At 39.1% G+C, this 120,663-nt stretch overlaps 4 protein-coding genes across 8 annotated transcripts; 2 read left to right on the top strand and 2 right to left on the bottom strand.

Moving 5' to 3' along the window:
• Positions 1–1,626: 1,626 nt before the first annotated feature.
• On the bottom strand, positions 1,627–3,494 carry LOC131677375 (golgin subfamily A member 7). Its single transcript, XM_058957158.1, has 4 exons — positions 3,339–3,494; positions 3,077–3,232; positions 2,826–2,978; positions 1,627–2,625 (listed from the first exon to the last, which is right to left on the bottom strand). The coding sequence occupies exons 2-4, from the start codon at positions 3,221–3,223 to the stop codon at positions 2,485–2,487; spliced, it is 441 nt and encodes a 146-aa protein (XP_058813141.1). The 5' UTR covers positions 3,224–3,232; positions 3,339–3,494; the 3' UTR covers positions 1,627–2,484.
• A 21,880-nt stretch (positions 3,495–25,374) lies between these two features.
• LOC131676281 (uncharacterized) lies at positions 25,375–29,658 on the top strand. Its single transcript, XM_058955401.1, has 3 exons — positions 25,375–26,481; positions 28,955–29,326; positions 29,394–29,658. The coding sequence occupies exons 1-3, from the start codon at positions 26,133–26,135 to the stop codon at positions 29,528–29,530; spliced, it is 858 nt and encodes a 285-aa protein (XP_058811384.1). The 5' UTR covers positions 25,375–26,132; the 3' UTR covers positions 29,531–29,658.
• An 8,286-nt stretch (positions 29,659–37,944) lies between these two features.
• Positions 37,945–94,049, top strand: LOC131677378 (neuropeptide F receptor). Of its 5 annotated transcripts, none has more exons than XR_009303336.1 (5): positions 37,945–38,843; positions 67,139–67,601; positions 80,108–80,277; positions 80,677–81,624; positions 91,528–94,049. XR_009303336.1 is itself a non-coding variant. In XM_058957164.1 (5 exons), exons 2-5 carry the CDS (start codon positions 67,343–67,345, stop codon positions 91,550–91,552), a joined length of 1,224 nt encoding a protein of 407 aa, XP_058813147.1. In that variant the 5' UTR covers positions 37,945–38,843; positions 67,139–67,342; the 3' UTR covers positions 91,553–94,049. The 5 variants fall into 5 exon arrangements, 3 of the variants coding, with proteins under 3 accessions (XP_058813147.1, XP_058813145.1, XP_058813148.1); XR_009303337.1 differs by having other exon boundaries at positions 80,677–81,527; XM_058957164.1 differs by having other exon boundaries at positions 80,677–81,446.
• Positions 41,982–48,502, bottom strand: LOC131677376 (uncharacterized). Its single transcript, XM_058957159.1, has 2 exons — positions 47,732–48,502; positions 41,982–47,659 (listed from the first exon to the last, which is right to left on the bottom strand). Exon 2 carries the CDS (start codon positions 47,638–47,640, stop codon positions 42,430–42,432), a length of 5,211 nt encoding a protein of 1,736 aa, XP_058813142.1. The 5' UTR covers positions 47,641–47,659; positions 47,732–48,502; the 3' UTR covers positions 41,982–42,429.
• Positions 94,050–120,663: the final 26,614 nt, after the last annotated feature.

The raw sequence follows: 120,663 nt of genomic DNA on the forward strand, positions 1-120,663 counted from the left end.
GTGTAAACCCAACCGCGGGAAACATCACGGGATTTTAAAACTCTCCACACAGAAATCCGGCCGGGAACAATTCAACATAAATTGTTTCCGACGGGGAAAATAGTATTTTTAGAAGGTTTGCAATTTGCTGCAAGTTGGATACTGTTTGTATTTTTAAGAAGCAGCAGAGTTTTTGGTTTGACAGTTTGGAGAGATCTCGGCGGGAAATTTACCCTGATCAAATCCCGACGCAAATCCCGTTCGAAATCCCGTGATCCATTTCCCGAACTGTGAACTAGCCTTTACAGGCTGTGCTGGGCGATTACCGGTTCGGCCGGATTTTCCTCCTAAAGAGAATTTTGACAGTTGGCTTTTGAGCCCCAATCATATATGTTTGTCGAGAATTACAAGACTAACTTGAACAGAAATTGACCAGACAGAAACCGAACAGAAATTATTCATATATGCTGACAAGTTGTCGTAATTAGGGTTGCCACCCCACCGGGATTGACACGTAGACTCCGGTTTCTGGGAGCGATCACCGGACCTCCAGGTTTTACATCAATTTCTCCGGGTCTAGTGAGACGACGAATAATTTTTAACTATTAGCACTGATTTTGTTTTTGTTTCAAACGAGTTTTTTCGAGTTAGCGTTTGCTGCTTCTGAAGCGATCCTTAACTTTGAGCCAGGCAGGAGAACTTTGCTCCTTTTTGGATTCTCCTTAGCGACTATGGTGTCGTCTAACTGGCTTCGAGTTCAACAAATAATTCTGGAAGACATCGCAGTGTGCTGCTTGGGCGATGCCACTTTCTTGCCTGCTTTACTTTCCTTTTCCTGTTAGCATCGGCGAAGAGCAATGCTCGATTGACTTATCCTCCACAGCGAGAGTGACTGGTGCTTTGTGGTTAACCGGGGAATTACTCAGAAAAGCAATATGGTTTGCAAAAACAAAGTACCCTGCGGTGAATGTGAGTCAATTTTTAAAATTTTCCAACCAGTGCTAAATTGCTACACTGACGAGTTAAAAAGGAATTAAATAGTTTACAGTTTTTCTTTTTTCAACTCATTAGGTAGGTACTTAAAAAACATCTCTAGTATGCTTTAAAGTGTCGAGCAATCCATTTGAATCAAATTTCTGTCCGATTTCAGCGTATATTCATGCTTCTCTCGAATCTCCGGCCGAAAGCCTCACCAGAGGTGGCAACCCTAGTAGTAATATTATTAATAAAGAAATACAAAAACACACATAATTAAATAAATACCTTGTTTCATTATTGAACTGCTGTACTGCCTATAATCGCAGGTCAGTCCCATGTGGATAGAGAATCCTATAGAACATGTGACTGACTACGGGCAGTGTATATGTTTGTTAACCCTCCAGCACTCGCGCAGTTGTATTTTGTGCAACACCTTCCGAAACTCTAGCGAAATCTTCTTCCATCACCAGCGGCTGCTCATTCGGGGAGCCATCCACGCGTGCGCTGGAGTAATCAATTCCTTATCATTTACCCTTGTGAGATTTCCAATTTGTATGACATATGATCCTTACTCGATGCTTCACTCCAGACAATACGTCTCTGTACCTGAGTCCATTTGCCAAACTGTCCGAAAGCAGGATTCGGATTGCCAGAAAAAAGAAGCCGATATGTACAAACATATATTTTATTCAAATAATAAATATATTTTCACACCGTTTAGTTCTAAACCTTTCCTACAATGTCAAGAATAACCGGAAGGTACTCGGATTCTGGTAACACTCAACAATGCGCGTTATTTTCAATTTCTTACTTTTGCGGAAGTTGTGTGTGGCTAAGAACTTTTCTTAAATAACGCAATACTCAAATGGCCCGACTTGTTTAGAGAAATCAAATGTTACCCAAACAATGTTTAAATATTTACCACGGAAAGCTGCAGCATATGCATTGCGAATCATTGGACTGTAAGGAGTTTCGTTGGAAGGTAACACTCAAAGGTAAAAATAGGACTCGTTAGTTTAAAAGGTTCTTGATAAATGAGATGTACTTATTATATTTTTCATACACATCAAGAACATATGAGTTCTTGTTTCCCGTACCTATTGGTTACTATATTTGTCATCTTCATTTGCTATGTACTACTACTTCCATACAAAAGAACTGCTTATTCAGTTGATAATTTTAATTTTTCTACTATCGTCGCATGCTCTCGAGCCCTAACCAAATGCCTTTTAATGAAGGCCAAAAAGCAATGCTTTACCAAATGTTGTAAACAAAATCAGTACTAAACACATCTGGAATCGGTCTTTCCTGGAGACCATTGGGAACACTATATACGCTCATCATCAATATGCTTCACGTTATATTCTACGCTATAGTTCTACAACATTCCTACCCAACTTTTGTCCACGTTATTTTGTTTTTTTTTAAATAATGCTGCTAGTTTTGTCGTTTTTTGTTTGTATCAATGCATTTCAGTTTTCTCCATGATTACATAAAGAATTCCTCAGTGGAATGCGACAGCGGCAGTCACGTGCGCCCGGGACGATCCAATATCGAGATCTCTATGACTCGCAGACCACGACAGACCGGATCGGTGATCTGCAGTCCTTTTGGATTGTAGACACGCTCGTTCTGCATCGCGATGTACTTGGACACCTTGCGTAAACACTGGGGAAGGTGCAGAGTAGTATCAATTAATTTTACTAGTCGTAATGAAAATATAGTTATTCAGCATGTTGTTAATTAATGAATAACGCTATACCGTTTTCTGTATACAGTTTGACACAGTATTTCATAATCCCCTACATTAAGATGATTCAATCGGCTTGTTCTAGGCTCTAATTACATACTACATAATGGCAACTTACCTTTTCGTAGTGCGTTTCGGTGCATATGTAGATCAGGTAGGCGGTGATACATGCCAGACATCCCTCGCAGTACGTACTGCAGGAACCTTTCTCAGCCTCGACGAAATATTCGTTCAGTTTGTTCATCGTGCTCTCAAACGTATGCCGATCGATCTGGAATCGGTGACAAACGGTTTAATCAAATTAACAACTCGCGAGCAGCAGCTGCTGCTTGCGAAAGCAGATAATTTATTTTGAAGGCAACAACTCACCCGACTTTCCAGCTCCGGTGGGAATCTGGTTTGAAACTTGACGGAGGTGCCTTCGCTGTAATCTCGTTGAATGAACACTTTCATGTAGCTAGGTTGAGTTGTGGCTGGTGTTCCGGGCTGGGACATTCTCACTACATTTCCAGCCATTGTCTCGAACTAGAAGAAAAAAAACAACTGAGGTCAAGTGCACACTTAGCATTTTCAAAATTCGTTTTCCTAATTAATGATCCTCATTAAATTGAAGACGAGTGCAAAAACTTACCTTCTACTGCTAAAGCAGCTACTGGAGCGCGAAGCGATTGACTAAACACTATTTTTGTTGCAAATAATAGTGAGCAATACTGCAAATTACTAAAACTGTTGACAAATTTTTGCCTTCTCTCGTCGTCGATTTTTCTCTTGTTGACATTTGCAATTGACGCATATTTGGCTGTCAAAGTTATGCTGTCAGTTCGGGGGAATGCACACAGCACAGACATGGCAAGGGGTGTCCATGTGTTGCTTATTCATTGGTTAAACACTGATAAATTATATCCGTGCTTTTCCAAACGAGGAGTGGCAGTTATTTTTCGTCGCAGCGTACGATTCGACGCGATGGCTTTCGTATGGATTCAATGACACTTTAATAATAGGTGGTGCAATTTTGTGTAAAAACCTTATTGTAAATAAAACATACGAAAAGTTGAAACTTTCGAATCACAGTTTTCAGTAAATTTTATTGATAAATTCAGTTAGAACAAATAATTACAACACATTAAACTTGGGTAATATATATTTGTCGGCGTTTTTCGGCATTTATTTAAAAGACGCCAAATCAATTCGTCGCCTCAAAATGATTGAATGGCTCGTTTTCAATGAAGCGTACAATATTTTCTTTTTTTTATAACTCACAATAACGAAAATAATTTTTTCTTTAATTTTTAATACCTAAATTAACAAACATAATTGTTTTGACTGCAGCGCCGCTCAGCGTGTTGTTTTTTCGTTGCCCAGTACACGAAATAGTGACTTCCCGTATAAAAATGTACAGTAAGAAAACCATAAATTTCATTGTGGCAGTACAGTAATTTTACAATACTTTACAGTCAGGTGCAATCTAATGCAACAATACAGAAACAATACGTTTTAACGTTTCCACATTAAATCTCAATGCATAATTGATTTTTGCAGTCGAATCGGGGGTGGTTATATAACTTAACATTAAAAAATCTAAGTTTTTCCATACATTTTTTCATCAGAAACAGTAAAATTCAATGTGATTTTTTGTATTATTTTTTGCTGGACAGTAACATTTATTGATGCTTGAAGTTTTAATGTACATCTACTGCGAGAACTCTGGGTCGATAATAAGTTGAATAGTAGAAACTATTATCTATTGTTTTATGATTGTTCGTATGTAGATAGGTTAAAATATATACCACACGCGGAAAAAATATTGGTAAAAGTAGAAGAATTCCGCTCTTAGCAAATACAAACGTTGAACGGAGAACGTGGTAAACCTTAAACTAATCAAGAAGAATAATCAAAATAAAAGTTTTATTTTTAAACCAAGAGTATGTGTTGGCTTTTGCTAAAAGCGAAAGACTCTTATTTCAACCAACATTGTTTTACTATGTGTAGCGAGAGCAGAGATGCCAGATTTGAAGATTTGTCTTCATTTTGAAGACATTTGAAATGTTGTGAAGACGAGTTTTTCATTCTGAAGACAAATTTATTCGGATGTTTGACTGACTTCTGGAAGAATTCTGACTCAAAATCAATAACCAATTCAGAATCCTGGTCGTTGAATACAATTGAAAACATTTTTTATAAAATGTGAAGACATTTGAAAAAGATACCTGGTATCCCTGAGCGACAGGTAGTTTATTGAAATTTTTTCTAGGTTACTTACTGTAATTTGTTATTTACTGCGAGCTTCAAACTTATTTAGTCAAATTATGGATCACTGACAAAATCGGTATACTCAAATTCCCAACAATTTCTTCAACGGTGTGAGATAAAGCTGCTTTTGTTCGTTTTCCAAGATGGCCACTTTTCAAAGTTTTCATAGTTGAACCACAGATAACAGACGTTTGGGCTAGAACAAAATTTCTTCAAAAACCTGTGTAAACTTTCAAATTGATAAACGTTGGAAATCCATCCAGTTGCCATCTGCGCAACTGTTTGCTACACGTGTTTGACAGCTGCACTCTAACTGCATTCTATCGATCACTGCGCCATCTACAAACGTTTGCCAAACGTGTTTCAGACGTCTGATTTATTCGGAATTTCAGTAGCGGGTATTTACACACGATTCAAATCGAGCCTTAACGTCTGTTATCTGTGGTTGAACCTTGACGTTGGATGATAAAACTCAATCATTAAATAACTCATGCATTTTCTAGGTACTCAATTCAAGGAACGCGGGATCTAGTACATTTCTATAGAAGCTTTCGAAGAATAACTGATGGCGGCATTTTGTCCAAAACTTCTCGGATACCGCACCTTCAGGTAAGTCTATTTCAATTACAAAATAAGATCCGCCTTGTATTATCTCCACAAATCACACCATTTCCCAATGAGTGTTTTACCCAACGCCCAACTCAGGCACAGAAACTCAAAAATAAGTAATGTGATTTTATTTATTATTGATTTCCTGCACGGAAGGCCTCAGTTGGGTGAAGATAATTACATAATCGGTACTTTTCTGATAGCGTGAACCAGATAAACGAGGGCAAATGGCTCCATAATTCATTTTAGTGCCTCTATTCATCTCTATGATCTTAGTGGTTATAGCACTCACAGTTTCGCAAAAGGGTGTCCCACATCAAATTGCGTCACGGAAAAACGCTGTAGAAAATTATCTAGTGGACCGATCCTTTTCAAACTTTTAGACAATAAAATTTAACCCATTAGCTTTTGGTTTATTTTTTTCATTCAACTTTAATACCATAACCGTACGCTCGCATCTTACGCTTAAGTCCACTTAGGATATGTATAACATCTGGCTACAGCTTCCTCTGTACGGATATCCACTTTTTCTTCATGTCTTCCTCAGATTCGACCTTCTTGGGATGCTTCCGAAGTGCCAGCATCATACTCGCCCAATATGTTTCGATGGGCATTAGTTCCGGTGCGTTAGGAGGGGGGGGGGGGTCATATCCCTGGATACGAAAGTGACCCCATTGACTTCGTACCACTCCAGGACAGTTGAATAGTCGCACGAAACTAGATCCGGCCAGAAGATCGTAGAGCCCTCTGTTGCTTTAACAGAGGAAGCAGACGCTTGTAGGTACTCCTTGAGGTAGATCTCTTCGTTTAGAGTCCCGGTAGTCACGAACGGCACACTTCGTTTGCCACATGAGCAGATCGCTTGCCAAATCATATATTTAGTGGCAAACTTTGAAAGTTTCTGTTTCCTTACATCCTCCGGAACATCAAACTTGTGCTGACCAGGGAAGAACAGTAGCCCCTGAAGCGGTTTATCACGATTTGGAGCCTTCTGCACTTTGTACGTATGCAGCCCCTCCCGGTCCTTGGCTCTCCGAACGAAAGGCTTCGACAGATTCAACTTTTTGGCCAGATCCCCGACAGAAGCATTGGGAGCCCGTTTAAAGGCTTTCACTTCAGGCTTGTGATGCTGATCACTAATAGAACATCCATTCTTACCGAATGTCTCTTTCCGTTCGATGCTCAGAGTAGTAACGTTTAATCACACGACTCATCGTTGAATGCACTATTCCGAGTTGTTTTCTGATGTCCCGATGAGAGAGTTGCGGATTTTCGAGGTGCTTACGGAAGATCAATTCGCTACGTTGCTTTTCGGGTGATGCCATTTTTTCCAATTTTCGAAAAACTGACAGCGATGAAAATACATAGAGTTCTATGCAAATCATTTCACACACACTAATTGGGGGTTTGTTTTCCTCCAGCTGTCGTATATAAAACTATCAGCCAATTTGAACATTTGAATTAGCTCACCTAAAGTATTTATAGCTGTGTGGAAATGCTCTATGTCGCTGTAAAATATCGTACAATATCGGTTGGTCAGGTTTCATCATGAAAATAATCCGACAGAAAAGCTATTTTCGATTTGTTTTCCTCCAGCTATGACAGGTGGAGGAAAACAAATCGTTGAACACACTAATACAGTTACAGATTGTCAAGTACTCCATAATGTAAACAATACACTCTTAACTACTTCTACCCAAATTTTCAACAGAAAATGCGCAATGGGTTATTTTCTACAGCGTTTTATCCTTGACGCACCCTTTATGTAGAATGGGTTTCGGCACAAGACTGCCCTCTAAGAACGGTTGGTTTCAAAATCGTCCAATGCAGGACGTTCGTTGGACCAATTTGGACAACGTCCAAATAACCGTTCAACGAACGTCCATCGTTGGACCCGTGTTGAACGATTTTGAAACAATTTTTTGGACGTCTCAGTGGGTGGTTTTTACTTATTTGGAGCGCTACACGCTCATTGATAACAACTCAAATTTGAGTTGCCAGCCACTCAATTTCATAAAAAGTGCACGTAGTCAAAAATTGAGTTTTCCTAGTTTATTCAGTTTTGAGTTTGGGACATAAATGTCAAATTTGAGTACATTTTACTCAAAAGGGAAATTCGGAAATAATCATTCCGCATTTTTAAGAAAGCTGCAAAAATCTGAATTGGTATTCCAAATGTAATTTACCTGATCCTCCAGTCCGTTGTCCAGGCGTTTACGATGTCCGGAAATTTAATCTGAGGGTCTTTTTCTGCATCTATTTTATGCCGATCGGCATCTTGTGGAAACTGCAGAAACTAAAGAAACATAACTGAGAGTTAGAATTGAAAACAAGCGAAACTCAATCAAACTTACCTTTTAGTTTTATGAACAATCAGTGTCTTAAATTGCAAACTCTTTTTTAGTTTAAGTCGACGCCTGATTCCACACACTTTTTTGAGAGTAAGTAGTTTTTTCACTCAGAAGTTTGAACATTTAATGATTACTCCAGGGATGAGTTAGTTCTACTCAAATTAAAACTCATTTTTTGACATATTGCTATTACTTTTGAAATTGAGTGCTCTGAACTCAAATTTTGAGTAGTTTTGAATGAGCGTGTATGAAAGTATCAATTTCTGCAAAATCTGCGATCTAATTCTTACAATATGATCAGGAACGTTTGTTATTCCGTTCGCTAAGCAATTAATTTTAAATAATTTATATTATATAGGATTAAGTTGTAACTCGTAAAACGGGAATCTTGTAAAAAATATCATATTGGGTACACAATTAAAAAAAAATTCTTCGAATAATCTTTTCGATTTTCTTATTGTTAATAAGGTTAATGACAATTTGTTACTGTAGCTAATTCGAAACATAGAAAAACAATCATTTTTCACATCGTGTGTCGCACTAGAAACGTGAAATTCCGACAAAAGATTTCATTAACTTAATTACGAATCATTGCTCAACTTGTCAGTACCTCCGGTTGACTCGTCATATTTTGCTTTGCCTATTCACCACCCGGATCAAGGCAAGTTCCGTAGCAGACGACCACGTGCTGAGGTGAAGGTACTTTCCCTTCGTCAGCATTGAACTCGATTGAGCTTTCTCTATGGGCACTACAGTCGTGATTCGCTGGTTGGTCACTTTTTAACTGGGCCGCTTTTTAGTTGGTCCAACTAAAAAACAATTGAATGCCAAACTTACTTTGACAATCAATCTGAAACTATTTAGAGTTGTGAGCAGATGCATTTAGACTACTAACGTTCTTTTTTCAACTAGAGGATCAATTTCGTTATTTAGACAGAGCGTGTGGCCCAATCAGAGAATAACGACTGAATACTACAAATAGGTAACGCTCAATATTTAACTATGACTGTTGTATAACTTGTACCTAAAATTGTTTGTTCTAAATATTTTCTCATGTTACGGCTGAATTATTTTTTTCGTATAATCACACTTTAAAAAATCGACCAACAGTCAGTCAGATTCCTTTGGGTGAAATCGTTCACCAAAGGGCAAGTATGGGAGTCGTCAGTATTGGCCAATTTCGAAAGGTTTTGAGACGAAAGAAAAATTTTCGGAGCCAGGCCAACGAAGCACCGAAATTACGGAAATCGAGTGTTTTCTATGAACTCATCCATCTAATTAGTAGAGGCAGATGGTCGACGCTAGTCATTAATTATGAGTAACCTTGTCGGATTATCCGAATATTTCTCATACGAAATATGCCATATGGAGGCGGATTTGATTCGTAAGCATAACAGACTATCTTTTGATGTGTACGAATGTCTGGACAAGAAAGGCTTTTGACGAGCTAGAGTAGGAAAAGAAAAAATGCATCTTTTCGCTACTTAAGCACCAGACATAAGTATCAACTTACCGGGAAATATCTAATTATTTACTCAACTGGTTTTATGACTTTTGCCTTCACTGTTTGGTGATGTTCGTACACTCGAAGCGTTAATCATTACCAGATGCTATTAATAACTGTTAATTTGGTGGTCATCTGCGAAAAATCTGGAAACAACCTGGAATTACTGTTTATCACTAAGGTAAGAAGAAATCATTTTGTACGCATTTCCGAGCCTATATCCAGCAACCTGGTCGTTATGAGGCGGTTATTGCCGCCAATGATGCTAATGAAAACGATGAATAATACTATAGCCGCTGGAACAAATAATTATTATTCCAAAGGAAATAAAAATCGGTAATGAAATTTCCACCATTCCGGTCGACTTTTTCCTATTATTCCATGACTAAGTGAATTATAATTAAGGTTAATATATTGCCTTTATTTGTGGTTCCAACGACAATCCTTTAGCTGAAGATTGCTAATTAGGGAAATTTTAGACCCATAGAGTTAGAAGTTAAAGTAAGGTTTTGTTGAACAATATGTTTGCATATCGGTAAGTCGATTACATTATGATTAATTTTACTTCTATAGAAAAGAACAGACTGATCCATTTTTCCATCCGAAACGGAAAAAGCAGCCTAAAATTCTATTCGAGATCAACATTCAAAATTTATTCTCTTAGTGTAGAAACTAACTCGAAATGATTTGTTAACCCTTTCTTGACCAACTTTTTTCAACCGTATATAGCGGAATCTAAAGCGGAATAACGCTATTATGGTTGCAGTTGAAAATCGAAATAGTGAACTTGCATCTTTCGGTTTTTCTCCTATTTTCAGCGTGTGCAACTAAAGCGCAACTGGTGTAAAAGATGCGCAAGTTGATTCTCTAACATGTAGGGGAAAAAGGGTAACAGTGGAACTATGAAAACGTATTGTTTTCATAGTTCCACTGTTACCCTCTTTCCCCTACACAAGATGCGCATTAGTTTCCCACTCGATTCAATATTTCGATTTTCAACTGCAACCAGAAAATTTTTCAAGTAAAACACGTTTCACAACCATTTCTAAATCCTACTTATTTGGTTTTGAAATCGGTTTTTGCATAAGAGCTAGAATAACTTTTATCATACTTAACAGAATGATTTGATTTTTAGGCCAATTTGTTGAAAATATGTTCCTCTATGCTGTATTAAAATTTGAAGTATGTATAACATGCACTAATAACAAAAAATTGTGTTTTGAAAAATCTTTCGAAAACGACTCGGAAAAGTGAAAATTTTCAGCCCATCCCGCACAGAGCCGTCACTTTGGTAGACCAACCGAACAATAAAATAATGAAAAGTTTATATATAGGTCCACTACATGTTTGTTCCTATGATTATTCGCATTGGGTTGCTTGACGAGAGCAGTTGGTGGGGGAAAGACGGCATATTCCTTTGGTTAGGCCATTAGAAGCCGGACGGAAAGGAAAGGCTCATGCACGGCACGAGAACGAGCGAGAAAGCGATAGTAGTGCATATTAGCGCGATTATAAAAATATCTGTCGGTCGGTTTTTCTCATCATTCGTATTCGTTCAAGTTCAAGCACTAGCAAGCAGCCAGTCCACCGAAGGAAAGCAGTTGGCGATGACGACGGTCGGAAAAAGTGCCCCAGCTACTGGTGACTCATCGCAACCCGATCAGGAACTGTCGCCCTGCAAGAATTTCGCCCCAACTAAAGGGCAACAGAGAAACTAATCTGTGTTCTAATAAGAGTTAAACTGGCTCACCGTGTCCGCGGGGAGTGCGTGTGAATTATGCTCCCGCAATAAAACAATAAACGGTTCTTTACAGGACCAATTAATTGTGTTCTAATAAGTGTTAAACTGAAATTTACATTTTATGGTGAATAACAAATAATTTTCAGAAAGCTATATAAGAAATACGATGTGTGGAAAGAAAGAAAGAGAATTTAAATTATCCTCTCTCGCTCGTTTTCGTGCACTGCATTTCCATTCCTTTCTGCTGCTAATACCATCATAACGAAAACGAATGTGCGTATTCTCCCGCCATCCCATGGCCAGTGTTGCCACAATTGCATGTCGCTATTACAATTTGAATTATTTTATTGAACTATTTGGCAGCTTCCGTTGATTAACTGCATAAATCGATTTGTTTGTGCAGCTCCTTGCTAGTAGCAAACTGAATATCCTTTATCGCGCTAACAAATAACATAAAAGAATTTAAATTTGTGAAAATCTTTTCCTTCCTTCTTTTCAAATCTGCAACATTCTTTGAAAATATTGTTGGAATGTTGTTATTGAAAAACTGAACATACAAGTTTGCTAGCACTGGCCACTAGATTGAAGGCGATGGAAAGACAGAATATTCGTTTTGGTTATGCTAGTATTGGTAGCCGAACGGAAAGGAAAGACACAGGAATGGCACGAAAACGAGCGAGAGAGTGATAGTAGTGCTTTCTCGTGTTTTCATATATGAATATTGGTCGGTCGGTTTTTCTCATCATTCGTATTCGTTCAAGCACTAGCAAGCAGCCAGTCCACCGGAGGAAAGCAGTTGGCAATGATGACGGTCCGCAAAAGTGCCCCAGCTACTGGTGGCCCATCGCAACCAACTACCGATCAGGAACTGTCGCCATGCCAGTATTTCGCCCCAAATAAAGGGCAACGGAGAAACTAATCCGCTGGCTAACGTTCCAGCGTCTGGTTCGTAAGGTTGTGTATTACTTCAAAGTCGAGCTACGCTTACAAAACTCAGCCGTAATGAAGCCAGTGATGCCTACTTGGTCGGTTTGTTTGAGGATACAAAATAGTGCGCCAAGTACGTAACTTTCTCGCAAAAGAAATCAAACTGGTTCACAGTGTCCGCTGGGAGTGGGCGTAAATTACAATATAAGCAACGGTTCTTTTCAGGACCAATCAATTGTGTTCTAGTGAGAGTTAAACTGAAACTTTCATTTTAAGGTGTGTAACAAATTTTCAACAATCAACATAATACGTTGTGTGGAAAGAAGTAGCTTGCACACGGAACAAAAAATTAAACTATCCTCTCGCTCGTTTCGTGCACTGCTTTTCCATTCCTTTCTACTGTTATTATCAGTATTACCAAAACGAATGTGTTGTTGCATGTGTTTAAGAGAAATGTTGAAGTCGCATGCTTCTATTCGAGCTTTTTGGCAGCCTCTGTGAACTAACTGCATTAAATGATTTTTTTTGTGCAGCTCCGTGCTAGTAGCAAACAAAATGGCCCTACCAGTGTCTGATTCGTGAGATTGTGCAGGATTTCAAAGTCGAGCTAAGCTTATAAAGTTCAGCCGTAATGGTACCCGAAGAAGCCAGTCTTGTCGTTTTGTTCGAGGCTACAAAACAGTTCGCCAGGCACGTAACTATCATGCCAAAAATATCCAACGATCCAGCGCATCACCATCAACACCAACGCCGATACAAAAGGTTCTTTTCAGAACCACCATTATTACCATAGAGAATTATTTGAAAATTTCCCATTCAAACGTGATTCTGTTGAATATTATTAGATTTAAATTAACGTCTCGAATTGAAATCACGACGCTCCGGTTATGTGACAGACATTACCCACCCATCTTTTTTATTGTGACCACGACTAACGATTTAATATAGACACCCCATTTCAATATTTCTGATGGAATAGAAGGTCGAGTTTGGAAAGTTTGTAACTTTCATTGTACTTAACCAAATTACACAATGTTCACACTAATGATTCAGAAATATGACCAGGAATCTTCTATTAGATTTGTAAGTATGTATAATTTACATGAATAAAGAAAAATTGATTTTCAGGACTCAATTATTATCTGCTCTTCCATTGGCCAGTACTACGCGACTTCCTCATGCTAACAATTAATTTCATCGTTAGCCATCTCCCTCACCAAGGCCAACAACGCCAACAAAACCGGTCCTTTTTAGGACCACCATCATTTTTGTAAAGAATAATTTGAAATATTCCTCGCCCAAATCACCTTTTGTCCGAAAATTCCAATGAGTATCAACATATTTGAAGAACGTGTTCCTTATGTATTCTACATCTCTCCGGTTATGTCGCAGACATTACCCACCCATCTTTTTTGGGATAAAGTCTCACCGACTCCATCGATTGTTTACAGCCCCCCTGCTGGGCAGCCATTTTGTCCTAGCCAACCTTTGTTAAAATCAAAACAACCCAATGCTATTGCACAGGCGGCATGGGCCTAGAAGCGGCTAGGCCCACATATGTTGACTACTGTCAAAGTCTGTATATCTCCATAGCGGATGACAGGAGTGACACCCCCTGATTGTTTACCATTTATCTGTCAGTTTAATTCTAATTGAGCATTAGACCTGTCAATGGCCCTCGTTCGAAAAGGACTCGAAGAGATTTTCTTCAGATTGAGTGCTTTTCACAGGTCTCGTGATCGATTGGAATGGCCCTGACATACAATTGGTAAACAAAGATAGAGATGACGAGTCTATCCAGAGAGCTTCAGCCTAGGGGCAGATCACTTGTGATGCATTTTTAAAAATCAGCGAAATTAAATGCATTTCTTTCCATCAAAACAGAAATTCGCAATGCATTTTGTGTTGCGTGCAATGTATTTTGCGTTGCGTGTAAGACGTCAAAATCCAACAAAAAAAACAGCCCTACATTTTTTGGGGTGGGCGTAGCGTAGTTGGTAAATCGATTGCCTTGTGCGCAGAGCACCTAGGTTCGAGTCCCGACTCCGCACATAGGGTAAGAAATTTTTCACAAGAGATTTTTCTAACCCGAAGAGGCGAATGACCTAATGGTTAAAACCTCTATAACCGAAATAAAAAAGCCCTACATTCAACAAAACATCGAACAAAGTGGATCAGCGTAGGACGATTGTTAAGTAATCTTTTCTGCGAAGGAGTGCAAAGTTGATGCAAAAATGGAAATTAGGGTACACGAGCATTTATTCATCTCATTAGTCAGGATGTCATACTATTTTGTTGATAACTCGACATAGAGTGACTGGATTGCGCTTAAATGGGTATCATCATCTTTGCTTCATTCCTAACAAGCAGTTCAGTTAAAAGTTTTTGCCTGGAAAATGTAAAATGCCCGCGTTTGAACGAAGCGAAAAGTCGAGTACAACGTACCCTTATTCATCCTACCATTTGAGCTAATGTATTGAATAGAGATAGCAAATACTGCTCTAACTAATGTGTTCAAATGGGTGAGATGAATACAGGAGGTAAGATGAATTAGGGAGCAGTAGCCCTAAATGCATTTTTTCCAAGTTGATGCAAATTTGTTATACATTCCTAGAGTGATCTGCCCCTAGGCTTCAGCGGTGTTAGTTTGACCGGATGATTCAGACATTTAATGTGGTTTTTGTTTGAAGCGAAACTGAGTCAGTTTCTAACCCCAACTGCTGTCTGAATGTATGAACTGACAGCGGTTGGGGTTAGAACCTGACTCAGTTTCGGGTTCAAGCGAAATCGCCATAAGTGCCTTGTGGGGCCCCCACAGAAGTTTAGAGGAAAATCAAATAAACGTTAACAAACATCATACACGTCGAAGTCATTTTCTCAATGAAATGCTTATATTTTTCTAGGTAAGACCACAGACTAACAGACATAACACTATGAGGAAATTCCCTCAAAAAACATCGATCCGACTATTTTCCCAGAACACTAGCTCCACCTTTTATTCACGGTCCCAAACACTCATTTGCTGGTGGGTTACCTATCAGCTTTGGGTACAATTTTTCGCTAGTGGTCTATCCCCCATATGCTTGTTCATCTGACAGTGGTTCCATAATTGCAAATGTGGCCACAGTCCCAACTACAAATATATTTTAAATGGCCGTTAAAGTAGGCGAAGCATTGTTTTCGAGTGTTATGTCTGTTAGTCTGTGGGAAGACCGTCAACCGATTGATATTCAAACATACTTTATTTAGCTTTTCACGTACCATAATGGCGCCCAGTTTGTAATATCTCCATAAAATATTTGATAGTTTCAAAATTTTCAAGTCGATCGACGAAATCGGGTGCTTAGAGGTCGACCGATTAATTACCCGACTAAATTGTGTTTCGTCATAACATTGCTGTCAACCATTTTCAAAATAAGGGATATGAATCGTATTACACACTCACCTTCTGCATACACGTATTGCAACCACCCTTGTCATACACGGGCGCACTAACACAAAGATGATAGTTATGAATTTTTACAGATATTGAAGCGAATTATATAATGAATTTGGTATTACGTTTTCGATTGAAAATGTGGACAAAATACCATCCACGTCTAGGGGCAGATCACTCTAAAATCACAGAGGACAGACATCTTCAGCATTCATGTGGAAAATCTCTAAGACTATCAGCACCGGTGCGTAAGCAAATGCGTGTGTATTTTGATTACGCTAAACGATAATAATATATTTAGACACCCGTTTTCGCACCGGTCGTTGGTAAACAGGTTGCCAAAATAATAATCTGTTTTCACACCAGTAGTTACGTTACATTTTTTTGCAATCATGCGATAAAGTATTTTTTTTTAATTATATGGATTTATTTCAATGAAAAAAATATAGCTAGAAAGAAAATACATTTTTTATTGAATTCAATAAAATCATTACAGTAACAAATATCGTTCTCTTTTCCAAAAAAATATTTTATTGAAATGATTGCAAAATTATTCAAACTGGAAACGTTTATTGAGATTAAAAGTTAATTATTGTTTGAATGCAAAAAATGTTCGTACCATTAATTTTGTCGATTGAAGCAATAAACATTGTATAATTGAATTCAATAAGACATTTTTTGTTCAAATATGTTAAAATTTTCTATGTATTAATAATTATGAGAATTCATAGAATTCTATGAACTAATGTTTGCCCGGCAGTTATTGTCTGAAGCACATACTACGACGGTTCCGAATCAGGAGTGCAATGAAGAAGATCTCATCCTAGATATTATGAACAGACTTGCGGTAGAAAAACTTTTCGGCCATTCAACGAATGTTTTGCGGAACCAGTTTTTACGAACGACCGGTTTCGAAGACTTTCGTTTTTTGTATTTCGAAGCCTTTGAAGAGGAGATAATACTATATTGAAAAGCCAGAGAAAGCTAGGTTTTACTGAATTATGCGAAAGCCATTATATATTCGGATGGGAGAAAATTTGCGCCTTAATCTATGTGAGAATCCTGCTATACCCCAGAAAATAGATGTTTAGACAGATTTTTACATAAATATTTAGCCCAAATGTCCGTCATCTGTGGTAACATTGCAGAGAGTATAGTTGGGTAAATATATCTACGTTTTAAGAATGTTCAAAGGCGATTTTGAATCGCAGAATAGTGGGCTTATTCAGGAAAACTTGGTACGCTGGACTGTATCCACTCGAAATGGTAACATTACTAGAATGTGTCACTGTGTCACTGAAGCAGGAATGCGAATTAGAATCAGCCAACATTCCGGCTGAGTTTAACTTGTAGTATTCCGGCGCCAATAACACAACCATTTCCAATTAGAATCGGTTGTATCACTGGAGATCGAATACTAACTACAAATACATCTACTTCAAGAAATAAACATCAAGTGCGTACCATGGGGCAAATTGGTACACACGAATTTGTGGCAAATTGATACAGTGTATCAATTTAATCCAACATTTTGTCATCGATACGGTAATTCCAAAGATGGAATCAAATTATCACTTACTGTTTAAAATTATAAATTTGGTTCCAATTTATCAGTATGGCAAATGACAACACGGAATCTTGCTTTCAAACAATGGTCCTGCGGGGTAGTGCAAAATTCCTAACCAGAGTTTAATATGGTGAACACTCTTAATTCAAACAATTTGAAATTCTATTAGAGCTTCGTCTGTTAAATGCATCGCTTTTTACGATGCGATGAGCTGAAGCGACAGTAGGTAGCGTAATGTAATGTAATGTTCAGATGTGCTCTTTTGAATATGGTCGATGTACTTCTCAAATCAGTCTGTTTGTTTGTGCTTGGACCGAGCCAAAGGATCCTTCGGCGTTTACCATGGCCTGACACAGGTCATATTCATAGGTAGATTAAACAGTCGAACGTTCGAACATTTTTGAACGTGACGTTTGTTGCTTACCAAATTGGTCGTCAAATCCACATCCATGTATCAATAGTTTGGATAAAATTCTCGAAGTAAGTCAAAAACTATTGAAACGAATTAACAAAAGTAATTATGCTTGAATCATAGAATATTTCTACATTGCTCGACGTGGAATTCTTCTAGCAAATTTGTAATAAATTTTTTTGCAACGATCAATTTTATTGTCCAACAATAAATTATATAGTTAATTAACATTTCGTGTTACTGTTTCTATGAGCAATATAAGAAATGTTTGAATGCATTAAAAATATCAATTTTTATAATGTTAAGTACGACCGTCCAACCCCGTCTAACCCCGCCATCTCCTTTTTCACAAAATAGGTAAATTTTTGAAATTTTATGGAGAAAGGTTTAAATTTATTGATTTTGTATTGTAATGTCATATTAGACTGTAGTATAAATTAATGTTAAACTACTGTTTTGGTACAGTGAAAACAATGGCTTTTAGTCAACTCATTATTAGGGTAGTGCATTCACGTTCATACATTTCACTATACACCACAATACCATATTATCCCCCGAAAATATGATGAACCACCGCCTGAAACTAGATGGTGATGATGTAACAGGTGTAATCTGTGTTTGTTTAAGTTCTTTTTAAGAATTCTTTTCTGAGCCAAGCGCTGCAGAGTGTGTGGCAAACCATTATCGTCGTTATCTTCCACTTACTACTGGACATGAATTAAAGATTTTTGCACAAGAAAAATTCACGCATTGTCTTTCTTTTTGAATCTAACTTTCCACAGTTCCATTTGTTCGCAGCGTTTTCTCATACATTCCATGCAGATTTTTGGTTTTTTGATTTGACCCATCAATCTGATCCTGGGACACATCATGACAGCTTGACATAATGCTACATCTTCCAGTTCAATCCAAGTTGCTTCTATGCACTCATTTTTACTTTCACGCAGTAAACATACAGCATTATCATAATGTTATTGAATTCAAACAAATACTGTTCATTGCATCAAATGACAAAATAATTGGTGTGAATCAAGGTTTGAAAATATATTTTCATTAAAAAACAATAAACTTTTAATTTCAATAGTTCTGTTGTAATTTCAGTAAACTTTAAATAAGTGTTATTTAATTCAATCATCGCGAGAACCTATTTTTTACATTTTCCGTTGCTTTGCTTCCTTTCTACGAATAGCAACGTTGGCGTCATTTGGAAGAAGTTATCAAATATACGCACTCGCTATAAACCGAAACGATAAGTTTCCATTTCCCAACCTGTTTAGGAGCCGCCGGTGCGGTGTCGTGTTATGATGGCGGTTTGCAAATCGCTATTACCCACGCTCCGGTGCTGTTAGTCTAATGGTTTCGAAGGAAGTTGGGATATCCAAACCAGGTGCGCTACTGTCGTCATATTTTTTTTTGTGGCTGAGTTCGACAGAATTGACAGCAGTTATTCCTCTACCCAGTCAAACTAGTCTGGAACCGGTTCGGACTTCCATCATGAATTCCAGCTCAAATGCATCAACCGATAGAGTCGGAATCGGTTGTTTTCTTTGAGCAAGATTCCATAATGAATCCATTCAGGATTTCGAACCGGTTCCGGAATGGATTTGACGGATAGTTGGGATAGGTTGGTGTGGCGGCGCTTGTATTTATCGTATTAATTCAAATGTTTACACACGTTTTTTTTTAAATATTTTTGTTTGATCATGGATGTCTGTTCTCTGTGCTAAAATGTACATCAAATTTGCATCGAATAAAAAATGGATTTAATGTCCATTTTTGCGTCCCTCGCAGATAAGTCTGTTCAACAAACGCCACATGCCGACGTCTTACACGCAACGCAAAATACATTCTATTTAAATAGCAAAGAAATGCATTTATCTCTTTCAAGACGGGTTCTACGATAAACCACAGACTAACAGACATAACTCTATAAAGAACCCTTAAAAACATCGTTTCGGCAAGTTTCCTAAAACACTAGCTTCACCTTTTATTCACGGTCCCGAGCACTTATTTGCTGATGGGCTACCGCTCAGGTTTGGGAACAATTTTTCACTAGTAGTCTATAATTTCAAATGTGGCCACAGTCCCAACTACAACTATATTTAAAATGACCGTTAAAGTGGGCGAAGCATTGTTTTCGAGTGTTATGTCCGTTAGTCTGTGGATGAACATCCATTGAACGGTTATTTCGATGCAGTTCAACGTTAGCCCAACGAACGTCCTTCATTGGGCGATTTTGAAACCAACCTTTCTAAGGGATACCTAATGAGGTATTACTGTCAAGAGGACGAAAAACAACTAATGTCAAAACAAGGGTCATAAACGTATTACGAACCTGACGATTTAGGCCGCCATTATGGCACGTATCATGCTCATTGGGCTGCACTTTTTGACAGTCGCTTTGGCTGCAATTTTTGACACTTTGCTAGTCTAGTCTATGTCGAGCCTGTACTGTAAACCAGTAATGGCACTGGCTGATTTCTGGTTGATGTTATTTCAAAACAATTTTATTTTATACACATATTGACGTATTACTTGAACGTCAATTCTCAGTGGTTTAGCGCCATTAGTAAATAACCGACAATTGTAAAAGGAAGGGAAACTAATATCACGTCGATTTGAATTAAAATTTTAATCTCAGCTCATAAAGAGGGATGGCATTGATTGTATATTAATTATAAGTACGCAGCTTGACATCGTAGCCCCATTTACACGATGGCGCCATCAACGCTGTAATTAGTATCGGTAGAAAAAGAAAAATCGCAATAATTGCAAGTTTTCTGACACAAGTGCACAATCAGAATGACACTCCAGAGGATGAATCTATAATTGTTTAATACGAGTCACATTGGCCACACAACTATACGAAACATATCTTCTGAGGGCATAATGGGCAAACATTCATTAAAAGGGAAATGAAAACCTATAAAATACACTCATGCTTCTTAATATGACACTAATTATCCCTGATAAGGTGTTTATGATGCACACGAAATTGCAATTGGGTAATTAAGCTTTTGATTTTTTCCGATGCAACTGATCACAGAGAACAGACATCCATGATCGAACAAAAATATTTAAAAAACGTGTGTAAACATTTGAATTAATATACTAAAAACACTAGCGCCGCCACACCAACCTATCCCAACTATCCTTCAAATCGATTCCGGAACCGGTTCGAAATCCTGGTTGGATTCTGCATGGAATCTAGCTCAAAGAAAACAACCGATTCCGACTCTATCGGTTGACGCATTTGAGCTGGAATTCATGCTGGAAGTCCGAATCGGTTCCGGACTAGTTTGACTGGGTAGAGGAATAACCGCTGTCAATTCTGTCGCACTCAGCCACAAAAAACATGACGACAGTAGCGCACCTGGTTTAGATATCCAAACTACCTTCGAAACCGTTAGAGATTTTACACAAGTTGAATGCTGAAGATGGACGTCTGTTCTCTGTGCAACTGATGTTGAAGATACGTAATCTAACATTTTTTTCACTTTTTTGTACACAAAATAACAAATAAAAATAATTTATAAAATTGAATTATTACGACCACACCTTCCATTGAACTACCTCGATCCCTGTCCTTTTGCTGGGATAACTGTCTAAAATGCTAACCCATGTGGCTAAATTCACTGTCAAGGAAGACCGACAGTGTCAAACGAGGATGTGATTACATTTTTTTGAAAATTAATTAAAAATTATTCTGAAGTTGTTATGGTTGAACATATATATTAGTTTATGTTATGAAAGAGGATTCAAATTTCAAATTTTTTTTCTATCGACGGAAAATGACGTTGATAATAAAATCATAGAGAACAGACATCCATGATCGAACAAATAAGTTAATAAAATTTGTGTAAACTTTTGAATGAATATACGTTAAAACACTAACGCTGCCACACCAACTTATCCCAACTATTCGTCAAATCCATTCCGAAACCAGTTCGAAATCCTGAATGGATTCAGTATAGAATCTGGCTCAAATGAAATAACCGATTCCGACTCAATCGGTTGATGCATTTGTGCTATAGAATCCATACTGAATCCACTCAGAAGTCCGAACCGGTTCCGGAATGGTTTGACTAGGTAAAGGTATAACCGCTGTCAATTCAGCCAAACTCAGCCACTAAAAAAACATGACACAGTAGCGTACCAGGTGAAGATATGCCAACTACCTTCGAAAACGTTAGATATTTTTAAAGTGAATGCTGAAGATGGACATCTGTTCTCTGTGGTAAAGGAATTTTAAACTTCTAGGTCTTAAATCAAGTTATAGACTTATCCAGCTGCGTTGGTATTGTGCCGCTTTGACGTTTGAATTGGGAGGAAAACAAATCATCTAGGCGGCTAATTGGGAGGAAAACATAGTAGTATAAAAATGCGAGATCTCAGTGTGAGTATTTTAAATGTGATATCCAATAGCCATGGCCATTTTGAGTCATATTGTCTTCAGTCGAGTTATTGAGAAATTAATGATAAATAACTCGGTTGAAATCATCAACGCTCTTTATATTGAAGATACCGAGATAAAACCACTTATGAATTTACACATTTTTGAGATGATAACGCTATGATAATCGACTTTTATATTTTAGCATCTGTCACCAAATGAAAAATGATGCTGCCTCTTACCGTCGTAAATATTCCACTAGAAACCGCATCCACTTCTAAGCAAACAGCTTCAAGTGTTGCATCGTCACAGTTTCACCGGTGAGCGAAGATTATCCGCGCGTGTGCATCGTCTGATAACACTCGCGCGTTGCAGAGTTGCAAACCATGACCCGTGCAGCAGGAGCACTGCAGATTGAGCATCGTCGCCAGCACCACAGCCTCGGGCTATTCGATTGTCGTCGCTATACACTGTCGGGGCCGCTGTTTGTGGATGGCCTGGCCTGGGCTGTCGTGCAAGAACTGGATCAGTTGGTGATTGGGCTATTGAACTGGGCGCGGTGTCATTGCGTACCAGGCGTTTGTTTATCTCGCACTTGCACTACTGCTCCAAGGCTCATTATCATTGGGTGCAGTTTTGCATTTTGCTGCACTACCTACGCAGAGGTATGCCTTCGTATTCGATCATAGACTAGTTAGTATAAATACCCGATGGGATCAACCGGGTAGGGGAAAGTTTGTTATTGAAAAGTCTACTTTCACTGGGTACAGCGTCGCCGGTTTTTTTTTGCTATAATTATCACCCTGATTGTTTCTAATAGTGATAAGATCATTGATCTGCGGTATGTAAATGAAAACTCATGAGTTCCAGCCCATAGGCTGTCTATCAAATTAGCCGGAATGCACCCGTGTCGGATGAATGGTGTTTGAAACGGCCAACTAGCTTCGTTTCGATCTGTGACTTTTTTTTAATACTAGATGTTGAAGAAGGATAGAATATTGAATGATGAATGAATAAGCGTTTGTTTTTATAACTTCAATGCACGATTTCTGCGAGTTATTTTCCATGATATTAAAGCACCGAGTTTCTTTATTAGGATTCGAATATCAATGGGTTGTTTATAATGTATTTGTCAGTGTCATTCCAACCGAAAACGAGAACTGTAGTTGCTTTCGTTCGGGAAGGATTCGAAGAGCTTTTGCTAGATTTTAACGCTATGCCAGTAGCGTGCGGTTGACAAGGTTGAATTCATCACAATGAGTGTGCCATTGCAAGGTATACATCTAAATTAAAGTTCGAACGTCGAGCTGAAAAATGGATTAAGGAGCTGCGAAACTGGGACTGTGCCAAGGACGCCAAAAGACGTTGCTACGGCCCTGAACGTTATAAACAGAGTGACGTATTTGATTGGAATGACACTGAACAGATAGATGTAAACAAAAAAATTAAAATAAATTCTGCATACTATAACGTATGCAGAACTAAATTTGGACAACCCTTCCAGTATAAAAAACAAAAATGCAACCCTGCGCAAGGCACCATACTAAACGTCACACTCTAGGCAAACATAATATTTTAGAAATCCAGTGTTGATTTCGACACGCTAGGAGATACCATGTAGGGGAAGATGGGGTAAAACGCACCCCTTAAGGAAATATGATCATAACTCAGCTATAGAACATCTATCGGGAGAATTTAGTTAATATAATCGTTTAGCCAACATTTCCCTCTGTAATCACACTCATAACGCGTTGCAAAATAGTCAAAAACATTAGAAATATTCGATTCTTCAAAATCAATTAAAATTGCCTTTTGAAAAATCAGCGGGGCAAAACGCACATGTGCGGGAGTAAAATGCACCACAACAACGGGGCATAATGCACTACGACAATGGGGCAGAAAGCACCGCAACAACGGGGCAGAATGCTCGGTGAACAAGCAAGTAGTTTTGTTTTCTGACGAGATTTCACAAAAGTGTGCCATTAAATAGCCTTAGGTTATGCAATTAGTAGGTTTTTAGAACGATTTTTCTGCTTTCGATTGAAGAATCAGTAAAATCAAAGAAGAGGGCATTTTGCCCCCGATGGAGAAGAGATATAAATATAGCAAAAAGCGAATTATTTAGTAGATTTTTATAGTATATATAGTGCGACCGAATAATGAACAACTGTATAAATAGAACTGGAATGCACTGATATAGTAGTAAAAATTACATTTATAAGAGCTGGAAATCCTTGTTGCACGAGCCACGATAATAACATGAGAAGAGCACGTTATTGTCTTTTGTTTATTTGTCGAGCTGCTATTGACGTACGGTTATCAAACTTTGACAAAGTATATTTAATATGGCGGACTTCCGACTGGTGTTACCCTTTTTTAGAAATTCTCAACCGTTTTCGATATAAGCAAGGGGTGCATTTTGCCCCGGGGTGCGTTTTACCCCATCTTCCCCTAAACAAAATGACAAACTAAAACTATCAAGCATCTGATAATCAAAATTCAATTACAATTCTACAAAAGGGCTAATGAGATTTCTGTAAACAAACTTATTTCGCTCATTATTCCGCTGTCGAGTTGAATTTCATGAAAGACACAAACGAATCAACATCTTTACCATTGGTAGAATTAATTTCAAATGTTTTCTGTGTTGAAATTATAACAAATCAAGAGAAATCAGCAAAACAAAAGTTTGTTTACAATCTTGCTAGCCCTATTCAAACGTTGATATGAAATTAAGAAAGAAAACAAGAAAATGCCAACATAAACGTTTTCGTTTGGGTCGTTTTGACGTTTCAATTTGGAGGAAAACCGATAATTCAATATTAATTCGTCAAAAGGGCGAAAGTGTTTTTTGTAAACAAACTTGTTTTGCTCATTAGTCTCCTGCAGAGTGGAATTTCATGAAAAATATGCGTTAATGTAAATTTTTACCCTTCGTAGAAGTAATTTCAATTGTTTTCTGTCTCGAAATTATAGTAAATTAAGAGAAACTATCAAAATAAAAGTTTGTTTACAAAACTTATTCGTCCTTTGGAAATTTAATATGGAATTCATAAGAAGTTGTAGGCAATGATAATAATAACAATGTTGGTAGTTGTGTAAAAATCTCGAGACCTGAGAATTTGCATGTTGAACGTTAGATAAATTTCAATAATACAATCATTCGAATGTTAGGTTAAGATCGTTGATTGTCGTTATCACAGCCTCTGGACAGTTATGTTTTAAAGAATCGTAATATCAGCATTAAGTGAAATCCATTTTTTTTAAATATTTACAATTGAAATGGTTCCTAAAAAGTTATTTTTGGCGTGGATTCACTAGAGCTTCGAGGCGATTTCCATGTATATATCACAGGGTTAACATGTTTACCTTTTGCCCGCACCGACATGTACTTGATTATCCTGAGTATCACCGCTTCGGTACTCGAGTTGCACCAATAATAGCGCTATCAATGGCCCATAAACGGGGCAACAGGATTGCGGTCGGGAACCAGCTGCCCTGGCAGCATTTCATCGATAGTGAAACTGAATGATGATGTGATAAACATCGTTTTAATTAGCCCACGCAGGAATTTCCTTCGTCGCCCCGTAGGATATATGTACGTATCGTTTTGCCAGCCGCCAAGCCAAGCTGTTATCATCCCATTTCGCGACGATCCGCAATTGATAGGGCTGCCATTGGAGTTTGATATCTCCGCGTGCGTTCCGGTAGGCTAATTAGTTGGAAGAGGTACTAATCATCTACGCGGACCAGGTGGCGCAAATGAATGTAGATTAGATGCAGCGGAACGACCTCGAAAGAAAAGTGAGTAGCACTGGACTTGTTGGTTGCCGATCGGCTGGCCCTGGACGGACTCTGCATCCGCTACGGGACGGCGCGGTATTAGATATATAAAAGCCACGGACACTGGTCCTATGAGTCACACAAAGTATGTGAACACTGATAAGCTGGGTGTGTGCCATCGAGCTGCAGAGTGTCGCAGTTTGAGATTAGAACTAACCAAAGTGACGGATTAAAGTGTTGCCATGTGTTGGAGCTGGAGTAGGTGCTGATGAAGATGCTAATGGAAGCGCAAACATTTTAAATTTTATTGGCTGTGTGATTCCGAGTATGGTTTGAATGCGTGATAAAACCACACAGTGTGAAGCGAATCCTTGTGCTCGAGCAACCGTAGTTGGCGGGGAAATTACTTCAAGGACAGTAGATAACAAACCAAAACCCCAAGCAGAAATAGAATGATACCCAGCAGTGACAACAGTATGTGTGTCAGGATCGTTCTGCTGTTGTTGATGGCTACCACCGCAACAGTAACCCGAGCTGACGATAGTGGGGGGTCCAGTTCCAGTCCACCGAGCAAATTGGATGACTATGTGCTAACTACTCAGTCGGAGTGCTATAAATCGAAGCGGCTGGTTTCGTGCTTCAAGTACCGAATTTCGCGCTACATTTGGTCGTTCGCCTCCGGTCGGATGAACTGGCTCCTGACGGAGAAGAACGCCTACGAAGCTGGCAACGGGATGAAATTGGTTCGACTCAGCGAGCCACAGGAGGACGATGTGTTTCCAGAGGCGCGGCTGATTTCACGTAAGTTTCGTTTGGTGGATGGCTGATTTATGTGTAAGTGGCAGTCAGCTCGGACGCATGTAATTGTAATTATGGATGCTATGCTTCCTACCGGGAGTTGATGAATTATTTTGTTGTTTTTGCTAATTCCGTCTGTGGGACAGAAATACTGTTTTGATTAGCGGGGCAGACATACTGTTTTGATGTCGTTATGAATGAGTTTTGTAATCTTTAATGTTCTCGATTTTCTAAATTGAAATCAATTTTGTATAATGGAGGTGCGTTGAAATAATGGAGAGTTGAAACAGTGCCCATTGCAAGCGAAACCAGAGTGTTGGGGATCAGGCAATAATGCCTAAGGGTGCTTACAGAGTGGCCGCGAGAAGCTGAGCAGGCGCTTGTACTGACGGTATGATGCGAGAAACCTGCTCGCATCATATCAAATGGAGCATGTCAGAGTAAAAGCAGGCAGTCGGCGCCGATCCGCTCCGCTTTCACTCTGACATCCTTCCTTTGGTTTGCAGTAAGCAGGTTTCTCGCATCTCGCACTCTAATGTCAGTTCCAGCCCCAGCTCAGCTTCTCGCCGCCACTCTGTAAGCACCCTAACAGAGTGACGGCGAGAAACGGGCTTGTACTGACATTAAAATGCGAGATGCAAGAAACCTGCTTGCAGCATATCAAATGGAGCCTGTCAGAGTAAAAGCAGGCAGTCGGCGCAGATCTGCTCAGCTTTTACTCTGACATCATCCCTTTGGTTTGCAGCAAACGGGTTTCTCGCATCTCGTATTCTAATGTCAGTTCCAGTACAAGCTCAGCTTCTCGCCGCCACTCTGGTTTGTCTCGAACTCGGGTCTGGGCCTGGATCCGACCCGGTACAATCGTATCGACTTAAAAAATTTATATCACTATCCAATCTACCCAATACAATATTCGTATTTTCGGCTAGTTTCTGCCAATATTGGGGCAGATTCCAGCCTGAATTTCGTCAGAAATCCGCCAGCATTCCGGTAGATTTGAATCGGTATTAATACCATAGACTAACAGACATAACACTCAAAAACAAAACTTTGTCCGCTTTAACGGTCATTTCAAATATATTTGTAGTCGGGACTGTGGCCACATTTGAAATTATGGCGCCACTGACATATGAACAAGCATATGGGGGATAGACCGCTAGTGAAAAATTGTTCCCAAACCTGAAGGGTAACCCACCAGTAAATGAGTGTATGGGACCATGAATAAAAGGTGGAGCTAGTGTTCTGGGAAAATTGTCGGATCGGTTTTTTGAGGGAATTTCCTCATAGTGTTATGTCTGTTAGTATGTGTTAATACTATCATAGAAATCGACCGAATTATCCTACATACGAACAGAGCCGAGGTTTGCACATACTGAAAAACTGTTCGGTTGTATGATGCACATACTTCTACAGCTACCGAAATTCGTCATTCCACCGTTTATTACCTTTGCGGTAAGATGGGTTTAATACCCCTATGAGCAATTACGTGGTCTGTTACCAAAAAGACAATATAATCGTACCCAAAAGTAATAGAAACATACCCGTCGGATTTTGGGTGTGGTTACGGGTGAGTGATCGGTTTGCCGGATTGGCTTGTGGGCAGGAGCGGATCCAGAAAAAATTTCGGATGGGGTCCGAAATTTCGATGTTGAAATGTTCATTGTACAATACGTAATATGTAATACCCTCATTTAATTAAAATCAGTGTTGGTGAACGAATCTGATTTGGAATGTTTTAGAATTTAGAATGAATTTAAAATAGAAACTACTTTAAAATTTCTCATGAAATTAAAAATTTTCGGAGGGGGTCCGGACCCCCAAGACCCCCCCTCTGGATCCGCCACTGCTTGTGGGTTACATATGTGTACTTGTCTTCTTGAATGTTATTAATTAGTGATGCGGACGGTTAGTTAGCTGTTTTTTTTGGCTAAAGATAATTGATCGTTGCTCTTTATTGGTAGAATAAGAGGTGTTGGTTGGGCATTATTGGAGAGTTTAAGTTGAATTTGTTGAATGTTATGTGTTGGTTTTGATAGAGGTAGTAGCAGTAAATATTAGGATTTTCCATGTATGTTCAACCCTATTTTCTAGTTCGTCTCCAACAAAAAAAAAGTTCAACCCTAGAACGTTACACTCACATTTTTACATTAGAACGTTGCACTGGGCTGCAAATATAGAAATGTATATCATTTTCTTCGCTTTGTAATTGCGAAAACAGCTGTGTAGGTGAAAGTACGGAATTTATTGAATCAATGATACATAAATTGGCTTGAGCCAAAGTCCTTATATAGGAAGGTCCTAGCATGCGTCAAAACGAAAACTGCCTCTGTGCTCGTATGTGCATCTTATTTGCAATCGTCGGTTATTGATATATTTTGTATATTAAAAATGATTTAAATTAAAAAATACCAATTTAGTTATCACGATGACAGGCGAATTTCCAGCTCATTTGTTTTTTTTCACACTACTCTCACAGCCTACGACAACGAGATGCTGAAGGCCACGAAATTCCTGCAACGCTCGCTGAACACCTTTATCGCTTCGCACGGTGTCCGTGTCGGAGTAGGTGCGGACAGTGGTGCCCGGTTTCTGGACGATGGTGACGATTTCGATGGGCGTGGTAAAAAGAAGAGAAGATGGAACATGATCCTGCCGCTGGCACTGATGCTTAAACTGGTGCACATGAAGTTACTGCTAAAACCGATCCTGCTCGGTGTTGGTCTTATCCAGATTCTACTAATCGCCGGCGGTCTTTTCATATTCAATTACTTCCGCAACAGCAATATTTGTCGCATCCAGCCACACGTGGTACATTCCCATTCGCACATAGCCAGTGAATCGGCACCGGGTGAGATGATTTTGTTCCACGTAATTCTGCGGGCTGGTTATTAACGTATTTTGTGTTATTTTCGCAGAACTATCCTACGCTTCATATGGGTCGTACCCTTCCTACTCCGCATCCCCGTACAACGCGTACAGCAAGGATTGGGCCACAAATCGAGCCTACAGTGGTTACAGCTTCCTGGATGCCATCGATAGCCATAAAATTTAGGAGTTTTCCAGGGGCTAGCCGAACTGAATGGAAGTGTTTTAGCATTAGTTTGAATCGCTGCAGAAAGATGACTGTAAATGGGTGAATATCCTGTTTCCTTCTAGGATCCGATCTTACTATTCTATTCATTCTAATCACTAAAATTTCTATCCGGCTGGTATTCTCTTTCAAAGTGTCGAGCTTAGCTACTTTAGAAGACTGTGTTTACGCTTATTAAACCTTTGATAAAAGCCTATAACACTGTATTTTCACGCTTTCTTCTTTTCAATTCTTTTTGCTAGTCTTTAATCCGCGCAGAAAATAAACCCAGAATAGTATACTTTTAAATTGAAAAAGCAGTTAAACGTTAGCGACAACAATTCATATTTATCGAATATTTATTTGAACTATTTATTTGTTTATGTTTAGTATTAGCACTTAAGTTCGACAGTGGAGCGTACCGCGTACCGCGGAAAATAGCCTAGATGTACTCACAAAACCTGTTGAATAAATTACAATAGATAATACAAACATATGAGTATTTAAGTGTCTGTTTCAGTCAAAATCATGGTGAGACCATCGTAGTTGTACTTTTTTTCCCCTTCCGATCCAATGCATTGATAACTGATATACAAGTTAAGTTTTCAATGTGTGTAAGAAAAAAAAAACGTTTTTAAATGACAGTGGCAAGTATCTCTTGGCCGCTTGCAGGCGCTACGATCGGACAACAAACATTCAGCAATCGGTATATGGACCTTGTGTGCAAACTTGGATAATTCGACCGAATCGACCATCGAATATTATTAACCAAAATGTTACGGCTGGGTGCATCACGGAATTTTGTTAAATGGCTGAGTTCTTACTTGAGTGACAGAATCCTACGTGTGCAGCTTGGCTCTTGTGTTTCCTCTCAATTTATGAACAAATCTGGAGTCCCTCAAGGCAGCAATATGGGACCCCTACTGTTTGTATTATTTTTCAACGATGCTGCTTTGCTGCTTGGTTTGGGGTGCAAACTGGTTTACACCGATGATTTGAAATTGTACCTCGTAGTCCGATCTATCGACGACTGCATCCGTCTTCAAGAGCTTCTGGATGCATTTGCTAATTGGTGTCGTAGAAACTGGCTAATTATTGGCGTTGCAAAATGCCAAGTCATAACTTTTCACCGCATGTTCAGTACGATACATTACGACTACCAAATCGATGGGCAAAGGCATACTAGAGTTGATTGCGTCAGTGACCTCGGCGTTTTGTTGGATACGAAGCTAACATTCAATCAGCATCGCTCAGCTTTAATCTCTAAAGCAACCCGACAACTCGGCTTCGTTTCTAAAATCTAAAAATTGTATGAAGGCGTTATATTGTTCGCTGGTTCGCCCACTTCTGGAAAATGCTTCTTTATTTTGGAGCTCCCATCGGCTTACATGGAGCTTACGGATTGAACGGGTGCAGAAGAGATTTGTCCGACTCGCACTACGAGACCTTCCATGGCGGAATCCTCTAGACCTTCCTCCGTATCTTGCTCGATGTCGTTTGATCGGTCTTGACACGCTGGAACAACGCAAAACGCTTCAACAAGTAGTATTCGTAGCAAAGCTTCTTAACGCTGAAATTGACTCCCCGAAGATCCTGTCCCTTCTTGATTTTCGTGCCTCGCAACGTTCTCTACGCTCATCTGGTTTACTACAACCTAGATTCCACCGTACGACGTTTGGATTCAACGAACCGATAACCGCATGTATTCGAACTTTCTCTACGGTCGAGGATTTGTTCCAGTTTAGTGAACCATCGCACAAGTTCGCACAGAAAATTTTGCGGTCTGCTATTTTTAATAAATAAATAATTTTAATGAATAAATAAATAAATAAATAAATAAGTATATAAGCGAAATTGAATGTGATGGTGATTTGTAACGTATTTTTGTCGATTATAGAGGTTTTAACCTTAAGATCATTCGTCTCATCGGGTTAGAAAAATCTCTTACGAAAAGTTTATAACCCTATGTGCGGGGTCGGGAATCGAACCAAGGTGCGCTGCGTACAAGGCAATCGATTTACCAACTACGCTGCGCCCACCCTCTTTGTAACGTATTTTTATTCGAAGGTTTACACAGAATTTCCGAAAAAAAAGTTCTAGCTTACATGCCGGTTCTCTTTTTGTCTGTGGCAAAGGAACAGTTTCCTGCGCGATTGAGCGAAAGAAACAACCGATTCAAAAAATCTATCATATCTATCTGTTCTCTGTGATATAATAAAAAAATGAACAACTTATATCGACCTCTTTCGCCCCGAGTGGAGACGAAACTAGAGTTAAGATATTTTTATCGCTTTGCTTTATCGCGGACCCAATACTTTTTATTACATGTGTTGTTGAGGATACGACTGAAGATTATGCTCTCGCAACATTTTCTTAGGCCGTGAAAAATTCGGGGCTTTTGGATAAATTGCTGTTTTGGGGGTAGTAATTGTGGCTGAAGTCTCTTGCAAATAACACATCATTTATGGACGTACCCCAAAGGATTCTGTAATGGTCACAATTCACCGTCACACCATACTTTTTCGATTACCTTTCATTTCTGATATCGTCTTCGGAAGTTTATAATGGTTACGACGTTAATAAAATTTATCCGTAATAGCATTGCACTTCTATGAAATATCCATTCCATCATAGGACATAGGATGTTTGAGTGCGAATCGAAACATAACTTTTATTTCCCACCTCTCATCACACTTCCCGGTGAGCAATATTGTGGAACGAATTGTGAAATAGGTTGATTGGCGACAAGAGGACTAGTGGCAATAAAGCTTTCAAACACTATTAAACACAAACCTATTAGACCAACCTTAATTGGCTCATTTAGCTCTTCTTTTCTGATGTAGCTGACGTAACAGTTACATAATCGAACTTTCGTTTAACTTTTTTTCACTTTACAGAAATTATAAACAAAACAAAAATTAAAATAATTAAAATCGTTCTGAAATTTTAAGATTTGCGCATATGTATTTTTACATTTAGCGAGTCGACCTCAATCGATTTGTGTAATAAATAAAAGAAGAATTTTATTCTTCATTTAATGGCCCAATTGGGTTATCATTGAAGAATAAAACTTTTCATTTATTACATAAATCGATAGAGCTTTAACTCCTAAAACTTCAGAATGCCTAAATTGATATTCTATGAAAATGTAAACACGCCCTTATTTGACACTACCGGCCTTGACAATGGTTGTGACCACATGGGTTACAACCTTGGCCTGGGTTAACTGTCAAAGATGCGAATCCAGACCAGGGTTGTAATCCTTCAGGGTAACAATTTAGCACTTGGTGGAAATATACCCTATTTCGTGTATACACTCCGTAGAGTGTATTTGTTTACGCAACAATATGCTCACCGCTGTTCTGTACCGTTCACATTTAGCTGTAATTTTTTGCTCATTTTCGCGTTTGTGAACAGTTATGTGCGTACAGATAGGTGTAGAAAATTTTGTTGAACATATGTGTATACGTAACATAGGGTTTAGGTAGGTTACCGCTCTCCTCTTTCTGTAAAATGGGTGCTGATTATGCTGCGCATCGGAAATGACAGCTCTGCGGCGATGCGGTTGGGGATTTTGTTTTGGTCGTGAAGAAGGTAGCCATCGTGAAAAAGTAGAAAGTGACGGACCAGGGCATCAAACAGACGTCCAGATAGGGGTTATTTTTTTTCGGGACAGTTTCCCACCACGATAGCCGCAATGCAGCGAGACAGAAAAAATCCAAAGCGTAGAAACAACAGAAAATGGACAAAATTAAGACAATGGAAAAGTTCAAATTTGAAAGTATGTAAACAACTTGAAGAAATAGCAAAATAAATCAGATTGAACAATTGAAACAATAGTGTTACATGCGTGCATTTTCGTTCAGTGCATATTTTTGTAACAGAATAGGCGCTCGGACGTGCCTGGCAGAATTCCCCCCAGATAGCCGGCAGCGAAATAAAAAGTCTGGCAGAATTTCTGAGGGTCTGGCTGGCAGAGCGCTGCCCAGCCGGCCGGCTCAGATGCAACAACCGTTTCTGGCAGAATTTTTCACCTTACGGTTATTAACGGTTTTTTCTGCCGGATTTCTGCCAGGCACGCACCGGCAGGACCGGCTTTGTACCGCTTCAGGCTTTGCTTGTATTCTTTCTTAATTTTTTTAAAATTTTATGTAAATTTATAACAAAAACATGTCTGGAGACATGAAATCCATATTATTTACCATGTTTGAAACCAAAATCTTTGTTTCTCCTTATTTTTTCATCTGCCAAAACTATCCTTCTTGGAAAAATGTAAATATGGCGAAAATGAAACAACGATAAACAAACCAGAACCGGTGAGGCGAATCTGCCTGTCATAACTGGTTGGAGTATAGCTGAATTCTGGCAGCGCCATTTTGATAATTTTGACAGCTGCCGGAATCCTGACGGATTTTTGCTGGCTGCCCGTTTTTCTTCCAAGCGGGCAAGCGGGAACCGATTAGAGTTAGAGCACTCTAGTTAGAGTGTGGCCAAGAGGACATGACGTATCCAAACGAACATGAAATTTGACGTATACACAATAGAAATACGTGAGATTTCTGCTCGTTTGGATACGTCAAACGCGTCTTGGCCGCACTCTAACTAGAGTGCTCTAATTAGAGTGTGTTCCGTTCCGATCCGATTGTGCTTGTTTCCAATTAGTGTGTATTTCCGTTCCGGTTCGCCGCCAAACTATATGGAGAGAGTTTATATATGTAATGTACTTCCGGATTCATTCGAGGGAAAATAAGAAAATGTTTAAGATTGAACAGAGAAAGTGCTAAAATCGAAAACGAAAAAAAAAACAGTTTTTTCCACACCGAGTGTTAGATCTTCATAAAAATCAATCAGCAGTACTGTAACAACATTCTACATAAGCTGATTGATTTTTATGAAGATCTAACACACGGTGTGGAAAAAACTGTTTTTTTTCGTTTTCGATTTTTGTCCATTCTCTGTCCAACCTTAACATATTTCAAAATTGAAGAAATGATTAGAACTGAGTAAGTGCAATGGGATGGGAATGGGAACAATTGGTCGGAATCAAGAGGGTGAATGTTTTGACGTTTCTTTGAAAAATGAGTGAAGCCAACATAAGCTGGCTTTCTGGCTCGGTTAGTTGTCAAAAATGACAGCGAATGCACTTTAAGCAACGTTCATATCGCTACGAGCCAATGTTGTTAACTCGATCTGAAACTTATCGAATGCAAACAAACTAAGCGTTCGGATTTTGTGGAGAAGAAGCGATGCAAGAGAAAGCGTGATTTCTCATATATTGTTATTAATTACTTGTTTTGAATCGAACTTTTAAACAGTGTTATACAGTTCATGTGAACAGACCTTGAACATTTGAAACGTAGCTAGCGCTACTGGCATTTGGTGGCAGCTTCAGGCAACAAACAGTTTTCACGGGGAATAGATTAAAGAAAAAAAAAGAAAACAGGAACAAGCAGCTTGCAATTACAAGTTTCATCTGCAAACTATGGTAGATCTTATGAGGCAATCTATCCAGCTTTTTACGTGCCATAATGGCGGTCTAAATTGTTTAGTTCGTAATACGTTTGGTTACCCCTTTTTGACAATAATCGTTTACGTCATCCGCCCAGTGAGAGAAAGTCATACTACGTTAGTCCAATGCATTGGATGTTTATTCAATGCACGCCCGACATCCTCAACTGGGCGTTGCTGGCAGGCTGGCAGGCTGGCGTAAACTATTATTGTCAAAAAGGGACAATAAAACGTATTACGAACTAAACAATTTAGACCGCCATTATAGCACGTGAAAACTGGATAGAGTCGTGCAAGTCGCATGGTTTTGGATGTGTTATTGTCCCAATAGGAAACAAACAAATAAATGTGTTTTTAATGGTTCCGGGCTTAGAAATAGAAAATGTATTGAGATATTAACTCACAGTACTAATTTGCATCAGAAAATACCATAACCCGCACACCCCCTAATGATCCCTATTGGCAAAAAAATAAAATACTAAAGGTAAAGGACCATTCATAAATTACGTAATACTTTTAGGGGGAGGGGGTACGACAAATTGTGACATGTTGTGACATATGGGGGACGGGAGTAAGCTAGATCATTACGTAACATGATTTTACTGAAGAAAAAAAATTCCTGGAATTTTTACATATTAATTACGGGGGTATAGAGAAATTTGTGACATTTTGTTACATGGGGGGGAGAATCAATTTTAGGCAATTTTTGCGTTACGTTATTTATGAGTGGTCCCTAATGGATCATAACAATAAAGAAAAATGGGAGAATGTTGAAAATTTCAACGCTAAAGAAAAGTAATAATTTCAAAACTTATAAATGGAGAACAGAAAAATTCACGACTCAAATTAAAAATAAAACTAAAGAAAAATAGAAAGAATGGTTTTTTAAACAAATTAAAAGATCTAAAATGAAAAATATAGAAATATGGGCGCATAGAGAAACACTGAAATAGGTTTATTGCAGATTATAAAAAGTGCAAAAAATTAGTGGAAGCAAAAGTTTAGTGATAAATTTAATGAAATCAATTGAACGAACAGATGAAAAAGAAACAAATAAAATGATAGATAAAATGAAAGATTTGAAATAACATGAAAAGATCAAAAGAATTGAGAAAATGGGACAAGTAAAAATTTATTTCAACCGAGAATGTTAAAGATGAAAAAACTTTCGGGTTCTTGTATTTGTATATTCAAAGCGAACACAAAAAAATATTATGAATCGTTTTATTCGTGGATTTTCATGTTCTTTCTTGGTATGTGGATTTATTCAGAACTCATTTCTCGAGTCCTATTTGACCGATTAGGCACTCTAAAGAAGGTTACTGACTGAATAATGATTTTATTTTAACCGCATAGCTCAAGCAAAAGAATAAACCACTGTTTTGTGAAACCCATTCACTCATTGCAAAATTTCGAATTATTTAGCAAAATGTGAATTAAACTCAATTTTGAGAGCGCGGAGCTCAAAAACACTTGAGAATTTTTTAACTTGTCGGTCAAAATGCATGAGATAATTATAGTAAAGTATGAAATAGAAAATAAATTTCAGTCTTTTAATATACAATTTACAAAAAATTTTCTTGTGTCTTTTTGCTCACAGCGCGTTAAAATCGTTTTTGAGTTTTTAGTCTCAAAGTTTTCTTTTGATTAGTCTCTTGTGCATTATAATCTTTATGATTTAATTTACGATTAGCTTTGTGATAGAAATTGCAGAAAATTAGTACCAATATTGAATTTTCAAATAAATTGTTACTGAACTATTTGACGGAATCGTTACTTCAGATCAAAGTCTGGTCGCCCTCCAGAACTCCGAGCCCAGGGGGAAATACCACGTCCCTCTTCCCCTCTTGGCGACCCCGCATATTTAGGTCAATTTCTGAATAGGTATATAGAGATAATATACATACTGGTATCTATGGTAAAATTGTTACAGTGCGAACATTCATCATAATTCCCACAAAGATAGCACGTCGCACTCGGGAATTAAAGATTTATTACCCGGAGTATTGAAACAACTGAATGCTCTTCAACATCGGAAATTAATTTTGCTCAAAGGACGCTATTACAGTGCTACAGGTACTGGTTTCAGTTAGAAAAACTCTAGTAAGAGAACTGCGGAGAGAAAAACAGCATTTTTGGCAACGTATGCCCCGGCATTGTATGGCAACACGTCCAATGTTATAAGGATAGGCAATGTTCGATTGGATTCGTTTTTTGACAGCTAAACGTGAATCCAATCGATTCAAAATGGAGTCTCCGCAGTTCTCTTTCTAGAGTTTTTCTAGTTTCAGTCTGGAACCTAAAACATATAGGGGAATGTGTTGTCGTCAAACTTTTGTGTTTGGCTCACAACAGTACTCCAATTGGACCTATACTCAAATAAAAAATCATTATTTACAAAAGAAATGCGTGTCGGTAGAGTACAAACTTTGAAGGATCATCAGAAAAAGGTTAGGGAATTTGGAAAAGAAATGAGAACATACGTATTATTAATATATCAATTTTAAAAAAAAAAGTGATATCGGGTGAATTTTTCATACTCACTAATGTGCGCCCAATTCTTATCGACTACAGGTCCTTTAATCTGAATTCTACTCCAAGGACAACGTTCAGTATTAAACGTAACCTATATAATATCATTTCACGGCCACCACAAATCAAAAATCAGCTGATTTGCCGGTGACACGAAGCCGGAAAACTTGTCGTTTCCTCCTCCGGCGCATCGAGAAAACGCAGACCAAAACAAACGCAAATCTGTAAACAGCTGCCGAACTCCGACCCGAGCAGGAGCCATGGCTGGTGCTGACGGTTGTTCGATAATCGCAAAAGCATGCCGCACGCAAGCAAAGCATCGGAGAACGCGTGTTTCAGTTTCGCACTAACTTTCCACCGGTTCGGTCTAGGTACAGATTTCGGCTGGGAAAAAAATCTGAATTAAGTGTACAAGTTGGACTTTACTCGATTTGGTGTGAATTTTTCCGGATGCTATAGAAGTTTTCCGACGTGATTCGTCGTACTACTACCATCGGTGGGCGTCGGTAGTGCCTATAGTTTTTCCACGTTTTATATGAAGGGCGGTTCGGGCTCGGTGTCAAATCTGATTGAAATGTGAGGTGGCGGCTGTTATTGATGAAGTATTTTATCGCTTGTTCGTCGGATGCTTGGTTTCGGTGAACGTGGAAAAAGTTCAACAATGCGGGAGTAAAAAAGGGTACCGACGGTGACATGCTGAGGAAGAATTGAATTTGTGTTGTTTGGGTTGATTGAATAAATTGAATCGCTTCCTGATCCGAGGATATAATGTTTGTTCTCCGTCAAGGGATGAAAAGCTCGGTGGCAGGAGTTAGCGCGCTACAAAGGATTATTTCAGGTCAGCGTATATTTTTTTTGAATGGAACATCGGCATAGCTTGTTAATTTGAAAATCCACTTAATACAAATACTGAGAGGAAGTGAAAAATTGATCCCATAGAAAAAAATATTGGAAATAAACAGATGCTAGGGCGGTTGGAACATAAAATAAAAAATGTTCCCTATCGAAATGAATTGGTGCGATGGAAAATCATTCACTGCTCGATTGATTTCAGTGGTAAAGTTTACTAGATGATGCGAAGTATAATCCTATTGCTTGTACCGTTGGTGTAGATTTTTCAACGATTGTTTAATGAATTGAAAGGGATTTATGGGTGACGCGACTCTGTTCAACGTTTAACGTTTTGTTCTGTGATGCGAAAATGCCGTAACAGCGAATAAGTGGATACGCCAGGCTCTGTACATCGAAATATTTGGTGAGTGTATGGGGCATTATTACTGAATTAAAACTAAAAAAATCTAGGACTATAATTGGACAAGGCGTATTTGATGAAACTGGTAGTACACAATGATCTGTGAAAATATCGTATATTCATGATATAAATCAGGTATGATTATAAATATTAGAAATTTATTGACACTTTCGTCAAGCCGTATTTTGAACAACGTTTAAATAATTACGGTTTGTTGGGCAAATTTAATGTCCCGTTTATTGCAATTATCGGACTCCAATAATCATAAAGCATTCACTAATAATAACAGAAAATAGTATACACTCTTTTTACTATTATCTCTGGAAACTGACGTCCAAAACAAATGATTGAAACTATTGTTTTGAAATGCCATCAGTAAGTAATGCAACTTACTACCAGCTGGCACCACAATCGGTTAGCAGATCTTCAGAAATCATTATGCGGGTCTTGCGTGCAAACTTGGGTACAATGGTGATTCAAGCGTGGGAACTTTGGTGCGATAATGATTTTCAACGTAATTGCAGAAAAATATGCGAAAGTAGGTTTTGTGTCCTTATGCACAAATGGATTTTACTAAATTCTTCCTTTGGAGGTGGAAAAAAAGAATTTAAGCTTCTAACTAAAACTAAATAACGTAACGTTGTGATATGACTCCACTTGAAACTAAGAGCAAGCAAAATTGCACGAATGGGGTTTGGGAGTGGATAGCTATTTTCATTGGGCACATCTCAAAAGATCCATTTATACTTTGAAATGCTATTAATAATACCAGACTCGCCCTTACATTCACCGGGGAAGGAGAGAGATGTTAGTGTAACTAACGTTGTTGTGGAGATTATTAGTACCTCTGCATCTCCACCTTTACCTCAGGGATAGGTTTTTGTTAGTGGGATGGCGTATAGAGTCGCACACATCAGAATTCACCTTGATAAGTGATGCGATCTATACAACTCTCCGAAGGGGTGCGTGACGTTAGGCATAAATACGTTAGGTATACGCACGTTAGGCATAATGGACGTTAGCCATAATGGACGTAATAAAAGTTATCGCAAGGCTTTCTTCATTGTCGAGATTTCAACCTTTCGCTCGTTTCGTGGACAATTCCACCATGCAGTCTAAGTTAATGTGCGTTATTTATACCATAAATGAAAGACATTTAGGCTCGATTTCTACTAAATACCCGCTACTGAAATTCCGAATAAATCACACTCTGAAAGACGTTTTGCAAACGTTTATAGGTGGCGCAGTGATCGACGGAATGCTGCTGGAGTACAGTTGATAAACACGTGTAGCAAACAGTTGTGTAGATGGCAATAGAGAAACTTGGATTTCAAACGTTTATCAATTTGAAAGTTTACACAGACTTTTTTAAGAAATTTTGTTCTAGCCCAAATGTCTGTTATCGGTGTTCATACTTTAACACATTTGAGCCTATTTAATTAATGTGCAAGTTTTCGGTTGTGCGTTGACAAATTAACGCAAATTCTGCATGCCAAGCATACGGTCTACTTTTTGATTATTTGAGCAAAGATTACTTGAAGTATATACAGCAGAATACAATGTCTGCTTCCTCATCTCGTATAGATCAGAAGTCTACAGCGCACTGCCTGCGAACAGCACTCAAACAAAAAATACTAGTCGTACCGCGCCGCTTTGTAGTGTTCGTGTAACATATATACATAACAATGTTCCGTTGGCCACAACAGCGAACGAAATGAGAAATGAGTGAACCACAAAATTTTGTCCATTACGGGAGAACACAATCGCGATTGCCGATTTTTTGCAGACCCGTCTTAGACCTACAGTGCGTGAGGTGGAACAGTAGATCAAGGTGAAAATGAAACTTGTGGTTACAGTAGTGTCACACATACAACTACATCATACGAGGCAGGTAGTACTAAAAACGTTTAACTCCTTGGCAGACGCTGAAAACTCCGTAGCATAGAACAACATGCAACACGATGTCGAATATGAAAACGTCAAAACCAAGATCCCCGTGTATATGGACCACGATCTGACGGAAAATCGCCTACACGATCTGGCATCTCGTATTAGCACGAATTATATGAAATTATTCTTGTCAAAGTATGGATAAGTGGAATCCGTCACAAACGGTACTATTTCCCTGACATTCTCAACGGTGCTCGGGTGGTCCGAATGCGGCTAAACCAACCTATATCGTCTTACTTGAATTTCGAGGGATGATCATCTTATTCATCTCATGGTATTGACTCTATACAATGAACCCTATGCTCATACCCTGGGCAGACGCCCACGTGCCAGTTCTGTAACCAGATGGCACACAACGGTAAGCCATGCGCCAAAACAACTAAACAAATCTCATCTACTACAACCAATAAGACTAAACAGCCTTTCAAATATACTGACACAGCACAGGAAGCCGGCTGAATTCAGCAAACTTTTCGGCAGCAAGGGAGAATTGTGGCCTATCTAACCCTGTGTTACTTATTCACAAAAATATAACAAAAATTACCTAACCGAAATCCGTTCACAAACGCGAAAATAAACAAAAATTTACAACTAAATATAAACGGTACCGAACTGCGTTGAACATAATGTTACGTAAACAAATACACTCTACGGAGTCTATACACAAAAACAGGTATATTTCCACCCAGTGCTAAATTGTTATCCTGGCAGGTTACACACCTGAAGTGATCTCTTTTACTGTCTCAAGACATGTGTCGAAATTCGTCTTATAAATACGCATTGAAGCGACTATGTATTGTATTCTTTCTCCACAAACGATTGAATAAATAGTGACTCTTATGCAAACAGTGCGGTTTAAAATAAGCTTTAACTAAATACCTGAAACGACCGATTTTGTATGCCGGATATCTTACGAGCTACTAGAACTAGAAGCAAGAGTGGTAGACAAGAAGAACGAAAAGATACCAATTTACTAATTCTATGTAACAGTTTGCTGAAGCTAGAAAGTGCAGAAGATGTTATTGTCGACTCTTACGACAATAATCATACTCTAATTTTATTATTCCCATGATGAACTATAGTTAACATGACAATTAATTCATGTAGTACATCTGTCTCTCAAAATGACATTATCTATATGGAAGTAAAAATACAATTAAAATATAACGATTTAATTATTGGTGAGGCAGGATCGTGATTTCCGGCGGTTCAAGCTTTCGGGACTCGCACACGGACGACTCGTGGAGGCACAATCGAAAAACGGGACGCCGATGGAATAGGGCTCACGAGGAATAACTACGCACTACTAGCACAGCGAAAAACTTTTATTCACGATCTGTTCCTCTCGACGGTTTAATTGGGAAAGAGAGTTTTTATTACTATTATAGCTACAATTTAAACCTACGTTGCTTGAATTCAATTTTCTTACACTCTAATTTTGTGGCAAGTCCACTGACAGCACTGACAGCATTCGGTGTAACCTTTTCTACCGACAGTGTTGAGAACTGTCATCGCCGCCACCTGAAATTCCTAAATTTCACTCTGGCTTAACTCCTAGCAAAACAAAACCAATCATTTGGAAATCAAATTCAATGAGTCAACACATAGTTCTTTGCTTATCTATAACGCTGAAATATGTTTACTCTTCATTATAGGGCAGCAGGCATATCTTCGTAATCGGTCGACGAATGATTCCCTTGCTGGTACGTAATTCAACGACGCGGGTAAGTCCGTCTGGTCCAGGACAGGTGCTGATGATCCTCGCCAATGACCACTTTACGGGTGCGAGAAACTCGTCGACGACTACTACCAATCTGCCGGGCTGGAAAGCAGTGTTTGGTGCGATGTGTTTGTTGTTTTTCTGCATTTCTTGAAGGTATTCGGTCTTCCACTGGTACCAAAACTGTTGAGCTCGATGCTGGAGACGTTGATAGTGATCAAGGCGGCCGATCGGCATCTGGCTGACGTCGGCGTCGGGGAGAGCGGATTGTGAAGTGCCAATCAGGAAGTGTGCTGGTGTGAGGACTGCCAGATCATTTGGATCCTCCGTGAGTGGTGTTAGCGGTCGCGAATTCATTGCCGATTCGATTTCAGCCAACACCGTAGCCATATCCTCAAAAGAAAGCATTGCATTTCCAAGCTGGCGATACAAGTGCTTCTTGGCGACTTTTACAGCTGCTTCCCACAATCCGCCGAAATGTGGGGCCTTTGGAGGAATCATATGCCATTGGATTCCTTCGTTTGCGCAGTGTGTGGCAATTTCTCTGGTCGTTTTCTCCTTCTGCAGTAACTGGTAAAGTGCATGCAGTTCGTTACGTGCACCTTCAAAATTTTTTCCGTTATCGGAGTGCATATGCGCGGGGCAGCCGCGGCGGGCAATGAACCTTCTTAGTGCAGAGAGGAATGCGGGGGTTGACAAATCGCTGACCAGTTCAATATGCACTGCTTTCGTCACAAAACAAACAAAAATGCTGAGGTAGGCTTTTGTGGGTGCCGCTCGTTTGTGTATTGGCTTGATATATACAGGACCGGCATAGTCCACACCGGTGACCGAAAAGGGGCGGCTTGGAGTGATTCTTTGCAGGGGTAATTGTCCGGTCTGCTGCTTTGCTGGAACGGGAGCGGCACGGGCACATCTAAAACAGTTTCTCATGACACTGTTGACCACTCGTCGTCCTTGAATTGGCCAATATTCTTGCCGAATGGCAGCTAGGGTTACACGGCCGCCACCGTGCAACAGTTTAAGATGGTAGTGCTGGGCCACTAATCGTGTGAATGGATGGGAACTGGGAATTAGGATTGGATGCTTAGTCATGTAAGGCTGCTCGGAGAGTTTTAATCTGCCCCCGACACGTAATATACCGTCCGGATCGACAAAAGGACTCAAAAGGCGTAAGTCGGATCGTTTAGATATCGCATAACCCTTCCCCAGATCTCTCATTTCCTCAGCGAATACATCTGCTTGGGCTAGTGCTATTAATTTAAAGCGAGCTGCTGTGATTTCATCCACTGTGAGTGTTATGGAATTTTCTGGCGTTTGCTCGGGAAACAATTTTCGTCGACAGGCAGCGATGAAACGAAGGCAGTATGCTGTCACACGAATTAATCGGTTGTAAGTAGCAAATCGTTTGAATATTTCATTCACACAGGGCTTGTTTTGGACGGCCGCCACCATCCTTCGCCGCTCTAGAATATCTTCGGGGGTTTTCTGATGCTGTGTTTTTGTTGGCCATTCTGTTTCAGGTAGCTTTAGCCACGTTGGTCCGTGATGCCAAAGATCACAGTTGAGAAAGTCGCTCACTTTTATTCCTCTCGTGATGAGATCCGCAGGATTTCGTTTACCTTTTACATGGTTCCAGTGGGATCCGTGGGTGCTGGTTTGTATCTCGGACACTCGATTCGCGATGAAAGTGTTCCAGGTATATGGAGGGGAGCGTAACCATTCAAGCGTAACGGTAGAATCGGACCAAAAGAACGATGCGGAGATGGGCATATCCAGAGCGGCGGAAACTTTTTTGTGCAGACGGGCAGCGAGAACAGCAGCTGATAATTCTAATCGGGGTACGGAAATTTGTTTTAGCGGTGCGACTTTCGACTTCGATGCTAGCAGCTGGATGTGGATTCGACTTTTGGAATCAGTGGATCTGGCATATATGCAGGCGCCATATGCCTGCTGGGATGCATCTGCAAATGTATGCAGTTGGACGGTGGAATTTGGTAAGAATGCATACCGGTTCACTCTGTAGGAAGAAAGTGATGGAAGTTCGGCACAATAATTCTCCCATTTAGTGCGTATATTGTCCGAAACCTCTTCGTCCCATCCGCAGGGTTGCAACCATAGCTCTTGGAGAAGCATTTTTGCTCTTATAATAACCGGCGCAGTAAGACCAAGAGGGTCAAAGTGTTTGGATACGGACGACAGTATGGATCGTTTAGTGGGTGATCCGCATTCATTACAGGGAGTGGAATCAAAACGTAACTGATCTGTTGCTGGTTCCCAGCTAACTCCTAGCGTTTTTATTGTTTCGTCGTGGTCGAATTTGAGTGCGGGCTGAGTTCCAATCTGAGACGGATCGAGGTCTTTGAGAACGTCTGCGTTGTTTGATGTCCACTTTCTGAGAATAAATCCTCCCTTCCTTAGCAGTTCATCCAGTTCGATGCGAGTTTGAATTGCTTCTTCTTTCGTCTCTGCTCCCCCAATGTAGTCATCCACATAAAACCCCTTGCATAAAGCCGGTCCGCCGAGTGGATAACAATCTCCTTCGTCAGCGGCAAGTTGCTGTAAGGTACGTGTGGCCAGAAATGACGATGGAGCTAGACCATATGTCACAGTTTGTAATTCGTAGGTGGAAATCTGGGCATGAGAATCGAATCGCCAAAGTATGCGTTCTGGGTGCAGTAACACTTGGCGATACATTTTTTCGATATCCGCTACAAGCGCTATGGGATATTTGCGAAATCGAAGCACTAAGGTAAGGAGTTCATCTTGAATGATTGGACCCACTTGCAGGGCATTATTAAGGGAAAATCCAGTCGATGTTTTTGCAGATCCATCGAATACCACACGAACCTTTGTGGTTGTACTTGATAGCTTCAATACGGCATGATGGGGTAGGTAGTGCACCAGAGGTGGTTCGATTTCGTTTTCAGGTACCAGCCTCATGTGGCCTAGCGACAAATATTCTGATAGGACCGAATGGTATTGTGCTTTTAATTCGGGTGATCCACATAGTCGCTTTTCTAGGTAATGAAAGCGACGAAGGGCGGCTGCTTTTGATTCACCTAACATGAGATCGAAATTAGGGTGGCGGGGTAAACGGACGACATATCTTCCCTCGCGTGTACGGGAAACGTTAGAAGCAAAGTGGGACTCACACTGCTGTTCTTCCACAGAGTAGCTGAGTTTGTTTTCTATCTCTTCAGTGCGCCAAAAACGTTCAAGGGCTTCCTGCAGCGGGTCGCTGAGCGCGATATGGCATGCTATGGGATCCACTGCAACGGGGGAAATAGTTCTTCCACTAACGATCCAACCAAAAATGCTGTCGATAAGGATAGGGTTGTTGGGTTGGTCAATTCGAGTACCAGGGTTTACGAATGTAAAGAAATGCTCAGCTCCGAGTAACATATCGATCGCACCAGATTTGTTGAAGGTTGGGTCGGCCAAAAAAAATTCCTTCGGGATATGCCAGCTGTTGGCGGGGATAGTTACGGCGGGTAGATCAATTGTGATTCGGGGCATAACGAGAAAATCAAGACCAATCTCGAAGTTGCATTTTCTTGATTGAACATTTGTTCTGACACAATGATGGATGTTTGATGACGACTCACCTATGCCGTACACGGGGATGTTGATTTTGCTTCGTTGCAGATGAAGAAGTTGACATAGTCGCTCGCTCATTATATTGGATTGTGAGCCATTATCTAACAGTGCTCGCGCGGGGTGTGATTTACCGTTAGAATCGACGACCAGTAGCACAACCGTAGAAAGCAAAACGTTTGCGTTTGAAAGCGGAGTTTGATCTTTCGCCTGGACTGTTGCAGCATTAGTGGACGTCACTGTTCGTTGAACGGTCGATGCATTATTTCGCTTTTCAATGGGGCTCACTGGGTAGGCTAGTGCGTGCGATGTGGAAGGCTGCAGATCATCTTCGATTGGATAGTAGCCAGGGTGCAGCAAAGAATGGTGTCGTTTCTTGCAGTGACGACAGGAGAAATTCGATTGACAATTACGCGCAATATGATTTTGGCGAAAACAATTGTGACAAAGGCGATCATAGTTCACAAGATCTAATCGATCGGGGAGCGACATATTTTCGAACTGTGGGCATTGAAAAAGCGGGTGATGTTGATCGCATGCATGGCATTGGCGATGGGTTGTTTCTGCTGCGGCATGGGAAACGATTTTTTGGAACGACGGCTTACGAAACATGGGCGGCTGGTAGACCGGTGCTGGCTGCGCTTGATGGTTTACAGACATCGATTCCAAAACACGGGCCCGTCTCTGTAGAAAGTCGATTAGGCAGTTGAAGTCTGGGTTCTCAGCAGTAGTAGCGAAGTCTTCCCAAGCTTTTAGGGTACCGGTGTCAAGTCGTAGGCAAAGAAGATGTTCCAACATGGTGCTCCAAGCATCAATTGGTTCTCCAAGTTGGCGGAGGGTTTTAGTGTGACGTTCGTATACGTCGACAACAGAATGTAATGCGGAAGCGGATTCTTTATTCATCCGGGGGCAGTCTAATAGGGCCTGAAGGTGACGTTTTTTCAGCAGATATTCGTTGGCAAAGCGTGAAACGAGTGCTTGCCAAGCGATGGTATAGTTGGCGGAACTAATCCCTATAGATTCGATAAGCTGTGCTGCTTCTCCCTTGACAGCAGCGCGGAGGTAATGAAATTTCTGAATAGCGGGAACTTCTGCGTTGTCGTGAATCAAGGCAACGAAAGTGTCATGGAAAGCTAACCACTGGTTGTAGTCTCCATCGAATTCCGGCAGCGAAATAGTCGGTAGCTTTATAGCGGAGAGCCCAGAATACGCTTGAGGGATCACATTTGTTGAAGGAGACAAGGGGAGGTACGATTTTAGAGCAGCCTTTATTTGGAAATAGGATGTTTCATAATGGGAACGGATTTGGAGGTTTTGTGCCATACCTTCGTTGGTTTCTTCCATGTTCTCGAGTTCCGACTGTACTTCATCCAGTCCCATCCAAACGGTGTCCAGATGCTCGATGCGTATTGACACTTGCCCTGCGTCCCGTTCCACCAGATAATTCTTGACGAACTGTTCCGCTCTCCCAATCGACGCGATGAGTGTTGTCCGACGATTAAGAAGCTGCTGCTTCGTACGTTCTTCGGCCATCGCGATGAGTCCAAGAGTACTATGTTGAATATACAAAAAAAGACCCGGTAGAGCCGGACAAACAGAGTAGAGAAGTTGGAACGGTACTAACCTTCTCAAGGCTAGTTTTATGCCTTGTATTTTTTTTTATTTTGTTCTGCAACAGCTTTCTCAATTTCAACCGGCACGGAGAAAATGGTCAAAAAAGGCAAGAACAAGCGGCAACTGGGTCCTCTTTGTCGCAGGAGAGCGTAAATCGGCAGCGGCAGCTTTACGGCGGGGTCGACGTCGTGTCAAAACGGGTGCGTGATGTAGAAAAAAAATACGAAAATCTCAAGGCACCTGTGGTTAACTCCTGCACGCTTTGGAGATATACGTACCGAATGCCTATACAAATTAGGCCTTGTATTTAAAATTTTTGGTTGTTCTATAGGGTGAAGAGGGCGATCTTCTGGATGCTAGTTGAAGAGTTGATCCGGAAACAATAGCGGCGAAACGAAATGATGGCGGATAGCGTTGGTTTTTCGATGCGCGATGGTGAATTTTCTGGAGGGAAACCAAATCCTGGTCACGGCACCAAAATGGTGAGGCAGGATCGTGATTTCCGGCGGTTCAAGCTTTCGGGACTCGCACACGGACGACTCGTGGAGGCACAATCGAAAAACGGGACGCCGATGGAATAGGGCTCACGAGGAATAACTACGCACTACTAGCACAGCGAAAAACTTTTATTCACGATCTGTTCCTCTCGACGGTTTAATTGGGAAAGAGAGTTTTTATTACTATTATAGCTACAATTTAAACCTACGTTGCTTGAATTCAATTTTCTTACACTCTAATTTTGTGGCAAGTCCACTGACAGCACTGACAGCATTCGGTGTAACCTTTTCTACCGACAGTGTTGAGAACTGTCAATTATTTAATTACACAAACCAATAAATATGGCAATAAAATATTTTTTCTTCGTGCCGATATGATTTCCGCTAATTGGTAATTGGCTTTCGCTCCTTCTCGCGTATGGAATTGTCAATTTTCATACGTGATTCAGCAGCCATCATTCCACTCAAACATGACCATGCGTATTAACCACGCACATTAAATGCCCTATGATTAGTGTCCTAGTTTGTCCAATAAACACTAAACGAAAAAATTGATTGGCTCAGCTCAAAGCAAGGTTAATTCGTTTCCGATTTTATCATACATAAAGCAGAAGCTAGGACAAATCGATTTATGCTCAGAAACTCTTGCTACCAAATAAATATCCATAAAATATGTAACGTTAATGTCCATTATGATGAGTTGATTGAATTCCTGTCGTTGCTGAGAATAAAAATAATATTCATTCATAATAGCTAGCCATCGTAAAGGAAATCTTTTCTGTGAAATATTCAGAAAGTTTCAGGTACCCATAAAATAGCACTTGATTCAATTAAAACCATTTTGACAGGTTGAAGACGACCAGCAAACCAAACATTTCCTTTCAACTTAAATGTTCAAAAGCCGGATCTGTCCTTGTTCGCAATAGTGACGTAAATGCATCTTTGGGTGTATTTCATTTTTCCGCATTTATATTTATTCGGCTTTAAATAAAAATAAAAAATGCCCTTTCAAAATACGAGAAACAAAGCAGCTTCACCTACCACAAAAGCTGATTTCCCGAAAAATGTTCTCGATGACGCTTACGTCACATTTGCAGGAAAGCGCAGGGATGCTTTATCATCTGCGATGGAAAAAGTTCAGCATCATCAGTCCGGTCAACGGTACATCCTTTCTCGAGTTTCAGCCTTCATTTCTCACTTTCGCGTGACTCTTTGGAGACAAGTTCGGAACCGAAGACACGAAAGAAACTCGACGAAAGTTGACACTGCTGCGCGCTAGCTGGATATCTATTTCAGGAAAGTTGTCTCGGGGACGAAAATTTATCAAGTTTAATTAATTAAGTTTCATAACCGTAGTGCCATTCTGTTCACACGGGTTTTTTGGCGGGAGGGAAATATCACTTTTCACTTTTTGCTTTGGAATAAGCACTATAGAATAGGCTCTAGGTTGTGTTGTTTTCTTCGAGTCCCATCCGCCTGTTCAGAGATGGATGCGGATTTGATTAATTTTTATAGCGATAGTTGAGTAGAATGGGGTTATGTAGATCAGTGGCTGTATTTGCTGAACGAACGAAACAAATTGGAATATTCAGTAGAGAATCAAATTCTTCATTTATTGCATACATCGATAGCCTCTACTATCTAAATATAACAATACTTTCATTCCTTGAAACTTTACCGCAATTTTCAATAGAATTTCTATGAAAATCAAAACAGGCTCTTGTTTGACACTATAGGTCTTACTTGACAATGGCTTTAGCTCAGTCCTCGGTCATTAGATATGCCTGTACAGCATCACTACTATGAAAATCAATATAACAACGGAATAAGAAATTTGATTGACTCATTAAGTGTTCCATTGGGTCACGTGTCGATATACCTTATCGTATGGTATTTTATTACCCCGCATGATGTGAAACGTCGTTTGGAATGATTGTATATTTAGGGTCAACATATCTGGCAAGTAAAAACCCAGGACAGTCAAAAGCGAACCTCCAACCCCGTGACCTCGTTCGAACGTGCCTGGCAAAATTCCTAGTTTTCCGGCAGTCATGAAAAATTGCTGGAGATCTGGCAGACCGAACTCGTTCATATATATGTCGCGTCGACCACCGAGTACTTCTTCGGATTTACACACACGCGGTTCTTGTCGCACCACAATACGCGAAGATTTCAAGCTGTTATTGCAGAAATCTACAATCCTAAAGTAAGCGGATGAGATGAAATATTCGGTACTCAATACAAGCCATTGAAGTGAAGCAGAAACATCAACGGTCCCAGGTACCTTCCCTGGGCTATTCCTCACGTAGAAATGAATGTGGGTGGTTGACAAGTGGCAATATCCAAAAACAACTGAGAGAGATTCCTTATTTAATCCCAATTTCTCATTTAATGACCCAATTGAGAGATTCGAATGTCGACCGTAATTGAGACCCCGACCAGAATGAATAAAACGAAAACCAGGATCAGGATATCACGATAGTCAGTTGAAAATCAGGATATGTCCTGGGAAACCAGGCCACCCTATGTATATTGTCTCTGAAATGGTACTTCCCTTTTCTGGTATAAGCCTTTCTATTCCCGTCAAAAAAGAAATGGTGCCAAATTATTGCGTGAGGAACATAGACTTTTTTACGGCTCATGTACGAACACGTCACATGACACAAATACTACATCACTAGCTGGTGGAAAATAATAAACAAGCAAATGGGATAATTTTCAACCAAGAAGCGTCATTAGCGTTCGTGAGACCGGTCGCCAAGAACTCAATTGTGCGCTGCAAAAATTGGTTGAGGTTAGGTTTCCGGGTTTGAGGCGGAAATTTTTTAATTTTTATTGTACAGAATTTATTTGTTTCAAACGAATTGTTCTTGTGTTATACTGCTTGCTCCTGCAACGGTCCTTAACTGTTAATCAGTGAGGAGAGATTTACTTCCTTGATGAAACCTCCTTAAGACGAATAACCCACACAGAATTTCTGTAGAGGCTTCCCCGGTTAATCGCAAAGAATTTGAAAGCAACCACTCTCGCTGTGGATGATAAGCCGAACGAGCATTGCCCTCTTCCACAACTTACAGGAGAAGGTGGTAGAGGCACATCATTTATGATGCATTTGAAAAAAATAACCCATTAAAAAATAATGTATTTTAGGTTGTATGTTTTCCATTTCAGTTATGAAAGAAACTAGCTCTACACCCAACAAAATCTCAAACAAAATGCTTCAAAGATGTTTAACATAAAACTCGGAGAATCGGAAATCGCCCCTAAATACAGGAATCTCTGGGTCAAACCCGGAGGGGTGGCATTCCTAGCTGAAAAGCTATTTTTTAGAAAACCTGTGAACAGCTGATCAGCAAAAGCAAGCAAAAGGCGCAAAAAATGTCATTCCGGTCGTGCTGGGGCTCGGAAAGAAACGCTATGTAACACAGTATATTTTGCTTCATAGAGATCAAGGTAACCGACACTGAAAAAACTGAACACGTTGACATCATTTGGAAAACTATTCATTTAATCCGCAAACACAGACGGTGCCGGTGGTTGAGTGGTAAGCGTGACCGCTACTTACCCCAGTTGGTCTGGGTTCAATCCCAGCCGATGTCGTTGAGATTTTTTTGAAGTGAAAAAACATCTGAGATCACGCCTTCCTTCGGACGGGAAGTAAGGCCGTTGGTCTCCGGTCCATGAGTTGATTGATGGGTCGATATCTATAGTTCAGATAGTGGGAGTGTCAGTCTCTCTGGCGTCGGTGTTTGGCCTCGTAGCGGAAATACATCGATGGAAAATAACTAGAACTAGAAGAAGAATAATAGAGTCAAACACACGGTTGCCATTTCAATATCTAATCGAGAGTGGGAAATATGGTTTTCAAATGGAATCCATGCGAACATTGTGTGAAAAGCACATCAACATCATAAGAAATACCACTGACCAAAATATCCTAAATGATTTTCACGTGAACTTCATTTCACCAATAGATTTAATTGCTAGAATAAACGGTGAAATCAATAGTATTACATATATGAATGCGCAAAATGTTTTTCGCACGAAAGTCATGCGGAAAGTTCATACTTTACGATTCAATATCATGGCAATAAACATTCATTGGAAAAATGTCATGTGCACGTGGAAATTGTTTGAATTTAAATTGAAACACCACATGAAATGTGTATTACTGGCTTTCCATTTGAAATTCTAAGGATAATCATTTGTTTTACTTTTTAACATGAAAACGAAGATGAAGGTGATTATAATTGCATATGATTTTATCATGTGGATTATTTGCAGTGAAATTAATTCAATATATTTCGTTTTCCATTTACATTTAAAACATAGAAACACATCGGAGAATATCAAAAATAGCCCAAAGCTAAATGACCCTATTCTACTCTCTTGCATCCTTCATTTTCCGGTTCCATCCATCACTCATTCGCATCCTTCATTTTGAATCCAGTTCTGATTTCATTCATCAATCCTTACATGGCTGAAAAAAAAATGATTCAATCAAATGGCTTGGAAATAAGATCGCAATCGTACCAAGCAACCACGCACAGTGGGCGGTAAACAATGTTTTATCAACCTCGTATAACTAGATTATAATGCCCATTAGATATTTTGTATCTCTTATAAATTTGTACAATTTGAAACCAAAAAACTGCGGAAAGCAACCACCATGGTTTGAATTGTATTCGCGTGAATCGAACGCGAAACCACTGTGCAAACCAACACGACACGTTTATCCAGGGCTGCAGGAAATGAGCAGCGCTTTGATGAAAAAGTCGATGGCAATAAATTTTCCGGATGTTGCATCGATTCGACTGAGCTCGTTTGTTACGGCATAAGCTCTATTGGCTATCGTACGAAGTTGGTGTTATCATTGTAAGGCCACCGCCGGGCTTAATCGTGAAATCGAAGATAGGACATCGCCGGGATTCTATACATCAGCGTAGGTCGAGAGCGAATCAGCAGCACCGTTAGCTGGCTGGAATTGTGCTTTTTCTTCGGCATACGATGGTTGAACTTTTACACCGGACTCCTGAAATTCTAGCTAACTGGTTTAATATGACTTCGAATTCACAGGATCGAGTTAGGAAAAAAGTTAGACGGGCGTAGACGTTGCTATGACACATTACCTGGTATATCACTGTCATTTGGGGAACATGAAATTGTACTCGGTTTTGGCAAAGAAATATCAACAATGCGTAGAACATCACAACATATGGTTCATAATATGTCAATTCACATATTCCATCTTTTTAATGTTTTTAACTCCAAGAATATTAAAAATCTTTAATATTGAAATAAAACTTATTGTGCATACTTACGAGCACAGTCATACTGTTATCAAAGTTCAAAATTTAGCTAAAAAAAGGAATTTCATTGACAAGCAGACCGCAAAGTGTCTGCTCATGCGTTCGTACACCAAACCTGGAAATGATATAGTTTTCCTGTCACAAATACATCTGTCGAGGTTCCTTATCTTGATTTTAGTGTTATGTGATTTGAATATGTCAATGTCTTAAAATGAAAATAAAATTTAAAAAAATATGAGTAGTTTCGCTTTAAAAAAATATGAGAAACGCAATTAAGAAAAGACTTAGGTATCGTATTTCCGGTTTCGTGTGTAGATGAACTTTTGTGCAAATTTTGTAAGCAGCAAAATAAATATTCTCACGTTAAGGTCTATTTACACCCTCGGTGAAAATGAACGTGAACTCGATGCGCGCCAAATTTTTTCCAATATCTCACTTATTAGTGCATAGAAATGGGTGAAACTGTAACTAAACGATAGTACATTAATATACTTCGCAAATCCATGTACAATTATTCGTTATAATTGAATCCATGCAATAATATTCATATTCCCCGATCATTTTTATAATTCCACGGTGAAATATGTACGCAGTGGATATTTCACTTGTTCACCGGGAGTGTAAACGCAGCGATGGACGGAATTGATGCAGAGTGGTGAATATAAATGTCATCGCTGTTCACGGTGAACGTTCGCCTTCGAATACCAGATTGCATTCTGAAGCACTATTTAGACTCTCGGTGAAAATGAACGTGAATATGTGTTGAATACCTTCCATTGTTCACGGTGGACGACGTCGTGAACAGTTTCATCAGTGAACAACGATTTCACGCTCAACTGGCAGTTTACAGTTCGTCAGAATGCAATCTGGTATTCGAAGGTGAACGTTCACCGTGAACAGCGATGACATTTATATTCACCACTCCGCATCAATTCCGTCCATCGCTGCGTTTACACTCCCGGTGAACAAGTGAAATATCCACTGCGTACATATTTCACCGTGGAATTTTAAAAATTACTGCATTGATTCAATTATATCGAATAATTGTACATGGATTTGCGAAGTATATTAGTGTACTATCGTTTAGTTACAGTTTCGCCCATTTCTATGCAATAATAAGTGAGATATTGGAAAAAACAATTTGGTACGCATCGAGTTCACGTTCATTTTCACCGAGGGTGTAAATAGACCTTGACAAACTGTAAACTACCAGTTGAGCGTGAAATCGTTGTTCACTGATGAAACTGTTCACGACGTCGTCCATTGTGAACAATGGAAGGTATTCAACACATATTCACGTTCATTTTCACCGAGAGTCTAAATAGTGCTTTAAACTGCACGAGGGATAGCAAATAAACAAACCGAACATTTTATGCAGAATCCTAGAGAGAGCGTTAAATGTTATTTTTGTTAGCCAACGCAACAACCAAACTATAGTAGATGCGGTGTGAGCATATTTTAGTGGTACTAAATTATTTTGCTGTGAGTCTATTTGGGGGTAAAATTCGCAATAACTAACCATAACTCTCGATAAGCATATGATTACGGCCTGAAAACTAGCTGTCAAAAAACTTTGAGCGGAAATTCTAGACAAACCGTTACTCACCGACCACAGTCTATAATGGTTTGTGCGGAATTTCCTTTTATTTAAAATTTTGACAGTTGGCTTTCACGCCCTAGTCATAAGCTTGTCGAGAAATATTGGAATAAGAAATTCAATAACCTGCACGCCTTAAAGCGGTAGTATTGGTATTTGTTTCAACATACATACACGTTATAAGCTTGAATATCAATTCCAACTATTGGAAAAGGATCCAAAACAAGTAGATAATACACAATCATGAAATATTGTAATGAAAAACTTAATTTGCATAATACGAAACTCACGTGCGTTATTTATTGTTGTTTTTGTGTCATATACCACGGCACTGATGAGGATTTTATTCTTCCGGTGGATCGTCTTGGAATTCACAGTACCCCACACAAGATAGAAACCAACATCCTCCAGATTGCACGTGCCGTCGTATTTGTCAAACGTGCCGCAGGCTATTTATTCTCGTAATGAAGCACTGGAAAGATTCGCCTTCGCTTCGTAAATTCTCTCATCATTAATCAGGTTGAAGTGTTTCCGTTTTATTTTTCGTTGGCCTTACATGGTGAAGAAGTGTTTTATTGCCGTTTGTTGCTTCTCATTGCCTTTAGGCTGAACCTAGGATCTGAACTGGGTTATTCAAATGTCTGTTTCGTTCTGTAGTGATAAATTGTAGCAAGCGGGAACTGGCAAACATTCACCATTTCTCCCACTCTGATGGTTTTCTGGTCCACATGATTCGCATCACATTGTTAATAAATGATTATGATTTGGATCACACATAGTGACTGTTTTGATATCTTCAACGACAGAGAACAGATAAAAAAAAATCGTGTTAACATTGAAACGAAAATACGAAGTGTGTACACCAAATTCTTTTTTTGCACGGGGGATGCGCCATACATCAAATTTCGACGTTTTATGCATTTTAAAGTCATTTGGCATGCAAAATGCAAATTCGATCTTGAAATTTTCCTTTACTCCCCCCTTTGAACAAAAATTGTAAAAAAAGCAAATTTTCGTTAAATTTTTTTGGAGATTACATCAAATTTTGACGCTTTATGCATTTTGAAGTCATTTGGCATCAAAAATACCAGCTCGGTTTTGAAGTTTTCCCCCCACAAAAAGTCCAAAAAAGTTAACTTTCGTCGAAAAACTTATTGTCGAGATTGCATCAAATCTCGACGTTTCATGCATTTTAAAGTCATTTGGCATCAAAAATGCAAATTCGATTTTGAAATCGTGTTAACATTGAAACGAAAATACGAAGTGTGTACACCAAATTCTTTTTTTGCACGGGGGATGCGCCATACATCAAATTTCGACGTTTTATGCATTTTAAAGTCATTTGGTATGAAAAATGCAAATTCGATCTTGAAATTTTCCTTTACTCCCCCCTTTGAACAAAAATCGTAAAAAAAGCAAATTTTCGTTAAATTTTTTTGGAGATTACATCAAATTTTGACGCTTTATGCATTTTGAAGTCACTTGGCATCAAAAATACCAGCTCGGTTTTGAAGTTTTCCCCCCACAAAAAGTCCAAAAAAGTTAACTTTCGTCAAAAAACTTATTGTCGAGATTGCATCAAATCTCGACGTTTCATGCATTTTAAAGTCATTTGGCATCAAAAATGCAAATTCGATTATGAAATTTTCCTTTACTCCCCCCTTTGAACAAAAATCGTCAATTTTCGTTAAAAAATTTTTTTTCGAGGTTGCATCCAATGTTGACGCTTTATGCGCTTTATTTACTGTCTGCATCAGTAATACCAGCTCGATTTTGAAATTTTCCCCCATTTGAACAAAAAAAGTCCAAAAAAATTATCTTTCGTTAAAAAAATTTCGAGATTGCATCAAACTCGACGTTTCATGAATTTTAAAGTCATTTGGCATCAAAAATACAAATTCGATTTTGAAATTTTCCTTTATTCCCCCCTTTGCACCAAAAACGTCAAAAAAGTAAATCTTCGCTAACATAATTTTTTGAGTTTACATCAAATCTTGAGGTTTATGCATTTTAAAGTCATTTGGCATTAAAAATACAAGCTCGATTTTGAAATTTACCCCGTTTGAACAAAAAAGTCAAAAAATGTCAATATTTGATGATATCTAAAATGCACACAATCCTATAAAAACCATTGCTATTAATGATTTTCAACTACCATGACTTGAATTTTGATTAAAAACTCTTTTCCTAAAATTAAAAAATATGCGATTTTTACACATTGGCTAACCATACCCATTTGCATTGCAAATATCCTAGGTTTTGATAGCGTTTACGAGCCCAGAATCGAATATAACAACATCAGACCTAAGATCCTAGTTTGCATGGAAGATGATAAGGTGAATGTTCGCCTACACGACTTAACACCGTGCACTAAAGCAAATTGCATCATACGAACTAAGCTGAAATAGGAAAAAGTGAAACCTGTTACGGCTGACATAAGGAGAAACTCTTTACTGGCATTTCTAACGGCACTCGTATTGCGATAATGACTGTCGGATGCTAATAACCGGAGGAAGCCCAAATACATTATCAAACAACGCTGATATGCTTACCCCGGGTAGACTTTTACATGCCAGTTCTGTAACCAGTCGCCCACTACAAGAAACAAAACCATACGTCCGAAGCAGCATGTGAAAAAAACACACAACTCTAGCAAATAACCACGTCAGACCAAACTAACAACCAGTACTGCCAATAAAGAAGCAAATTGAGCTGAAGACGGCTTTACATTCAACCTTGAGCAGCAAGAATACGGTATGCCAAAGACGACATGGACGAGAACGATAAAGCGAGAGAAGACTGACCAAATAATTCCCAATTAGCGGCGGGTGTAATATTTCACACAGCCAAGGAAGATCCTCTCAACACGCAGCAGCAAACTATGTCAATAAGATCCGACCGACAGGCTGAAGCTGTGGATATCTGGTATTGTCATCGATTTTTTTTCTGAGTCTAGAACGGGAACACATAGCATAAGAGCATTAATCAAATCACCATCATTACGAAATCCTTACGAATTGCTGGTTGGTTAGACACACTTAATTCGGCTCGGTAATTTCCCAACAGCTGTGTTTTCAGTAAAGTTAGATTTGTTTGCTGGTTTTCGGCGAACTATTTTTCGAGTCTCATTTATCGAACGTCACTTTTACTGAGATCTCAGTAGAAAACATTGTTTGCTGAGATCTCAGCTGCTGAGTTTTCGCCAAAAGATGCAAAAAGATTCGACAGAAAAAAAAATTAAATGTGTATATCTGTATTGAAGCTTCTCGGAACATTTGCGAGAGTCACAGTAAAATATTTTAATGCTCATTTCAAATCAAAACAATCAATTTCATCCCACTGCGCAATACTTGGTGGGCTACTTCACGAGAAAAATCCACATAATACCCATTGAGGGGCTTTTCAAATACAAATCTCTTTAGGGATTGTGCCGAAATTCTCAACCAATCATTTTTAAGAGTATTTTATTCGAAGCAGTCTAGCTTCGTTGTCCATAGTGGAGCAGCATACGCAAAGAATTTCCTAGCGTTCATCTAACTTCTGCGGATGGTCGTACGTGTGTTGAATACTAAATTGCCGGTAATCTCGCACCGATAGAAATGCGTGAAATGCGTTGCTAGGATCGAAGTTCGTTATTATATTCGAATTTTAAATTGGAAAGGAATCAGCATCGATCTGGAGGATGAAGAGAGCTCAAATTGTTCAAGTGGGCTGAACCGAGTGATTCAAAATGGGATGGTTTATCTCAGAGCTAATTTTTGTTTCAACTGTTCATGTCATGATAACTGTTATTGAGATATAACAAAGTTTGATTTTTTGCAGAAAACTTCATTTCAAAAAGTTCATATAAGAGATATATAGAAATGTCTTGTTTTAAGGCGTATTCCGAACTGATGATCTTCTAATAGACTCAAAATCCCCCTAGAGCGAAAACCATGTTTCGTCGATTGAGCTTTTCCTGTAAAAACTGTTTATGGGTTCACAACGGTAAATAAAATATACAATTTTCGTAATTTTTTAATTCGAATTATTTTGAAAGCTTCAGTTTTTTTTATAGAAAGGATATGCAGTTGCTTCAAAACCAACTTTCTAAACGAGAACTAGAGAACCGAATCCCATTTACCATTTGATTCAAGTTGTCAAGATCAGAAAATGTTTGTGCGTTTGTATGCGTGTATGTATGTAAGTGTGTGTTTTTTATATAGTAAGGTTTAAAAAGCTTCAAAAGCCTGGTTTGTAGTGTATTGGTACTATGTGGGACTCACGCATCACTTTCGTGCCTTTTTTCGACCTCTTTCTCCACGTCCCCACGGAACTACATCAACGTATTACTTCGCGGGAGGGGGGCGTGTTGTTCTTTCATTCTTTCACCTCTTTTTTCTGCTCTATCTCGGAGCCTCCCTTGGTTCAATAAATTGCTTGATTTTTGAGCTTTTTCTCGCTTCTTGTCTCCATCTATTATTGTGCTCCTGTCCCAGTGAGCCGTTTAGATGCCGATTCCACGAACCATTTTGCTCCGGTTTCCGCGAGTCATTTAACTCCCAGCCTTATCACGATCTAATCGGATAGTCCCTGGCGGTGAAATCACCCTACTCCGACTGAGAGTTCCTCGACCGAAGCATTTCTCCCGATACCGACCCCGCTTCCTTGAGTCATTTAGCTCTTAACTTTATCGAGATCAGCTCGGATATTTTCCGGTGGTGAACTACCCTACTCCGATTGAGAGTTCCCTGGTAGCGGAATTTCTCTCGATACCGATATCTGTTTCGTAAGCCAAATAGCTCCCATTTTTGCCGCGATATGGTGGTGAATCTACCCTACTGTGAATTCCCTGGCGGTAGATTTCTTCCGATTCCGATGTTCATTTCCGTAGCCATTTAGCTCCCCGGTTCGTCCTGATTTACTCGATCTGGTCCCCGGCGGTGAACCTAGTCTATTCATAGGGCCAGCCAGTAGGTGCTGAGGTTTGTCCAACGATTCCGGGTGGAGCGTAGCTTCCGGTTCGCTGGCGCCCACCGACTGACTGTAGATTCACCCAGTCTATTCACGAGCTACCATTTAGGGTCGCTTCGGCGATTCCGATGAAGCCTGACGTCCAGTTCACTGGCGCTCCCACGACCCGAACCCAGTGCAACGTAAGTTACTACTCAACTGGTACCGGGCGGTGGACCTAGTCTACACCGACGGAGAGTTTTCCGGTGGGGGAATTTCTCCCGGAACCCGATTTGAGGTTTCACGGCGGCTTTCTAGCCGGCAGTGCTACTTTGTAGGTCAACTTCGCCACTTTCACTGCAGCTCGGTGCGTATACTCGTAACCACAGTATCCCAGACCCTTGATCCTGGCCAACATCACACGGTAAGCATTGCCCCAGCGGTTAGCGTCTACTTCTCTCTACATTTGCTAGACTTGCCTAGTACTATCGCGCGTGTAAAAGCGGCCCTGGCCGACCGGAATATTACCATACGCTCTTCTCTGAATGCCTCAGATCTTGCTCTCTTAACGTGTCTTCTGGCTTTTGGGCAGGTAGCCCGGAGGATGCTTTAGGATCTTAAGAATATAGACTAATAATAAGACCACCAACAACTTTGTCAAAGATATCATCTTTCTATTTAGTAACGTAGTTTCGTTGAAAAAAAAATGGATTTTTATAACAAATTAAAAAAAGGTTTCTTAAAATAGAAAAATACGAATACGAATGATTAGTGTTGGAATTCTAGGCCGAAGGCAACAACCCATTTTGACCGGTTGTTACATTTGCGCTGGAATTCTGATAGAAAACATTCTGACTGCGACTGACGGTTCAGCAGTGGAATCTGCTGTAGAAACGACTGAGACAGAGAGGTGTGAGAGAAGAAGTTTCAACTTTTCTCTTGGTGGAAATTAATAGGTACACGCCACCGAAAAACTACCTAAAATTGAGTACTTTTGACTCAATCTCGTGGTATCGTGCAGGAAGGTAAAATTAGGTAAACCGTGTTGAAGGTAGTTTCCATTTAACTACGGCAAAAATCATAACTCAACCTTGAGTTTAATTTACTTAAATTTAAGTTGAATTTACCTAATTTTGAGTATACCCCAAACAACTCAAAAGTACCTTACTGCACGGAAGACCTCGACTGAGTCGAATCTCTCGTTTTGTTTTTGACAACACTAATAAGTGCGAAAGCGACGCACAACTCAAAAGTACCTAAATTTAAGTTAAAAGAACTTATTCTGTGGGTTGTTTTATTTTTGCATGTAGAATGTATGGGTGCATTCATTTTTTAAAGATTTTTTTTGGAAAAATGTAAGTATGTTAATATACTTCTACGAACTGTTTCCATGTTTCCTCCAAAAACTGAACTTTCAATATCTTTTTCATATGTTTTAATTTACGTTAGCCGTCACCGAAGCAGTGCCATCTCTTAAATATTTTCATGGAAATATTACCTAATCAAACGAATAAATAGACAAGCTTTGAAAACAATTTAAAAAAACTGCCTTAAATTATTTAAAAAAATACTCGACCGACGAAAAATAGTTTGCTTATTTGGAAGATTGTGACTGATTGCTATTAAACAATTTTCAAATTTCTTTAAAGAAGAATTCGTTTGTATGAACTTTTGGTTGCTTGGAGTGTGCTAAAGTAGTTTGTGGGTCTTTCTTCTATAAGAATAATTATGAAATTATTCCAAAACATTACGGGACAATCTATGTACATATATGTAATCAACTCATAACTAGTGAAGTATCGAATACGATTACATTTCCCAACGTATCAAATCACGTATATAAATAAAAATAAACATATTTAACTGCCTTTCTCTGTCTTTAAGATGGTAGTAATTCTGCCGCTATCCAATTATTCACTTTCCACTGCTGGTGTTTATTTACGGATTTTCCGAAAATGTGGATGGTAGAAGAAAAAATAACCCTGGCACCGTACCATGTGAGGGGTGGGTGGGAGCAAATTGTGTTAACGCTGTTAGAGATTGAATTTATGACCTATCGGTACTTTTTTGTGGAACGTTTTTGTGCGCTATTCGGCTGAAGGAAATGGTGAAATACTCTTGCTTGTATTGATTTACACTAGGTACAGAAATTGTGCGCACAGGGAATGAAAAATCCGATGCAGGCCTAATTTTTTTGAATATGAATTCAAAGTTCATTCTTATTTCTTCTTTTGTTCTCCGTATACATGTCAAACCCCTGTCAAGGATGGCGTCTCTGTACAGCCGGCATCACTGTTATCTGTTAAATCGAAACAATTTTTTATCCAATCAATACAAGCTTTATTTGGTTACTAAGTGTCGATTTTCTGAATAATATGGCATCTAATCATCCCACAAGAAGCAAAACGTCGTGTGGAAGGCTTAAATATTGTGCATAGCGCCAAACATAATTCTTTGTTTGGGGCTTTATAGCTATAAGCATTTATAAGAGCTGAAAACCCTTATTGCGCGAGCCACAATAATTGCATGAGAAGAGCACGTTATTGTTTATTTCTCGAGCTGCTATTGATGTACGGTTATCAAATTTTTCCAGTGTATGTTTTTTATTGGGGACTTCCGACTGGTGTTGCCTTTTCCTAGAAATTTTCAGCAGTTTTCGATACAAGCAAGGAGTGTATTTTGCCTCGGGGGTGCGTTTTACTCCATCATCCCCTATACATAATATTCAACAGGAAAATGAAGTCATTCGTTTAGCAGGTAGTTTTTCCTGTTGAGTTACGAGTTACGTTGAAATATCGCGAGAAAAGTGTGATTTTGCATAGAAATTTATTGTCACAACTTTGCCATTGAAGTATGTGAAGCAATGCCGCGAAAACATATGCCAGTTCATTCCGCTTAGCGCCTACAACGCCGCCTGGACCTGAGTAGCTGATGCAACAATTTCACGGATGGAGGCAAATTCTTCACAGAAATCTCATGAATTAATTTATTCAGAGCTGGTGAGATCGTTTCATGTCATTTTTCAATGCTTGTCTTCATAAATATTTTTCTCTTTGTAAATACGTGCCAGAATCAAAAATATTTTTTATTCTAGAAGTGCGAATATATTGCAAATATCTAATTGATACGTGGATGTTTTCGTGCGGGGCTTATTGTATATGAAGGCGGCCTCAGAATGTACGTGTACGAAACCGGCATTCTTGAAATTGGTCGTTGGATACACAGTAGAGCTATCGCCTTTCATTTCCAGGGCTAAACATGTTGACATCTATCGATGAAAACATATATATCATTACATAGATGCAGACAAGTTTCTTCCATAAAAGCACTGCCGGACAGTGGGAAATGGATTGTATACACACACATAGCTAAATAACATTTCGCCTGTAAAATTTCTTAAATTTATTTTTTTCCCTTCTAATAACTTTGAAGTCCATTTCGAGAAAACGATATTTTTCAAAGCTGCGTGCACGATTACAAAAAAACTATAAGAGCTAAAAACTATAAAAGTAAAACAAGTTAATAGCTCTTGTGCACATATTGAGCTAAAGATGTATTAAAAAAATCTTAATTTACAGCATAAACAATCTACATATGTTCAAAAATACGCAAAAGATCATTTGTTTCAACAAGCTTTAATATTCAAAAAATTCCTAAAGAACCACCGTTTTTATGAGCTACTGATGAGGAGACCCCCTTTAGTAGGGGTATACAAACGCCTATTCCCGCTCTATGAGGAACCGGTCACGTCCAGAAGCCTCTAATCTCTGCTATAGCACCCTAAGTCCTCAGCTTCAGTTATACCATACTAAAAAAATGACGCGCATGTACACCGTACACTCAAACATCAGAATTGCGGTCTGCGCGAAAATTTAAGAACCCACACGAGGATGCAAATGGCCGCACGGTTATGCAATTTAATACAACATCTACGCTAGCACACACGAAAAAAACGCCCGCTCGACCAAAAAAATAACAAATAAAAGCCCTTCGTGATCATCCACGCCCAATTACGCTTGCGATCTCTCAAACGTGCCAACCCCTCGGTGCTTACGTGAATTAATAAATTTATAAAGCCGGTCTCAAACGATAACATACAAATGCTCGTTTCCACGCGATCATGAAATTTATACGTCTCTAGACGGAACTTTTCCGAAAATTCAGCTGTAAAACTCGATTTTGTAAAGTAAACTGAAAAAAAGTAAATATTTTCATTTATTAGTTTAAGTATATTAATATGACCAGGGAGTATACAATCAAGGTTCGTACAATATGTGCCTTGAGACCGTATGATATCCGTCGGGAGTTTAGTTAAAAATTGATTCGCTGATTATTTTTGGAAGATCTATTATAAAGAATGGTTTATGATACACTAAATTTCTTTTCATTGTCCTTTTACCAATTAGTGTTCTTTCAAATTTCTTTTCATTCTTTTTTTTTATCAATTAGCGTTCTTTCAAATTTAATTTCTTTATCGCTCGGAAGGGTTTTTTATTATCAATGAACTATTTTACCGATACTATCTAGTGGACCAACCCTTTTCAAACTTTCAGGCGATGAAAAGTAACCCATTAGTAAGCTTTTGGCATATTTATTTCACTCAACTTCGATACAATTTATTAGGTTCTGTACAACATCTGGCGGCAGCGTCTTTTGTACGGAAACCCACTTTTTCTTAATTTCTTCCTCAGATTTGACCTCCTTGGGATGTTTTCGTAGTGACTACTTCATAATTACCCTTCATAATTTTTCAATTGGCATTAGTTCCGGCGTGTTGGAGGGGGAGGGGATTCATGTCCTTGGGTACGAAAGTGATCCCCTTGGCTTCGTTCCACTCTAGGACAAAATTTGAATAGTGACACGAAGCTAGATCCGGCCTACCGTATTTTGCCGTTCGTCACGATTTGGAGCCTGCTGCACTTTTATACGTATGCGGTATCTTCCGATCCTTGACTCTCTGAACGAATGACTTGAACAGATTCAACTTTTTGGCCACATCCCCGATCGAAGTATTGAGATTACGCTTAAACGCATTCAATATACGCTTATGATCCTGATAACTAATAGAACATCCATTCTGACCGTATGTCTCTTTCCGTTCGATGTCTAGAGTTTGGTAGTAATGTTTAATCACTCGACTAACCGTTGACTGCACGATTCAGAGTTGTTTTCCGATGAGAGAGTTGAGAATTTTCCAAGTGCATGCGCAAAATCGATTCGCGACGTTGCTTTTCGGGTGACACTTTTTTTTTTTTCCAATTTTCGAAAACTTACGGCGATAAAAATAGAGTGTAAACAATACATTCTAAACACTTCTACCCAAAATTTTATTTGACGTCACCAACAAAGTTGCACTGTGGATGGACAAATATGTATACAAAATAAGACACGCGTGCAGACATTCTTCACCTTATTTAACCTCATTTATCAAAAATTCCACCCGATTTAACCTCAATCTCTCACTAACACAATTGCACGTGGATAGTCCTTAGGACTATGAAAAAACACTTCCTTTGTCATGCTCGCTCCTACAAAATTATATTTCTTACTTTTCTTTACTTTTCTTGTTCTCTTAGTTCAGGAAGCTGGTTTATTTGCAACAGTGTATCCAAGATCCCGGTAATTTTTATTTGGAATAAATTTTAGATTCTATCTCTTCGCCCAGAACAAGAAACTCGGTTGGAATTCTAACACCATGTAAACAAGTTCGCTGAACTGTCATTTTTTGAGCATTTTTACTCATATGTCGTTTACTTGCAATGTCCCATGAGACCAAGCCGCATCACATAGCACACATTAGAAAGATTTCCCTGAAGGGGACAATATGCTTACCGAAAATTTTCTAAAATATTATTGGGGAATTTTTAATTTTCCTATAACGTTAAAATTGAACTTCAACGTTTTCGCCACCTAGACGCCAGTTTAACATAACAGAATAAGCTTTGTTTACATTCGACGAGTTTTGTTTTGAGCCAAAAACATCCAGCCTCTTTAATCTTGATCAATACTAATGATTTTTACCCATTTTTGAGTAAAATGTGGTTGGATTTTAGAAAACATTTGCAATATTTTTTATTCCGCGCAGCGCTTTTTCTTTACTTCTGCGGTCCCGAAGATTTGTGATATAAGGAATAATAATAAATTTTTACTCATTTTTGAGTTATATGTTGCTGGTTGAGTGATTGAAACACATTTTACTTCAACAAACAATATTATTGGCTATCCTGAGATAAACTAGCGTTTCGTCGATTTGTTGCTATATGTGACACACATGAGTGCGAACGAAACAAAAATAAACGTCAAACCGTTTTTTCGCTTGCACTAATACAAAGTGAACCTGCGCGTAATTCGGCGCACGGCTTGGTGGCGCATGGCTGAAATGTCACGATGTGGATTTTAGAAAAGATTCGCAATAATCAATCCTTTTGAATCGTCAATTTGAACATAACAAATCAAAAGAAATGCGAGAAAGTGACGAACTAAAATGGCGAAGAAAGTATTCCATTTGATTGATTGAAGTTTATCTGATAGATTTCAAATGTACCATGGATTGTTGAGTCTATAATTAAGGATGTTTGAAGTAAAATAAAGGACGCTTCGTTTAATCATCGAAATTAAGGACATGTCCTTTAAAATAAGGCGCTAAAAGCGATGCGGCGCAGCCACGTTAGGTGGTGGAATCGAAGTAAAATTGATAATGCTGGCAATATGGAAACAGGAATGAACATCCCAGATGAACATTTTGTCAACTGTTATTTCGACGAGTTTTGATTCGAGCCGTTAATAGGAGGCTGATTCAAGATGTCCTTAATTCGCTCTCAGCTCATTTGGTAACCCAACTACGGGTGATCTCTTAAGTTTATGCTTATGCTAGCTAATAACCCTCGCAACTAAGTTCGCACGCAGTGCCCGTAAGGCTGTTGTTAGAGTTTGCTAATTGATTATAATACCGCCATCTCCAAGCAGTTCAATTACTCACACACAGTGAGAGAAGACATGCACTGTAGTTACTCTGTGTTAATATAAGCAAACCTTCTTCTTCGTTACAAAAGTAAAACTTTCGTTTCTGTATCTCTTTTCAGACGATAAGATGACATCACCCAGTAACGCATGTCACAGCACGAAACTTCCGCGTCGTAACATAATCGTTAATATCAACCCGGACAGTGTGTATTGAAGCACCAATAAAATAGGAAAATTAAAATAAAAGCAGTTAATTATATCCAAAAATAAACCTGTCAACGTATACGATAGCCATCGTTTCCCACGTCCAGCCCCGCTAAAACATGGACATCGTACTGTCCCGGCTGAACTTCAGCCTGGACAATGTGACGCTAACTACTAGCACCATCCGGCAGGGGCTGATCGAACAGTATAGCAACAACCGCAAGGTGGACGATCCGGCCTATCACATTCTGATAGTGATGTACAGCATTCTAATCGTCTTCGGCGCTACCGGAAACAGTTTGGTGGTGATGGCGGTCGCCCGGAAGCCGCAAATGCGAACGGCACGCAACATGTTCATCGTTAATCTGGCGGTTTCGGGTAAGGGTGCTTCGCTGTTTGATACATATACTCATTTCTGTGACCCGGAGCGATGTGAACGTTGGCGCTGTGCCTTCGCTTGATATGCATAGTACAGTGTAAGTTCGTTGAAAATGATGTCGGCTGTTTGCTGGCAAATATTGTCATAGCCACAAACACATATTACCTTCTGATGCTATCGACACTCCGAACGGGGTAGTAAATTTACCGGATGTGGTTGGGGGATCAAAAATTAATGTGGCGGCATAATTAAGTTCGTTCTTAATTCCGCTTGGCATAAATGGTTCGTTTGGGACTGTAATGATGCCCACACTCACATGCGATTATCGACAAAGTATTTAATGGCTTTGCTTTAGATACAAGAGTTTGTGCGGATCATATGAATTAATAACGACTAAATGCGTTTAAATATGAATATTTAGGGTTCCTCTATTTGAGATTTTAGTTTCAATTGAATTAGAAAATAAACGAGAACGTGAAAATTGCGTAACAACATTGTTCCGTAATTCAACTTAGTTCCTTTATTTAACCTATCCATTTGAACATATTAGTTAAACCCGAAACGAGCATATTCATTTCCAAAGAACCCACCGAGGACCCAACAAGCAGTGAATTTTTTTGTAATGTTCAACGGGAAGCATCGAAATATTGAGTTGAACGGCAAAATCTCCCTAGAAACAGGACTCGAAACTGCATCTTTTGGGTCTTCAACTCATTGCAATAACCCTTGTATGACAGATAGCAGACGTTTAGGCTCGATGCGAAATATGCGTAATTGCGAATTAATCGAAAGTCTGCAACACACACGGCAAACATCAAAAAGGTGTAGCAAACAGTTGAGTAAATAGCAGTAGTGAGTTACTGAATATATCAATTTTGTGTAGATTCTAGCCTAAATGTCTGTTATCTGTGCTAGTATAATTTGAACGACGACAGAATTGATGTAAGAGATTTCCATTTCAATTTCTATAATGAAATTAATACGGTAAACTTTGTCTGATGTCAATATAGATCATTCTGCTCATAAAAAGTGCATTTAAACGTATGACAAAGTACGCCGGCTTCACATCCAATCGTCTGGGTTGCGAAATCGCAGTTCATTTTAAAATGTAAATAGTTAATAATACTTTTACTGTTAATGACAAATGTGACCTGTGTTCAGTAGATGGATGGTAGGCAGTGTACACATCAACCTTATTTGCTTAGATCCTACTACAGTATCTCATTACAATTTCCGCCAAGCAGATACCCGTTATCATTTTCAGTTCGTTGCTACTCATTTGTACGGGATGGTTGGTCCCAACTGCTGTATAGCACAATTATTCATTCTGGTTGGGGCGATGAAATCCTGTTAATCCCCGACAAACTTCTCAAGCCGGTACTGCTGGCATAAACATATAGGAATAAATTACTGCTTTCCCTTTTGTAAATTCTGAATATTTCTATCATTGATATCACCAAGCAGCATCACGAGTAAGAGGCTGGTATGTTTATGAGTATGTACTTTGCATTGCGCATAGTGAACCGAGAGGGGCTGTGTCTGTGTAAAATGTTTTTTGATTGAAGAAAATGTAAAACGCTCTCCTATTAGCATTTTTTTCCTCAGTCATGTCATGTGCCAGAACTGACTGAAAGATATTCTTTATTCAATTTTTTTCCTGTCAACGCAATGGTGTATTACAATATATTAAAAATACGAAAAGTCTGTTTGTGGCACTTTTGTATTGCATTCAAATATTTCATTATTACTAAGGAGAATTTACACACAAGTAAAGTTTTAATCTAGAAATCAGACGAACGAACTTGAGAATGATGGTGATTTGTATCGTATTTTCATTTCCCTGTTGTTACAGCTTTTTGCTAAAATGTTTTTTGTAGCAAATGAGAGCTTTAAGGTTAAATAAGTTATTGGCGCTTACGTCATAAAACACAAAAATTAATTGATCATATAGCGATTGTTAGTGGGTCCGGCACAGACTAATAGAGAAAATACATCGTTCCGCAAATTTTACCAGAACATTAGCTCCACCTTTTATAGACGGTTCCAACCACTCATTTGCAAAAGGATTATCCCTCAGACTCGGGCACGATTTTTCACTAGTGGTCTATCCCCCGTATACTTGCGCATTTATCAGTGGCGCCATAATCGCATATGCGGCTACAGTCCTAACTAAGTATATTTTTAAAATGATCATTAAAGCGGGTGAAGAAGTCGCTACTTGCGGAATGCATTTCAAAATAATTTTTTTTTGTCAGTTCTAAGTGTTTATATGTGGTAGAAAGTAAGCTTTTATAGTTAAAATTCAATTATTTCTCTGTTTGTCTTATTTAGTTTGGGGAAAAATTAGACTGAGTATAGTCTTCACGCGAATTATTCTCAATTTAGGCTGCGTACCATCTGGCGATGTTTTTTAACTTTTAGCTAAAATTTTGCAGTCCGAAAATTATATTCTCTCGAATGGCAAAATTTCACCGAGAGAGTTGACATTATAGGATAGTTATTATAGAATTCGGTTATTAAATGAAGCATAAAATTCTATTTTTATTTCACTAACCGATTGAGCTCATCTTTCTAAATTCAAACAAACAATATACAGGTTCAATTTTTAAAACTTCAGAAGGATTTTTGATTGATTTTCTAAAAAAAATGTAAACACGTCCTTGTTTGACACTATCGATCTTCCTTGACAGTGAATTGGACCACGCGGGTTAGCATTTTTGACAGTTATCTCAGCGAAAGGATACACTCAAAAAAGTAAACGTTATGCATATTGATTTCACACATAGATTTTTGCAATTAACGGAGGCATATAGACACTATTTGCTGGCACATAAACCTAATGTGTGCATTTACAAGAAATATTAATCTTACATTCACATTTAATAACTATTAGGCACATAAAAACCCATTCTATAACAATATGAACATATAACTTATGTGTGTGCATACATAGTTTATACAATTGACACATAGAAGGTTTGTGTGCGCGTGATAACAATAGCATTTCTTCTTCATATGAATTTTAAGCGGTTTGAAGCAAATAGAATTAACGTTTGGATTTTTTTCAGTGTAGGGATCAAGGTAGTTCAATCGAAAGTGTGGTCGTAATAATTCAATTTTTTAAAATGATTTTTATGTGTTATTTTGCGTACAAAAAAGAGAGAAAGAAGTTCGATTACATATCTTTAAAGTTATCTGCATTGGAAAAAATAAAAACAGCATATGGCTTAATGACCCAATTGAGAGCTGCCAATACCATGAGATGGTAGGTGTGTGAACATTAGTCGATAATTTAATATAAGTGTTTTGCTTACTTCATTAAGTATGCCTCAAATCTTGACACAAAATGTTTTCGTTTCAATCTTTCTCCCTTCAATTTCTGTTGACAAATATTGACAATCTCAAATAAGTACAACAAATGTACCCACCTTTTAATTATGGATCGCGTGCAAAAATTTTAACTAACGAACTTAACTATTGCACTGTCAAATTTAATTGTGCTTCAAATAACTTCCTTGCAAATAACTTTCAAAGTGTCAGATTTTAACAAAAGAGATTATAACTACTAGAGGAAGCAAAGCTCTACTGCCTCCATGTATTCAGGGACTGAAACATGGGGTCTCGCTCTAGCATATTGTATCCCATTACTTTAAAAAATGTGTGTACCCGGGGCAATATCTGTCAATCTATAGGGGGCCTAGCATATGTAAGAGCGAGATAATAAACCATCAGTGTTATCAGCGGCATACGACCTCTAGTAGTTAAAATTTCTTTTTATTTTAACCAAATGTTAAAAATTTGCCAAATTGTTCATAGCCTTAGTTTGTCAATAAGGGGCTATGCACAAATGACATAGCAAATTGTGGTGTAAGGGGCGATATACCGATTTTATGATTAAGTGTAACAAGTGGGCGAGTAGGGTTACTAGTTATACGACGTAGCACTAAGCTCAAATATTTTTGCGAGCATAGGCATCCATTGATCTTCTCTAATGTCGCTTCTACCGAAAGCGGGACTGAGACAGGCTCCAACCCCAACCGCTGTCAATATGTATGAACTGACAGCGATCTGGGCCAGAACCCGACCCAGCCCCGAGTTCAAGCAAAAACGGCACAAGGGGGCTCACATAAAAATGAACTTAAAAAAGGAAAACATCACAATGATCAATGGTATATGTGTAAAAAAGAAAATTATTTAATAATCATTATGAGCCAAGTGCACGTATTTTCTTTCAGACTGAATGCCTCACACATTCATATCGGGCACCGTACAGGTTTATGTTCATCGTGCACTCACAGACTCACTCATCTCTCGCATTCTATCATACACACGAAAGTGAGAGCCACTTGCCACTTGTTTGCTTGTTTTCGTATGTGCGGGATTCTATCTTGCAAGCCGGCATTGTGATGTAAATCCTCCAGATATGTGTTGGAGTAAGCACACAAAAAAACAAAATCACTAAGCGTGTTTCGAAATTCAACATTGCTCAACAATTGGTCATCGATGACCAAATTGTTGAGTTAAACATGGCCGCCGCGATTTTTTTCGGTGAGCAAAAGAGAAAGTTTTGCTCTGTTGTGATACAAAACTTCGGATGCAACATTGCACGTTGGAGAGCTGCGACACCCATTCCCCTCTCGCTGCTGAGCGGCAAAGAGAAACTAAAATAAGCTGGTACCAGTGATGCCACATTTTATATTATTTACCGGGAATAAAAAAATCGCACTACTTTTTCAGAAAATTTGTACCGAAATTTACAGCAATAAGTTAATGCAAACGTTTTGCTAGTTGAATAATATTTGGTTAATTTCGGTGTTTCATACATCAACCTTTCCAATCTCGCTTTATTTTTCCGAAAACAATAAATAAAAAAACACTGAGTTCTTAGTGCAAAAATCATTTGTTCTATTGCTAAGGTTTCAATAATAAGTTCATTCGCCAGCAAATCATTTGTTTGGAGTAGTCAAATTACAAAATATATTTGTATTACACACCAAAGAAAAACAGTCCGTAAATTTATATATCCTATATACACTTTCTCAATATTACTAGGTGTAAGAAATGTCAAATAAAACTATTGTTTTACCATTTTATCTCCAAAAATATGTGCCATGCTGTAGTTTCCTTAGATATCATTTTAATCTGTACCTATACAATTCAAATAATCTGCAACTTTATAGGAACATCTGTACTTTTGGTAGCACTGCGCGGTACGCATACAGATCTGCCAATCGCGCTTCTCATTCGTTCTTGAAATGATGGTGGGGGCACGCAGTCGGCTGAAATAAATTCCAATTCTCACAACATGTGGTCGGCACCCAGACATGCTATCTCTTTCGCTTCTTTTACCTGTTGTATAAGCTTCTTTCAAAAATGCGTGTACCACCGTCAACGAAGTTTTGGCGTCAGTTTGCTCTTGGGCTCGCATCTGGTAGGATGGTTGCTAATTGATGCGCGCAGTAGTATGATAAATAGGGCATTCAAGTTTTCATTGCGCTCAAATACAGTTTTTCACTATTCTCGGGTTATTTTTGCTATTATCAGTTTGTCGGTGATATTTTGGCCGATTATCACAAATGCCTCAAATGAAAGGTATGTTTTCCTGCTACAAAATTTCGTACGGATCCGTTGTATGGTTCCAGAAATATAAACTGTTAATCGTCCGGTCACATTAAATTCCCATAAAAGAAGGAACTAAAAAATTCTAAGAAATCGAATTTGAATTTGGGATGACAAATATCTTTAAAATGCATGAAACATCGAGATTTTAACCAAACCATTTTTGGTGTTTAGATCATATGGGCATCCTTCCTATACATTATGCGAACATTATCCTGTTTCTCCTACCAGCTGATCAAGACAACCAAACTCAAACCGCTGATTACTGGTTCAAGTTATCGATTTGGTCTTTTCTTTTACAAAATTTTAGAACTCGAATATTGATTTCTTGTATATAGTTGTCATGTCATGTATAATGTATTACACTCAGGTTTTTTTTTACGCGGGGGATACGTACCGCGTTAATTGGAAAATCCGCGTAAAAAGTCGCGTTAATTAGAAAATCCTCGTAAAAAAACCGCGTTAATTCGAAAGTTCGCCTAAAAAAACTCTCAGCACAAGACTTAGAATATTTTTAAAAGTTTTTTTTTGCACGGATTTCGCAATTAATACGGTTTTTGCAAAAATAAGTCCTTTTGAATGGAAAAGACTTAGACTTTTTCTTACAAAAATGCTGAGTTCTTTTAAATCCAAAGAACTTAGAAGAATTTTGGCAGTTTTTTTGCGCGGATTTCGCAATTATCTCGTTTTTTGCAAAAAAATATGCCTAGTCCTTTTGAATGCAACAGACTTAGAAGATTTTAGGAAAGATGGAAGAGACGGGTCTGGACTCCTTATGTCCCGCACCTCAACAATATGGGTATTTTCTGAATGGTCTTGACGAGTAGGTGCCAGAAATTGATTTTTGGTGTCATTTTGAAATCCAAGATGGCGACTTCCGGTTTAGCGAAATTCTCTACAATCCATGCAATATGGGTATTGTCGGAATAGTCTTGACGAGTAGGTGCCAGAAATTGATTTTTGGTGTCATTTTGAAATCCAAGATGACGACTTCCGGTTTAGCGAAATTCTCTACAACCCATGCAATATGGGTATTGTCGGAATAGTCTTGACGAGTAGGTGCCAGAAATGTATGTTTGACGGCATTTTGAAATCCAAAATGGCGACTTCCGGTTTGGCGAAATTCGTTATAACCCAATAAATATGTGTATTTTCGGAATGGTCTAGAAGAGTAGGTGCCAGAAATTGATATTTGACGCTATTTTGAAATCCAAGATGGTAACTTCCGGTTTAGCGAAATTCTCTGTAACCCAATCAATATAGGTATTTTCGGAATGGTGTTAACGAGCAGGTGCCAGAAATAAATAAATAAATAAATCAGCATCTTCAGCCCAAGGTTGTCCATGGAAAATTGATTTTGGAAGCCATTTTGAAATCCAAGATGGTGATTTCCGGCTTAGCGAGATTCTCTACAACTTAACCGATATGAATATTTTCGGAATGGTTTTTGACGAGCAGGAGACAAATGTCGATGTTTGACGTCATTGTGAAATTCTAGATGGCGACTTCCGGTGAACCGAAATTCCTGAATGGAAAATTTGGGCGATCATCCAAAACATCGTCGAATATAAGATCTAATCATAAACCAGCGAAATGTAAAATATTTTTATGTGTGCATCCTGAAGAGTGCGGTGAGAATGGAAATGAGAGAAGAAAGAGATGTATGTAATGTGAGTTGGGGGTTTTAATTGATTCAAATTAAACACATTGCTAAAATTCAAGTAAATTCAACTGCTTAATTAAAGCTATTTGTACATCCCATACTGATTGGGTTATAGCGAATTTCGTTAAACCGGAAGTCGCTATCTTAGATTTAAAAATGGCGTCAAAATCAATTTCTGGTACCTACTTCAAGAGCATTCCGAAAATATCCATATTGTTGAGGAATCTTCCAGACCCGCGTCTTCCAGCTTTCTGAAAATCTTCTAAGTCTTTTGCATTCAAAAGGACTTAGAATATTTTTTTGAAAAAAAACCGTGTTAATTTCGAAATCCACGCAAAAAATAAACTGCCAAAATTCTTCTAAGTTCTTTGCATTTTAAAGGAATTAGAATTTTTTTTTTCAGAAAAACATCTAAGTCTTTTGCATTTAAAAAAAGGAAATTTATTCATTTCAACTACCATCAAAGGCATTTTGAACATCATTCTTCATTAGATGCACAATATATGTACCTATGTGAAAGACTGGTGCGAGTATTACGTACTACTATTGCACTGGCGGATCGCATTCATTGCAATTGAGTGAGTTTCAGGCAACCTATATTTTAACTAAAGATTAGGACAAATCAGACTTAAGTCCACGCTGGCACGTAGCCAGAGGGAAGGAGGGGGAGTCTAAAGGGTAACTCCGCTCCCCCACCACATTTTCGGGAATAATGATAAATGATCACAAATAAAAAAAAAAATTATTCCAAACAAGCGTGTTTTCAAATTGATGTGAAAATGATATAGAATAAATTTAATAGTAGATTGAGTATTGGCAAAATCAAATTCTTACATTGGCGATCCTGCCGGTTATTGTAAAAAGAATCCAGTTAGAATCCCCCACGCGGTTAAATCAAGTAAGGAAAGAGTGAAAGCGTGTAAACTGAAAGGCTTCCCAAAAACAATATGGCGACTCGAAAGAAAAAAGAATTGTGAAAGCATGTAAACCACGTGCCTTTTCATACTAACAAAATTGCTGCTTGGTCGCCTGTCATGAAAAATGGCTGCTTTGTAGCCTGCAAAGAAAAAACTCAGCAGCCGCATGCATATATTATATTTCGCAAAAATCGCCTTAAGGGCCATCCATATACCACGTGGACAATTTAGGAAAGGGTAGAGGTCACGAGAAAGTCCATGCTTGTCCATTGGGATGGGGGTGGGGGTATGGGTAATGTCCACGTCGTCATATTTTTGTCTTTTATATAAAAATGAAACAAATTTGTATTGTCATTGGTGTGAGCGGTTATATTCAATTTTTTTCAAGATTTTTAAATAGTCCAAGTGCTTATAACAGCATAGTATATGCGTGTGCATCACGTGTGAAAATTGAAAACATCTATGAAGACTATCATCGAAAAAATCATAAGAACTCGCACGAAAAAGAATCAGAATTTTTTATCTAGGGTAACTGCTCCCTAATTCATCTTAGCACCTCTATTCATCTCACCCATTTGAACACATTAGTTAGAGCAGTATCTGCTATCTCTATTCAACGCATTAGCTCAAATGGTAGGATGAATAAGGGTACGTTGTGCTCGACTTTTCGCTTCGCTCAAACGCGAGTATTTTACATTTCCCAGGAAATTGCAAAGATGATGATACCTATTTAAGCGCAATCCACTAACTCTAAGTCGAGTTATCAACGAAATAGTGTGATATCCTGACTAATGAGATGAATAAGGGCTCGTCTACCCTAAATCACTTGATGCAATCATCTGTAACATGATCTAATCACATTAATTTTGGATTTCATAGCTAGAGGATGAAATTTCGAACCAATTCAAGAATTCAAAGGTTATTTGTCATGAATCTTTGAAATGTAAATATAAAATATCATAAGTCGTTGAGATTTGAATGATTTTCACAAGGTTTGCTTCATATTAGTCTTCCACATGGGAAAATTTTCTAAATCCCATTTTTATGAAACTACCCATTTTTTTGAAAGTTGACATGGACACCGTAGGGAGGGGTAGGGGTTTATGAATCGTCCACACTTGTCCACGAGGGGGTCAGAAAAAAAAGGTTTTTTGTCCACGTGGTAAATAAACGGCCCCTTACAGTACGCCACATCGCAATTGAATAAAAAAGCTCGCGCATAAATATCAGCAAAAATACCTTGCCGCAATGAAAACTAGGCATGACGCATGAAACTACTTACCACCGAATCAAACTTAAATTATAAATGCTAATAACAGTTTTGGTTTCATCTCAATTAATGCCTGAAGCATTGAGACGAGTACATATAGACCTTTTTAGTAGATCCAACACGAAAAACACTCAAATAGCTATATAATTAGCTGTAGGAAGCTAAAAAATGCATTTAAAGTATAGTCCATAAAGGAAGAGTATTCTGATTGCAATTGAAAAGCGAGATAGTGAACTTGTTCTTTGTTTATTGTCTTATTTTCAGAGTGCGCAACTAGTGTTTAGGATAAGCAATTTATTAACTAAAATGTACATAAGATGCGCATAAGTTGCCCAGGCCGAAAATAGGAAAAAACGACAGGCGCAAGTCCAATCAGTTTCTAAACTGCTCACTCGACTGACACGCAGAAGTGAAACTTATTCACCAGCAATTCAATACTAGCGCATGCCAAATAACTGGTGTATTGGTATGTGTACTTTAAAAGTCTCTTTCCTCTCGATGCCGTTTGTTGACCAAATCATCGGCCCTCACCGTACGATGGATTGTTGAGCTGTCTGATGTGATGATCTCTCTCTCGCGCAACATAATCAAGCTTTGTTTATGTTGCACACTGGTGTCACAGCGCGTCGCTTTACTCTCCCGCAACAAAAAGTCATCAAAATACCGATGAGTTGCTGGTGGATTTAAGAACGCGCCTACTGAGTCGATTCTTCCTCTCTTCTCTCATGACTCACCCGTTGATTCTCACCAATGTTGTATATACTGGTTTGGCTGAGATGGCACTTTGGTATTCGTAAGATAAATGTTACATGAGTGGTGTGAATGATCACAGAATAAATCGACTTGCTTTCGTAATACCGTACGTCGAGCCGTCGCGCTTCTTGATTGTTTACATATCTTTAGTTGCCAACAATAGCAAACCATGTGTACTGCCACACCTGTATATACAACATTGAAATCTCACTACATAATATGAAATATCAAGTTTAAATTTTTCGGTACGATTGAAGCCAAATAAGAAAAAAATGCTTCGAAAAGAAATCAAATTCATCACTTTGCACATTGCAACAACGCGCGTTACTATCTCTTTCGCGCGTCTTTGATAGAAAAACCAGCCTTCTGCTAGGCGGCCATTTTGTACTAGCCAACATCTGCCTTAGTTGAAATCAAAACAACCCAATGTCATTGAATGGGCGACATAAGCCTAGAAGCGGCTATGCCCATCATATGTTGACTACTGTCAAATTCTGTATATCTCCATTGAGTTCTTGTCTCATGAACACTATTGCAGTTTCCTGGTTGAAAACAATCCCATTTGCTTTTGCTGTCTTTGGCTATTATTTTCCACCAGCTAGTGATGTAGTATTTGTGTCATGTGACGTAGCCGTAGAAAAGTCGATAAAGTACTTGACAATGTGTAACTGTATTAGTGTGCTCAACTATTTGTTTTCCTCCACCTGTCATAGGTGGAGGAAACCAAATTGAAAATAACTTTTCGGTCGGATTATTTTCATCATGGAGCTCGACCAACCGGTATTGTACGTGTCCGTAATAAGTTTTACAGTGTCATAGAGCATTTCAACACCATTATAAATACTTTACGCGAGCTATTTCAAATGTTTAAATTGGCTGACAGTTTTATATATGACAGCTGGAGGAAAACAAACCCCCAATTAGTGTGTGTGAAATGCTTTGCATAGAACTCTATAGCGGATGACATGAGTGACATCCCCCTGAAATAAACCCGAAGATCTTGAAAACATTTCTAATGCTCTCACGCGAACTGTCGGTGCTAGCCGATTCAGTTTAAAACAATTAACCGTTTTACAGAGCAATGTCATGCCCCTGCTACGGGAGAGTCGCAGCCCATTTAAACAAAGTTTGTTTTTGGTAAACATCACCTTTACGCTTATGCAAACGCGCGGTGTCAGGAAATGTGCTCGGCGCAAGGACATCGTGAAGAGATTCACAAGGTGGCAGTTAGAATGGCTGCCGTCTTTTCTACTTTTTCTTTTTTTTTCATCGTCAAAATCAAAACAGTGCATTGGCGCGCAAGACAAAATCGTTTGTAAATTAATTTTCTTATATCAGATTGCTTAGAAATTTTGTCACTGTATGTACACATGTTTGCACATGCAGATGCATAGATTTTCTTCAAAGAATTTGGAAAATTTATACCTTTTTGTTTTTCAAAACAAATGAAACACGTGATATAAAAATCAGTCAGCTGCTTGCTGAACGATACGCTTGTGTGCGTGCCATCTCCTATCGGTATAGTACGTTCTAGCCGCACACAGATGCTGTACGTAACCCGAACGTAACCGAACATTTGTTGTCATTTTGGCATCGCTATTGGAAAATCAAATTTTGCAATTACTTTAATGAAGATCGCTATTTCACTCAGTATTTCATGCTTCATAAAGCTATAGTTCAAAACTCCGTTAGCAACATTTTCGAAGGCGGTAGCTAGCTTCCGAGTTTTCAAAAAATAGCGGTATAACTTACGGTTCAAATCAATTGCGGAAATTCTTACTTTTTCTGACACTGCCAGTGCATCGCCGACAGCGACATTTTAAACATATTTAAATAAATGAGAATATACTCATCGCAGAGACTTGGTACCTTTGAATGAAATATTCAGAATGAATTCCTGAATAATATAGACGTAGTCGGAAAATGAAAATAAGAGGGGGAGGGAGCGTGTACTCCTCAACCCCTTTTTTAGATTTTTAAGTATAAGATGAAGAGTACATCTTCGGTGCAGGTTTAGACTGTCGAATTAAGGAAAAGTCTTAGGTGTTTTAAGTTTGCTATTTAATGGATCGACTACTATCTTATCTGGTTACTGTCTCATTAGTCATTATCCATCAATTATTGCTTCCGCGCCAGATAGCGCGCCGAATATTGCTGCGACGAAAAATAATGGTCGCATATCCTCTGGTAAAGCAATAATACAAATAGCATGCTAATATTTTTTTAAATTGATCCGGTATTACCATCAATCCATTCTAATTATCGTTGCTTTTTTCCCACCAGATCTGCTCCTCTGCCTGGTGACGATGCCACTGACGCTGGTGGAAATTCTCACCAAGTACTGGCCGATGGGACGGTTTCCGTTTCTGTGCAAATCGATTGGAACCCTGCAGGCTACCAGCATTTTCGTGTCGACAATTTCCATCACGGCCATTGCGCTGGACCGGTACCAAGTAAGTGTCCGCAGCTATGTTATTCGCCATTCTACATGTTTGTATTTGTATGTTTCCCCCATCCTCTCGGTTTCCGGTTGACAAATATCCGGTTTGTACCCACTTAACGCATGGATTGGTTCGGATAGTTGGAGACATTATACAAGGCCAATTAGATTATGGTAGTTGGATGTAATTTTCCCGGACCGCTTTAAAGGGTGTATTCGTAGAAAAAGCATACATTTTCTCGCTAATATTTTGCTTCTCATCTGATTCTCTTGAAACATGCAGATAATGAAGAACTATTTACTCAAACTGTGTTTCATTCGGCGAATTATGAACTAATGGCTTAAATGCTCAAACTTCTTACTCACACTGTCAAATAAAATGTATAATCGATTTCTCCCCGTCTCTCATCAGGTTATCGTCTACCCGACACGCGACAACCTCCAGCTGATGGGTGCCATTGTGATACTAACCGGCATCTGGATCTTCTCGCTGATCCTGGCATCACCGATGTTCATCACCAGACGACTAATACACTACGATGTGAACCTGTCGAGCCTTGGGATTGATTACATCTCGTACTGCATCGAAGATTGGCCAATGGCACACGGTCGGATATACTATTCCGTGTTTACGTTGTGTGTCCAGTATATGCTGCCCATCCTGATAGTGTCGGTAGCATATCTACGAATTTATCTTAAGTTGAAACATCGCCTCGTCGTGACAACCACGACCGTCAGTTCCAACGCCAGCACGAAGGATGGGCTGCCGGTTCGGGAACGGGAGCGTGGCCGCCGGATGCAACGGACCAACTATCTACTGATAAGTATAGCCTTAATCTTCGGAATCTCGTGGCTTCCGTTGAATCTGTTCAACCTGTTTGCCGATCTGTACCTGGACGGCATCACCCAGGAGATCATGGTCGCGTACGCGATCTGCCACATGATGGGCATGAGTTCGGCCTGCTCCAATCCGCTACTGTACGGCTGGCTGAACGATAACTTTCGCAAGGAATTTAACGAACTTCTATGCCGAAAGGACACAAGCACGGTCTCGGCGAACGGTGGAACCGGTAAATCCGTCTCGCGAAGGATTCGAACTACGGCCGCCGCTCCGGAAGTAACGCAGGTGGGCGAAAGGTGTCGAACCGCTAGTGACCAAACCGAGCTCACCGAGCTAATGCCGTGAGTTCGAGAATCGTTTTGTTTCAATAGTGCTGCTGATCATATTACTAAAACAACTAAACAACGTGCATTCTGCTCGAGGTGTGCGACTACTTCCATGATTGTTCATACTGAGGATAATAGACTAACAACACAACACAGTAAATTTCAAGATACTTCATTCACACACGCACACTTGGTAATTGTCATTGCTCTTCGTCTTTAAAACGCGTGTTTTTTGTTCGCTTGTGTCCGTCCCGTGATGGTCATTGTGATGTGCCGTCCTGTAGTCGTTTCTGGTGGAAACTGTTGGGAAAGTTACACTTTTTTCAAATTTCCTTAATTAGCAAATACAGCTGCACTCAGCGAAACAACAATTGCATACTTTTCTTAATTATATTATACACGCACCTAGATTTGTTAAGAATTGAAGATAACATTATTTTTACTTTCGGGACCATTTCAATTACAGTACTAGACAGCCGCAACATAATTTTTAAATTTTCGAATAATTACTCAAGTAGGAAACGTTTCGAACATGCAGTCGATAATTTATCGTCAACACGTTTAAAAATACGTCGATATTTCGATCCGTGGATTCGTTCTTGTTCAGGGCTCTTTATGGTACAAATATAATTGAACTTGAGCTTGTGCGACCATCCCTGGCTGCTACTCCGTTATCGATCTGGACTACCTGAAGTTGCACCGGGAATCAGTAGATATTATTGCTTGGGAGTAGCGAAACATCTTTCAATGTGCAACTCTTGGTAATCCTAAAATGTTTATGATCAATACCGGCGCTGGGCAGACCCGAACGTAGATCGCGGAAGGAAAGGGAAGGAATGTTAGTCCGATACTTGCTTTTGCTAGAGGCCTTATATACTACTGCACACTCCACAAGTATCACGGGCGGAGGATATTTGTTAGTAAGTATAGAAGTTGGATTCTATTTCTGCATGACTGACGTCAGAGAGGTGACTCCACTATCTGGACTAGAATATCGATCCATCAACTCATGGACCGGGGACCAACGGCTTTACTTCCCTTCCGAAGGAAGACGTGACCACAGATTTTTTCACCTCAGAAAAATCTCAACGACCTCGGCTGGGATTGAACCCAGACAAACTGGAATGAGTGGCGGTCACGCTTACCACTCAACCTCCGGCGCCGTCTCTTTGTGGTGCAAATGTAATTGGTACAAATATAAGTTTCTTAAATGAAGAATTTGGTTAGCATCCACAAGGAATCTTTTCAAAATGTGTCCTCGATAACAAACGTTTCTGACATGTTGGAGACAGGGTAACATATTCGGCTTCCATAGCGGAAAGTGTCACATCATTCTGCCGGAAGCTTACCCAGCAAATTTCTTCTCCTCCATAGAACACAACGTAGTCCGCCATTGACTTTCTCGTGCTCCCGTCCCCTACTTGTCACCTCGACGCGAATATTACGTCGGGCTCATACCACTATGTAGAGATCCCACCCTCGAATTTCATACCATCATTGAATGGCTTTTTAATTTCGATTATTCGATACGGCTCATAGCGCTAGCTTGACGGAGCCGTGGATTTTTGATATGTTTACAATATGTGAGATATGTAAATATAAACAAATTTTATTGGTTATCCGTTGGATCTCGTGCACGCAAATTTCAATTACGTGCGGATACCTTCCTTTGTGACGGGGAAACGTTCGTCTGCTTGCCTATTGCATCATAAGAGTCATTCAATTCTGTCGTGTCTTCCATGTCAAGTTTATTACCGTTAAAGCTGTCTTGGCACCCAGCATTTGATGTTCTTGCATGCTTCTTGTACTTAGAGGTGACCAGTGCAAACCTGTCGGCATCGTTATTACCTTCCTCGCCGATGTTGCTCTCAGTTGGTTTTGGGGTACTGAATGCTTCTTTTGCGGTAGGCATTATGGCATGGATAGCTGCCACAAATATTGGTATAGAAAAATTTGTTTTGGATTGGCTTTCCGTTGATGAGTTGGCAATCGGTTGAGATGCATTCTCCTCTGCAATTTCCGTGCAAGGTTGTCCATGGTGCGCTGTCTGATTACAATACTTGCTGATATACGCTGATAGGACATGTAACCTATCTCTGTGCAGTCATTTTCTATATCCACGGGAATCTTAAATCAAATGTTATAACTAATCAACCACGTATTCCAAGTTATTTTGCAAAACAAATCGTTCGGCTTTCGCCAACGTGCTGAATGATATTAATACTGCATTGCGGAGAAGGTATTCCGGTAATAAAATGTTTCTTTTGTTCACGAGATCACATTTGATCGAAAGACTACAAGTTATCGTTCACATAGCTCGATTGTAGGTCTGACTCCGGCAGAGGTAGAAAGTAGCCATGATCACAACCACATTGTGCTTCGCAGGGAAGACATCCTTGTCGAATACCTTCAGCCGCTGCTTGCGTTTCCGACACGGTCGGTCTCGATTTCCGCTTCCTCATAACGATGTCCAGGCGTGGAAGTATTGTTTTCCCACATACGCTTCCGCTTCAGCGATAGCTGCACTTGAATTCGTAGGACGGCTGGAACGCGACTTGCGCTCGATGCTCTCGTCATTTTCCAGGAGCATCAGGATTTTGTATATGGGCACTTGGCTGTATCCAACCGACACGCTTACGGGCTTTTTCGCTCCGGGGTGGAGTCGCCGATGATTACAAACCATCGAAATTTGTTTGGTTCAGTGTATTCCTACCGATTAGTTGTTTACATAAATCGCTCCAACTATTTTTACTTTTTGACGAGATTTGTGAAGTTTTTATCGTTGTTTGTCGTGTTAATCGACTCAGTATTTTGTTTTTAACATTGTTATTGTGCAGTGTGAAAGTGTCTCCTGTTTGCTTTTGTGTTGCGAAAAAATCACCGAAGAACGGAATTGAGTGAACTTCTGTGACTTAACCACCAAACTTTCCACCGACCGCAGCGCCATCTATATTTCATTGTTCGCATTCTCAGATCGGCACGCATTATGGCAAGTGCATGTGATCACTGCGCGAAAACCGTCAAATCGGATGACGACTTTATTGAATGCATGGGTTTTTGCAAAAATGTGGTACATATGCAATGTGGGAAACAACTTAACAAGCCGTTTTTGAAAAAACTTGCGGAAAACCCAAACTTATTTTGGATGTGCAATGAATGTGTCAAGCTGATGAAGTTTGCTCGCTTTCGCGACACCGTTTCTTCACTTGGATGTGTTATCGCTGCTATCGCTGGGAAAACGGATGACGTCTGTGCTGAGCTAAAGGCCGAGTTATCCAAAAATAACCAGCAAATTTCGCGCCTGGCTAGAAAGGTTTCAACAGCTACTCCAGTCCGGCCAAACTCCGGTACCTCTCGACCACCTCAGAAACGTCGTCGCGAGGATGGCCCTGATCCGAGCAATATTCTTGTTGGTAGTCGAAAGCTAGTCGATAATAGCAACATTTTTACGGTTCCACCTTCCGCGCCGTTGCTCTGGATGTATCTTTCGCGCTTTCATCCTAGCGTTAGCAAAGAGACTGTCGAAAAAATGTCTAAAGAAGGACTAAATTGTAACGAGGAGATAAAGGTTATTCCGCTTGTTAAAAAAGGCATAGACGTCAGTACTTTGAACTTCATATCCTTCAAAGTTGGAGTTCACCCAAAGTACCGTGATGCAGCTCTTAATCCTGACACATGGCCGCAAGGCATACTGTTCAGGGAATTTGAAGACAGCCGTACCCAGAACATTTGGAGTCCGCCGACTGATTTTCCACCGCCTCCAGAAGAAGCGTGTACCTCTCTAATGCAACCCGGCCCATCAATGGTCCTGCAGAGGACTCCGCAACGATTGGCCATGCCACTATACCAAGCCACACCGCCCTTGTGAAGGAGTATCGATGCCGATCGCATACTGGGATGCAACGCAGTTGGTACTATGGAAGCCCTCGATCCCCCCGCTACAGTCGAGCCCTTGCCGCCAGCGTTCATCAGTCGTCCCGGTCCTGTATGTGTGGGTGGGGAAAGGGTCTTCCAAGCCGCCTTTCTCGGCAAGTATAATAAAAATTGTAACGATACAACGGTTGAACCGATTCACGCTTCTAGCTCATCGTACGAATCTCGCCGCAAGCTGCTACCACCCCGTTCCTGCTCTCCGCATTCCGCCATCGGGTTCCAACGCATACTGGGACGCACCGCAGTTGGCACTATGGAAGCCCTCGATCCCCCCGCCACAGTCGAGCACTTGCAGCCAGCGATCATCAGTCGTCCCGGTCCTGTGTGTGGGATGGGTGAAAGGGTCTTCCAACCTGCCGCAAATGGCAAGTATACATCTGTTCCGAACACTTCAAGCGCTGATGTATTCTTCGCTTCCAGTTTTTTGCCTTTTGCTCCGACATCTTGTTATCAGATGCCAACCATTTCTCTCGACGACGACGATAGTCGTATTTTGGGGCGCGACGCAGTTGATTCGGGATGCCTCGAATCCCTCACCACAGTCGACCAGGCGACCGTGAACCGTTCCGATACTGTTCGTGAGATTGACGAAAGGATCTTCCTACACGGCAACATGGCTTCGCTCTCTGCTGTACCTGATCCGTCCTCCAACAACATCGAGGTTTACTACCAGAATGTTGGTGGCCTAAATTCATCAACGGACAGCTATTTGCTCGCGACCACGGGTTGCTGTTACGACGTTATCGCCTTGACCGAGACGTGGCTCGACAACCGTACTCTGTCTCGCCAGGTCTTTGGTTCAACATTCGATGTCTACCGCTGTGACCGTAATGCCCTCAACAGCCACAAGACATCAGGCGGTGGTGTGCTTATCGCCGTTCGGCGTGGTATAAAAGCCCGAGTGATCAACGATGACCGGTGGGCGAGCTCCGAGCAAGTGTGGATATCAGTGAAACTTGCCGATCGTAATCTGTTCCTGTGTGTTGTGTATTTTCCACCTGACAGAATTCGTGATTCCAGCCTGATCGATGTACATCTACCCTCCGTTTCTTTTATCGCCTCGATCGCCGCCCCGTCTGATGATATCGTTATACTGGGCGACTTCAACTTACCTGGCTTGACGTGGTGCCAAGCAAGTAATGGTTTTCTACGATTGGATATCGAAAAATCTGCGCTTATTAACAATGCCAGTTGTATTTTGGACAACTACAGCAGCGCAACTCTTCGGCAAATTAATAATGTCACCAACGAGAATGGACGTACATTGGACCTCTGCTTTGTAAGTGCCCGGGACTGCGCTCCGTACTGCTGCACTGCACCGACTCCTTTAGTCAAGCAGGTGCGTCATCATCCCCCACTACATCTTGTATTCGCTGGTAACTTAGGAGTGAATTTTGAAGACGTCTCAAGCTCTATCGTCTACGATTTTAAAAACGCTGACTACGACAGCATCGTTAGCACGCTGTTGGATATAAACTGGGACGAAAATATTAACAATGACGACGCGAACGAAGCAGCGATGACGTTTTCTAGTATTCTTAACTACCTTATCGACCGCCATGTACCAAAACGAACAATTAGTACCGATGAACACCCTCCCTGGCAATCAACCGTCCTAAGACGTTTAAAATCTGCCAAACGAGCTGCATTTAAAAAATTCTCGAAGCATAAGACACTTGCATTACGAAATCACTACTTTCAACTCAACCACGAATACAAACAACAAAGCAGACGCGCCTTTTTAGACACCAGCGAAACGTCGAGCGTCAACTGAAATCCAAGCCCAAGTCGTTCTGGAAGTATGTTAACGAGCAGCGAAAGGAATCCGGTCTGCCATCTTGTATGTCGTTTAATGGAGTTTTAGGCACCGACACTAAGGAAATTTGCCAACTGATCTCCGACAAATTTTCAAGCGTTTTTTCCAACGAGCGCTTGCCACCACAACAAGTCGCTGCCGCCGCTAATTTAACTCCTTCTCTAGGACGAACCATCAACCGAATTTGTGTCGATAATGCTGCCATTCTTGCAGCAAATGCCAAACTGAAAGCATCTTGTTCCCCAGGTCCAGATGGTGTTCCCTCGATTTTTGTCAAAAAGTGCATCAGCGGGCTTCTTAAACCACTTCGGCGAGTCTTCGAGCTATCACTCACTACTGGTACATTCCCTTCCTGCTGGAAAGCAGCGCACATGTTTCCAGTTCATAAAAAAGGAAACAAATCGAACATTGACAATTATCGGGGAATCTCGTGTTTAAGTGCTGTATCAAAACTGTTCGAGCTGGTTGTGTTAGATCCTATTTTCTTTCACTGCAAACACTACATTGCAGATGACCAACACGGTTTCATGCCTAAACGATCGACAACGACAAACCTGCTCTCGTTCACAACATATGTAATGGATGGATTCGCTGACGGATTGCAAACCGATGCTATTTATATGGATCTATCTGCGGCCTTCGACAAAATCAACCATGATATCGCAATAGCGAAGCTGGACAAACTCGGCATTCATGGACAACTTCTGCGCTGGTTTCGTTCCTACCTCGATGGAAGGCAACTCCAAATCAGCATTAAGGACTGTCTATCTGCACCATTCTTCGCTACATCCGGCATACCACAAGGAAGCCATCTCGGTCCAGTAATATTCCTCCTCTACTTTAATGACGTCAATTTCACATTACAAGGACCCCGCCTTTCTTTCGCCGACGACATGAAAATTTTTCTACAAATACGGGATAAAACCGATGCCGAGCTTCTTCAGAGGGATCTGGACAGCTTTAGCACGTGGTGTGATCAAAACAGAATGGTTTTAAACCCGAGCAAATGCTCAATCGTTACGTTCACGCGGAAACGCCAACCGACTCAGTTTAACTACCATTTCTTCGGCTCGAGCATTCCAAGACACTCTCACATCAAAGATCTCGGAGTCATCATGGATTCGGCATTAACATTCAAACCGCATACGTCATACATCGTGGATAAGGCATCACGACAGCTTGGGTTCATCTTCCGAATAGCGAAAAACTTCAGGGACGTATATTGTCTTAAATCGCTTTACTGCGCGTTGGTCCGCTCAACGTTAGAATATTGTTCAGCTGTTTGGAATCCGTACTACCAGAATGGGATTGACAGAATCGAGGCTGTCCAACGCAGGTTCATACGCTTCGCCCTTCGTCATCTCCCATGGCGAAACAGATTTCAGCTGCCGAGCTATGAAAACCGTTGCCAGCTTATACACCTCGATACACTCAGCATTCGGAGGGACTGCTCTCGAGCCCTGTTCGTCTCGGACTTACTCTCTGCCAGAGTGGATTGCCCTACAATCCTCGGACGTCTGGATCTTCAAGCCCGCGTTCGAGCTCTACGTAATAACTCCCTTCTGCGAGTTCCGTTCAGGAGAACCAACTATGGTTGCCAGAGCGCTGTAACCGGACTCCAACGAATTTTTAACAGTGTGGCGACGGCCTTCGACTTCAACCGGACGCGGAATGCTATAAAAGCGAAAATGTTGTCAATTTTAAAATGTAATTAGTTTAAGCAACCACCATTGGGGCCAAGGGGCTTGTTGGTGAAGGTAATAAATATAAACATAAACATGAAAGTAGTTGCTTCACTTCTTTCGGCATGTCTGGAGCGAATGAACTAGATAGAGCTGCCCGAATATAGCCTACGAGAATAGCTCTCGAAGGCTGCTTGGGATGCTGCTGCTTTAATTCAATGACGTATATTTAGTACTAAAGACTCCTCTCCAGTCCATCACAGACGATCCCAAATTTTTCTCATGCGTTCAATTGGGGATTTCAACAATAACTTGAAACCTTCGCTGATTGTGATGTAGCAAAAGCGCGTATGTGTAAATCCGAGGAAGTGCTCGGTGAACGAGACATTCTGACAGAGTTCTGCTTATCAGACCCTCATAAATTTTATTGCTGGTATGGGTGTGTGAGGAGGGGAGCTGGCACAAATTTCCAAATAACATGGCGAACTTGCCATTTGAGCACGTATGAGAAAGGCACCACTAGGTAGATTGTGTGATTTAAAAAAAAGCAGCCATTCAATCATTCTGAGGCGACGAATTGAGTTGGCGCATTTGATAATAAATGCTGAAAAACTTTGAAAAATGTGTATTACCCAAGTTTAATGTGCGCTAATTATTTATTTGAATTCAATTTGTCGATAAAACTGACCGAAAACTGTGCTTCTAAAGTTTCAGGTTTTCGTATGTTTTATTTACAATAAGGTTTTCACACAAAATTGCATCACCTTTTTTAAGTGTTTTTCGTCCCATAAGAAATACATTGCGACGAATCGAGCGCCGAATACGGCTACGAATCTTGCTGGGACGAAAAGTATTCGTCGCGTCTCCTTTGGAGAAGCATGGACAATACTCGAATTACGAAATCCACCTATCTGCCAGTTTCTGATAAAGTGAACCACGATAAGACAATCACTAAAACGGAGAAATTTGGAAATAACGGTAGTTTTTGCATTTGTTTCGCCCCTAGCTCACAGATCAAGAGTTAATGGTTTTCATTGCAAATTGCCAAACATTTACTTTCACATCAAGAATAGCTCAGGGATGTTAGTTGGAACCGTTGATGTTTCTACTATAGTTCAATGACGAGTATTTAGCGCTCAAGGCGGTCCTTCACAGACAATTTTAAAAATATTTCATCTCATCCGCTCACTCGAAAATTGCAGATTACTCCAATAATAGCTTGAAATCTTCGCTTCTTGTGGTGTAACAGGAATCGCGTATGTGTGAAACCGAAGAAGTACTAGGGTTGTGAGTTTTCACGAAAGACATTTTGGGCCAAAATTTTTGGTAGAGTATTTCCAAACACGTTCGAGCGATACGTAACTGAGGGGGATTAGATTGTCCTGGGTTTTTACTTGCCTGATATGGTCACCCTAAACAAAATACGAATTCACCAGCCAGAATATAAGCGCTCGTTGGATACACACCAAGACTTGGTGATACTTAGTATCCTCCTTATTCACACAACACATTCGGATGTTGAAACGAATCGTCAGGTGGCTGAGCCCGTGCCTGAAACAGTGACGACGAGTGTTCAAGCACATTGTTTTTTTTTACCGAAATATTATTTTATTTCCCGAAAATACTATTTCCGGAGTTTTTAGAAATTTATGTGAAGTTCGACTGGAAAATTTACTCAAGAAGAAAGGGACTGGAGTAATTAATCAAGAAGAAGCCGGTGAACTCGACTGAATCATTCTCACAGTCATGGCTCTTATTGTTTCGCTGAGTGTACACTGAAGAATAAGTAAAATCGGAAAAAAAAAATATTTGCGCTAGCCAGACATATTCGAAATAATCACGTTTCCAGAGCATGATGCATTTTCCTAAATCTTATATGTAACAGGGTGGGCAGTAGTTTTAGTATTACCAGTAACAGTGGTAATAATGCAAATTATTAAAAATACATGTGTAAATCGGTAACACTGATACTGCCTCAAATAAAAAAAAATCACAGAATTTGCTGTGCTGCGCGTAAAACCCCATTTAGATTTAGCGTGCTTTGCTTGTTATTGCACATGTCGATCAATAACATATATAAAATAGCCGATGGTACCCGTGCTTCCTTGGCGCACAAATCCTGTTCCATGTGTTTAGTTATTTTTATTGATTAAACGACAATATTATTTGAAAACACACGGTCAATTATTTGCTACACGGTCAACAATTATTCCCTATTCTTGTAATAACCTTCTCCACATTTTCGTCCCACAAGTATTTTTGTACGTATTTCGACATTTTGTCTTCAAATTATTAGACAGGATATAAACGCATAATTACTATACATATTTTTTTTTAAATGCGCATTGAAATCGTAACTCCAAACTGTATGCTGTTTAGTACTGCTACTACTAGCATTCTAGCTACCAATCGCAATCAATGGTGATATAGTAAAACCTTAACCACAAACATCTATCACTTCAAAAGAATACCACACCGCTGTGCTATGTGCCATTATCATGTGTAATTACTGTTGCTCCCTCAATACAATTCCTCATGCAAATAATTAGATGAACTTGTTATCTCTCTCGCTCTGCCTCGTGTGCTATTTCGCGTTGTTTCAGGTGTCCAGAGATACTAATAACACTCTTTGTTCTGTTCTTTTATCCCCCGCTTTCCTATACAGAACCCGGTTTGGGAACAGCGTTTGACCGACCCGGAACATCAGGACCGAACGAAGCTTTGTGCCGACGAGGATAGTGTCTGAACCGGACTCGTTAGCACCCCTATCCAAATAGATGGAGCTTGACAGCAGCCTATATGTATATAGCTACAGGCCTCATTGTTTTCAATGCTAGCGATAATTTGCGATTAATTTATGCACGTGATGTTTCCGAATTTTGTGGAAACAAGAGCTGCCATTAGACGAATTACGATTATGGAAATCGGTACTGCACGACGGAATTTATTCAATATTTAATCATAATTATCATTTCATCGTTGTTGGTTTTCATGGCAGCGATGCACACAACGTAGCTTCCATGAAAGCGGGCTGGTCTGTGAACGGTGCCACTGAAGTTTGTCGTGAAACAAAAGATGTAATTTAAATTCACTATGAGCTTTTTTGCCGCTTCTTTTGGTTTTCTTTTGATTATGAAAATAAGCTGCCAGAGGCGAAGAGTTCCAGATCCAGCTAGAAATAAGATATGAGCTTTTGAGCATTGCGCCTGGATGTAGGTAGTCGACAGCGGGTTCAACGAAGCTTCTTTAATTAATGATTAAATGAATCGTTAATATGTTTCATATTACCTTCTGCATAGGATGAACTATAGGTTGCTAGGCTAGGCAAATTGTACTCTGTACGTTTTCAGGGACAAACGAAGTTTAACCGACGGTAGGAACGAACTGAGGGTTATCTACTTTGATTCATTCGCACATTGCTTAACTTGAACGACATACAGACTTAGCTTATTGTGCGAGTCTTGTTTTAATTAAATGAAATTCATGTTTCCAAGAAAAAAAAATCATTTCCAATACTCAATTGATCCATTTATGTCCGCCACTGTATGTAAACATGCCGTGCAGTCAGAGAGTACAGGGAGAGAGGCTAATAGTGTGAGGTCAAAAATAGCTTATTGAGCAGATCAATCGATGACAATAAATAAAAATTACTCATGCCAGTCGAAGTAGATGAGTACAGTCGTGATTCGCTGGTTGGGCCACACCTCTGTCCAACTAACGAATTTAATTCGTTAGTTGGACCGACTGACAGATGTCAAAAACTCTCCAAAGGAGATGTTAGAAGTGTAATTGAATCTATTCACATCTCTAATAATTGTCAGATTGATTGTCAAAGTAAATTCGACATAAGATTTTGACATTCAGATGCTTTTTAGTTGGACAATGCTCCAACTAGCGGAGGTCCAACTAAAAAGCGGTCCAATTACAAAGTGTCCAACCAGCGAATCACGACTGTATTCAACAAAATAGAAACGTCAAAATTTAATCAAATCGTGGTTGTGTTCTGGAGAATATTTCTTTAAAAAAACTTCTTATGCATTTTCAAGCGGATGCTAAAATGCTACCCAGGTAAATAATAAGTATGCTAAATGCTTCCTAACATCTACTTGATAAGCATTTAAGTCAATTTAAATTCTATTTAACAGTTACATTACTGATGTGAAATTAAAATGCATTTTTACCTATGCATTCATAATGTTGCCTTTTGGCGAGAAGTTTTTAAACAGTTTTTTGAACGCCTATTAACAACAGTTATGCATAACGAATGCTAATATGCTGCAAGAGCCATCTGAAGTCCAAATTATATACTACTTTACTGCATACACTAATGCTCATTGTTTATCTGGGTAGTGTTGAATTCATATTAAATGGAGGGTTGCTGTTTTGCCGTCTCCTATTCTCTCTGCTTGCAGTGAGTTTTCTCTCTTTTTGATTCGTGTTTTGCACGATTATCATGCATGAAACGTCGTTTTGGCGTAATACATGTTTTGTATTAGCCATTTAGTTCGGGTGTATAATTAACTACCTTCTGCATTGGACTGAAGGTGTTTACGATTTTGAATCGATCATTTTAGTCGAGCTTATTTACAAATTTACGATCGAATTCTTTTGGACTGTTTTTCAATACAACAAATTTCTATGGTTATTTTAACAACTGGGTGAGTGGACATAATTTGCCTAACCTAGAGCAAACACACATCTATGAATACGATAACAAGGAGGCTTTGTTGAAAAAAGTGGAAAAGTTACACTGTTTCACGTTCAATTCACAGTTTGAGCCCAACAATGAATTTTGTTTTCAATCGATTGCAACGCGATGAGCCCATTGTTAAAACTTGACAAATTCCAATTTATTCGGCATAAATTCATTGTTCCTGTATGCATTGACGAAACAGTAACTTTTTTCGCTTACAACTAGCAAATAAAAAATGTTCGCTTAGCTTTGTTATATACTAGGATAAACGATACAAATGATTGAATGTGATGGTAACAAAGTGTAGCATAATATAGATGTTGAAATCATTTCGGCAGGTCCTAAATAAAGTAAGAGGTTTCTAAACTAATTCGTAAGACAGTCCTGTACAGTTTCCAGCAAGATGACGCTAGCCGGTAAGTGCAACTTTCTCCCACGATTGGTAATATCAATGAAAAAAGGTTTTGTCACGAATCGAGAGTTATGCGTCATTTCGAAGGCAAATAAATCGAAATTAAGTTTTCATATTAATACCTCTGGTTTAGCGTTTCTATCTCCGTCACAATATCACACACGCACCGTTCGCTACATATTGACTCTGAAAGTATCCCACCCGGAACGGCCGACCGTGCGTGTGTGTCCATCGGCCGCCCGGGCAGTCAGTATCCAAGTGATAGGAACGTAACAAACCGCACCCGGATGGGGCGGTATCCCATATGGTAGGTGTCATCGCCGAATATAGCTAATATTTGTCCATTAGCAATATATTTCGTTCGTTTGATTACCAACGTCGCTATGCCAATAACTGGCCCTCCGGAATCTCTAGCATTGCATTGGCGCACGGGTGTCGTCAGATCGGAGGGATTTGGCGCGTTGAGTGTTTTTCGAACTTTCGATTTGTCCATTGCATTTTCAATCAAAATTATGGTAAAAATATTTCACTGAAAGCTTATGACAATTTCATGAGAAATTAATTTATTTCAAATGGGTGCATTCGAATTAGAATCGGTTGTATCACTGGATCCGGATTACTAACTAGAAGCAGCTAGAATTCCGACTCATTTTCCGATTGAACTTACTAGTGTGACGTCTACAGATTAATAACGTAAACAGGATAATGTGGATACACAGATAACAGACATTTAGGCTAAGCAACCGTTTGCTACACGTGTTTGGCAGCTGCACTCCAACTGCATTCCATCGATCACTGCGTCGCCTACAAACGTTTGCCAAACGTGTTTCCGACGTCTAATTTCAGTAGCTACTATTTGCACACATTTCGAATCGATCCTAATCGTCTGTTATCTGTGGTATCACTAAACCTTTCTCCGTTTAATCCAAATTATCAGTGAACGATTTACGTGCGCCATTAGTTCATTAAACTCAACAGAAGTCATGTCAATTCCAAAATAAAACACACGAAATTTGGAAAACATCATAATCGTCAGTCTGCGATCCACAATCATCACCGTGCTTTACAACGCACTTATTAGGCGGCTCTTCGCACTGATTGATAGGTAGGTTTTGTTAAAATAGTGTAGCTTTCATCCGGCGGCAATAAAACCCATCAAGTTCCTGACATGGCACAAACAAGCAACGAAAACAAAGCAAAAAACTTTTCCTTCCTTTTTCCGATGATATACATGGCTAGAGCTAACGTTCAGCTCAATGCCCATTTGACCAGTGACCGCTGGACGGTGGTCGAATGGGAAGAAAAACGGAAAGTGTCGATATAACAAAGATAAGAAGGAGATAAATAATTAAAATCGTGTTGTTAGCAGAGTTAAAAATTCATTGAATGAAAATTGATCATATTCAGCCGCATTCATTTTCAATATTCAGTGACGCAGCTGAAAACGTCAAACGAACAAATCGCCCATTCATCCATGCAGATTTTCATTCGTCTCCGATTATTACACGAAGCGCCCGTGCAGCAACGAATCAAATGCACCAAAGTAGGCCCTGGTACAATGTAAGCGATGATGATTGTTGTTTCATATGCTTTACCGGCATTTGAAAACATTTTCCTAGATAAATAGCGAAATGAATATATTGTACGATATTCAACTGAATGAATAACATGGATATTTGAATGAAAATTTTTTCTATTCACCGCGAGTAGCATCAGGTTCATTTTCAACCGTCAACAAAGAGCTTCGACTATTTTTAACTCTGGTTGTTAGTGTACATATATTGATTATGGTTTCATTTATGACATTTGCTCTGATGAGTTTTTCGGTATGACGGATGAGAATAACTTTTTATTTAATTGATTGGCATTTGTGTGGACGGGTTTTTATCGGTGGGAATCAACTTTTCTGAACAATTATAATCCACTACTTAACACAAGCTTACTTAAAAATAAATCGCTTCTTTGGTACACGGCACTCTTTAATTTCACTTTTTGACACATCAGTGAACTTGATTATCAGAACTTAGATTTTTTTCGATTCTACCTCAGTTCGAAAATTGAATTCGAATCGCTTGTTTTACTGAAAACTGACATACAAATAAAGTTTTCAATGTGTGTAAGAAATAAAACTGTCGTTCTGAAATACCACCAAGAAGTAGCAACTTGCCACTAGCCGGCGCAACGATCGGCCTGCAAACGCTATACGGGCGTTGCGTGCAAAATTGCATACAATGGTGACTCATGCATGCGAACCTGTATGCGATGGTGATTTTCGACGTATTTTCCATTGAATGTTTACACAGGCTTTTCAGGAAAGTTTGTTCAAACTTATATGTCTGTTCTCTATGCTTATATTTCCAACACCTTGCTAACAAGCTCACTAAACCAACGACACTAAACTGTCAATTTTTAATTTTGATGCCGTCATCATATTGCAACAAAGTGACAATCGATCGCAGCAGGCTTCGACGCACACCCAGTTAAACTCATTCCGGAACCGGTTCGGATTTCTGAATGGAGTCATTATGGCTTCCAAATCAAATGCAACAACCGAATCCGACTCAGAATCGGTTGTTGCATTTGATTTGGAATCCATAATGACTCCATTCAGGATTCCGAATCATATTCCGAATGGTTTGACCGGGCAGTGGCTCGGCTTAGAGCAAAAGGTGGACCAAAGTCAAAACTTTGTCGTATCAATTCAAGTATGGCGGTTTTATGTGATTTCGGTACGTTCAATTCGTTTTCGATATAAAAATACATTAAAAATAAACATTACTGCACATTAGGGTGGCTCAAAAATAGTTCTTTGTCGAAACGGTTCAAAAATTATTTGAAAAGTAACTGCTGTGCGCTAGATTCGTTTTTGATATTTAAACATGTAAAAAAAAAGAAACTCTCACTCATTAGGGTGGCTCAAAAATATTAATTTTTATGTAATCGTTCGTAAAATTGTTGAGTTGTAATGATCGTGTGCAAAATTTGTTTTTAATATTAAAACATATCGGAAATAATCTCCTGGCTCAAAAATAATTATTTTGTGGTAGTATTTAATTTTTTTTGTAGTTTATACACTCCCTTCCTTTATGATACTAAAACATTTTAGAATAAAAAAAACGCTTGTTAGGGAGGCTAAGAATAATTGTTATGTCGTTAATGTTCTTCTTTTTTTGCTATTTTGGTACGCCGCATTTATGTTTGATTATCAAAAGTTAATTCTCATATCAATAGGGTGCTTCAAAATGATTGTTATGTCTTAACGATTCCGATAAGATGATTTTAAATAACTTTGAACCGTTGAATTTATGTTTGACGTAAATTGATAAGCAAAAATATCTTCACTAATCAGTAGTTTGGTTTACGCATAATTTTGTTTTCATCATGGTTAGAATTTTTTGCCCATGTGACCGCTTCAAACAGATTTTTTTTGGCTACAGGAGTTGTTTTTTGATAAAGTATTTCGGGGTAACCATAAGTCTACCCGCATCCAATAGAAAGGTATTGAAATGATAATGACTTAATATCACATCACATCACATCACATGTGATTTATTTAAAAGGATTTTATTTTACTTGGGTTATTTTGGGATACTCAATCGATTTATCTACAAAAAGTTGAGAAAACGATAATTTAAACAGATACAGTTTGATTTAATGTTGATAAAAATTCTTATGTTTATTCATATATTTAAAAAATTGAAGCAAAATTTATTTTATTCTGCGTTCGATTCTTATAATGATTCGTCCGATATTTTCTGCTTCATGGAATAGATGCTATCAACATTTAATGGCTTTTTTGCTTAGGCCCGAAACTGAGTCAGGATCTAACCACAACCGCTGTCAGTTCATACATTTTGACAGCAGTTGTGTTTAGAACCTGACTCAGTTTCGCTTCAAGCAAAAACGACATAAGTAACTACTCTTTCCATTCGACTCCCTTCAATTGTGCACGTATGTAAAATTCGTGGATCATCCTCTCAATATTATTTGAAAACTGTCCATGTCTACTTGTAACTATTCTAGTTTTAAAAGAATTATTGAAATTTAATATCAACAATTACCATGCGTCTCCATTTGCAGTTTTTTTTTAATTTTGATTGCTTATCGTTTTCGTAAAATTACCATGGCTCTTGTGAAAGAGAAAATTAAAAGCTTTCGTATGAGTATAGTGCGATGGCGGGCATTCGCGGGCGTCGAAGTCTTTATGGAAGAAGTTCATACTTTGTTAATTATCACGACAAACAGCTATTTACACAATTTATAAACAAACTAGTAACTCATTTGTGGTAATTCGATCTAATTTAATCAAACGAATAATTTTAAATTACTTTACAACCTATGCCATTAGAACAACTGTTTCTTCGTTAAACTAAAATAACCGGATAAAGTTCCTATATGCAAATTTGCGAAAAACACTGGAGTTACGCCCTTCTAAAGGCTGTGAAAAATTCATTTTTCATCCAAATTGTCTCCGAAACATAAGCCAACACAAGAAAAATATTGATGAACATATCGCGTGACCTTCATATCTGGACTTAAAGCCGGGCTCGTTCCACTGTGCACACGTAAAATTTTCGCTCCGTCAAGTTTTTCTTGTCTCGTTTGAAACACTATATATCATGTCGTTTTCGATTGAGAACCTAGAAACTAACCCAGGTTAGTTGCATCAAACGAACGTTTTCAATGGAACTGAGTTGGGTTCTCGGGCAAAAGCGGTAGTATGAGCGAACCCGAAATATATTTCAGGTTAGAACCCAACCCGGTTTTCAGTTCAACAGACAGTTATTCGGTCACTAATCGGAAGAAAACTCCAAAAGTGTTCGGATGTCGAGAGTTCTATGCTGATTTTGACGACCCACCAGAACCTGCGAAAGAATGCTTAAAACAATCATATCTACTACTCTACTGATGCCCCAGGATCGTAAAAAGGAAAACGAGATGGAAGAAGTAATATGAACGGTAACCAATTTGGTAAGATCGCCCGGGAACAACTTGACAGCTCCCATATATTGAACTCATAAGCAAATTTTGTGGTGATTTGGTGATGCCATTGGCGGCTGAAATTGAGCAAAATTTGAAAAAGGTGCATCCCATTTATTATTTGCCATATCTGTAAAAAAATAAACAATTTAAGCATTTCTATCATCAAATTTATTTCGCTGTTCAAATTAGAAACTATCCTCATTCTATCATACCTAAACAGAAACATAGATTCCGTTTTGAATTTTAAAAATCCAAAATAAAATAAATCGCTTTTCGGGAATACAAGAAGATGACTTTCAAAATCAAGCTACTTCCACTTTTTTTCCAAATTTTTCCGAAAATTTTCCGGATCGAATCAACATCTTCCCAGGCATGAAATCACCGGGAGATGCCTTTCCGTTAGGTTTCTGTCAGACTGGAGCCGAGTAAAATGCCAGAATAATTTTGAATGGATCCGTACCAAAACCATCGCAATATCTTCCGGAAAGAGTTATTGCAAAAGTCGAACAAAACTCTGACAGGAGTCAAACAAAATTGTACATTCCTGGCAGCATTCTTGCTGAAACCGAGCACTACCGTTTTGCTGCCAGTATTCTGATAAAAGCGCACACATTCTATTCAAAACCAATTTTGCTAAATGTGTAGAAAATCCTACATATATTGTTTATTTTCCCGATCAAAATACTAGAATTCTTGACGTTCTTAATGAACTTGAACCAAGATGTCGCAGGTTCACGAATTGTTAAGCTTGGTGATTTATTTTCATTGGCCAAAATGTTTTTATTGATATTTCTCGAGAAAAAAGCACCAAAGATTTACCGATTACAAACATCACATAACAAGAAAACCAAAACATTTTAGCAAGGAAGCGATGCGGTTGCTAAAAACGACTTCCAGCTAAATTTATAATAAGATTTATGTAATTTTGCTGACGGTTTCCAGTTAGCGATAAATTTATGCTCTAATAATAGTTTTCTTTATCCACATTTTGGAATACACTTTTTTTAAATGTTGTTCTAGCCGCATTGACGGCGTTCATAACACACGTAACGAAACTCGCTTTTCGTTTGAACCTTTTTCGTTTCGTTGTTCGTGGTACTCGTACAGCGCCACCATCAAATTGGTGGTACACCGAGATAAAATAACTAATGAATTCCATAAAAATCACTTACGATTCGGCGCCACAAGTATCCCATATGAAAATCATAAGTTTGACTTATGACTCGGAGGAAAAAATGGCCATCGAGTCACTTAGAATTTTCATAAGTCATGCTAATAAAATTTTTAAGCCATCTTTATACCTTTCATGCGACTGTGCTTATGTAAATAATCATGCTTGAAAATAAATTTAATAAATGAAATTCATAGATGTTATCATATGGCGCTAGATCGAGAAAATATTAACTCAGCATATTTTTCATTTCAAAACATATATTTTTTATTTAAACGAATTAATTCACATGAATAAGGAGCACTTATCTCTAGTTTGATGTCTTGATGAGTTTGTGAAGTCTCACAATATTTCCAATAAGCTGTAAATGAATGGAAAAGAAGTCTTGAAAGTTATAAAAAATTCAATACATTTCTTATTCTATTCTATTCTAACCCTTACACAGCCAGTATTGAAAAGCATCCTGGAAAACACTACAGTTATTCTGTGGTGTTTTTCTTGTCAACATTAATATTTAAAGCATATTTTCATATGTTGCAAATATTAAAACGGCCAGGCCTACTGTGCAGAGTTTGGTTTAAAGATGTTTCAAAATTAAACGGCAACCAAATTAATCAATTAATAAACAATTTGATTGACGAATAGTTTTGAATCTTAAAGGAAGAAGAAACGAGGACAACCGTACAAACCGTTTCCGTTTGAAGGGGATATGATAAATCGTTGGGAGTGACTTTGCTAAGAAGGTTAATGTCACTCCTTTGGTCCTTTGAGATGGGACAGAGGTATTTACACCTTGCCCTGGCTGTTAAGCCTAGGATAAAGCGCCTTTACTCGCTATGGGCTACGCCATTGGTTGCAGTTGTTTTTAACAGCAGAGTCAAAAGTTGCTAGCAAACGACTTTCAATTTATCGATGTATGAAGAGTCACAAAGTGTTGAATCCATAAGTAAAAGTTCTTATGCGCACACCACATGGACAAAGAATCTCCTTCCATCAATAAAATCCGGACGATTAAATAACAACATTTACAATACTCGTTAAAGCACTGCCTGATGGTTTGTATGAGAAGAGTGCGTCAAACAAAGATGTATATTTAGTGTAACTAAAGTTCAATGCAAATAAGATCAAATTAATAAATTCAAACGATCACACCAAAAACCAGAGGTTTTTCAAACTTTGACCATTCTCGTGGTTGGCCCCGGGGGTCCTTGATCAGATTCTCTGATGCTTAATATAAACTGCAACTGAAGTACACCAAAGACTGCTGATAATTTCAGTGTGAAGACCAAACTTGTTCCTGTGTCCCAGCAGAGAGCACAATATAACTAACTTCTATAACTTCATCAATAAAATCCTAATTCCAGCACTGACTGTCGCAATTATTATATCATATTTACTGTAGATATTCACAAGGAAAAAAATTTCTGGAGCAAAAAAAGCGACCTAAAAAATTCAATACATTTCTTATGAAAATTATGTAAAATATGGAGCAATGAGTTACGAAGAATATTCACTTACATTTCATTTCCCAAAATTTGACAAAAAGAACATTAAATTCAATCCATTTCCAAAAATGCCTAGTTTCCTATTTTCACTGATTTCATATCGTAAAATTATGACATTTGCACAATAATACGATTATGAATATCATTACATACGTCTCTAAATTCCATAGGGCGAACTTATGAAATGCATAAGCGTTCAATGAAATCAAAATTGCGTAGCTTCATAAGTTGCGACTTATGAAATTCTTAAGTATATTTGCGTCAGTGTACATATATGAAACAAGCACTATCTGTCAAGTTGTCCCTGGGTTGGGTAAGATACACCCAAGATAACATTGGAGCTAATATTTTTGTTTTCTTTTAACGAGGAATTAGTATTAGTAAAATAGATTCATATATCTTCCAATTATCACAACATATATATTTTTCGCCTTTTGTTATCTCCGTTGTCTATGGAAACTGCTTCGGTTCCGAGCGTTTTCATTAAGTAGATGATGGAGATGAGCGGGTCAACGTCAAAGGCCTTGTTTACTTATATAAAGGCTCGCACAGAATGAAGCCAAATCTACCAATCGAACAAAAGGGTTACTGAGATTTTTGCAAACAAACTTATTTCGCTCATTATTTCGAGTTGAATTTCATGAAAAATACACATGAATCAACATCTTTACCCTTGGTATAATCAATTTCAAATGTTTTCTGTGTTGAAAGTACACCGCAAATTCGTTAGTTGGGTCACGACTGCGCCCCGTTATCCGTTAATTGGGGCAACTGACAGCTGACAAAAATTACCCAAGGGAAACGCTGATTTTTTGTTTTCTTTCATAAAAAATAAACAGAAATATTTTACAATTCACAAAAGTTGGCTGTTTCCTTCCAGTTTAAAGTTGTTTTTTGTGACAAAATATGTCATTAGTGTTCTTTTTGCCATCAATTATTTTTTGATAAATTCCTTCACATAAAACAGGAAATGGATACACCGTCGGGAAAAAGCCGATAAAGCACAAACATACTACGTTGTTACTAGCTAAAAAAAATTGGATAATGTGATTGAATACATCAGAGATGACCTTCAAACTAATTGATGTTGAATGGAAGAAGCGAAATATTTAACACATTTATTTCACTAAAGTCATTCCGAAATATGAATTCAGAAAATAAAATTCCATTGAATTTCAAAGTATGATTTTTTCTGGATCGCCACAGAAATCAACCAATGAACCCCTTGAAATCAATGACATTCAAACGTCAATCAGTTTTTGACTTTCAGTTTTGACATAAGAGTGTCTTTTAGTTGGGGCATACCCCAACTAGCGAACACCCAACGAACGAACAGCCCAACTAGCGAACACCCAACTAACGAATTTGCGCTGTATAACAAATTAAGAGAAATCAGCAAAACAAAAGTTTGTTTACATATCTTATTAGCCCTATTCAAAAGTTGATATGGATTTCTTATATTGTCTACAAAAATCAGCAAGTTAACAAGAACGTGATGAATGCATAATTCAATTGATTCGCCGAACCTCTACAGTGCTAATGGACGACTCTCAGGCTTATTTTCCCTTTTTTGTATTGTTGATAAATTCACAAACGGAACGTTACACGCTCGATTATCTTATTGCGAATATTATGACATTCTTCTTCAAAGATATTTATGGTAAGTGATTTCATGAGTTTAAAACAAATAAACCACTTTTGTTACATACAATAGTGCTTCCCCACTAAAATCTTTGAGGATAATATACTTTGTAAATTGTTTTGAAAATGGGGTCGTACTAGTACATGTTGTAAAGCATGCCTCACAAACAGTATAATGTTTCGGGACACTCTTAAGAATGTATCCTGCAATATGGTACACTACATTACGTTCCGAGTTATCGAACACGCTATATTGAAAAAATTTTAGAATACTCAAACTCCACAAGATCCACCTGAAAAAAGGAAGACATTTTAGATCCTGACTATATTTGGTATTATCCATCTGGTTTAATTTTTCTTCCATCTGTTCATTATACTCTTTTTGATCTGATTTGATTTGTTTGATTTACGGATGCCGTCGGTTAAGTTCATTAACCATTTTATATCGTCCGACTTATAAGATGATGAAGGAATTTCAGACATGAACTGTGATAAAGTAAGCAACTTCAAGTTATCTTTAATTCAATTTAGCAGTTGGACGTTATTCAAGCAGTGTTCTTGCAATAAATTTACACTAAAATTTCAAGTAACAATTAATTTCAGTTTCCAACAAACAATGATACAGCAAATTAGCATTACAGCAAAGACCTTTTCTGCGGCTGTATTTTTTCTGCCTACATTCTCATTTCTCTTTCGACGTTGCTGTCGTTCGCTATTGCAGGACGCCCAGCGCTGTACGGCAGTCTGTAAGCAAAGCAGTAACGTGACAAAGAAATACTGCCCCCAGTACAGTCACCAGACGCGAGCGGTACAGCTTCTCTTTCCTTATTTTACACTTTTTAATATTTTTAATCTATTCAATATTTTCAATCACAAACGACGACAATAAATGCGATTCGTTTACGCCACGACCGGCATCAACGCTTTCGTGTGCGGACCTCTCCCTTTGACTACGCAGAGAAAAGTGTACAAAGCGAGAGAACAAACTTTACTACGCCACACTCTCACCGAGCAGTCGGAGTACAGTAACAAAACAAAAATGTATTCTACTGCTCTACGGGAAAATGTACTCGGTTTGGCTACCGTTCTGGCAAGAGCTGTAGTGATGCGTCGCTGTAGCGGGCTGTACGGCTTGTGAAAATGTAAATATACCGAAAAAAATGTAGTTTACCAGTACCTTTGGCATCCCTGGCATTACATGTTAAATGCGTGGAACAAAATGATTTGTTAAATGACATTACAAAAATAAAAATCAATACATAACCAACTCTAGTTACTGTAAAAGTCTTGTTGTGGTATTATAGTATAACATTGTGCTTCACTGTAAATGGTTATTATTGTTCTGTCACAGTGACATGGTTTTGTTACTGTTCTATTCGAGTTCATCGAAGAAAAATCCGCTTAACCTGAGTCCTGCGTTGGCTCGAATTCTTTGAATAAATTTAAACACGTTATTCAATGATTAATTAGCATTGAATAAATCATATGAAATAATGTTTGAAATGGTTTTCGCTGGGATGCTGCGTTTGCCACGATAAAATTGCTTAATTTTTCATTCAGTATGAATCTTTTTTGTAATTTGATCAAGGTCACTCAAAGTTACAGCAAATATTCCGGTTGCCAGAAAAAAAATAAATAGTCTGTATTCTACGCAGTGTTGCGCATGCCTCTGTACGGGACTCTATATTGTATACAGACTCTAGTCAACGTCATTGCAGATCGTTGCGAAGTCTGATTTGTCAATGGATATGCTCATTTCTGCAACTCCATCTACGATTTGTGCAGGTTTCGTGCTTTGCTATGCTATGCCATCATGTTGCAACAAATAGACAATAATATTCCGCCCAATCCGCTGCTATAAGTTTGCACACTCCGTGTCTGTCATTGCTTGTAAAAGTTGGTGTACACATTTCGAATCTGACCCGACAAACGCCTGTGTTCGAATCAAAAAATAAGATCTTAAACAAATTCCAACATTCCGAAGCACGCAGTCCCATTCTGTGAAAGTGAACTGGAGAGTGGAGATAGCGAAACGTCAGGCTCCACGTGCGCAACCATTGTCGAACGAAATTATTTCACACGGGTAATTAAAGTTGACTTTAAGTGAGAAGCATGTACATACAAAGATTAACGCGTGTTTGCCTTTTTTAGTTCACGAGTGACACGCGAGAGCATCATGTTGTGGACAATTTGTTTTCAAGATAAGATGAATGAAAAGATCAATCTGTGGTTATATATTTCAGTAATCAAAATATGTGAGCCCTTTCAAGAGAAATAATAGGTCAGAGAAACTTTGGAAAATCAAACACCATGTGACATTTCTCCTTCGATCTTCGCTGCTATAGTATTCAATATCATTCACGGATGTCTTTCTTTTCATCGCTCATCCTGCTCCTTTCAATGCTAAGCAACAAACAAAAATGAGATTTCGTGTTGCGATACTTTAATAAAAAAGTGACTAATAAAATAGTGGCGAACTGTTGAATGGTTTCTTTGTGACCTTTCAGGAGAAAGAAATAGCTCTGGTCGTTTGCGATTGTTTGATATGGTAAAGTGCCTATTTTCACCCTATTAGAGAGGGTGCCTCACTAATTCTTTAATTACTCGACCTGCAGTCGATGGAATGCGTACAAATCGGCATCAGCAGCTTTGCTTCGTTATTGAGAAACAAGATAAAAACACAAATCTAGATCTTTTATTCAAAACGATATATCTACAATGAGTGACTCTCTTTGTTTACTTTCTTTTCTGTTAATAATTCGGTCGCTTCAACATTTATCCCATAATATGCATAATATGCTCAAAACCACCGTCTTTCGATCTATAGTGACGCCGTAAAAATTGAAAGTGAAAGTAAACAAAGAAAGTCACTCATTGTAGATATGTCCTTTTGAATAAAAGCTCTAGAAATTTTCTAAAAATGCTCTTATTTGAGCGTAACGAAAACTCGAATCGAGTGCCCCTATTATTGCCCTACCATTAGACTCAATGCGTTGAACGAAGATGACAGACGCTGCTCAAACCTTCAAATAGCGGTAACGTGATAATAGAAAGATAGCGAAAATAGGTCCATTATCCTATATAATTGGTGCGAATGGATCGTATAAAGCGTGTCAGAACTGGAAAGGCCACTGCTGCCTAGGGACGTTTCGATATTAAAATACATCGATACTTAGAATCGATACTGGTATCGAATGCAAGTACTGATACTTTCGATATAATCGTAGTCGTAGTATCGATACTTGAAAGTATCGCCATTCGATTCCGCACTTTTACCACAGACTAACAGACATAACACTATGAGGGAATTCCCACAAAAACATCGATCCGGCAATTTTCCCAGAACACTAGCTCCACTCATTTGCCAAAGACTCATTTGCTGATGGGTTACCCCTCAGGTTTGGGAACAATTTTTCACTAGTGGTCTATCCCCCATCTGCTTGTTCATAGGTCAGTGGCGCCATAATTTCAAATGTGGGCACAGTCCCAACTACAAATATATTTAAAATGACCGTTAAAGCGGACGAAGCATTGTTTTCCAGTGTTATGTCTGTTAGTCTGTGCTTTTACAGTAGCTTAATTCCCTGAATTAGGTAATCTGCAAACCGTTGTTTGGAAATTCAGTAGTGGGTTTTGTCAGTTAACGTTTTGCTCTGCTCCTGCGAACAGAAAAACCCATTCGACAAATATATTTTATTGATCTGATTCGTTTGATGTTGAATCCAGTCGACGATTATGTCAGACGTCGAATGTCAGAAAAGATAAACAATAAATAATTTGGCTGATCAGAAAGTCTCATGGACTGTCAAATAATGGGGAATGTTCGGAATCGATTTTTTCATCAAATGCGATTGGTGCTCCAATTATTGTAGCAACTCAAATGTAACAACCGATTCCGCAATGGTTTAGCTTGAATAGGTAATCACATTTCACTCGGAAATAATTCCAAACTCGTTCATAATTCCGAATCGAATACTTCCAACTACTGGTTCTTTCGATTCTTTTCGATATCGTGAAGATTGTATCAATATCAGTAAAGTATCGTGATTGAAGTATCGATACCAAAAAATCGAGCATCGGAAACAGAAGTATCGATTCCGTACTAGTATCGAAAATATCGCAACGTCCCTACAGTGCTGCCGACCAGAGATGATGCTTGTAAAGAAATGTGGGGACACCGAAGGTAAAATGTTTAGTCGGAACCCAAACAACGGTTCCAAACGAGCGATATAAACAAACATGGCGGATTAAGAAAGTAATGCTTGTGGAGGATTAAAAGAAACACAATTCTCGGATGTTTTTTGGGAAGGATCAATCTCGGGATCAATAAGCATAGTGTCAATATTCAATTCCAGATAAAAGCTTCTCACCGAGCACGGTGTGAGGAATAAAGCCTTGATATACGAAAGAAAGCGAAACGCATAACGTATTGGTGTAATTATATTTAATTTGAAGCTTGGTGAATATCGATGTAACGTGTCGCTTCTGTATTTGTGTTTGTCCTCGTATTGCATATTCTTTTATTAAATAAATATTACTGAGAACTGTGCAAACGATTATGAATTAACGAGTGGAAACTAATACGTGCAAGGCTTCCGAATCTTGCATCGTTTCAACGGTTTTTCTAAACGCCGAGTATATCGCCGCTTGCTTTCGGCCCTGCGAGAGTATGTATGCGTTAAATAATCAAATTAGGGAGGAACGAACAATGGACCGAAAATCGAAAACGAAAAAAGCCGTTTTTTCCACACCGTTTGTTAGATCTTCATGAAAATCAATCAGCTTATTTAGAATATTGTTACAGTACTACTGTTTGATTGTCATGAAGATCTAACAAACCGTGCGGAAAAAACTGTTTTTTTTCGTTTGTGATTTTTGTTCGTTTCTCTGTTCAACCTTACGCGAACGGATACGACAATGTCCGCAGCTTGTTTCGAGAAAATAACATCCGAGTTTAGTTTACATTTACAATGTGCCTTTCGTTCACTTCTACGAGTGCATGTGTGCATATAAGAATCGCGATAGATTGCGCAATAGCAAAATTCGGTTGAGTGCAAGCGGTTGCAAGCGGCCTCGGTGTTAAAAGGGCCCTTCCACGTTCAATATCTTTGTCAATACTAGAGAGTATTGTACGTGTAAAGCAGCCCTTACACGTTCAATATTTTTGTCAATACTAGTATTGACGATATTGTTACAATATTTCAGTCCTGTGTGAAATCCACATCGTCAATACAACTTTTTTCCATTACACATACAATACTTTTGTCAATACTCTCCAGTATTGACAAAAATATTGAACGTGTAAGGGCCGCTTAATGGAAACAAGTTGTATTGAAGATGTGGCTTTCAAATGAGATTGAAAGATTGTAACAATATCGTTAATACTGTGTATTGACAAAAATATTGAACTGTAAGGGCCGCTTTATGACTTACCCATGTATGTGTGTGGGACTGTCCGATGTGTGTAGATCGATTAGCGCAAGAATTTCAGCATCGTTCTTCATTCACCCTACTAAGTTTCACGCAAAAAGACGCAATCGTGCACCCAAAACGCGAACCGTATGAATTACATGCGAATAAGCATGATTCTAATGAGAATTTTGCATTGTAACTGGTATAATGCATAGAAAGCGATATTGCTCCGGGACAAAAATGCATTAACGTATGCGGAATAAAATTTGGACAAAATTCAAAAGGTAATTTTTTTGTAGAAAACCATTTATTAAATGTTCTCTCTATATGAAAACATTTGTCAGCTTTTTAACTTAATGTAGAAAAAAAATTGAGCTCATTCGAGAAGCTTTACGACAGTTTGCAGGAACTTTTTGCAAAGGAGTCGAAAAAATTGATGTTGGCATATTTTTAATTTCTTTCTTAATTTTGATTATCATTTTTGTTAGTTTTATGTCGAAAATTATGAGCTTTTACTCTCTGCTTTATATCATCCCAGAAAAACCTCATTTGGACGCAGCTGTGGTACATTTGGAGGGATATCAGCCTTTTGCACAAAATATATACCATAATCCTCCAATGCGCCAAAACTTTTTTTTGGCATAATAGCTAAGTGCTATATTGGGCGTTCGCTGCCATTTTGTTCACATGGTATCTCCTAGTGGGTCGAAATTAACACTGGATATTTGAAATAAGTGTGCCTAGAGTATGACGTTTAGTATGGTGCTTTGCGCAGGGTTGCATTTTTGTTTTAATGCTGGAAGCGTTGTCCAAATTTCATTCCGCATACGTTAAATGGCGATTACATCACAGAAACTTACACAAACTCACAGTTGGGAATGTATTAGTGAATTTAACGATATCGGAGTATTAGTATTAACATGACTCCGAACTAATACACATGTAAAGGAGATCTCCACTCGGATACATGTGCGCTCTGAAAATATTAATACACGCTCAAGGATCTGTTTCCATTTCGCTTTTCTACTGTTCACATGCTGCATATTGGAGAGAACAGTTTATAGCATCATCAAATTGGTGGGGTGTTGAGCTTTCGGCGTTCTCTCAACCCTAATTTTACCAGAGATATGCGAGTTCTAGCCACTAGAAAGGTTCATAAATGTTAATAATGATTAATGATTATTTAGGCGCACTATACGCAGGAGAAAGTCACCTATATGGGAACATTGGGCTAACAAGTTAATTCAACATTTGTCTGATAGAAGCCGTCCGCCAATCATTCCTGACATTCCTCATATCAACAGTACCTTCAGGTGATATTATATCAGTATTTCGCAGCGAAAATATCTAAGCTAAATGTATCATAAACTATAAAGGCAGTGATGACATGGTTTTACACTTTTTAGCAGCAGTGGCAGTTACTCATTTCAGTTTGTATTATTTTCCGAACATGCGAATCCAGCGCACATCATTGCCCTGGTCAACGATCATCGCAAATCAATCTGAACACAAATCATTTTCTCTCACTCTTCTCTGCAGCATAGAATGAGAGAGCGATGATTTTACTGCAAAAACCATTCGCTGTGGGCAGAGTTAAAAATATTCAAATTCATTGAATGAAAATTGATCATATTCAGCCGCATTCATTTTCAATATTCAGTGACGCAGCTGAAGATGTCAAACGAACAAACCGCCCATTCAACCATGCAGATTTTCATTCGTCTCCGATTATTACACGAAGCGGCCGTGCAGCAACGGATCAAACGCATCAAAGTAGGCCCTGGCACAATGTAAGCGATGATGATTGTTGTTTCACATGCTTTACCGGCATTTGACAACATTTTCCTATATAATTAGTGAAATGAATATATTGTACGATATTCAACTGAATGAATAACATGGATATTTGAATGAATATTTTTTCTATTCACCGCGAGTCGCATCAGGTTCATTTTCAGCCGTCAAAAAAGAGCTTCGATTATTTTTAACTCTGGCTGTGGGAAAATGACAACGCGTATATCACACACTCTCGTGAACGTACACTGTTGACGCGTTTAGTGTGGTTGGAATTGAGCTGTTTGCAGATAAAAAGCGTAACTGTGTATGAAAACAGAAGTTCTTACAAACACCACAGAGGTATTCATGTATAGAATACACAACCTTTTTGGCAGACTCAGCAAGCAAAACCAACTAATACTTTTACATGCGGGCAGATTATATGGTAGCGTGTATTCTCAACCAATTTATTTCATCATGAATCAAGCTGTGTTGGTATAATGCCGTAGCTATGTTTGGTCTACAATGCGAAGAAGGCATGATTCTAATTCGGAATATGCACGAAAGGATGTAATACCTTTTTGCATTGGGAAATTGTTTTGGGTGTGGAGAACGCGTACTCAGCTTCCGAAAACCACGACACACGGATGTTCACAATTTATGAAACAGACATGTTTTCTATTTCGTCTATTGCTGTGATCCATAAGGGAGAGTGAGGACACTTGATCCTTGGGGATATTTGATTCTCTGGCCATATCTCCTAATCTAAACGTATAAAGTTATCACAATATAAAAAGAAAATGAAGAGTTTGATCGTTTATGATGTTTAAAAAACAAATCTGATGTATTACATTAGGTTTGGAAAAATTGAATAATATTTTAGAAAATATGTTCACAAATTTTTTGAACGGTTGTATGAGATCATCGAACTAATTATTTATGACTATTTTCAAGTACGGTTACTTTCTAAGGGCTTTTGCCTAGAAAAACACGTTATTCGAATAAAAAGTTTTACTACACATACAAAAAAAAATAAATATTGTTCACCTCATACAATAGGCATGTTTGATCCTTGTAACACTGGGTAATCTTGATCCCTATCATTAGTTCGCTCAAACACTTTCGAAATATATAGAAAGAGAAAAACATCATTTTCATATCGTACCTGGCACTATTAATTGATCTAAAATGGTAATGATGGTATCGGTTATTGAAGGTTGAAAAAGTTAAACAGCAGTGATTTACCGCAAATACGTGTCTCGACTTTCTACTCTGGCTAAAGATTGTCGTGCAGCTAAAAATGTAATCTTATTAATTAATTTATAGGTGGTTAGCTGAACTTTCGTATCTATAGATCATAGTGTGCTTTGTTTCTTTAGCCCCAGTAGGCAGGGGATCAAGTTACCACACGTTTTTACAAAAACCTCGTTTTAGCATGATTTTCAAAACTGTTCATATTACTGACAGGACATAGTATTCGGATTTACACATTATTCATAGCTCTTACAATTCGAATTGACTACAAGATGGCAAACTTTGAAATTTAAATTTTTATTTCTTTGAAAAGTCATGAGTATAGAACAAAAGTGGGATCAAGCGTACCCACTCTCCCCTAATCGACGAGTAATGATTTGTCCAGAATTTTTCCTCAGTATATTTTGACATGCTTATTGGCTGTTATAATCTTGCTATTTGATTCTTATCGGGTTCATTCTCGTGAAATAGTTAACTAAATAATAAAATGCTATTCATGGATTCTTGAATAGATTCATAATTTTTAGTAGGGTGAAGTGCCCATTTTCACCATGCTAAAGAGGGTGCCTTACTAATTAATTGATTACGTGGCCTACAATCAATAGAATGCATACAAATTGGAATCAACAGCTTTGCTTCGTTGTTAAGAACCAAGATAATAACACAAATGCCCTAAAAACGATGAAATTCTCGTGTTTGAGCGCAACGAAAACTCGAATCGAGTGCCCTATTGTTGCGCTACCATTTGATTCAATGCGTCGAACAAAGATGGCAGACACTGCTGTAACCAACTGCTTCAAATGGGTAGGGTAATAATAGAAACATAGCGATAATAGACTCATCAACCTATGTATATATAGTTTACACTCTTCGTATGTAAGAAAAATTTACACGCATGCCTTTTTATTTCAATCTCAGTACTCGCCACGCTTTACTTCCTGCATCCGCCATATTTGTTTACATTGCTCATTTGCAACCGTTGTTTTGGGTTCGATTGGAGCTTTCGGCATCAGTCTTCGCGCATCTCTATTACCCGGTCAAACCGTTCGGAATTTGATTCGGAATCCTGAATGGAGTCAGTATGGATTCTAGCTCCAATGCAACAACCGATTCCGAAACCGATTGAAATAAAAAATGACAAAAAAAATGACAAGATGCGCAGCGTATATTGCACAGTTCACACCAAACAGTTTGAAAGTGTGATTTGACATGACAGATTTTTGACATTGGAAAGTGTCAGAAACAGACTGGAAGGTTAGGATGGCTGTCAGTCTCGCTGTTTTTAAAATATATCTGATGGAAAAAGTTATTTTTTGTTGATTCCCTATCATTTCATTTGGCAACTGTGAAAAAAGTGTGCTAGCGAAGTGCATCAAAAATCCAACTTTCAAAGCAATAAACAATACCTGATAAACAGTTTCTGAACGTCTTCGATCGACATTGTCAAATTGAACGCATCAAGGAACAGCAATGCGCTTTAAAACAGAAAGGATCGCTAAACTCGTTGGATATCTTAAACATAAATCCCAGTTGTCAAAAGTATGGCTGTTTGGTCGGGAGCAGGAAAAGCTTTTAGAAATTTTAAATATTCCATGCATAATAGAATTTTGATTATTGTGATTATTCTGGGTTAGCTTTTCCCTGAGCATGCTAGAACGATCGGTCGTCGTCAGTTTCACGGTCTAGCAGTCGGTTTAGCATCTTCCCCGCTTTCGAGTCTACTCGATGGCGAAATAAGCGAAAGATAAATTCCTCATCAAATATCCATGGCTAAATGGAGATAACTGGTGGAAATAACGAACGTTTGTCAGTGTTTTAGTATGTTTGGTCTGAAGAAATCAACTCGGAAGAAAATTAGTTGAAATTCAATTTGAAAATTTTCATGAATTTTTAATCCGGGACTATAGAACTAATATACCGACTTGCAATACGCATACCACACCAGTAAATCGTAATCGTGCGTGGAAGTGTTTATGGTGCCAGTGATTAGTGGAAGTGAAAATCTGTCAATCTGTCACAATAGCAACCTCACTTTTTCCAGTGAAGTCGTGGTTCTATGCATTTGCCATTTCGATATTAAATTTGCAAAAGGACGAATAAGATTTGTAAACAAACTTTTATTTTGATGGTTCCTCTTAATTTACTATAATTTCAAAGCAGAAAACAATTGAAACTACTTCTACGAAGGGTAAAAATTGCCATTAACGCATATTTTTCACGAAATTCCACTCTGCACCAGACTAATGAGCGAAACAAGTTTGTTTACAAAAAACACTTTCGCCCTTTTGACGAATTAATATTGATTTGATGATACCTTCACTATTTGTATGTTTACCCAGAGCTCTGAAAAATCAGTTATTTTCGGTAACAAACTCGCTGATTCGAGGTTTTCCTGTTGGGCAATATCCAGCGTGCGATCCGGAGTAGGAAGCAAATGCCGTCGTTGGGCTTATGGAACGCCGGTGGCGCACTTTAGGGTGTAATATCGCAGGCAAGATAACACCTTCGGAAAAGCGGTCAGCACTTAACTGGGATTAGACGGAGATTTGGAAGGAGGTGATGGTGGGAAAAAGGATCCAGCTTCCAGTGACTTACAGAGAAGTGACACGATGGTAAGTTAACTTGTAATCCAGTATTATTCCAAAGTTTTTATTATTGTCAACACGTTACAGCTGACTACCAGAAATATAATCAAAACAAATAGTGTTCCTAGTGCGACGAAAGCTGACACATTTGGGATTACACGAGATCATTGTTTTTCGCTCACATCAATTGTGAGAATCCAGCATGGTTTGTTAGTACCCGTCAGACTAATTACGAAATATATTTGGAGTTCGTGAGCGAAAAATAGTTTGGCAGCACGACTTAAAATATCGGCAACGTCCATAACAAGCAATGAAAATAGCAGGGGTACGAGTGTACTACCTGGGGAAACTGCAGAGCTGTACAATAAGCAATCACGTTGAGTAGTACCATTACAAATCGCAACTTGACGAAAATGAGATACGATCGAAGTCAGTCACTAAACCTTGTCATGCAACCAAGTGTTTTCAGCTTGGCGATCAGGATATTGCGATTCACTACTGACTCAATAGCTTTGATTCAATTTCTTCTTCTTCTTCTTCCAATTCTGTTTGTTTTCCGTCGGCCTATTTCCGCTACGAGGCCAAATACCGACGCCAGAGAGGTGACACTCCCACTATCTGGATTGGATATCGACCCATCAACTCATGGACCGGGGACCAACGGCTTTACTTTCCTTCCGAAGGAAGGCGTGACCTCAGATTTTTCTCACCTCTGAAAAATCTCAACGACCTCGACTGGGATTGAACCCAGACCAACTGGGGTGGGTGTCGGTCACGCTTACCACCCAACCATCGGCGCCGTCAAAATGATTCAATTTCGAAGCAAATGATTCCAGGGTAGACATCTATGCTGACAATGTCAGAATGGCTGTCCCGAAAAGTGTTGTCAAACATGTCAGGTTATGCCGAAACTTAAAAGAAGACGTTGTATTTATCTTCAGCAGTTGAAGCTGCGTCGTTGTCAAAAACATTTCAGATGGGTTCCCAGTTTCCAACTTCTTAGCGTTAACAAACGATCAAAATTCCTTGGGATTCCGACATAAGCTCTGCTGTATTGGGTGCACGTAATGTCTGTAGAGAAACTTGGTATAACTGCGATAATCGTTAGTGACAAGCGAAAAGAATCGTTTGTATTAAGGGAATAAGGAACTGGTTGATGGATGGTTCCCAGATAAATGTAGCTTTTCAAGCGACGAGTTATATTTGGTTCCGAAAGTACTACTTGTTGGCTCCTCCACAAGTCCGCTTCTCCCTGATGTCCCCCAAGATACTCGTACACGAGTTACACTTTCACCTATACAACCCGAACTGACAGCATTTGATGAGAGTCGCGCTCTTTCTCTCTGTTACTGTGAGAAGAGTAAACTGGAACTGGGCAATTACACCGTTTCGCTTACACCTTTTTATGATTGCTTTACAGCGGTTTGAGATCGAGATGTGTAGGTACATGTGAATGTGTTACCACAGATAACAGACGTTTAGGCTAGAACAAAATTTCCTCAAAAACCTGTGTAAACTTTCAAATTGATAAACGTTGGAAATCCGTGTTTCACTATTGCCATCTGCGAAACTGTTTGCTACACGTGTTTGATAGCTGTACTCTAACTGCATTGTATCGATCACTGCGCCATCTACAAACGTTTGCCAAACGTGTTTCAGACGTCTGATTTATTCTGAATTTCAGTAGCTGGTATTTACACACGATTCAAATCGAGCCTAAACGTCTGTTATCTGTGGTGTTACCAAACAATAATAGGATCTGTCAAAATATACGTCCGTTTTGTCGAAAATTTTCGTTGTTTTCCGTCAAAGCTCGTTTCCTTTCCTTCTTCATGTTAAATACGTTTGGCGTAGGAAGAATCGCTCTCTTTTACCCGTTAATTTTTGGCAAAGTAGTAGTGCGCGACAGAAACTAAATTCAACGACAAAATTGATTAAAACGTGGTGTACATTGCTCATCGGTAATAATATAGGAAGGAAATAGTACGATTTTGGAATTAAAAATAACCTAAATCTACGAGTAGTACGATTAGTTATATTAAATGATAATTAAAATTACTTATTTGATCAATGTCTGTTAAAATCTAGTTTTCTAAAATTTATTAAATAGAAGACACATACAGAGAAAGGACTCTAATTAAATTATTGGGGTTGGAGTGGAGGCGTCACATGTGCTAATCAATATTGACAGATTCGCTCGACAGCGGGCCTTTTTCAGCCTATCGGAACGAGTTCCGATTTCCCGTTCACAGGAATTGTGAGACTTTCCGAAAGATTCCCGTAGCGATAACGACAGCCGCGAGGAAGTGCAACCTGTATCCGCCTAGCAGCTAGACTTTGATGTCAGCCGACATTAGCAACTCGCCCTTTTTTTTACAATGGAGAAGACCTTTACGTCCTAGCCCAGTACACGTGCTATTGGTAGGGTCCAATCTACCACACGGGGTGCACTGGGGGCGTGTCGGGCTCGAATGGTGACCAGCCATTAATACCGACTAAACTCCATTGGGCTCCGCCATCATTCCTCCCAGGAACTACCTCTCGGTATTACTTCTGGGGGGCTCTACCAACCAGGCCGATCTTTGAGTTTGCTGCGGCCTTTTTGTGGCTGCCTCGAAATCCGAATACTAGCAAGGCTGAGTATTGGTCAGCACCAGCCGATCACTGAAATGACCCGTAATTACGAGCGGCATATTTCTGCGGTGGCCAAGGGTAACTGAGTAGAGGGTGACACAATTATTCTGTCACCATACGAAATCAATCAGTTACTTATTTCTGCGTGTATTTACTGAAACCAAAATTCAAATTCATCGCCTCTCTCATTCATTAACTTCCCAACTGACTGAAACTTCATGCAGAATGGAATGCTTGAGTGCAGAGGAAATATAAATTCCTTCACCAACCAAAGCATTTATTTGTTTTTATGTGGACAGCTTGAATGCAGAAGCTGGCATCTTCTACATTTTCGAGCATAAGTGAACTGCATAATCTATATCTGGTATACTTTTGCACAATAAACCATCTCATAGATAGAATGGAAACAAAATTCAGTTTGCTTCTGAAACCGAACATGTCCAAACCTGAATGCGCTGTGTCGGGAGAACGAATGACTAGGAAAACGAACCAAACATTTCATTCGTCGCGACGGGCATGAATTGAATTTTGTTTTCTTTCAAGTTCACGCAGGGATGTCAATTTTTTCAAGCTCGGGCTCAAACTGATATTATTTACACCAAGCTATCCGCCGGTTTTCTTATAACAATCGATTCGAAACGGAGAGTATAGAAGTTGGATCTACTTCTCCTTTACCGACGCCAGAGAGGTGACTTCACTATCTGAACTAGATATCGAACTACCAAAACTCATAAGACCGGGATATCGAACCACCAGACTCATAGACCACCAAACTCATAGAAAAATCTCAACGACCTCGGCTGGAATTGAACCCAGGCTAACTGGAGTGAGTGGCGGTCACGCTTACCACTCAACCACCGGCGCGGTCAGTTCCTGGTGATCGAATTCCGATGAAAGACTTTCTGGAAGAGCTCTTCCTCCCAGAATCCCAGAACTTTTTTACTGCCGAAAACATGCGGAAAAGGCAATGCGGATTGAGCGGTAACAGGGGACCCTTTCGACTGTCCTGGTTTTTTACTTGTCTGATATGGTCACCCTAGCCAAGCAAATATTTCAAAGCATCGTTTTACAATGTCCGGAAATTTATACCATTCTGTACTTTTTCACAAAACTCTGTCCAGAATCTGTACCAATAAAAATCGAAAAATCTGTACTTTTGTAGATAAATCTGTACTTGTGGTAACACTGAGTGCACCTATCTGCTTCCGACTGTTGCTGTAATTTTGCCACTTTTCGGTGGGATGAGTTGAGTTTGCTGAGCAGCTACTCGTCGCAGCACCTCACTTCACTAACAGGATGTTGTTCGGATATGGTTCATCTTTCACCCACCATGCCATATAGTGAGAGTTAACTATTTCGTTTGATCGTTTAACTTCCGAGCGCGTGTGCCACAACGTCAAAAAAAAAAAATAAAATACCGCACTATTATCGTCCGAAAAGTAGTAGATAAGCTGTGAGCTCAAGCATTGGCGAAACCGAAAACCGGTTTAAACTTTCGGTACTCCTTCCGATCATATGGCAATGCGTTACGGTACCGTGCATTCCATCCGGGCGGGCATTAAGTTTCAAGATTTTCGATTGGAGATGAATCTCTGAAAGTCATTGCAGCTGCGTTGGAACAGAGCGGCCATTCGACAGGTGGCAAACGGTTCGAAGCTTGTTTGCCCCTCTTATAGGTTTGCTATAAATAAATAGTTCGACTGACCCAGTCATCGAGTACCGATATTGTTTTGATATATTTTCGGATTTACTTGAAATCCTCCGAGGTTCCATATCTAGCACGTTCTTTTTCATAGAATGTGGTGGTTCGCTTTCGTTCTGCACACCTGTTTCAGGGAAGGAATTTATTTCGTTTATCACATGCCACCCGTCGTCAGGCTAACTATAACATCAGACAAATAAATAGAACACTTCTTTCACTATCGTTGAAATGGAAACCTTTTTGTAGTATTCGCGATCTATTTTATTTTAATCCGTCAAAACACATAAAAAAGTAGATCTTTAATTTTATAATTTCAGTATTCTAATTAAATGTTATTTCTTCTTATTCGTAGTAATTTTGATGAAGAAAATATGTTTTCTGCCTTTGAAAAATATATAGAAGGTATATTATGTTTATTATCAAAGTTAGTATCAAGATAAAAGCTATGAAAAGCTAGATAATGTACTTCGATGCCATTTTAGCTTATCTTCGAAACTCTAATCCCTATCGCTGTCAGTTTACACATTTTGCAGCACTTGGGGTTAGAACATACAAATGTTATGACTGTTTGTCTGTGATATAACATCACAAGGATGCAGACAGACGCACTTTTCTGCTATCACGGAGAAACGGCTGAACTCATTGCTTTGTTGCTATTTTCGTGGCATTTACCACGTGTTCGTATGCTACCATACAGTGCACAGTGATTGAGAATGACAGATTAATGTGCCGAAACTGGGTAATACAGTTGCTTGTTACATTTCGACTGTCTGTGATACGCTATCGCAAATATTTAAGATGCAAATAAAGACATGTCTTTTAATCTGGTAGCTCCGTTGAACGGTATATATCGAAGTTTCTACCTATCCCGATTGAGTTATGGACGCCTGGTGGACGTCGTTGGATATCTTCTAACGTTATACCACAGAAAATATTTAAAAAACGTGTGTAAACATTTGAATTAATATACGATAAACTCTAGCGCCGCCACACCAAACTATCCCAACTATCCGTCAAATCCATTCCGGAACCGGTTCGAAATCCTGAATGGATTCAGTATGGAATCTTGCTCAAAGAAAACAACCGATTCCGACTCTATCGGTTCATGCATTTGAGCTGGAATTCATACTGGAAATCCGAACCGGTTCCGGATTAGTTTGACTGGGTAGAGGAATAACCGCTGTCAATTCTGTCGAACTCGAACTGGTTTGGATATCCCAACTACCTTCGAAACCGTTAGAGATTTTACACAAGTTGAATGCTGAAGATGGACGTCTGTTCTCTGTGGTTATACCAACGGTAGATTCTTATTGGAAGATTTTGAAACACTCTTTTAATATTTTTCCATTTCTTAGAACTGGCATGTAGTTGAGTCGATTGGTCTATTCAACCTGTTTTCAATTAGGATTTGTCTCTACCATAAGACCAATTTAGTATACTAGAAAAGACCTGTTCATCCGGCGCGGTTCCGCCGAAACCGATTTTAGTCCGCCTGAACCACTGTGCCCCATCTGGTCGTTCACTGGTCGACGTTCGTCGCTCGTGCTGCCGCCTGAATCTGGGTCAAGGAGAGTTACTCAGCCGATGCTTATCGAAAGGAAGCTTTTACTATAATATGTATACACTTAGCAGGTCGTCTCGGCGGAGCTCTGCTGGGATTTCCCCCGGTGCGTTTGGCTGCGCCGAAGAGCAGTGCTCAGATGAGGGGTGAAAGTAAGTTGATTATTGTGTATGGTGGATCAATATCAATTGTAATTTCCGGTCACTGAGGATTTAATTGAGACGAATGACATGGAACAAGGATTGCCGACGAAAGCCGGAACCTATCTTCTAATTAGCGATTATAGTGATTATAATTGTAGCACAATTTAATTAAATTCTTCTGTAGTAAAAGTATCGTCCGGTGCCAACACTGAAAATATAAATTCGCAAATATAATGAAATTGAGCATGCAATGCACGAGTTAATTCGTCGTTTTCTGCATTGTAAATAGTATAGTTTTGGATAAACTTTAAGATGTTTTGCTAACAAGG

Source organism: Topomyia yanbarensis, chromosome 1 (assembly GCF_030247195.1).
Source record: "Topomyia yanbarensis strain Yona2022 chromosome 1, ASM3024719v1, whole genome shotgun sequence".
NCBI classification, from domain to species: Eukaryota; Metazoa; Arthropoda; class Insecta; order Diptera; family Culicidae; genus Topomyia; species Topomyia yanbarensis.

Coding starts and splice junctions, on each gene's coding strand:
- LOC131677375 (XM_058957158.1), bottom strand. CDS start 3,223: ATGGCTGGAAATGTAGTGAGAATGTCCCAGCCCGGAACACCAGCCACA. Junction 2,979..3,076: donor CACCGGAGCTGGAAAGTCGG/GTGAGTTGTTGC, acceptor CACCGATTCCAG/ATCGATCGGCATACGTTTGA. Junction 2,626..2,825: donor CCGAAACGCACTACGAAAAG/GTAAGTTGCCAT, acceptor CACCTTCCCCAG/TGTTTACGCAAGGTGTCCAA.
- LOC131676281 (XM_058955401.1), top strand. CDS start 26,133: ATGATACCCAGCAGTGACAACAGTATGTGTGTCAGGATCGTTCTGCTG. Junction 26,482..28,954: donor AGAGGCGCGGCTGATTTCAC/GTAAGTTTCGTT, acceptor CTACTCTCACAG/CCTACGACAACGAGATGCTG. Junction 29,327..29,393: donor AGCCAGTGAATCGGCACCGG/GTGAGATGATTT, acceptor TTATTTTCGCAG/AACTATCCTACGCTTCATAT.
- LOC131677376 (XM_058957159.1), bottom strand. CDS start 47,640: ATGGCCGAAGAACGTACGAAGCAGCAGCTTCTTAATCGTCGGACAACA.
- LOC131677378 (XM_058957164.1), top strand. CDS start 67,343: ATGGACATCGTACTGTCCCGGCTGAACTTCAGCCTGGACAATGTGACG. Junction 67,602..80,107: donor CGTTAATCTGGCGGTTTCGG/GTAAGGGTGCTT, acceptor TTTTCCCACCAG/ATCTGCTCCTCTGCCTGGTG. Junction 81,447..91,527: donor GAGCTCACCGAGCTAATGCC/GTGAGTTCGAGA, acceptor TTTCCTATACAG/AACCCGGTTTGGGAACAGCG.